The sequence below is a fragment of the Callospermophilus lateralis genome, unplaced genomic scaffold (assembly GCF_048772815.1).
Source record: "Callospermophilus lateralis isolate mCalLat2 unplaced genomic scaffold, mCalLat2.hap1 Scaffold_867, whole genome shotgun sequence".
Lineage (NCBI taxonomy): Eukaryota > Metazoa > Chordata > Mammalia > Rodentia > Sciuridae > Callospermophilus > Callospermophilus lateralis.
This window is the reverse complement of record NW_027516769.1, coordinates 58,146-202,324: the sequence shown is the minus strand read 5'-3', so window position 1 is coordinate 202,324 and position 144,179 is coordinate 58,146. Positions and strand designations below refer to the sequence as shown.

The 144,179-nt window shown below is 39.5% G+C and overlaps 1 pseudogene; it reads right to left on the bottom strand.

Annotated features, from left to right (window-relative positions):
- Positions 1-33,117: 33,117 nt before the first annotated feature.
- On the bottom strand, positions 33,118-35,339 carry LOC143641157 (elongin-A pseudogene; annotated as a pseudogene).
- Positions 35,340-144,179: the final 108,840 nt, after the last annotated feature.

The window sequence follows — 144,179 nt, the reverse complement described above, 5'->3', positions numbered from 1 at the left end:
ACCCACTGGCAGAACAGAACCAGCGCCCGCAGAGGGGTAGAGCCGCTGCCCGCTCTTGCAAGGTAGGCGGACCTAAGCCAAAGTTAATCAAAAGGGATAAAGAGGGACACCACATACTGCTCAAGGGAACCATACACCAACAAGACATAAAAATCATAAATATATATGCCCCAAACAATGGTGCAGCTATGTTCATCAAAGAAACTCTTCTCAAGTTCAAGAGTCTAATAGACCACCACACAATAATCATGGGAGACTACAAAACACCTCTCTCACTACTGGACAAATCTTCCAAACAAAAGTTGAATAAGGAAACTATAGAACTCATTAACACAATTAATAACCTAGAGTTAATTGACATATATAGAATATACCACCCAACATCAAGCAGTTACACTTTTTTTTCTCAGCAGCACATGGATATCTCTCAAAAATAGATCATATAGTATGTCACAGGGAAACTCTTAGACAATTTTAAGGTGTACAGATAATACCAGGCATCTTATCTGATCATCCTGGAATGAAACTGAAAATCAATGATAAAAGTACGAAGGAAAAATCATGCATCACTTGGAGAATGAACAATAGGTTACTGAATGATCAATGGGTTACAGAAGACAACAAGGAGGAAAATAAAAAATTCTTAGAGATAAATGAAAAGACAGACACAACATATTGGAATCTATGGGACACATTGAAAGCAATTCTAAGAGGAAAATTCATTGCTTGGAGTTCTTTCCTTAAAAGAAGAAAAAAAAAAAACAACAAATAAATGATCTCATAGTTCATCACAAAATCCTAGAAAAACATGAGCAAAACAACAGCAAAAGAAGTAGAAGGCAACAAATAATTAAAATCAGAGCTGAAATTAATAAAATCAAAACAAAAGAAACAATTGAAAAATTGACAAAACTAAAAGTTGGTTCTTTGAAAAAATTAATAAAATCGACAGACACTTAGCCATGTTAACGAAGAGAAGAAGAGAGAGCACTCAAATTACTATCATACGGGATGAAAATGGCAATATCACAACAGACATATCAGAAATACAGAAGATAATCAGAAATTATTTTGAATCCATATATTTGAATAAATTAGAAGATAGTGAAGGCATCGATAAATTTCTTAAGTCATATGATCTGCCCATATTGAGTCAGGAGGATATAGACAACCAAAACAGACCAATATCAATTGAGGAAGTAGAAGAAACCATCCAAAGACTACCAACTAAGAAAAGCCCAGGACCGGATGGGTATACAGCAGAGTTTTACAAAATCTTTAAAGAAGAACTAATACCAATACTTTTCAAAATATTTCAGGAAATAGAAAAAGAGGAAGAACTTCCAAATTCATTTTATGAGGCCAATATCACTGTGATTCCTAAACCAGACAAAGACACTTCAAAGAAACAAAACTACAGACCAATATCTCTAATAAACCTAGATGCAAAAATCCTCAATAAAATTCTGGCGAATCAGATACAAAAACATATGAAAAAAATTGTGCAACATGATAAAGTACGATTCATCCCTGGGATACAAGGCTGTTTCAATAGACGGAAATCAATAAATGTTATTCACCACATAAATAGACTTAAAAATAAGAGCTATATGATCATCCTGATAGATGCAGAAAAAGCATTCGACAAAGTACAGCATCACTTTATGCTCAAAACTCTAGAAAAACTAGGGATAACAGGAACATACCTCAATATTGTAAAAGCAATCTATGCTAAGCCTCAGGCTAGCATCATTCTGAATTGAGAAAAACTGAAGGCATTCCCTCTAAAATCTGGAACAAGATAGGGATGCCCTCTCTCAACATTTCTGTTCAACATAGTTCTTAAAACACTGGCCAGAGCAATTAGACAAATAAAAGAAATTAAAGGCATAAAAATAGGGAAAAAAAGAACTTAAATTATCACTATTTGCAGGTGACATGATTCTATACCTAGCAGACCCAAAAGGGTCTACAAAGAAATTAATAGAGTTAATAAATGAATTCAGCAAAGGCAGGATATAAAATCAACACGCATAAATCAAAGGCATTACTGTATACCAGCGACAAATCCTTTGAAATAGAAATGAGGACAACCACTCTATTCAGAATATCCTGAAAAAAAAAATACTTGGGAATTAACCTAAAAAAAGAGGTGAAAGACTTATACAATGAAAACTACAGAACCCTAAAGAGAGAAATAGAAGAAGATCTCAGAAGATGGAATAATATACCCTGTTCATGGATAGGCAGAACTAACATTATCAAAATGGCGATATTACCAAAAGTTCTCTAAAGGTTTAATGCAATGCCAATCAAAATCCCAAAGGCATTTCTTGCAGAAATAGATAAAACAATTATGAAATTCATATGGAAAAATAAAAGACCCAGAATAGCAAAAACAACTCTAAGCAGGAAGTGTGAATCAGGCGGTATAGCGATACCAGACCTCACACTATACTACAGAGCAATAGTAAACAAAAGAGCATACTACTGGTACCAAAACAGGCGGGTGGACCAATGGTACAGAATAGAGGACACAGAAACCAATCCACAAATCTACAACTTTCTTATATTTGATAAAAGGGCTAAAAGCATGAAATGGAGGAATGATAGCATTTTCAACAAATGGTGCAGGGAAAACTTGAATTCCATATGTAATAAAATGAAACTGAATCCCTTTCTCTCTCCATGCACAAAAGTAAACTCAAAATGGATCAAGGAGTTTGATATCATATCAGAGACATGGCATCTGATAGAAGAAAACTTTGGCTACGATCTACATACTGTGGGGTCGGAATCCAAATTCCTCAATAGGACACCCATAGCACAAGAGTTAATAACTAGAATCAAAAAATAGGACTCACTCAAACTAAATAACTTTTTCTCAGCAAAAGAAACAATAAGAGAGGTAAATAGGGAGCCTACATTCTGGGAACAAATCTTTACTCCTCACACTTTAGATAGAGCCCTAATATTCAGAGTATCAAAGAACTCAAAAAATTAAACAATAAGAAAACGAATAACCCAAACAACAAATGGGCCAACGACCTGAACAGACACTTCTTAAAGGAGGACAAACAATCAATCAATAATACATGAAAAAATGCTCACCATCTCTAGCAGTCAGAGAAATGCAAAACAAACCCACCCTAAGATACCATCTCACTACAGTAAGATTGGGAGCCATTATGAAGTCAAAAGACAACAAGTGCTGGCGAGGATGTGGGGAAAAGGGTACACCTGTACATTGCTGGTGGGACTGCAAATTGGTGCAGCCAATTTGGAAAGCAGTATGGAGATTTCTAGGAAAGCTGGGAATGGAACAACCATTTGACCCAGCTATTACTCTTCTTTGTCTATTTCCTAAAAACATAAAAAGAGCATGCTACAGGGACACTGATAAATGGATGATCATAGCAACACAATTCACAATAGCAAGACTGTGGAACCAACCTAGATGCCCTTCAATAGATGAATGAATAAAAAAATGTGGCATTTATACACAATGGAGTATTACTCTGAATTAAAAAATGACAAAATCATACAATTTGCAGAGAAATGGGTGGCATTACAACAGATTATGCTAAGTGAAGATAGCCAATCCCTAAAAAACAAATGCCAAATGTTTTCTTTGATATAAGGAGAGTAACTAAGAACAGAGTTTGGAGAAAGAGGATGAGAAGAATTTTAACATTAAACAGGGGTGAGAGGTGGGAGGAAAAAGGAAAGAGAAGGGATATTGCATGGAAATGGAAAGAGACCCTCATGGTTATACAAAATTAAATACAAGAGGAAGTAAGGGGAAAGGGGGAAAAAGAAGGGGAAGAAATGAATTACAGTAGATGGGGTAGATAGGGAAGATTGAAGGGGAAGGAATGGGAGATAGTAGAGGATAAGAAAGGCAGCAGAATACAACAGACACTAGTATAGCAATATGTAAAACAGTAGATGTGTAACCGATGGGATGCTGCAATCTGTATACGGAGAAAAATGGAAGTTCACAACAGACTTGATTCAAAGTGTGAAATATGATATGCCAAGAACTATGTAATGTTTTGAAGAACCAACAATAAAATTTAAAGAAAAAAAAAACGCATGGAGAAATATTTCAATTAAAAATTGACTAGATTTATAACACCTACACTTTATCATGCAAAAGGCAAGTCCAACTAAACATCATGCCTCCTCAGAACTGCTTGTATTTCTATTCTGTTTGGGTTATTTTCCTCCATCATATTAGAATTAGTAGTCAGAGACTAGTAGGGTATGCATTAGTGTCAGGGATTCAGCATTTTGAATGGAAATAGGGAAAAAATTCCAATGTGTATGCAAATATGTGCTACACAAATATATTCCCACTCTCTTCCAGAACAATGCATTGACGTTACCTTCACCCCAAATAAGAAACAATTAGAGGAGAAGAGTTAGAAAATCTGTGAATAAATATCTGGAATGGAAAATGCTCAGGAGTTCACAAACTTGGAGGTTGTAAAGGAGTCTCCCAATGTAAGGGACAGGGTAAACACACCACAAACATGGAGGTCTGCTGGCCTAAAGACTTCTTGAGAAACTGCCTCTGAGGATGGGCACTTGAAATATATGTTGTTGTCAGGAGCTTTAGCTTCCTTTGTAGTGAGACCATCAAAGCTGGGTTTGCATCTATGTGACCTGGAGGACATTCTTTCTTATTTTCCAATGCACATGAGGCAGCAGTGTTGAATTCTCTCTTTTTAGGTAAACTGTGGCCACTGGGGGCTAAGTGTCTCCCCGTGTGGACTGTGAAGCCTTTTGGTCATCCTCCACGTTTCATGGTGTTTCCTGCTGCTGCACTGGAAGTTTGGTATTTGCTTCATGAAATACAAGGAGTTCCACTGGGACAAAGTGCTGGAGGGAGTTCTGTCACATGTGGTTTGTCAGGGTCTACAAGAGAATGCAACAACCAGGATTCTTTCTCACATAGCTTGCCTCCATGTTCATAGAAACCTGATTCTGAACATTGCCCTGAAAACTGGTTTGGTCCATCTTCTCTACAATAAGAAGAGAGAGGCTGATTCAGACACATCCCTTCATCCTGACCAGGTTGTTTGCCATAGAAGATGACTTTTGCTCTCTCAGGTCCTTCATACCTGCCTACATATTCTCCAGGTATCATTTCTGAATGGACCTCTGAGGTTCTCAGCAGGTGGAATGTCCCCTACTTTCCTGTATTGTAAGAAAGACTCTGTCCCTGCTCTTCTGTAAAATGAGATTGAGGGAACAGTGTATGTTTAGGGTTAATAACAGGTTCGATTTGGGTTAGGAATAATTCCGTGCGACAAATAATGGTATTGGGAACCTGCGATATTTACAAGAATATCGAGGTGAAATATAAGTATGAAAACAGAAATCTAGTTATAATTTGAAGCCCAGAAGGGCATTGGGCCCTTGATTGGGATACTTAGTTTTGAATTATGTTCTGCAAAGATGTCTCAGATAATTCAATATACAATGGCATAGGACCTTGTAATTTGGATGATTGAATGTAGAAGAGAACATTCAGTCAAAAGGGATAGTCGGTAGGATTAGGAAGATAGTCGGTAGGTTCAGGAAGAAGAGTGAGTGTAGGATTTGGACAAAAAAATTCTTTAGCAATAGGGTTTCAGTTAGAGAGTGAATGTAAATGTCAGCACATATGAAGAGTCAGTCACTATGATGAAATTGGGAAAATATGTAGAAAAGCAGATATCAATAGAGACATTACGAAACCAGGCAAAGTATTAAGTGAGTGATAGGATTAGACATTTTCACCAGGATTGAGTTTGAATATATAATCTTAGGAAGAAACAAATATGTAGTCACCAATAGGATTGGAATTTGAGAGCTTTAGGCAACCTGGACATGGATGTTTTTAGTAATCCATGTTCTCTTTCCATTTAGGCTTTGGTAAAATCATAAGTGTGACCTTTACATTTTTTGTCCAGAATATTACTGTGATAAAATGTATATGTAGATCAGTTGACATGAGTATTTCTACCACCATTTCTGGGAGCAATATATTGAAGACATAAAAATAGTATTGTGGGTACAATGAGGTGTACCCTGTTTCTATGAATATAGAGATAAAGCATGAATAGACCATACTGTGAATAAATAATGTAACTGGTTCCAACTTTAAATAATGGATTGAATTGATATCTGAAAATATACAATAAATCTTATATTGATATACATTCATTCATTACAACCAGTTATACATCTAATGGTAATATTAGTGTTTTGGTTTATCATGAAGAGTTTGTGAGATTTGCTTCAAAAGTGATTGTGGAAATCGAAAATAATGTGTTTGGAAAGAAGCCTCCTGAAAAGACCAGTCAAGAAACCCTGACAATACATGTGTTCTGAAGCAGGAAATCATTAATGTTGAAACAAATTCCTATTAATTTGAGAACTTGTGGATGAAATGTATATCCTACGATGTGAAAAAACTGAAGAAATAATAATGTACCAGTGTTGAATACAAATGAATGTAAAATTACATATCATGTCCCATAGGAATCTATTTGTATTGATGTTAGACTGGGTCTTTTACTGTAGAATTATTAAGATTTGTATGCACCATTCCATGAAGTTAGTTTTCATTACTAGGAAACAAATATGTTTCTCAGGTGGATGAATATTTCTGAGAATAATCTTGTGAAAGTTGGTTATAAATCCACATACATGAACATGAATGAATGTAGAGAGTGTATATAAGACACATATATTTCATATTTTGAAAAATCTGGAGAGTGTGTCTATATATATATATATATATATATATATATATATATATATACACACACACAAACACACATACACACAAAAAACACACAGACATAAAGAAGGTGCAATATATATGCCAATCGAATTTCATCATTAAATATATATCATTCACAGATGCAAAAATATTTATTTTACTGAACCTGAATTTATGTATAATGTTGTTCTACTAGGAAGTTCCCCTATAGGTTGAATTTTCAGTTCCAACAGTGTTTAGGAGGAGTGATGTCTTCTCACAATTTGTATCTGCCAAGTCAGCCACCTCACAAAAAAGTATGTGTGATACCTGATAAGATTCTATATGTACATATAAATATACATGTGTGAATAGGCTAGAGAGAAACTGAAAAAAAGAATTCACATATTTGTTAACTTTAAAAACACATAGAGAATATTTCAATTAAAATTTGACTAGATTTATAACTCCTACCTTATATAATGCAGAAGGCAAGTCCAACAATACAACATGCCTCCTCTGAACTGCTTGTATTTCTATTCGGTTTGGGTTATTTTTCTCCATTATATTAGGATGAGTAGTCTGAGTCTAGTAGGTATGGCTTAGAGTCAGGGATTCAGTATTTCAACAGGAAATTTGGAAAATGAATCCAGTGTGTATGCAAATATGTGCTGCAAAAATATCCTCCCACTCTCATCCAGAACAATGCCTTGACATTACCTTCGCCCCAAGTAAGACACAATTAGATGAGAAGAGTTAGAAAATCAGTGAATATATATCTGAAATGGAACATGCTCAGGAGTTCACAAGGTTAGAGGTGGTAGAGGAGTATCCAAAAGTAAGGTACAGGGTAAACACTCCACAAACATAGAGCTCTGCTGGCCTAAAAACTTTGTGAGAAACTGCCTCTGAGGTTGGGCACATGAAGTATATGTTGTTTTCAGGAGATTTGGCTTTCTTTGTAGTGAGACCATCAAAGCTGCATCTGCATCTATGTGACCTGGAAGACATAGTTTCTTATTTTCCAATGAACATGAGACAGCAGTTGTGAATCCTCTATTTGTAGGTAAAGTGTGGCCACTGGGGACTAAGTGTCTCCCCGTGTGGAGGAAGACATTTGGTCATCCTCCAATTTTGTGGTGTTTTTGCTGCTGCACTGGGAGTTTGGTAGTTGCTTCACAAAATACAAGGAGGTCAACTGGGACACAGTGCTGGGGGGACTTCTGTCACGTGCGGTGCATCAGTGTCTACAGGATAATGCACCAACCAGTCTTCTATCCCTCATAGCTTGCCCCATTGCTCCCTTGTCAATATTAACCTGATTCTGAACATTACCGTGAAAACTCTCCATATAACAAGATGACTTTACATATAAGGGTCTGCCAGCTACAACATGTCAGTCAGAAGGCATTTGGAATCCAATCGTAGATCGTCATGGCCCTACCACTGATGTTTTATCACACACGTGTCCACCACTGCTCTAGACCCACTACTCAGCAGGCTCCAACTTACTGGCATTTCTGTTCTACACCATTTTCATGAAACCCAGTCAATCAAGGCACTGTCTGATAAATTCATGATCAGCAACAAGACATCCAAAGGTTCTCCCATGCCACCTGGTCATGGGAATTTCAAAAATTTCATGGTATTTATCTAGCTATTTTTCACGGAGGAAGTCGGAGGCACTGTGGGTTTCAATTCTTTCAGGAACCATTAAATGTTGAGGTAGCTCATTTCAATGAGAGCTCTGGAAAACTCTCACAGGCAAGGCTTCCCAATGAGTGGCCAAAAGGTCACATGAAGCCAGGCCCATTGAAGTCTACAATATGAGGTTCATGTGTGTTTTGACTCTCAACTATTGCTGCCAAGTTTTAAGAATAAAATCCTGTGATATCCTGGCAGAGATTCTCAGTGATCTGTGGAAAGCAACCCTGGGCCTAGATCTCAGTTCCAAGGGTGAGTCTCATGCGTGGCCTCCTAAATTCTCAACAAAATTCATGGCAATACTTCTCTGAGGTCAGTTCCTCAATTCAGTCTCTAAGGGGAATCACATCAGAGTTCAAGCCCAGGTGGACCCAGTCATTTCTTCCAACCGCCACACAAATGACCAAAATTAAAAAGAAAACACTCCCACATGGCCCTCATCTTCTTACATATTGTCATTCATCGTAATGTCTGGCTGAAGATTTCCATGAGGGGCGAAGCCCAAGACAGTGTCCGAAATAAGCTCCCTTGCCCCTCATTTGCCTAAAGTCAGGGTGGCCTGGACACCCTTCCTGTGAACCAGGAGTGATCAAATAAACCTGCCATTAATAATGCTCTGTTTCTCCAATTTGAGGCCTACTGAATTTCAGGTATAGATTCTATATGTGATTTGGAGTCATGCGTAACCCCAAGCACCTCTGCAGGGCTTTGAAGAACTCATTTGACCCAAGGAATGCATTTTCTCACTTGACAGAGGTCAGAAACCTAACAGAGGAAGGCAAGAGACTTCATCCACAATGACCGATCTTTTTGCCATTATGGTTTTGGATGCACACATGGGATCGTTCTTTAGATCCATCAGGTGCTGAGGATGTTATTCACAGCCACACACAAGGCCAAGAGGCTAATTCAGCCACATCCCTTTTCAAAGCAATTAAGCAAAGAGCCACATGTGATGCCCATTCATTTCCATTTGAAAACTCTTTTCTTCAGGCTTCACAAAGGGGTGGCCTGAGGCAAAGACTTTCCTGACATTCAGTGCAAGAGAACAATAGGTAAGCAATAGGTAAGCAATAGGTAAGGCCCAAAGCAGGGTTTCTCCACTGAGACGTTCCTGTTCACACTGATATCTGAGTTTTCTGAAATAGTGGCCATTCTCTTCAGCTATCCAGTACATGGTCATGTCTCAGAGCTTGGAGTGGTACAAATCTTGGCCACAAAACCATGAGCCTATTCTGGAGAGTGGCGAGAATTCAGGAAGAAAAGAGGAACTTAGGAAGATCAAAGGTGTTGCCTCTCGATAAGACAAGCTGCAGTCCATTCATAAATTTCACAGGATGAATTATGGGAAGATTTATACTAGACTGGACACATCCATTAATGCATTCTCTTTTCTAATGTCTACAACAACGGACACAGTGGGATACACAGACATAGAAACACTCGTCTGGTCAAACGACTTACTAGAAACAATCCACTCCAAACCAAACAAACCAACTTTCCTACCTATTCTCAGAACATGGCCTGTCCTCTCTCACATCTGGTTTCCTTGGCCAACTCTGTGAAGTTGTCAGGAAAAAGGGGTGAGCCACTACCTGCTTTTTCTGGAAAGGTCCCTCTTCAGAGCTCTCCTGACTTTTGGCCATCCTCACATCAGTATGTCCCAAGAAAGACTGACTCTGTCTTTGGTAAATTCAAACAAGTGAGCCCACTGGTACTGGGACTGGGACTGGGACTGGCTCTGGGTGCCTGGATACCTGGATCACAAAATACACAGAGTTCCATCACCAACGAAATGAGGTGAGGTCACTTCCTTCAGAAAATTAATGAGGTCACCACCTAGGGTCTCATGAAAAGGAAGCTGCCCCTATTTCCTGTGAAACTTTCACAATTTAGAATCGTATAGAAACCAAAGGCACCTGGGAACAGCTCTCCACACAGTCCTGGTTTGATACATCTTCCCTACATTAAGAAGAGATAGGCTGATTCAGACACATCCTTTCATCCTGATCGAGTTGTTTGCAAATGAAGATGACTTTTGCTGTCTCAGGTCCTTCATCGCAGTCTACGTCTTCTCCAGAGATAATTTCTGTATGGATTTTGAGGTACTTAGCAGGTGGAAGATCTCCTAATTTCCTGTATTGTAAAACTAACTTTGTCCCTTCTATTCTGTAAAGTGAGATTGAGTGAACAGTGTATGGTTAGGGTTAATAGAATGTTCGATTTGGGTTATCAATCACACACCAGAGTTCAAGCCCATTTGGACTTAGTCATCTCTTCCAACTGCCACACAAATGACCACAATTAAAATCAAAACACTCCCAAATGCCCCTCAACTTCTTTCATATAGACACTCCTCATAACCTCTGGCTGCAGTTTTCCATGAGGGGCACAGCCCTAGACAGTGCCCAAAATAAGCTCCCTTGCCAATCATTTGCCTGAAGTCAGGGTGGCATGGGCACCCTTCCTGTGAACCAGGAGTGATCAAATAGTCCTGCTGTTAATACTGCTCCACTTCTCCACTTTGAGGCCTTCTTACTGTGGGGTTTAGATTCTTCTTTTTTAAAATTTTTTTGGAATTTTAATTAGAAAGTAAAAAAAAAAATTGTGATAGAGAATATTAAATTACTTATGGAAAAGTCTTCATCTTGTTTGTGAAGGAAACCTTGATGCCTTGATAATCTGGTTATATGGAGACACTCAAAATTTTCTGTTACATACTACATGGATGAATGGCTACAGCACGTAGTTTTTTAAAACTGAAAGGCAGATAACAGCAAGTAAGATAACAAATAAAAGACAATTTTATTAAAAAATAAAGTTGTAAAATGACTCAATTTTTGAAAATTCAATTCCTTTTTTTTTTCTTTTTTTTGGTTGTTCAAAACATTATAAAGCTCATGATATATCATCTTTCGTACATTTGACTCAATTGGATTATGAACTCCCATTTTTGCCCCAAATACAAATCGCAGAATCTCATCAGTTACACACGCATGTTTTTACATAATAGCATATTAGTGATTGTTATATTCTGCTACCTTTCCTATCCCTATTATCCACCCTCCCCTCCCCTCCCATTTTCCCTCTCTACCTCATCTGCTGTTGTTCAATTCTCTCCCTTGTTTACCCCCTTTCCCCTCACAAGCTCTTATATGTAATTTTGTGTAACATTGAGTGTCTCCTACCATTTCCATAGGATTTCCCTTCTCTCTCCCTTTCTCTCCCCAACTCACCTCTGTTTAGTGTTAATATTTTCCTCATGCTCTTCCTCCCTTTTCTGTTCTTATTTGCTCTCTTTATATCAAAGAAAACATATGGCATTTGTTTTATAAGGATTGGCTGGCTTTGCTTTGCACAATCTGTTCTAATGCCATCCATTACCCTCCAAATTCTATGATTTTTCATTTTTCAGTGCTGTGTAATACTCCATTGTGTATAGATGCCACATTTTTTTTTATCCATTCGTCTATTGAAGGGCATTTTGGTTGGTTCCACAGTCTAGCTATTGTGAATTGTGCCGCTATGATAATTGATGTGGCAGTATCCGTATAGTGCGCTCTTTTAAGATCCTCAGGGAATAGTCCGAGAAGTGCGATAGCTGGGTCAAATGGTGGATCCATTCCCAGCTTTTTCAGGAATCTCTATACTGCTTGACAAATTGGCCTCACCAATTTGCATTCCCACCAGAAGTGTACAAGTGTACCCTTTTCCCCACATCCTCGCCAACACTTATTGTTGTTTGACTTCATAATGGCTGCCAATCTTACCGAAGTGAGATGGTATCTTAGGGTGGTTTTGACTTGCATTTCTCTGACTGCTAGAGATGGTGAGCATTTATTCATGTACTTGTTGATTGATTGTATGTCCTCCTCTGTGAAATGTCTCTTCAGGTCCTTGGCCAATTGGTTGATTCGGTTATTTGATATCATATTGTTTGATTTTTTGAGTCCTTTATATATTCTGGATATTAGGGCTCTATCTGAAGTGTGAGGGGTAAAAATTTGCTCCCAGGATGTAGGCTCTCTATTTAACTCTCTTATTGTTTCTCTTGCTGAGAAAAAACTTTTTAGTTTAAGTAAGTCCCATTTGTTTATTCTTGTTAATAACTCTTGGGCTATGGGTGTCCTATTAAGGAATTTGAAGCCCGACCCCACAGTATGTACATCGTAGCCAACTTTTTCTTCTATCAGACGCAGTGTCTCTGATTTTATACCTACTTCCTTGATCCATTTTGAGTTAACTTTTGTGCATGGTGAGAGAAAGGATTTCAGTTTCATTTTGTTGCATAATGATTTCCAATTTTCCCTGCACCATTTGTTGAAGATGCTATCCTTCCTCCATTACATGCTTTTAGACCCTTTTTCAAATATAAGAAAGTTGTACTTTTGTTGATTCGTTTCTGTGTCCTCTATTCTGTACCATTGGTCCACCTGCCTGTTTTGATACCAGTACCTCGCTGTTTTTGTTACTATTGCTTTGTAGTACAGTTTGAACTCTGGTGTCGCTATACCTCCAGATTCACACTTTCTGCTTAGAATTGCTTTTGCTATTCTGGGTCTTTTGTTTTTCCATATGAAATTCATGATTGCTTTATCTATTTCTACAAGAAATGCCATTGGGATTTTGATTGGCATCGCATTAAACATGTAGAGAACTTTTGGTAATATCGCCATTTTGATGATGTTAGTTCTGCCTATCCATGAACAGGGTACATTTTTCCATCCTCTAACATCTTCTTCTATCTCTCTCCTTAGGGTTCTGTAGTTTTCATTGTATGAATCTTTCACCACTTTGTTAGGTTGATTCCCAAGTATCTTATTTTCTTAGAGGATATTGTGAATGGGGTGGTTTCCCTTATTTCCATTTCAGAAGATTTGTTGCTGATATACAGGAATGCCTTTGATTTATGTGTGTTGATTTTATATCCTGCCACTTTGCTGAATTCATTTTATCAACTCTAGCAGTTTCTTTGTAGACCCCTTTGGGTCTTTGAAATATATTATCATGTCATCCACAAATAGCGATAATTTAAGTTTTTCTTTTCCTATTTTTGTGCCTTTAATTTCTTTTGTCTGTCTAATTGCTCTGGCTAGTATTTCAAGAACTAAATTGAATAGAAGTGGTGATAGAGGGCATCCCTGTCCTTTTCCAGATTTTAGAGGGAATGCCTTTAGTTTTTCTCCATTTAGGGTGATGCTAGCCTGAGGTTTAGCATATATAGCTTTTACCATGTTGAGGTAAGTTCCTGTTATCACTAGTTTTTATAGTGTTTTGAACATAAAGGGATGCTGTACTTTGTTGAATGCTTTTTCTGCATCTATAAAGATGATCATATGGTTCTTGTTTTTAAGTCTATTGATGTGGTGGATTACATTTATTGATTTCCGTATATTGAACCAGCCTTGCATCCCAGTGATGAATCCTACTTGGTCATGAAGCACAATTTTTTGATATGCTTTTGTATTTGATTCGCCAAGATTTTATTGAGAATTTTTGCATACAAGTTCCTTAGAGTTATTGGTCTGTAGTTTTCTTTCTTTGAAGTGTCTTTGTCTGGTTTTGGCATAAGGGTGATGTTGGCCTCATTGAATGAATTTGGAAAAACTCCTTCTTTTTGTATTTCTTGAAATAGCTTGAAAAATATTGGTATTAATTCTTCTTTGAAGGTTTTGTAGAACTCCGCTGTATACCCATCAGGTCCAGGGCTTTTTTTGGTTGGTGGTCTTTTGACGGTTTCTTCTATTTCTTTCTTTGTTATTGGTCTATTTAAATTGTGTGTGTCTTCCTCACTCAATCTGGGCTGATCATATGACTTAAGAAATTTATCAATATCTTCATTATCTTCTATTTTATTGGAATATAGGGTTACAAAATACTTTCAAATTATCTTCTGTATTTCTGTAGTGTGTGTTGTGATATTGCCTTTTTTATCCCATATGTTAGTCATTTGAGTTCAATCTCTTCTTCTCTTCTTTTGCATGGCTAAGGGCCTGTTGATCTTATTTATTTATTCAAAGAACCAACTTTTATTTTTTTTCAATTTTTTCAATGTTTTTTTTTTGGTTTCAATTTTGTTGAATTCTCCTCTAATGTTAATTATTTCTTGTCTTCTACTACATTTGCTGTTGTTTTGCTCTTCCTTTTCTAGGTTTTTGAGGTGTTGTGTGAGTTCATTTATTTGTTGTTTTTTTTTTTTTTATTTTTGAGGATAGAATTCCAAGAAATGAATTTCCCTCTTAGAACTCCTTTCATTGTGTCCCATAGAATCCAGTATGTTATTTCTTTATTGTCATTTGTCTCTAAAAATTTTTTGTCTCCTCCTTTATGTCTTCTGTAACCCATTGATTATTCAGTAACATACTGTTCATTTTCTATGTTATGTAGAATTTTTCCTTCCTTCTTTGATCATGGATTTCCAGTTTCATTTCCTTATGATCAGATATGGTACATGGTATTATCTCCATACCTTTATATTTATTAAGAGTTTCCCTATGGCATAACATATGCTCTATATTTGAGTAGGATCAATGTGCTGTGGGAAGAACTTGTATCCACTTGATGATGGTTGATATATTCTATATATGTTCGTTAAGTCTAGGTTATTGATTGTGCTATTGAGTAATATAGTTTCTATATTCAGATTTTGTCAAGAGCATCTGTCTAATGACGAGAGCTGTTTGTTGAAGCCACCCAAAATTATTGTGTTATAGTCTATTTGACTCTTGAACTTGAGGAGAGTTTGTTTTATGAACTTTGCAGCACCATTGTTTGGTGCATACAAATTGGTAATTGTTATGTCATATTGGTGAATGGTACATTTTAACAGCATATAGTGTCTTCTTTATCACTTTTGATTAACTTAGGTTTGAAGTTGATTTTATTTGATATGAGTATGGCAACTCCTGCTTGCTTCCAAGGGCCAACGATGGCTGCCAAGTCTTTCAGAATAAAATCATGTGATATCCGGGATGAGATTCCCATTGCTCTGTGGAAAGGCACCTTGGGCCTACATCTCAGTTTCAAAGGGCGACTCTCATGCATAGCCTCCTAAAAACCATCACAATTCACGGCAATACTTCTATGAGGTCAGTTCCAGAACTCAGGCTCTAAGGGGGATTACACCAGGGTTCAAGCCCAGGTGGACCCTGTCATCTTTTCCAACCCCCACACAAATGACCACAATTAAAAAGCAAAACACTCCCACATGGCCCTCATCTTCTTCCATAAAGACACTCATCACAACTTCTGGATGGAGGTTTCCAAAAGGGTCGCAACCAATGACAGTGTCCAAAATAAGCTCCCTTGCTTCTCATTTGCCTAAAGTCAGGGTAGCCTGGACACCCTTCCTGTGAACAAGGAGTGATAAAATAGGCCTGCCTTTAATACTCTTCTGCTCCTGTAATTGAGGCCTACTGAAATTTAGGTACAGATATTTTATGCGATTTGGAGTCATGAGAAAACCCAAGCACATCTGCAGAGCATTGAAGAACTCATTTGACCCAAAGGATCCATATTCTCACTTGATGGAGGTCAGGAACCTAACAGAGGAAAGCAAAAGTCTTCATCCACAATGACTGCTCTTTTTGCCATTTTGGTTTTGGATTCACACATGGGATCTTTCTTTAGATCCATCAGTTGCTGAGAATGTAAGCCACAGCATCACACAGGGCCAAGAGGCAGATTCAGACACATCCCTTTCCAAAGCAATTAAGCAAAGAGCCTCAGGTTATGCCCATTTATTTCTATTTGAAAACTGTTTACTTCAGGCTTCACAAAGGGGTGGCCTCAGGCAAAGGCCTTCCTGACATTCAGGGCAACAGAAGAATAGGTAAGCAAAAGGCCCAAAGTAGGGTTTCTCCACTGAGACTTTCTTGGTCACATTGATATCAGAGTTTTCTGAGATACTCGCCATTCCCATCAGCTAACCAGTACATGGCCATATCACAGAGCTTCGAGGTGGTACTTATCTTGGACACAAAACCATGGGCGTATTCTGGAGAGTGGCCAGAATTCAGGAAGAAAACAGGAACTTAGGAAGATGGCAGGTGTTGCCCATCCATAAGGAAAGATGCAGTCCATTCATAAGTTGCACAGAATGAATACTGGGAAGCTATGTAGTAGACATAACACATCCATTGATGCATTCTCTTTTCTAATGTCTACAACCACGGTTACAGTGGGATATAAAGATACAGAAACACTCGCCTTGTCAAATGACTTACTAGAAACAGTCCACTCCAAAACAAACAAACCACTTTTCCTACCTATTCTCAGAACTTGAGACAAAACCACAAACTCACACTCACACCCACAAAGGCACCGCCTTCCCCCAAGTATGTCTGTGACTATCCGGAGTGTCCTCTGACTGGTGGGCCATACTATGTTACTCAGAAATGGCGTGTCCTATCTCAGATCTGGTCTCTTTGGCCAAATCTGTGAAGTTGTCAGGAACCCGTGGTAAGCAACTACCTGCTATCTCTGAAAAGAACAGTCTTCAGAGTTTCCAGGCATTTGGCCCTCCTCACATCAGTAGGTACCAAGAAAGACTGACTCTGTCTTGTTAAATCCAAACAAGTGAGCCCTGGGACTTGGACTGGGACTAACTCTGGGTGCCTTGCTTCCTGGATCCCAAGATCACAGAGTTCCATCACCAAAAATGTAAGGTGAGGTCACTTCCTTCAAGAACTGAATGAAGTCACTGCCTTAGAAACAACTTTGTTTTAACAGTTGCTTCCAAGGGTCCCATGAAATGGAGGCTGCCCCTACTTGCTGTGACTCATTCATAAGTTAGAATGGTGTATCAACCATTGGCACCCAGGAACAGCTCTCCACACAGGCCTGATTTGGTCCATCTTCTTTAGATTAAGAAGAGAGAGGTTGATTCAGACCCAACCCTTCATCCTCAGTAGGATGTTTCCCATGGAAGACGACTTTTGCTCTCTCAGGCCATTCATAGCTGCCTACATCTTCTCCAGGGATCATTTCTGCATGGTCCATTTAGGTTCTCAACAGGTGGAAGATCCCCTATATTCCTGCATTGTAAGACCAACTCTGTCCCTGCTCTTCTGTAAAATTAGATGGAAGGAAAATTTTATTATTAGGGTTAATAACATGTTCGATTTGGGTTAGGAATCATTCTGTGGAATAAATAATGGTATAGGGAACCTGTGAAATTTATAAGAATATATAGGTGAAATACAAGTATGAAAAGAGAAATCTATGTAAGTTTTGAAGCCCAGAAGGGCATTGGGCCCTTGATTGTATACTTGGCTTTGAATTATGTCCTGCACAGTTGTCTCAGAAAAATCGATAGACAATGGCATAGGACCTTGTACCTTGGATGATTGAATGTGGAAGAGAACAACCAGTCAAAAAGGGATAGTTGGTAAAATTAGGAAAATAGTGGGTAGGTTTAGAAAAAAAGGGTGAATACAGGATTTGGACCAAAAGTTCTTTAGCAATAGGGTTTTGGGTAGAGAGTGAATGTAAATGTCAGCACATGTGAATAGTCAGTCACAGTGATGAACTGGGGAAAATATGTAGGAAAGCAATATTTGAAGATGTATAAATTAATTGGAGGTAAAAATAGGTGTACCCTGTGTCTTTGAATATAGAGATAATGTATTAATAGACCATACTGTGAATAAATAATATAACTGGTTCCAAATTTAAATAATGGATTGAATTGATTTCTGAAAATATACAGGAAACCTCATATTGATATACAATCATTCATTCCAATCAGTTATACATCTAATGGTGATATAAGGTTTATGGTTAATTATGAATAGTCTGTGAGTTTTGCTTCAAAAATGATTATGGATATCGAAAATAATGTATTTGGAGAGAAGTCTCATTAAAAGACCAGTCAAGAAACCTGGAGGAATACATGTGTTCTGAAGAAGGATGTGATTGAAAGTGAAACAAATGCCCATAAATTTGTGAACTGGTGGATGAAATATATATCCCATGATGTGCAAAAACTGAAGAAATAATAATATACCAGGGTTGAATATAAAAGAACGTCAAAATACACATCATGTCCCATAGGAATCTATTTGCATTGATTTTAACCTGGGTCAGTTACTGCAGAATTATTAGGCTTTGTATGCACCATTCACTGAAGTTAGTTGTCAGTACAAAGAAACAAATATGTATTTCAGGTGGATGAATATTTTCGAGAATAATCTTGTGAAAAGTTGATTATTTTTTCTCATACATGAACATTAATGAATGTAGACACATATATTTCATATTTTGAAAAATCTGGAGAATGTATTTGTGTGTGCGCGTGTGTGTGTGTGTGTGTATATATATATATATATATATATATATATATATATATATATATATATATATCTCAAACTCACACGGACATTAAAAAGCAGCAATATATATGCCAATTGAAATTCATAATGAGATATATAACATCTACTGATGCAAAAATATATACTTTACTGAACATGGATTTATGTATAATGTTTTACAAGGAAGCTCACCCATAGGTTGAATTTTTAGTTCCAACAGCATTTACGAGGGGTGATTTCTTCTCATAATTTATATCTGCCGAGTCAGCCACCTCACAAAAATATACGTGTGACACCAGGCAGGATTCTATATGTGCATATAAAAATACATGTGCTGAATAGGCTACAGAGAAAGGGAGACAGGAATTCACATATTTGTTAACTTTAAAAACACATGCAGAACCATTTCAATTAACAATTGACTAGATTTATAACACCTACCTTTATTATGCAAAAGGCAAGTGCAAAAATACACCATGCCTCCTCTGACCTGCTTGTATTTCTAATCTGTTCGGGTTATTTTTCTCCATCATATTAGGATTAGTAGTCAGAGTGTAGTAGGTTATGCGTTAGTGTCAGGGATTCAGTATTTCGAATGGAAAAAAGGAAAAAGAATCCCATGTCTATCATATATGTGCTACCCAAAAAATTATCCCACTTTCATTCAGAACAATGCCTTGAAATTACCTTCACCCCAAGTAAGACATAATTAGAGGAGAAGAGTTAGAAACTGTGAATATATATCTGGAAAGGAAAATTCTCAGGAGTTCACAGACTTGGAGGTGATAGAGTTGTTTCCAAAAGTAAGGGATGTGGCTTCTATCCCACATAGCTTGCCCCCTTGTCCATAGCAACCTGATTCTTAACATTGCCCTGAAACCTCTCCATATAACAAGATGCCTTTACAAATAAGGGTATGCTGGCCTAATCATGTCAGTCACAAGCCATTTGGAAGCCAATGGCAAATCCAAATGGCTACATCAGAGATGTGTTATCACAAACCTACACACCACTGCTCTAGGCACACTTCTCTGCAGGGTCCAACTTACTGGCATCTCTGTTTTACATCATTTTCATGAAACCCAGTCAATCAAGGCACTGTCTGGTATAGTCATGATCAACAACAGGACATCTAAAGATTCTCCAGTTCTACCTGGTAATGGGAATTTCAAAAATTTTTTGGTGTTTATGTAGCCATTTTAGAAGGATTAAATTGGAGGCACTGTGGGTTTCAATTAATTCAGGATCTATTAAATGATGAGGAGGGATATTTCAATGAAAGCTGTGATGAACTCACAGAGGCAAGTCTTTTCAAAGAGGGGCCAAAAGTCACAGGAAGCCATGCCGATTGAGGTCTACAATGTAAGGTCCATCTATGTTTTGACTCTCAACTATGACTGCCAAGTCTTTCAGAATAAAAACATGTGATACCCTGGCTGAGATTCCCAGGGCTCTGTGGAAAGCCACCCTCGGCCTTGATATCCATTTCCAAGTGTGACTCTCATGCATGGCCTCTAAAAATCCCAACACAATTTATGGCAATACTTCTCTGAGGTCTGTTCCAGAAATCAATCTCTAAGGGAAATCACACCAGAGTTCAAGCCCAGGTGGACACAGACATCTTTTCCAACCCCCACAGAAATGACCACAATTAAATTCAAAACAGTCCAACATGGCCCTCATCTTCTTCGATATAGACAGTCATCATATCCTTGGCTGAGGTTTCCATGAGGGTGAAGTCCAAGACCGTGTACAAAATAAGAAACTTTGCTACTCATTTGCCTAAAATCAGGGTGGGCTGGACATCCTTCCAGTGAACCGGTAGTGATAAAATAGGCCTTCCATTAATACTGCTCTGCTTCTCCAGTATCAGGCCTACTGACTGTCAGGTATAGATTCTTTATTTGATTTGGAGTAATGAGAAAACCCCAGCACATCTGCAGGGTTTTGAAGAACTCATTTGACCCAAAGGATCCCTATTCTCACTTGATGGAGGTCAGCAACCTAAGAGATAAAGGCAAAAGACTTCATTCACAATGACTGATCTTTTTGATATTTGGTTTTGGATGCACACATGGAATCTTTCTTTAGATCTATCAGGTGCTGAGAATCTAAGCCACAGCCTCACACAGGGCCAAAATGCTGATTCAGACACATCCCTTTCCAAAGCAATTAAGCAAAGAGCCACAGGTGATGCCCATTCATTTTCATTTTAAAACTGTTTTCTTCAGGCTTCAAAAAAGAGTGGCCTAAGGCAAAGACCTTCCTTACATTCAGGGTAACAGAACCATAGGTAAGCAAATCGCCCAATGCAGTGTTTCTCCAATGAGACTTTACTGTTCACACTGATATCTGAGTTTTCTGAGATGCTCGCCATTCCCTTCAGCTATCAAGGATATGGCCATGTCAGGGAGCTTGGAGGTGGTACATATCTTGGACACATAATGAAGAGCGTATTCGGGAGAATGGCCAGAATTCAGGAAGAAAACTGGAACTTAGGAAGGTAGTAGGTGTTGCCCATCAATAATTCAAGCCGCAGTCCTTTCATAAATTAGGCAGGATAAATGCTGGGAAGCTTTCTACTAGACAGGACACATCCATTGATGCATTCTCTTTTCTAATGTCTACAATCATGGACACAGTGGGATACACAGACACAGAAACACTCGCTTTGTGAAACGACTTACTAGAAACAGTCAAATCCAAACCAAACCAACCGCCTTTCCTACCTATTCTCAGAACATGAGACCAAACAACAAAATCACAACCCCATCCACAAAGGCACCTCCTTCCTCCAAGTAGGTCTGTGACTATCTGGAGTGTCCTCTGACTGGTGGGCCATACTATGTTCCCCCAAAATGGCCTGTCCTGTCTCAGATCTGGTCACCTTGTCCAACTCTGTGAAGTTGTCACGATCCAGGGGTGAACCACTACGTGTGTTCTCAGGAAAGGACACTCTACAGAGCTCTTCTGGCATTTGTCCATCATCCCTTCAGTAAGTACCAAGAAATACTGACTCTGTCCTTGGAAATCCAAAGAAGTGTGAAAACTGGGACTGAAAGTTTGACGGGCTCTGGGTGCCTGGCTTCCTGGACCCCAAGTTCAGAGAGTTCCATCACCAAGGAAGTAAGGAGAGGTCACTTCCTTCAGGAACTGAATGAGATCACTGCCTTGGCAACAACTTTGTCTTAACAGTGTCTTCCAAGGGTCCTATGAGATGGAGGCTGACGCTACTTCTTCTGACACTTTCACAAGTTAGAATGGTATATCAACCATAGATACCTGGTAACAGCTCTCAACACAGGTCTGGTTTGGTCCACCTTCTCTGCATTAGAAGAGGGAGGCTGATTCAGACACAAACCTTCATGCGGACCAGGGTGTTGGCCATGATAGTCAACTTTTGCTCTCTCAGGTCCTTCATAGTTGCCTACATTCATCTCCAGGGATCATTTCTGCATGGACAATTGAGGTCTCAACAGGTGGAAGATCCCCTACATTCCTGCATTATAAGACCAACTCTGTCCCTGCTCTTCTGTATAGTTAGATTGAGGGAACAATGTATGGTTACACTTAATAACATGTTCGATTTGGGTTAGGAATCATTCTGCTGCATGAATAATGGTATTGGGAACATGCGATATTTATAAGAATATAGAGGAGAAATATATGTATGAAAACAGAAATCTAGGTAAGATTTGAAGCCCAGAAGGGCATTGGACCCTTGATTGGAATACTTAGCATTAAATTACATTCTGCACAGATGTCTCAGATAAATCAATATACAATGGCTTATGACCTTGTACCTTGGATGATTGAATGTGGAAGAGAACATCCAGTCAAATGTGATAATCGATAGGATTAGGAAGATAGACGTTAGGGTTAGGGAGAAGAGTAAGTATAGGATTTGGACAAAAAGTTCTTTAGCAATAGGGTTTCGGGTAGAGAGTGAATGTAAATGTCAGCACATGTGAAGAGTCATTCACGATGATGAACTGGGGAAAATATGTAGGAATACAGATATCAGTAGAGACATTAGGAAATCAGGTAAAGTATAAAGTGAGTGATAGGATTAGAGATTTTCAACAGGGTTGAGTTTGAATGTATAATCTTAGGAAGAACCAAATATGTATTCCTTAATAGGATTGATATTTGAAAGCATTAGGCAACCTGGACATGGATGTTTTTTGTAACCAATGTTCACTTTCCATTTAGTCTTTGGTACAATCATAAGTGTGATCTTTGCATTTTGTGTTCAGAAAATTACTGTGATAAAATGTATATGTAGATCAGGTGACATAAGTATTTCTTCCACCATTTCTGGGAGCAATATTTTGTAGACGTATAAATTAGTATTGGGCGTACAAATAGGTGTATGCTATGTCTATGAATATTGAGAAAATGCATGAATAGACCATACAGTGAATAAATAATATAACTGGTTCCAACTTTAAATAGTGGATTGAATTGATAGCTGAAAATTACAGGATATCTTATATTGTTATACATACATTCATTCCAACCATTTATACATCTAATGCTAATATTAAGATAATGGCTTATCATGAAGAGTGTGTGAGTTTTGCTTCCAAAGTGATTATGGAAATCGAAAATAATATGTTTGGAAAGAAGTCTCATGAAAAGTCCAGTCAAGAAACCTGGAGTAATACATGTGTTCTCAAGAAGGAAGTGATTAAAAGTGAAACAAATGCGTAAAAATTTGTGAACTTGTGGATGAAATATATATCCTATGATGTGCAACAATGAAGAAATAGTATTGTACCAGTGTTGAATGAATATGCACGTCAAAATACACATCATATCTCATAGGAATCTACGTGCATTGATGTTAAGCTGGGTCAGTTACTGTAGAACTATTAGGATTCATATGCACCATTCACTGAAGTTAGTTTTTAGTACTAGGAAACAAATATGTATTTCAGGTGGATGAATATTTCTGCGAATATTCTTTTGAAAAGTTGTTTATAAATTCACATACATGAACATGAATGAATTTTGGAAGTGTATATAAGACACATATATTTCATATTTTAAAAAAGTTGGAGATTGTATATATATATATATATGCAACAAAACACACACACGAAAATTAAAAGGTAGCATTATATATGCAAATCGAAATTCATCTTGAAATATATATCATCCACTGATGCAAAAATATTCATTTTACTGAACATGGATTTATGTATAGTATTGTTCTACTAGGAAGCTCACGCATAGGTTGTATTTTCAGTTCCAACAGCGTTTAGGAGGAGTGATCTCTTCTCATAATTTGTATCTTCACTCAGCCACTTCACAAAATGTAGATGTGATACCAGATAGGATTCTATATGTGCATATAAAAATGCATGTGCTGAATAGGCTACAGAGAAAGGGAGACAGGAATTCACATATTTGTTTACTTTAAAAACACATGGAGAACTATTTCAATTAAAATTTGACTACATTTATAACACCACCCGTTTATCATGCAAAAGGCAAGTCCAACTATAGAGCATGCCTCCTCTGACCTGCTTGTATTTCTATTCTGTTTGGGTTATTTTTCTCCATCATATTAAGATAGGTGGTCAGAGGCTGGAAGGTTTTGTGTTCGTGTCAGGGATTCAGTATTTCAAATGGAAAATAGGAAAATGAATCCAATGTGTATGCAAATATGTGCTACACAAAAATCTTCTCATTTGCGTCCAGAACAATGCCTTAACATTACCTACACCCTAAGTAACACACAATTAGAGAAGAAGAGTTAGAAATCTGTGAATACATATCTGGAATGGAAAATGTTGGGGAATTCACATGCTTGGAGGTAGTAAATGAGTTTCTAAATGTAAGGGACAGGGTAAACACTCCACAAACATGGAGCTCTTCTGGCCTAAAGACTTCTTGAGAAACTGCCTCTGTGGTTGGGCACTTGAAATATATGTTGTTGTCAGGAGCTTTAGCTTCCTTTGTAATGAGACCATCAAAGATCGGTCTTCATCTATGTGACCTGGACGACATGGTTTCTTCTTTTCCAATGAACATGACACAGTAGTGCTGAATTCTCTCTTTGTAGGTAAACTATGGCCACTGGGGCCTAAGTGTCTCCCCGTGTGGACTGTGAAGCCATTTGGTCATCCTCCACTTTACAGGGTGTTTCTTGCTGCTACACTGAGAGTTTGGTATTTGCTTCACAAAATCAAGGAGTTCAAATGGGTCACAGTGCTGGAGGAAATTCTGTCACGTGTGGTCTGTCAGGGTCTGCAGGAGAATGCATCAACCAGGTTTCTATCCCACATAGCTTTCCCACTTGTCTATAGCAACCTGACTCTTAACATTGCTCAGAAACCTCACCGTATGACAAGATGCCTTTTCATGTAAGGGTCTGCTGGCTGCACCATGTCAGTCACAATCCATTTGGAAACCAATGGCAGATCCACAAGGCCACACCACAGATGTATTATCACACACCTACACACCACTGTTCTAGGCCCACTTCTCAGAAAGCAGCAACATACTTGCATCTCTGTTCTCAACCATTTTCATGACACCCAGTCAATCAAGGCACTGTCTAGTACACTCATGATCAGCAATAGGACATCCAATGTTTCTCCAGTGCCAACAATTCATGGGAATGTCCAAAATTTCATGGATTTTATCTCGCTATTTTTCAAAAGTGAAGTTGGAGGCACTGTGGGTTTCCCATTCATTCAGGAACCATAAAATTTGAGGAAGATCATTTCAATGAAACCTCTGGAGAACTCTCACAGACAAGTCTTCCCAAAAGGGGCCAAAAGGTCACATGAAGCCAGGCCCTTTAAGGTCTACAATGTGAGATCAATGTGTGTTTTGTCTCTTAAGAATGGCTGCCAAGTCATTCAGAATAAAATCCTGTGATATCCTGGCTGAGATTCCCAGTGCTCTGTGGAAAGCCACCCTTGACCTAGAACTCAGTTTCCAAAGGTGAATCTCATGCATGGCCTCCTAAAATCCCAACACAATTCATGCCAATACTCCTCTGAGGTCAGATCTAGAACTCAGTCTCTAAGGGGAATCCCAACAAAGTACAAGCCCTGGTGGACCCAGTCATCTCTACACAAATGACCACAAGTAAATCCAAAATATTCCCACATAGCTCTCTTCTTCTTCCATCTAGACACTCATCATAACCTCTGGCTGGAGGCTTCCATGAGGGGTGCAACTAAAGACAGTGTCCAAATTAAGCTCTCTTGCCCCTCATTTGCCTAAATTCAGGGTGGCCTGGACACCCTTCCTGTGATCCAGGAGTGATCAAATAGGCCTGCCCTTAATTCTGCTCCACTTCTCCAATTTGAGGCCTAATGACTGTCGGGTACAGATTCTTTATGTTAATTGGAGTCATGAGAAAACCCAAGCACCTATGGCCTAGCCTCTGCAGGATTTGAAGATATCATTTGACCCAAATAATCCCTTTTCTCACTTGATAGAGATCAGAAATCTAACAGAGGAAGGCAAGAAAATTAATCCTCAATGACTGCTCTTATTGCCCTTTTGGTTTTGAATGCACACATGGGATCTTTTTCTGATCCATCACGTGCTGAGAATCTAAGCCACAGCCTCATACAGGGCCAAAAGGCTGATTCAGACACATACCACCGTGTCCAAAAAAAGCTCCCTTGCCCTTCATTTGCCTAAAGTCAGGGTAGCCTGGACATTTTTCCTGTGAACTAGGAGGTGATCAAATAGGTCTGTCGTTAATACTGGTTGGATTCTCCAATTTCATGACAACTGAATGTGGGGTTTAGATTCTTTTAGTGAATTGGAGTCATGAGAAAACATAAGCACCTATTGGCTAGCCTCTGCAGGGCTTTGAAGAACTCATTTGACCCAAGGATTCCTATTCTCACTTGATGGAGGTCAGAAGCCTTACAGAGGAAGGCAAGAGTTTCTCCAGAATGACTGATCTTTTTGCCATTTTGGTTTTGGATGCACACATTGGATCTTTCTTTAGGTCCATCTGGTTTTGAGAATCTAAGCCACAGCCTCACAGAGGGCCAAGTGTCTGATTCAGACACATCAGTTTCCAAAGCAGTTAAGCAAAGAGCCACAGGTGATGCCCATTCATTTCCATTTGACAACTGTTTTCTTCAGTCTTCACAAAGGGGTGGCCTGAGGCAAAGACCTTCCTGACATTCAGGGCAACAGAACAACAGATAGGCAAAAGGCCCAAAGCAGGGTTTCTCCACTGAGACTTTCCTGGTCACACTGATATCTGACTTTTCTGAGATGCTTGCCATTCCTTTCAGCTATCCTGTATATGGCCATATCAAAGAGCTTGGAGGTGATACATATCTTGGACACATTACCATGAACCTATTCTGGAGAGTGGCCAGAATTCAGGAAGAAAACAGGAACTTCAGAAGATTGTAGGTTTTGCCCATTGATAAGGCAAGCCACAGTGCATTCCTAAATTGGGCAGGTTGAATGATGGGAAGCTTTCTACTAGACAGGACACATCCATTGATGCATTCTCTTTTTTAATGTCTACAACCACAGATACAGTGGGATACACAGACTTAGAAACCCTCGCCTTGTCAAATGACTTACTAGAAACATTCCCCTCCAAAACAAACAAACCTCCTTTTCTCCCTTTTCTCAGAAAATGAGACAAAATCACAAACTCATACCCACACCCACAAAAGCACCCCCTTCCCCCAGTAGGTCTGTGACTATTTGGAGTGTCCTCTGACTGGTGGTCCATACTATATTCCCAAGAAATGGCCTGTCCTGTCTCAGATCTGGTCTCCTTGGCCAACTCTGTGAAGTTGTCAGGAGCCAGTGGTGGAGCAGTACCTTCTTTCTCAGGTAAGGCCGCTCTTCAGAGCTCTCCTGGCATTTGGCCATCCTCACATCAGTAGGTACCAAGAAAGACTGACTCTCTCCTTTGTAAATCCAAAAAAGTGAGCCCACTGGGACTGGGACTTGGACTGGATCTTGGTGCCTGGCTTCCTGGATCCCAACTTCAGAGAGATCCATCAGCAAGTAAGTGAGGTAGGTCAGTTCTTTCATGAACTGAATGAGGTCACTGCCTTGCTAATCACTTTGTCCTAACATTTGCTTCCAAGTGAACCATGAGTTGGAGGCTGCCACTACTTCCTGTGGCAAATTAACAAGTTACAATGGTGTATCAAACATAGGCACCCGATAACAGCTCTCCACACAGGTGCTTTGGTCCATTTTCTCTACATTAAGAATAGAGAGGCTGATTCAGACTCATCCCTTCATCCTGACCAGGTTGTTTGTGAAGGAAGAAGACTTTTGCTCCCTCAGATCCTCCACAGCTGCCTACATCTTCTAAAGGGATTATTTCTGCATAGTCCTTTGAGGTTCTCAGCACGTGGAAAATCCCCTACATTCCTGTATTGTAAGACCAAATCTGTCCCTGCTCTTCTGTAAAGTTAGATTGAGGGAACAGTGTATGGTTATGGTTAATAACATGTGCGATTTAGTTTAGGAATCATTCTGATATATGAATAATGGTATTGGGAACCCGCAATATTTACAAGAGTATATAGGTGAAATATAATTATGAGCACAGAAACCTAGGTAAGTTCTGAAGCCCAGAAAAACATTGGACCCTTGAATGGGATACTTAGGTATGAATTATATTCTGCAGTGTTGTCTCCGATAAATCGATATACAGTGGCATAGGACCTTGTACCTTGGATGATTGATTGTCGAAGAGAACATCCAGTCAAAAAGCGATAGTTGGTAGGATTAAGAAAATAGTCGGTAGGTTAAAAAGAAGGGGGAGTATAGGATTTGGACCAAAAGTTCTTTAGCAATTGCTTTCGGTTAGAGAGTGAATGTCAATGTCATCACATGTGAAGGGTCATCCTCAATGATTAACTGGGGAAAATATGTAGGAAACCAGATATCAATAGAGACATTAGGAAATCAGGCAATATATAAAGTTTGTGATAGAATTAGACAATTTCAACAGGGTTGAATATATAATATTAGGAAGAATGAAATATGTAGTCACCAATAGGATTGACAAATGAGAACATTAGGCAAACTGGACATGGATGTTTTAGTAATCCATGTTCACTTTCCATTTAGGCTTTGGTACAATCAGAAGTGTGACCTTTGCATTTTGTGTCCAGAATACTACTGTGATAAAATGTATATGTAGATTAGGTGACATGAGTATTTCTTCCAGCATTTCTGGGAGCAATATTTTGAAGACGTATAAATTAGTATTGGGGGTACAAAAATGTGTACCCTGTGTCTATTTATTTACAGATATTGCATGAATAGAACATCTTCTGAATAAATAATATATCAGGCTCCACTTTAAATAATACATTGAAATGATATCTGAAAATATAGAAGAAATCTTATATTGATGTACAATCATTCATCCCAACGAGTTATACATCTAATGATAATATTATAGTTATGGTTTATCATGACGAGTATGTGAGTTTTGCCTCAAAAGTGATTATTGAAATCGAAAATAATGTGTTTAGAAGAAGTCTCACAAAAAAAAAATAGGAAAGGAACATGGAGGAATACATGAGTTCTTAAGCAGGAAGTGACTGAAAATGAAAAAAATGTCTATAAATTTGTGAACTTGTGTATGAAATATATATCCTATGATGTGCAATACCTGAAGATATAGTAATGTACCAGTGTTGAATGAAAATGAACGTCAAAATACACATCATGTCCCATAGGAATCTGCTTGCATTGATGTTAAACTGGTCAGTTACTGCAGAATTATTAGGATTTCTAAGCACCTAGTCCTGAAGTTAGTTTCAAGTACTAGAAAACAATTATGTGTTTCAGGTGGATGAATGTTTCTGAGAATAATGTTGTGAAATGTTGATTATAAATCCACATACATGAACATAAATGAAATTATGGAGTGCATATAAGACATATATATTTCATATTTTGAAAAATCTGCAGAGTGTGTGTGTGTGTGTGTATATATATATATATATATATATATATATATATATATATATATATATATATTCCCACACATACACAGAGAGAGATACATTAAAAATAGCAATATATGCCAATCGAAATTCACCGTGAAGTATATATCATCCACAGATCCAAAAATATTAATTTTACTGAACATGGATTTATGTATAATGTTGTTCAAGTAGGAAGCTCACCCATAGGTTGAATTTTTAGTTCCAACAGCATTTAGGAGAAGTGAACTCTTCTCACAATTTGTACCTGCCAAGTCAGCCATCTCACATGAATGTACGTGTAGTACCAGATAGGATTCTCTATGTGCATATAAATATATATGTGCTGAGTGGGCTACAGAGAAAGGGAGACAGGAATTCACATATTTGTTATCTTTACAATCACATGGAGAACTATTTCAACAAAAAATTGTCTAGATTTATAACTCCTATCCTATATAATGCAAAAGGCAAGTCCAACTATGCACCTTGCCTCCTCTGAACTGCTTGTATTTCTATTCTGTTTGGGTTATTTTTCTGCATCATATTAGAATTAGTAGTCAGAGTCTAGTAGGGTATGGTTTAGTGTCAGGGATTCAGTATTTTGAATGGAAAATTGGAAAATGAATCCAATGTGTATGCAAATATGTCCTACACAAAAGTATTCCCACTCTCATCCAGAACAATTATTTGACTTTACCTTCGCCCCATGTAGGACACAATCAGAAGAGAAGAGTTAGAAAATCTGTGAATACATATCTGGAATGAAAAATGCTCAGGAGTTCACAACCTTGGAGGTGGTAGAGGAGTTTCCTAAAGTAAGTGACTGGGAAAACACTCCACAAACATGGAACTCTGTTGGCCTAAAGACTTCTTGAGAAACTTCCTCTGAGTTTGGACACTTAAAATATATGTTGTTGTCCGGAGATTTAGCTTCATTTCTAGTGAGACCATCAAAGCTGGGTCTGCATCTATGTGACCTGGAGGACATCGTTTCTTATTTTCCATTGAACATGAGGCAGCAGTGGTGATTTCCCTCTTTGTAGGTAAACTGTTGCCACTGGGGGATAAGTGTTTCCCCGAGTGGACTGTGAAGCCATTTAGTCATCCTCCACTTTTCACGGAGTTTCTTGCTGCTGCACTGGAAGTTTCGTATTTGCTTCATGAAATCCAAGGAGTTCAACTGGGATATAGTGCTCGAGGGAGTTCTGTCACGTGTGTTGGTCAGGGACTGCAGAAGAATGTTCCAACCAGGGTTCTATCCCACATAGCTTGCCCCCTTGACCATAGCAACCTGATTCTTAAAATTGCCCTGAAATCTCTCCATATAACAAGATGCCTTTACATATAAGGGTCTGCTGGCTGCACAATGTCAGCCAGAAGGCATTTGGAAGTCAATGGCAGATCCACATGGCCCCACCAAAGATGTTTTATCACACACCTGCACACCACAGCTCTAGGCCCACTACTCAGCGGGCTCCAACTTACTGGCATCTCGTTATACACCATTTTCATGAAATCCAGTCAATTATGGCACTGTCTGGTACATTCCTGATCAGAAAAAGGACATCCAAAAGTTCTCCAGTGCCACCTGGTCATGAGAATTTCAAAAATTTAATGGTGTTTATATAGCCATTTTTGAAGAATAAAGTTGGAGTCCCTGTGTGTTTCAATTCATTCAGGAACCATTTAATGGTGAGGAAGCTTATTTCAATGAAAGCTCTGGAGAACTCTCACAGGCAAGGCTTCCCAAAGAGTGGCCAAAAGGTCACATGAAGTAAGGCACATTGAGATCTACAATGTGAGGTCCATGTGTGTTTTGACTCTCAACTATGGCTGCCAAGTCTTTCAGAAAAAAATCATGTGATATCCTGGCTGAGATTCCTAGTGCTCCGTGAAATATCACCCTGGGCCTAGATCTCAGTTTCCAAGGGCGATTCTCATGCGTGGCCTCCTAAAATCCCAACACAATTCATGGCAATATTTCTCTGAGGTCAGTTCCAGAACTCAGTCTCTAAGGGGAATCACACCTGAGTTCCATCCCAGGTGGACCCAGTCATCTCTTTCAAAAGCCACACAAATTACCGCAATTAAAACCAAAACACTCCCACATGGCCCTCATCTTCTTCCATATAGACACACATCATAACCCCTGGCTGGTTGTTTCCCTGATGAGAGCAGCCCAAGCAAGGGCCCAAAATAAGCTCCCTTGCCCCTCATTAGCCTAAAGTTGGGGTGGCCTTGACACCCTTCCTGTGAATCAGGAGTGATAAAATAGGCCTGCCATTAATACTGCTCTGCTTCTCCAATTTGAGGCATACTGACTCTCAGGTATAGATTATTTATGTGATTTGGAGTCAGGACAAAACCCAAGCTCCTCTGCAGTGGTTTCAAGAACTCATTTGACCCAAAGAATCCCTATTCTCACTTGATGGAGTTCAGGAACCTTACAAAGGAAGGCGAGATTTCATCCACAATGACTGATCTTTTTGCCATTTATGTTTTAGATGCACACATGGCATCTTTTTTAGATCCATCAGGTACTGAGAATGTAAGCCACAGCCTCACACAGGGCCAATAGTCTGATGCAGACACACACCTTTCCAAAGCAATTTAGCAAAGAGCCACAGGTGATGCCCATTCATTTTCCATTTGAAAACTGATTTCTTCAGGCTTCACACAGTGGTGGCCTGAGGCAAGACCGTACTGACATTCAGGGCAACAGAACAATAAGTAAGCAAAAGGTCCAAAGTAGGGTTTCTCCAGTGAGACTTTCCTGGTGACACTGATATCTGAGTTTTCTGAAATGCTCGTCATTCCTTTCAGCTATCCAGTACATGGCCATATCACAGAGCTTGGAGGTGGTTCATATCTTGGACACATAAACATGCACCTATTTAGAGATTGACAAGAATTCAGGAAGAAAACAGGAACTTCAGAAGATCGTAGGTGTTGCCCATCCTTAAGGCAACCCGCAGTCCATTCATAAATTGCGCCGGTTGAATGCTGGGAAGCTTTTTACTAGACAGGACACATCTATTGATTCATTCTCTTTTCTTTCTTTTTTTTTTTTTTGCAATCTGGGGGCAATTTTTATTAATTAAAACTATGTCTATTAGTTTACAAAGATGCTAATTAACAACAACAGTATAATTGACCTTAAAATCCTCAGTGAGAATGAGGCTTCACATCGTCTTCAGAATTATGAAGTGTGCTCCAGGCAGGGCACAGGTAGGAGTGCAGGGATGCACCTGCGACCATGCAGGATTCCAAGGCCAAGAGGCTCCACAAAGTAAGCTTCTGGGCTCCCCTGGAAGTCCCACTCTCTATCCCCCATTGTCCCTGTATTCTTGCCCCCCAAATTCCATCTCCAAAGTAAGTGCTTGGTTTATTGTCGAGAGAATCTGTTCTTGAAAGCTTTAATAGTCTTGGCCATCATTGGTGCGATTTTCTTCAAAGCTGGTTTCCTAGGATCATAGGAGATGGTACTACTGACCACTGGCACCAAGTGGGCACTGCTGGTGCTGGGGCCATCATAGGCTGGCTGCTCAGAGCTGGGGTTCAAGCTGTTGCTGCTGGCAGGAATGTGGCTGCTTCCTGTGCTATATGGGGCTGGCTTAATCTTGACTTTCTCAGGGACAGCTGCTCCTCCTGTTCCAAACTTCTCTTGCCTCCAGAGGACATCTCTAGGTGGCTTGGCCACAGAGTTGACAAAGGTCATCTTTGCTCGCCCGCCTTTGGGCTTATTGGCATTTGCACATTGGATGTTCTTTGTTAGCACCCGTAGCTGCTGCTTTCGGGCATTCTGAAGCCGCAGGTACATCTCCCGCCAGGACTCATACTCTTCTGGTCTTTCTTCTTTAAAGTCTCAGTGACAATGAACTTTCCATAATTGATCTGTGTCTTCAATTAATACGTGATTGTATTCCTCTATGTGATATAGCTGATCATGTGTACACCTCTCAAAAACAGGTTCAAGAATAGAAAACAGTACTCTTCCCACTTCAAAGATGGAATCGATGTTGTTTTTAAGTACAGGATGCAATGCTAGTACAAGGTCATCAATGTGGGGAGATAGGCACACTTGGAACCAGAATACACTTACGTCTTGGAATTCATTCTGTGTCCAGTGAATCCAGCTTCTTCTTCTTCCTGGGGTGAATAGAATGCTTTTATCTTTACCTGGAAGGGGAGCATCACTTCAAGGGAAGAAAGTGGACGGTAATTGCTCTGGATGGTGGGTAAGGGGAGGTCTGGCAATACTGGCAGTGCATCAGTAGGGACCTTTCTCATCCTGGTTGAGTCGGCTCCAGCCAGCTGCAGCTTCTCTGACCTGCTCGCATTCCCTTTGGGTGATTTCGGAACTGAGTTTAAGTTTTTACTAGTGCTTTTGGAATCACTTTTTTAATGTCCTTTGTCTCCAAGTGCCGTGGCTGGAGTTTTCAAAATCTTCTTCTTTTTCTTCTGGGGCTGGTCATAGCTGAGATATGATTCAAATGACATGGTGGGCTGCTCGAATTCATCCTCCACGTCTGCCTCCTCTGCCTTAGCGGGTGAGCCCAGTGACTTTCTATCCAAATTAGAAGTCTTTACTTTCCCTTCTTCAGCCTTCATATTGTTAGAAACCTTCTCTTTTGTTCTAAGCAACAGGTCTCCAGCCCCTCTTCCTATGTCTGCACTGTCCACGCGTTGCTTGCTTATGTCTGATTTGGTTTTTGCAGCATCCTTGTGCTTTGTCTTTTTAAGGTGCTTGTCTGAAGCAACCTCTGAGGGTAAAAACTTTCTTTTGAGGCTGCTTCCTTCTCTTTCTTTCTCTGTCTTGGCAGCACTAGAAGGTGGTCTATCCTTGGCACTATCCCCTTGGAGTGGCCTTCAGGTCTCCTCTTTTGAGAGGGACTTGTGTGGCTTCTCTCTGCCCAAAGCAGAGGCCTTATCATCACCATTTGTATCAATAGGGCATTTTTTTTCTTGTGGCAAGATCTGTGTTCCTTGTTTTGGTTCAAGATCCCCTTTCCCTGGGGTTCTCCCAGGTGATGTTCTTGACTAACTTCCAGTCTGACCTGAAAGGCATTACTGAGGCCTTTTCCAGGTTTCTGGTGTGAAACAATGGACTCATGGTCCTTCTCTGGTGACCTGTAATGGTCTGTGTACATCTGATGAGGACTCACACAGAATGGAGGGGACTGGACATGCTCATAGTCAGAAGATTCGGGGTCTCATGAGTATGTAGGTGACACCCTATGACACCTCTTCCTCTCATCTCTCCTCTCATGACTGTGAGACACTTTGTGAGGTTGTTCACATTCTGAGAGTTTTCTGTGTTTCTTCTGTCTGTGCTCGGGACTATAGGATCGGCTGCCTGACGCCTTGCTGTTTTCTTGGTAGTACCCTTCCATCACCTCCTCCCTCTGAACCGCATCCAGAGGGTGCTTTTGGGAATTGCTTTTCTCAAAGTCCTGTTCATCAGCCTCATTGTTTCACAAGGATATCTACTGTAATAGGCAAGGTGGAGAGTTTCTTCAAATATTTCAATAGCATCTTGGGGTCCGGGTTCGTAGCCAGGGGTGCCTGCAGCTTCTCCACAACTTGGAGCGCCAACTCCACCACCATCACTGTCACTGGCGTGGCCTCCTCATTATCTTTTCTAATGTCAAAAACCACGGACACAGTGGGATACACAGACATGGAAACACTCTCCTTTTCAAACGACTTACTAGAAACAATTCACTCCAAAACAAAAAAACTGCCTTTCCTACCTATTCTCAGAACATGGGACAAAACCACAAACTCTCACCCACACCAACAAAGGCACCTCATTCACCCAATTAGGTCTGTGACTATCCGGAGTGTCCTCTGACTAGTGGGCCATACTATTTTACCCCAAAATGGACTGTCTCCTTGGCCAACTCTTTGAAGTTGTCAGAAGCCAGCAGTGAGTCACTCACTGCTATTTCAGGAAAGGCCCCTCTTCAGAGCTATCCTGGCATTTGGCCATCCTCACATCAGTAGGTACCAAGAAAGACTGACTCTGTCCTTGGTAAATACAAACAAGTGAGCCCACTGGGACTGGGACTGGGACTGGCTCTTGGTGCCTGGCTTCTTGGATCCCAAGTTCAGAGAGTTCCATCACCAATGAAGTTAGGTAGGTCACTTTCTTCAGGAATTGAATGAAGTCACTGCCTTGGCAACCACTTTGTCCTAACAGTTACTTCCAAGGGTGCCATGAGATGGAGGCTGCCCCTACTTCCTGTGACACTTTCACAAGTTCGAATGGTATATCAACCATTAGCACCAGGGAACAGCTCTCCACACAAGCCTGGTTTGGTCCATCTTCTCTACAATAAGACGAGAGAGGCTGAATCAGACACATCCCTTCATCCTGACCAGGTTGTTTGCCATGGAAGATGACTTTTGCTCTCTCAGGTCCTTCATAGCTGCCTACATCATCTCCAGGGATCATTTCTCCATGGACCTTTGATGTTCTCAGCAGGTGGAAGATCCCCTACTATCCTGTATTGTAAGACCAAATCTGTCCCTGCTATTCTGTAAAGTTAGATTGAGAAAACAGTGTATGTTTAGGTTTAATAGCACATTCGATTTGGGTTAGGAATGATTCTGCTGGATGAATAATTATAATGGGAACCTGTGATATTTTAAGAATATAGACATGAAATATAAGTATGAAAACAGAAATCTAGGAAAGATTTGAATCCCAGAACGGCATTGGGCCCTTGTTTGGGATACTTAGCTTGAATTATGTTCTGAACCAAGGTCTCAGATAAATCGATATACAATGGCATAGGACCCTGTAACTAGGATGATTGAATGTAGAAGAGAACATCCAGTCAAAAAGGGTTAGTCCGTAGGATTAGAAGATAGGCAGTATGTTTATGAAGAATAGTGAGTCTATGAGTTGGAGAAAAAAAGTTCTTCAGCAATAGGGTTTCGGTTAGAGAGTGAATGTAAATGTCAGCACATGTGAAGTGTCAGTCACAATGATGAACTGGTGAAAATATGTAGGAAAGCAGACATCAATAGAGACATTAGGAAATCAAGCAAAGTATTAAGTGAGTGATATGATTAGACATTTTCAACAGGGTTGATGTTGAATATATAATACTAGAAAGAAACAAGTATGTAGTCACCAATAGGATTTACATGGAGAGCATTAAGCAACCTGAACATGGATGTTTTAGTAATCCATGCTCACTTTCCATAAAGGCTTTGGTGCAATCATAAGTGTGAACTTTGCATTTTGTGTCCAGAATGTTACTGTGATAAAATGCATATGTAGATCAGGTGACATGAGTATTTCTTCCATCATTACTGGGAGCAATATTTTGAAAACTTATAAATTAGTATTGGGCATACAAATCGTTGTACACTCTGTTGATGAATATAGAGATGATGCATGAATAGACCATATTGTGAATAAATTATATAACTATTTCCAACTTTAAATAATGAATTGAATTGATATCTGAAAATATATAGGAAATCTTCTATTGATATACATACATTCATTCCAACCAGTTATATATCTAATGGTAATATTAGTATTAGGGTTTATCATGAATAGTGTGTGAGTTTTGCTTAAAAAATGATTATGGAATCGAAAATAATGTGTTCAGAAAGAAGTCTAGTGAAAAGACCATAAAGAAACATGGAGGAATGCATGTGTTCTTAAGGAGGAAGTGATTGAAAGTGATCCAAATGCCTATAAATTTGTGTACTTCTGGATGAAAAGATATATCCTATGATGTCCATCAACTGAAGAAATAGTAATGTACCAATGTTGAATAAAAATGATCTTCAAAATACACATCATGTCTCATAGGAATCTACTTGCATTGATGTTAAACTGGGGCAGTTACTGTAGAAATAGTAGGATTTGTAAGCACCATTCACTGAAGTTAGTTTTCAGTACTAGGAAAGAAATAGGTATTTCAGGTGGTTGAATGTTTCTGAGAATAATCTTGTGAAAAGTTGATTATAAATCCACATACCATGAACATGAATGATTTTAGGGAGTGTTTAATAAGATACATATATGTCATATATTGAAAAATCTTGAGAATATATATATATATATATATATATATATATATATATATATATATATATATATATATGTATGTATCTCATGGAGAAATATTACAATGAAAATTTGACAAGATTTATAACACATACCCTTGATAAAGCAGAAGGCAAATCCAAGTATACACCATGCCTCCTATGAAAGGCCTGTATTTCTATTCTGTTAGGTGTCTTTTTATCCATCATACTAGGATTAGTAGTCAGAGTTTAGTAGGGTATGAGTTAGTGTCAGGGATCAGTATTTTAATTGGAAAATAGGAAAATGAATCTAATGTGTATGCAAATATGTGCTACACTAAAATCTTGCCACTCTCATCCAGAACAATTCCTTACAATTAACTTCGCTCCAAGTAAGAGACAATTAGTGGAGAGAAGTTTGAAAACCTGTGATTACATATGTGGAACTGAAAATGCTCAGGATTTCACAACATTGGATAAAGTAGAACAGTTTCCCAAAGTAAGGGAGAGGTTAAACACTCCAAAAACATGGAGCTCTGCTGGCCTAAAGACTTCTTGAGAAACTGCCTCTGAAGTTGGGCACATGAAATATATATATTGTTGTCAGGAGATTTTGCTTCATTTGTAGTGACACCATCAAGTCTGCGTCTGCATCTATGTGACCTGGATGAAATGGTTCTTTGTTTTCTAATGAACATGAGTAAGCAGTTCTGAATTCTCTCTTTGTAGGTAAACTGTGGCCACTGGGAGTTAAGTGTCTCCCCGTGTGGTCTGTGAAGCTATTTGGTCATCCTCCATTTTCATGGTGTTTCTTACTGCTGCACTGGGATTTTGGTATTGGCTTAATGAAATACAAGGAGTTCAACTGGGTCACAATGCTAGAGGGAGTTCTGTCACGTGTGGTTGTTCAGGGTCTTCAGGAGAATGTTCAAACACGGGTCTATCCCACATAGTTTTCCCCTTGACTATAGCAACCGTATTCTGAACATTGCCCTGAAACCTCTCAATATAACAAGATGTTTTTACATATAAGGGTCTGATGGCTGTACTATGTCAGTCACAAGATATTTGAAAGCCAATGGCAGATCCACATGGCCCCAACACAGATGTTTATTCACAAACCTATAGTCCACTACTCTATGCCCACTACTCAGCAGGCTCCAACTTACTGCAATCTCTGTTCTACACCATTTTCATAAAACCCAGTAAATCAAGGCACTGTCTGGTACACTCATGATCAGCAACAGGACATCCAAATGTTCTCCAGTGCCACCTGGTCATGGGAATTTCAAAAGTTTCATGGTATTTTTCTAGCCATTTTTCAAGGATGAAGTTGGAGGCACTGTGGGTTTCAATTCATTCAGGAACCATTAAATGGTGAGTAAGCTCATTTCAATGAAAGCTCTGGAGAACTCTCACAGGCAAGTCTTCCAAATGATTGGCAAAAATGTCACATGAAGCCAGGCCCATTGAGGTCTACAATGTGAGGTCCATGTGTGTTTTGAGTCTCAACTATGGCTGCCAAGTCTTTCAGAAAAAAAAAAATCATGTGATATCCTGGCTGAGATTCTCAGTGCTCTGTGGAAAGCTACCCTGGTCCTAGATCTCAGTTTCCAAGGGCGAATCTCATTCGTGGCCTCCTATAATCCCAACACAATTCATGGCAATATTTCTCTGAGGTCAGTTCCAGAACTCAGTCTCTAAGGGGAATCACGCAGAGTTCAAGCCCTGGTGGACCCAATCATCTCTTCCAACCGCCACACAAATGACCACAATTAAAACCAAAACACTCCTACATGGCCCTCACCTTTTTCCATAAAGACACTCATCATAACATCTGGATGGAGGTATCCATGAGGGCACAGCCCAAGACAGTGTCCAAAATAAACTCCCTTGCCCCTCATTTGCCTAAAGTCAGTTTGGCTTGGACACCCTTCTTGTGAACCAGGAGTGATGTGTAATGGTAAATGAAATTGAAATTAAAGTGTAAAAATTAGAGTGTAAAAGACCGGGTGTTGTAAAGTTTCTAAGCTGCAAGGCCTGAGTTAAAATATAAATGTCCAGGTATTGTTAAGTTCCGATGCTACATGCAAAACCTGAAATTCCTGTAGCTTTTAGGACACTTCCCGGACTGCCCAGTAAATATTCCCCCTGACCGCCTGGTTGTTTAATAATCTAGCACCCTGTGTGGCCTGGCACATAGGCATCGCAGGGCCTAAACCAATCAGTTTGAATGTTTACCCCGCTTTAGAACTGACGTATCACTCCCGCCTGACCTGTTCCCGCCAATGTATGAACTAATCATGTTTAGAAATTGTTGTTTGATTTTCCCATGGTATATGATGATTTGTTAAAGGAGACTGTGGTATATGTAAAATCCAGCCCTTCCCAAAAAGTGTACTTAAGCACTCCTCAACCCCTGCTTGGGGCTCTGGGCTGCTCTCCCTTCTTGAGTGAGCATGGAGCCCCAGCATGCTTGATTGGATCCTCAATAAACGCCTTTTGCAGTTGCATGAACAGCGGTCTCTTGGTGGTCTCTTCCTCCGACGTTCGCTAGACCCTTTCCTTTGGTGCATTGGCTGGGAATCGTGCAGTGCCGAACAAGGAGACCCCCACGGACCCCTCTGGGGGTAAGTAAGGCGCCTCTTTCCATTTTTCCTTGTGATCGCTCAGAGCTTTTTGTTCAGGTTTGGTTTTTCGGTTTTCGATTTAGGTTGGCAGAGTGGCTGGCAACGGAGAGTGTAAGTTCCCCCTGGCGGTGGTGGACAAACGTGTTCTAAAGCCACAGGCCACGTCCTTGCAAGGGACGCCTTAGAGGATTCGGGGATGGATGGATGTGCCCTCATTAGGTGAGGAGGAACGGAAGTGCCCTCATTAGGTGAGGAGGGACGGATGAGCCCTCATTAGGTGACTCTTCTGCCTACCCATCAGGTATTGCCGGCTACTTTTTTCTCTGAGGTTGAATTCAATGTCTGCCTTTGTGGTCTAACCCATCAGGTTTTTTCCAGTTTCTAGGTTCTAATCTTTACTTCTGAACTCGTGTTAAATGTTAACTGTGTGTCCGTGTTTGTGTCACGTTTGTATTGACCTTGTCTCTGTTTGAGTAACTCTCACAATGGGACAAAGCCATTCCATGCCTCTGTCCTTGAAATCTTTCCTGGTCCCTGCCTCCAATCCGACCCCTTTGCCCACGATCCTATTACTCAAACCTTCTGCTCCTCCCCCTCTTCCCTCCATTCTCCCTGACTCACAGGATTGTAGATCTTGGGGTTGTGAACAAACGGGAGCTGCATGATGATCTTTGTCTTTTTTTCTGTGTTTTTGTTAAATGTGATGGCATTGTTTGGACCGATGCAGAGTCCCGAGTTCCAAACTGCCTTACATGTGTGGAAGTAACTTTAGCTACATTTTAACCTAATACTTCTCTTGTGAGGGACCAAAAGTCAAGAGAAACGCCAGCTTTACTGTTCTCACCATTTACACCTCTCTTAGCTGTGTTTTAAAGAACTTTGATAATCTTTACTCCCCTTTGTTAAGGGAGATTAGGGAAGCAGTGTTTTATATTCTTCCCGGAGTTGGCTTGATCACACCCACTGCTGAGGGAAATGCCTGGGGTCTAAGAACATTGATATCTCGATTAAACTTTACTCAAAACCGTGTCCTCATTATTAAATTTGCATTAATTGGCTTTGGGGATGGGATCCAAAACTTCAGACATAAATTTTGACACCCCAGTGGGGACTTTAAATCAACCCCACTCTGCCCTCTTGGGGAAGCCTAGCACTCAATACAACTGCAAGCAGAGGATGGACTTTTTGGGAGCTGACTACTGAAAAGTTGGGAGATATAGAATATGCCTGGTGCCTGGGGTCAAACCAAAACAGAGAAACTAATCCTGTAAGTAAATGGTGAGGCTAAGGGACTCCGAGCAGCTGCCCGAGCCATTTTGCTGTGGGGAACTCCCTTACTCCTTACCTGCACTTTAAGGATTACTCCACCTCTGTTAACATAACAAAAGGGACAATGAATGCAGTAATATGTTGATATTATAGATTGTTTCTAGGGATGATCTTGACTGAATGTGTATCTAAAAATGTTTTTTTTAATTGTAACAATTTGGTATCTAAATTGGTTTCTAAAGCTTTGCCCTATCTTACAGTTAAAAGTTGGGTTTAAACAATTGTTTAGTTTGATTTCAGGTAGTTCCTGCTAGGAAACTTAAATACTTAAGATAAAAAAAAATTAAGGAGTTTTAATTTTGAACTAAGTAGCCTGAGAAAATTTCACTAGATATACCAGTGCATTAACTAGGGCAAAGATAATAAATTATGATATGGTATCTGTTCCCGTCAGTGTGTCAGATTTTTTTAAAAAGGTGCTAAATTAAAACGTTGGTCTGGCTTATTGAAATGACATTAATTAGCAAGAGTCTTGGAAATTTTTAAAGCTTAATTTCGGATACACATGGTAGTGTGTGGTTCTTTTTAAATAAATTTCAGCCAATTTAATGTAACTTAATACTACTATAGAAACTTCAGAACAAAGACAGTTGCTTAATGATTCTATAGAAACTTCTTCTGATGGTGGCTTCTATATTATCAAAAAATGATCCTATTTTCAGTTTTGGGTGAGCAAGTTTTTCTAGTGTAAAATAATCTAAAGATATAAAATTTTGAGAAATGCATCTTAAACTTGCATCAATATTTTCAACATCCAAACCTGGAAATTATGACTTATAGCTAAAATGCCTTAGGCATGAGGTTTCTGCTCAGAATTCGAGCCTTTCCAGTTTTCCAGACCTCAGGCAGGACTTAAGTTGATATGCAAATAAACGGAGACTGAAGCTCTCAGCAGGAGACAGATAAAAAGGAGTAAAAGTGTTTTTTTTACATGAACTCAAACTAGACCCAACCAAAAAGTACATTATATGGTATTTACTAATTACTGGCCAGTCATCGTTTTTAGGACTCTTGCTTTTTCTTAGATTCTGTATTTTTTTTCAACTGATGATCTTGATCCTGCAGACGCGTTAATGTTTTCTGATCAGTTCTATTTTTGATCAACTGTGGAGTTTTTAAACATTGCAATGGAGATTCACCTGAAAAAGCTACAAGGCCTTTACTATTGTGTTATGTGTTACATTTGTGTTATGTGTTGTATGTCGGTATGTCTGTATGTGTGTATGTCAATATATAATGCAGTGATAAGACAATTGACAGATGAGGAGCACTCATGAAAAATTTAAAAATGGATCCAAATATCTTTGATTCACGTGATTCAAATGGTTCAATTCAAATTGGGTAAACAGATAAAAATAAAGATGTCTTTAAAATTAGGCCTATAAGTTTTCTAGGTGTTCAAAAAGGCCCTAATAAAATGTTGATGTCTATAAAATAATCTGCTTAAATTCAAAAATTTACATGTATTGTTTCAAAATGTGAACAGAAAGAGGTTAACAGAGGGAAAAGGGAAACTAAAAGATCCTAGATACAGATTTAATAGAGGGAAAATGTGTTTCTTGATAAGAGAGTCTATATGATTAAGTAATTAAAAGGGTTTCCGTAAATTATAAAAAAGGTTGTGTAAGTTAGTTATATGTGTAAGTTTTGAGCAAGTAATCATAAAAAATTACACAGCTGGTTAAACAAGTACTGTTTTAGAAAATTGTGCCATGTTATTTCTTTAAAAAGCTAAACTTGGTTAATACAAAAATACCAATGTAATTGTGGTGTTAATGTGTTCATATTTTCCAGGTATACAAGGCTGTAAGGTAGAAGTTTCAAAAGAGCATTGTATCAAGCTGGTGTTCTAAGGTTGTATGGTAATTCTAGGCTTAAAAGGAAAACATGTTGGAGATTTATGTATATCATTTGTGTTCTATAATTGGACTTGTTATCAATAATATATGTAAAGTTCCATGTTACTTTTTACACTAAGATACAATCTAAATGTATTTTTATGTTAATGAGAGCAAAATCAGTGAAGGTTTTATTGTAAAACACAATGGTAATGCCCATTCATTTCCATTTGAAACTGTTTTCTTCAGGCTTCACAAAGGGGTGGCCTGAGGCAAAGAATTTCCTGATATTCAGGGCAACATAACAATAGGTAATCAAAAGGCCCAAAGCAGGGTTTCTCCATTGAGACTTTACTGGTCACACTGATATCTGAATTTTCTGAGATCCTTGCCATTCCCTTCAGCTATCCAGTACATGGCCATGTCACAGAGCTTGGAAGGGGTACATATCTTGGACACAAAACCATGAGCCTATTCTGGAGAGTGGCCAGAATTCAGGAAGAATACAGGAACGTAGGAAGATAGTAGGTGTTGCCCATTGATAAGGCCAGCCACAGTCCATTCATAAATTGGGCAGGATGAATGATGGGATGTTTTCTCCGTGACGGGACACACCCATTGAGGCATTCTCTTTTCTAATGTCTACAACCATGGACACAGTGGCATACACAGACACAGAAACACTCAGCTTGTCAAAGGACTAACTAGAAACAGTCCACTCCAAACCAAACAAACCTTTTTTCCTAACTATTCTCAGAACATGAGAAAAAACCACAAACCCACAACCACACCCACAAAGGAACCTCCTTTCCCCAAATAGATCTGGAACTATCCAGAGTGTCCTCTGACTGGTGGGCCATACTATGTTCCCCAGAAATAGCCTGTCCTGTCTCAGATCTGATTTCCTTGGTCAACTCTGTGAAGTTGTCAGGAGGCAGCAGTGAGCCTCTACCTGCTTTCTCCAGAAGGGACCCTCTTCAGAACTTTCCTGGCATTTGGCCATCCTCACATAAGTAGGTACCACGAAAGACTTACTCTGTCCTTGGTAAATCCAAACAAGTGAGACCACTGGGACTGGGGCTGGGACTGGGGCTGGTTGCCTGGCTTCCTCAAACACAAATATGGAGAGTTCCATCAACAAGGAGGTGAGGTGAGGTCACTTCCTTCAGGAACTGAATGAGGTCACTGCCTTGGCAACCACTTTGTCCTAACATTTGCTTCCTAGGTTCTCATAATATGGAGGATGCCCCTACTTCCTGTGACACTTTCATAAAGTTAGAATGGTATAGAAATCATTGGCACCTGGGAACAGCTCTACACAGGCCTAGTTTGGTCAATCTACCCTACATTAAGAAGGGAGAGGCTGATTCAGACGCATGCTTTTATCCTTACCAGGTTGTTTGCATGGAAGATGACTTTTGCTCTCTGAGGTCTTTCATAGCTGCCTACACCTTCTCGAGGGATCATTTCTACATGAAACTTTGAGGTTCTCAGCAGGTGGAAAATCCCCTACATTCCTGTATTGTAAGACTAACTCTGTCCTTGCTCTTCTGTAAAGTTAGATTGACGGAAGAGTGTATAGTTAGGATTAATAACATGTTCGATTTGTGTTAGGATTCATTCTGCTGGATGAATAATGGTATTGGGAACCTGCAAAATTTATAAGAATATATAGGTAAAATATAAGTTTGAAAACAGAAATATAGGTAAGATTTGAAGCCCAGAAAGGAATTGTGACCTTGATTGGGATAGTTAGCTTTGAATTACATTCTGCATTGAGGTCTGAGATAAATTGATATACAATGGAATAAAACACTGTACCTCAGATGATTGAATGTAGAAGAGAACATCCAGTCAAAAAGTTGTAGTCAGTAGGATTACGAAGATAGTAAGATTAGGAAGAAGAGTGAGTCTAGGAGTTGGACAAAGAGTTCTTTACTAATTGGGTTTTGGTTAGAAAGTGAATGTAAATGTCAGCAAATGTGAAGAATCAGTCACTATGTTGAACTAGGAAAATATGTAGGAAACGAGATATCTATAGAGACATTAGGAAATCAGTCAAAATATAAAGTGAGTGATAGGATTAGCATTTTCAACAGGGTTGAGGTTGAATATATAATCTTAGGAAGAAACATGTTTGTACTAACCAATAGGATTGACATTTGAGAGCATTAGGCATCCTGGATATGGATGTTTTAGTAATCAATACTCACATTCAATTTAGGCTTTGGTACAAACATAATGAGATCATTGCATTTTTTATCCATATAATTACTGTGATAAAATGTATATTTAGTTCTGGTAACATGAGTAATTCTTCCACCATTATGGGGAGCAATATTTTGAAAACTTATAAATTAGTACTGGGGATACAAATAGGTCTACCCTGTGTCTATGAATATAGAGATAATGCATGAAGAGTCTATATTGTGAGTAAATAATATAACTGGTTACAACTTTAGAAATTGGTATAAATTGATATCTGAAAATATACAGAAAATCTTATATTGATATACAATCATCCATTCCAACCAGTTATACATCTAATGGTAATATTAGTGATATGGTTTATCATAAAGAGTGTGTGAGTTTTGCTTCAAAATGATTATGTAAATCAAAAATAATGTTTTTGGAAAAAAATCTCTTGAAAAGACGAGTCAAAAAAAAGTAGGAATACATGTGATCTGAAGCAGGAAGTGATTGAAAGTGTACCAAATGCCATTAAATTTGTGAACTGTGGATAAAATGTATTTTCTAAGATGTCCATAAACTGAAGATATAGTAATGTACCAGTGTTGAATAAAAATGAACATAAAAATACACATCATGTCCCATAGAAATCTACTTGCATTGATGTTAAACTGGGTCAGTTACTGTAGAAATGTAAGGATTTGTATGCATCATTCACTGAAGTGAGTTTTCAGTACTAGAAAACAAATATGTATTTGAGGTGGATGAATATTTCTGAAAATAATCTTGAGAAAATTTGATTATAAAACTTCATAAATGAACATGAATGAATTTAAGGAGTGTATAATAAGACACATATATTTCATATTTTGAAAAAACTAGAGAGTGTAGATTTTTCACAAAACACATACAGATATATTAAACAGTAGCAATATATGCCAATCGAAATTCATCATGAAATACATATCATACACAGATCCAAAAATATTTATTTTACTGAACATGGATTTATGTATAATGTTGTTCAACTAGGAAGCTCACACATAGTTCTTATTTTCATTTCCAACAGCGTATAGGAGGAGTGATCTCTTCTCACAATTTGTATCTGCCAAGTCAGCCTCCTCACAGGAATGTAGTGTGGTACCAGGTAGGATTCTATATGTGCATATAAAAATACATGTGCTGAATAGGCAACAGAGAAAGGGAGACAGGAATTCACATATTTGATACCTTTCAAAACACATGGAGAACTATTTCAATTAAAAATTAACCAAATTTTGAAAACCTACCCTTTATCATGCAAAAGACAAGTCCAACTGTACACTATGCCTTCTCTGAACTCCTTGTATTTCTATTCTGTTTGGGTTATTTTTCTCCATAATATTAGGATCAGTAGTCCGAGTCTAGTAGGGTATGGGTTAGTTTCAGGGATTCAGTAATTCGAATGGAAAATAGGAAAATGTATCCAATGTATTTGAAAATATGTGCAACAAAAAATCTTTCCACTCTCTTTCAGAACAATGCCTTGACATTACAGTCACCCCAAGTAAGACACAATTAGAGGAGAAGAGTTAGAAAATCTGTGAATACATATCTGGAATGGAAAATATTCAGGAGTTCACAATCTTGGGGGTTGAAGAGGAGATATCCAAAGTAATGGAAATGATAAACTCCACAATCATGGAACTCTGCTTGCCTGAAGACTTCTTGAGAAATTTCCTCTGAGGTTGTGCACTTGAAATATATGTTGTTGTCAGGAGCTTTAGCTTACTTTAGTAGTGATATCATTAAAGATGGGTCTGCATTTATCTTACCTGGAGGACATGATTTCTTATTTTCCAAAAAACATGAGGCAGCAGTGCTGAATCCTCTCTTTGTAGGTAAACTGTTGCCACTGGGGGCAAAGTTTCTCCCCGTATTGACTGTAAAGCCAATTGATCATCCTACAATTTTCGTTGTGTTTCTTGCTGCTGCACTGGGATTTTGGTATTTGCTTCATGAAATACAAGGAGTTCAACTGGAACACTGTGCTGGAGCGAGTTCTGTCACGTGTGGAGCATCAAGGTCTGCAGGAGAATTCACCAACCAGGCTTCTATCCCACATAGCTTGCAACCTTATCCATAGCAAACTGATTCTGAACGTTGCCCTGAAACCTCTCCGTATAACAAGATGCCTTTACATATAAGGGTCGGCTGGTTGCACCATGTCAGTCACAAGCAATTTGGAAACCAATGGCAGATCCACATGAAAACAAAACAGATGTTTTATCACACACCTGCACACCACTGCTCTAGGCCCACTACTCAGCAGGCTCCAACTTACTGGCATCTCTTTTCTACACCATTGTCATGAAACCCAGTCAATCAAGGCACTGTCTGGTACACTCATGATCAGCAACAGGACATCCAAAAGTTCTTCAGTGCAACCTGGTCATGGAAATTTCAAAAATTTCATGATATTTATCTAGCCATTTTCCAAGGATGAAGTTTGAGGCACTGTGGGTTTCAATTCAGTCAGGAACCATTAAATGTTGAGGAACCTCTTTTCAATGAAAGCTCTAGAGAACTCTCAAAGGTAAGGCTTCCCAAAGAGTGGCCAAAAGACACATATATTTCATATTTTGAAAAATCTGGACAGTGTATGTATATATATATATATATATATATATATATATATATATATATATATATACACACACACACACACAACCAAACACACAGACACACACACACAGACATTAAATACCAGCAATATATATGCCAATCAAAATTCATCATGAAATATATATCATCCACGTATCCAAAAATATTTATTTTACTCAACATGGATTTATGTATAAAGTTGTTCAACTAGAAAACTCACCCATAGGTTGAATTTGCAGTTCCAACAGCGTTTAGGAGGAGTGATCTCTTCTCACAATTTGTATCTGCCAAGTTAGCCACCTCACAAGAATGTAAGTGTGATACAAGGTATGATTCTATATGTGCATATAAAAATACATGTGCTGAGTAGGATACAGAGAAATGGGGGAGACAGGAATTCACATATTTCATAAGTTTAAAAACACATGGAGAATGCTTTCAACAAAAAATTGACTAGATTTATAACTCCTAACCTATATAATAAAAAAAGAAGTCCAACCATGCCTCCTCTGATTTGCGTGTATTTCTATTCTGTTTTGGTGATTTCTCCATCATGTTAGGATTAGTAGTCAGAGTCTAGTAGGGCATGGGTTAGTGTCAGGGATTCAGTATTTCAAATGGAAAATTGGAAAATAAATCCAATGTGTATGCAAATATGTGCTAAACAAAAATCTGCCCAATCTCATCCAAAAGAATGCCTTGACATTACCTTCGCCCCAAGTAACACATGTAGAGGAGATGAGGTAGAAAATCTGTGAATACATATCTGGAATTGAATATGCTCAGGAGTTCACAACCTTGGAAGTGGAAGAGGAGTTTCCAACAGTAAGGTACAGGGTATACACTCGAGAAACATGGAGCTATGCTGGCCTAGAAACTTCTGGAAATACTGCCTCTGAGGTTGGACACTTGAAACATATGTTGTTGTCAGAAGATTTAGCTTCCTTTGTAGTGAGACCATCAAAGCTGGGTCTGCATCTATGTGACCTGAAGGACATGGTTTCTTATATACCAATGAACATGAAGCAGCAGTGCTGAATTCTCTCTTTGTGGGTCAACTGTGGCCACTGGGGGCTAAGTGTCTCCCCGTGTGGACTGCGAAGCCATTTAGTCATCCTCCACTTTTCGTGGTGTTTCTTGCTGCTGCACTGGGAGTTTGGTATTTCCTTCATGAAATACAAGGAGTTCAACTGGGAAAGAGTGCTGGAGGGAGTTCTCTAACGTGTGGTGGTTCAGGGTCTGCAGGAGAATTCAACAACCAGGCTTCTATCCCACATTGCTTGCTCCGATGACCATAGAAACCTGATGCTGAACATTGCTCTGGAATCTCTCCATATAACAAGATGCCTTTACATACAAGGATTGGCTACCTGCACCATGTCAGTCACAAGCCATTTGGAAGCCAATTGCAGATCCACATGAAAACAAAACAGTTGTTTTATCACACACCTGTACACCACTTCTCTCGGCCCACTACTCAGCAGGCTCCAACTTACTGGCATCTCTGTTCTACACCATTTTCATGAGACCCAGTCAATCAAGGCACTCTCTGGTACACTCATGATCAGCAACAGGACATCCAAAGGTGCCACCTGGTCATGGGAATTTCAAAAATTTTCATGGTATTTATCTAGTCATTTTTCAAGGTTAAAGTTGGAGGCACTGTGGTTTTCAATTCATTCAGGAACCATTAAATGTTGAGGAAGCTCATTTCAATGAAAGCTCTGGAGAACTCTCGCAGGTAAGGTTTTCCAAAGAGTGGCCAAAATGTCACATGAAGCCAGGCCCATTGAGGTCTACAATGTGACGTCCATGTATCTTTTGACTCTCAACCATGGCTGCCAAGTCTTTCAGAATAAAATAATGTGATACCCAGGCTGAGATTCCCAGTGCTCTGTGGAAAGTCACCTGGGATTAGATCACCATTTCCATGGGCGACTCTCATGCATGGCCTCCTAATATCCCAACACAATTCATGGCAATACTTCTCTGAGGTTAGTTCCAGAACTCAGTCTCCAAGGAGAATCACACCAGAGTTCAAGCCAAGGTGGACCCATTCATCTCTTCCTACCACCACACAAATGACAACAATTAAAACCAAAACACTCCCACATGGCCCTCATCTTCTTATATATATACACACTCATCATAACCTCTGGCTGGAGGTTTCCATGAGGGTTCAGCCCAAGACAGTGTCCAATATAAGCTCCCTTGCACCTCATTTGCCATAATCATGGTGGCCTGGACACCCTTCTTGTGAATCAGGAGTGATAAAATAGGCCTGCCGTTAATACTGCTCTGCTTCTCAAATTTGAGGCATACTGACTGTCAGGTATAGATTCTTTATGTAATTTGGAATCATGAGAAAACCCAAGCTCCTCTGCAGTGGTTTTAAGAACTCATTTGACACAAAGGTTCCCTATTCTCACTTGATGGATGTCCGGAACCTAAAAGAGGAAAGCAAGAGGCTTCATTCACAATGACTGATCTTTTTTCACATTTTGGTTGTGGATGCATACATGGGATCTTTCTTTAGATCTATCTGGCGCTGAGAATGTAAGCCACAACCTCACACATGGCTAAGAGGCTGATTCAGACACATCCCATTCCAAAAAAAATTAGCAATGATCCACAGGTAATGTCCATTCATTTCCCTTTGAAAACTGTTTTCTTCAAGCTTCAAAAAGTTCAGCCTGAGGAAAAGACCTTCCTGAAATTCAGGGAAACAGAACCATAGGTAAGCAAATGGCCCAAAGCAGGGTTTCTCCAAAGAGACTTTCCAGGTCACACTGATATCTAAGTTTTCTGAGATTCTCTTATTCCCTTCAGCTATCCAGTACATGGTCATGTCACAGAGGTTGGGGGTGGTACATACCTTGGACACAAAACCATGAGCGTATTCTGGAGAGTGGCCAGAATTCAGGAAGAAAACAGGAACTTAGGAAGATAGTAGGTGTTGCCCATATAAAAGGCAAGCAGCAGTTCATTCCTAAAATGGGTAGGATGAATGCTGGGAAGCTTTCTACTAAACAGGACAATCCACTGATGCATTCTCTTTTCTAATGTCTACAACAAAGGACAGATTGTGATACACACACATAGAATCACTCGCCTTGTCAAAAGACTTATGAGAAACAGTATACACCAAACCAAACAAACTGACTATCCTACCTATTCTCAGAACATGAGACAAAACCACAAACTCATTCCCAAACCCACAAAGGCACCTCCTTCCCTCAAGTAGGTCTGTGACTATCCAGAGAGTCCTCTGACTGGTGGGCCATATTATGTCCCCCCAAAATGGCCTGTCTTGTCTCAGATCTGGTCTCTTTGGCCAACCCTGTGAAGTTGTCAGTAGCCAGCTTTGAGCCACTACCTGCTTTCTCTGTAAAGGCCCCTCTTCAGAGCTCTCCTGGCCTTTGGCCATCCTCATATCAGTAGGTACCAAGAAAGACTGACACTGTCCTATGTAAATCCAAAAAAGTGAGCCCACTGGGACTGGGACTGGGACTAGCTCTGTGTGCCTGACTTCCTGGATCCCAAGTTAAGAGAGAGTTTTATCACCAAGGAAGTGAAGTGAGTTCACAAAATTCAGGAACTGAATGAGGTCACTGCCTTGGCAACCACTTTGTCCTAACAGTTGCTTCCAAGGGTACATGAGATGGAAGCTGCCCCTAATTCCTGTGACAAGTTCACAAGTTAGAATGATATATCAAAAATAGGCAACCAGGAAAATCTCTCCAGACAGGCCAGGTTTGGTCCACCTTCTCTACATTAAGAAGATAGAGGCTCATTCAGACACATCCCTTCATCATGACCAAGTTGTATGCCATAGAAGATGACTATTGCTCTCTCATATCCTTCATAGCTGCCTACATGTTTTCCAGGGATCATTTCTGCATGGAACTTTGAGGTTCTCAGCAGGTGGAAGATCCCCTACATTCCTGTATTGTAAGAACAACTCTGTGCCTGCTCTTCATTAAAGTTAGATTGAGGGAACAGTGTATGATTAGGGTTAATAACAGGTTCTATTTGGGTCAGGAATCATTCTGAGGGGTGAATAATGGTGTTGGGAACCTGCAATATTTATAAGAATATATATGTGAAATATAAGTATGTAAACATAAATCCAGGTAAGATTTGAAGCCCAGAATGGCATTGGGCCCTTGATTTGGATACTTAGCTTTGAATTATGCTCTGTACAGATTTCTCAGATAAATCGATATACAATGGCATAGGGTTTCATACCTTGGATGATTGAATGTCGAAGAGAACATCCAGTCAAAAAGGGATAGTCGGTAGGATTCGCAAGATAGTCGGTAGGTTTAGGAAGAAGAGTGAGTATAGGATTTGGACCAAAGTTCTTTACCAATACTATTCCAGGTAGAGAATAAATGTAAATGTTCGAACATGTGAAGGGTCAGTCAAAATACTGAACTGGGGAAAATATTTTGGAAAGCAGATATCAATAGAAACATTAGAAACTCAGGCAAAGTATTAAGTGAGTGATAGGATTAGACATTTTCAACAGGCTTGAGGTTGAATATATATCTCAGGAAGAAACAAATATGTAGTCACCAATAGGATTTACATATGAGAGCATTAGTCATCATGTACATGGATGTTTTTAGTAATCAATGCTCACTTTCCATTTAGGCTTTGGTACAATCATAAGTGTGAACATTGCTTTTTGATTCCACAAAATTACTGTGATAAAATATATATGTAGATCAGTTGACATGAGTATTTCTTCCACCATTTCTGGGAGCAATATATTGAAGACATATAAATTACTATTGGGGGTACAAAAAGGTGTACCGTCGGTCTATGTGTATAGAGATAATGCATGAATACACCATATCGTGAATAAATTATATAACTAATTTCACATATATAATGGATTGAATTGATATCTGAAAATATATAAAAAATCTTATATTGATATACAATCATTCATTACAACCAGATATACAACTAATGTTAATGTTAGAGTTATAGTTTATCATGAAGGGTGTGTGAGTTTTGCTTCAAAAGTGATTATGGAAATTGAAAATAATGTGTTTGGAAAGAAGTCTCATGAAAAGTCCAGTCAAGTAATATGGAGGAATACATGTGTTCTGAAGCAGGAAGTGATTGAACGTGAAACAAATGCCTATAAATTTGTGAACTTGTGGATGAAATATATATCCTATGATGAGCATAAACTGATAAAATAGTAATGTACCAGTTTTGAATAAAAATGATCGTCAAAATACATATCATGTCCCATGGGAATCTACTTGTATTGATGTTAAACTGGGTAAGTTACTGTAGAAATATTAGGATTTGTATGCACCCTTCACTGAACTTGGTTTTCAGTACTGTAAACAAATTTGTATTTCAGGTATTTGAATAATTTTGAGAATAATCTTTTGAAAATTTGATTATAAATTAACATACATGAACATGAATGAATATAGGGAGTGTATTCAGACACATGTATTTCATTTTTAGAAAAATCTGGAGAATATATATATATATATATATATATATATATATATATATATATATATATCACACAACAGACAATAAAAAGTAGCAATATATATGCTAATCGAAATTTATCATGGAATATACATCATCCTCAGATGAAAAATATTTATTTTACTGAACATAGATTTATGTATAATATTGTTTAACTAGAAAGCTCACCCATAGTTTTAATTTTCAGTTCCAAAAGTGTTTAGGAGGAGTGTTCTCTTCTCACAATTTGTATCTGCCAAATCAGCCACCACACAAAAATATATATCTGATACCATGTAGGATTCTATATGTGCATATAAAAATACATGTGCTTACTAGGCTACAGAGAAAAAAAGACTGGAATTCCCATATTTGTTAACTTTAAAATCACATGGAGAACTATTTCATTTAAAAATTGACTAGATTTAAAACACCTACACTTTATCATGCATAAGGAAAGTCCAACTATACCATGCCTCCTCTGAACTACTTTTATTTCATTTCTGCTTGGTTGATTTTTTTCCATGATATTAGAATTAGTATAAAGAGCCTTGTAGGGTATGGGTTAGTGTCAAGCATTCAGTATTATGAATCGAAAATTGGAAAATGAATCCAATGTGTATGCAAATATGTGCTATACAAAAATCTTCCCACTCTCATTCAGAACAATGTCTTGACATTACCTTTTCCCCAAGTCAGACACAATGAGAGTAGAAGAGTTAAAAAATCTATAAATACATATCTGGAATGGAAAATGCTCAGGGGTTCACAACTTTGGAGGTGGTAGAGGAGTTTACAAAAGTAAGGGAAAGAGTAAACACTCCACAAACATGGAGCTCTGCTGGCCTAAAGACTTCTGGAGAAACTGCCTCTGAGGTTGGGCACTAGAAGTATCTGTCGTTGTCAGGAGCTTTAGCTTCCTTTCTAGTCATAAAATAAAAGCTTGGTCTGCATCTATGTGACCTGGTGGACATGGTTTCTTATTTTCCAATGAACATGAGGCAGCAGTTCTGAATTCTCTCTTTGTAGGTAAACTGTTTCCACTGAGGGTAATTGTCTCCCCGTATGGACAGTGAAACCATCCTCCACTTTTCATGGTGTTTCTTGCTGCTGCACTGGGAGTTTGCTATTTGCTACAAGAAATACAAGGAGTTCAATTGGGACATACGGCTGGAGGGAGTTCTGTCACGTGTGGTGGGTCAGGGTCTGCAGGAGAATTCACCAACCAAGCTTCTATCCCACATGGCTTGCCCCCTTGACCATAGCAACCTGATTCTGAACATTGCCCTGAAATCTATCCATATAACAAGATGCTTTTACATACAAGGGTCTGCTGGCTGCACCATGTAAGACTCAAGCCACTTGGAAGCCATTGGCAGAGAGTTCCAACACCAAGGAAGTGAGGTGAAGTCACTTCCTTCAAAAACTGAATGAGGTCACTGCCTTGGCAACCTCTTTGTCTAACACTTGCTTCCAAGGGTCTCATGAGATGGAGGCTGCCTCTACTTCTTGTGACATTTTCACAAGTTAGAATGGAATATCAACCATAGGCACCCGGGAACACCTCTCCACACAGGCCTGGTTTGGTCCGTCTTCTCTACATTAGGAAGAGGGAGGCTGATTCAGACACAAGCCTTTATCCTGACTAGATTGTTTGCCATAGAAGATGACTTTTGCTCTCTCAGGTCCTTTTTAGATGCCTACATCTTCTCCATGGATCATTTCTGCATAGAACTTTGAGGATCTCCGCAGGTGGAAGATCCCCTACCTTCCTGTATTGTAAGAACAACTCTGTCGCTGCTCTTCTGTAAAGTTAGATCTAGGGAACAGTGTATGGTTAGGGTTAATAACATGTTCGATTTGGGTTAGGAATCTTTCTGTTGGATGAAAATGTTATTGGAAACCTGCGATATTTATAAGAATATGTAAGTGAAATATATTTATGAAAAAAGAAATCCAAGTAAGATTTGAAACACAGAAAAGCATTGGACCCTTGATTGGGATACTTAACATTGAATTACAATCTGCACAGATGTCTCAGATAAATCAATATACAATGGCATATGACCTTATATCTTGGATGATTGAATGTAGAAGAGAACATCCAGTCAAAAAGGGGTAGTGGGTAGGTTCAGGAAGATAGTCGGTAGGTTTAGGAAGGAGAGTGTGTATAGGTTTTGGAACAAAAGTTCTTTAGCAATAGGGTTTTGGGTAGACATTGAATGTAAATGTGAGCACATGTGAAGAGTCATTCACAATGATGAACTGGGGAAAATATGTAGGAAAGCAGATATCAAAAGAGACATTATGAAATCAGGCAAAGTATAAAGTGAGTGATAGGATTAGACATTTTCAACAGGGTTGAGGTTGAACATATATTCTTAGGAAGAAACAAATATGTAGTCACCAATAGGATTGACATTTGAGAGCTTTAGGCAACCTGGACATGGATGTTTTAGTAATCCATGCTCACTTTCCATTTAGACTTTGCTACAATCATCAGTGTGATCTTCACCTTTTGTGTCCAGAATATTACTGTGATAAAATGTATATGTAGATCAGGTGACGTGAGTATTTCTTTCATCATTTTGGGAGCAATATTTTGAAGATGTATAAATTAGAATTAAGTGTACAAGACGTGTACACTGTGTCTATGAATATAGAGATAATGCATGAATAGACCATACTATGAATAAATAACATAACTGGTGCCACTAGAAATAAGGATGGAATTGAATCTGAAAATATATAAGAAATCTTATATTGATATAAAATCATTCATTCAATCCAGTTATATATGTAATATTAATATTAGTATTATGGTTTCTCATGAAGATTTTGTGAGTTTTCAAACAAAAGTGATTATGAAAATCGAAAATAATGTGTTTGGAAAGAAGTCTCATGAAAAGACCAGTCAAGAAACATGGAGGAATTCATGTGTTCTGAAGTGAAACAAATGCCTATTAATTTGTGAACTTGTGGATGAAATATATATCCAGTGATGTGCAAATCTTTAGAAATATTAATGTACCAATGTTGAATGAAAATGAACATCAAAATACACATCATGTCTCATACAAATCTACTTGCATTGATGTTTCACTGGATCAGTTATTGTAGAAATATTAGGATCTGTAAGCATCATTCACTGAAGTTAGGTTTCAGTACTAGGAAACAGTTATGTATTTCAGGTGGATGAATATTTCTGAGAATAATCTTGTGAAATGTTAATTATAAATCCACTTACATGAATATGATTGAATTTAGGGAGTGTATAGAAGACACATATATTTCATATTTTGAAAAATCTGTAGAGTATATATATATATATATATATATATATATATATATATACACACACACACACACACACACACACACACACACAAACCACACACACAGACATTAAAATGTAGCAATATATTTGTCAATCGATATTAATCATGAAATATATATCATCCACAGATGCAAAAAAATTTATTTTACTAAACATGGTTTTACGTATAATGTTGTTCTTTTAGGAAGCTCACCCATAGGTTGAATTTTCAGTTCCAACAGCATTTAGGAGGAGTGATCTCTTCTCACAATTTATATCTGCCAAGTCAGCCACCTCACAAAAATATATGTGTGATTAATGTAGTATTCTATATGTGCATATAAAAATACATGTGCTGAAAAGGATACAGAGAAAAGGAGACAGGAATTCACATATTTGTTAACTTTAAAAACACATGGAGGACTATTTCAATTAAAAATTGACTAGATTTATAACACCTACCCTTTAACATGCAAAAGGCAAGTCCAAATATATACCATGCCTCCTCTGAACGGTTTCTATTTCTATTCTGTTTGGGTTGTTTTTCTCCATCATATTAGAATTACTAGTCAGAGTCTAGTAGCGTATGCTTCAGTGTCAGGGATTCGGTATTTCGAATGCAAAATAGGAAAATGAATCCAATGTGTATGCAAACATATGCTACAAAAAAAATCTTCCCACTCTCATCCAGAACAATGCCTTGACATTTCCTTCGGCCCAAGTAAGACACAATTAGAGGAGTAGAATTAGAAAATCTGTGAATACATATCTGGAATGGAAAATGCTCAGGAGTTCACAACCTTGAAGGTGGTAGAGGAGTTTCCAAAAGTAAGGGACAGGGTAAACACTCCACAAACATGGAGCTTTCCTGGACTAAAGACTTCTTGAGAAACTGCCTCTGAGGTTGGGCACTTCAAATGTATGTTGTTGTCAGGAGCTTTAGGTTAATTTCTAGTGAGACCAAAAAGTTGGATCTGCATCTATGTGACCTGGAAGAGGTTGTTTCTTATTTTCCAATGAACATGAGGCAGCATTGCTGATTTCTCTCTTTGTAGGTAAACTGTGGCCATTGGGGGCTAAGTGTCTCCCAGTTTGGTCTGTGAAGCCAGTTGGTCATCCTCCAGTTTTCGTGGTGGTTCTTGCTGCTGCACTGGGAGTTTGGTATTTGCTTCATGAAATACAAGGGTTTCAACTGGGACACAGTGCTGGAGGGAGTTCTTTCAAATGTGGTGGTTCAGGGAGTGCAGGAGAATGCACCAACCAGGCTTCAATCCCACATGCTTGCCCCCTTGACCATAGCAACCTGATTCTGAACATTGCCCTGAAAAAACTCCATATAACAAGATGCCTTTACATATAAGGGTCTGCAGGCTGCACAATGTCAGTCAATAGCCATTTGGAAGCCAATGGCAGATCCACATGGCCCCAACACAGATGTTTTATCACACACCTGCACACCACTGCTCTTGGCCCACTAATCAGGAGGGTCCAACTTACTGGCATCTCTGTTCTACACCATTCTCATAAAACCAAGTCAATCAAGGAACTGTCTGGTACACTCATGATCAACAACAGGAGATCCAAAGTTACTCCAGTGCCATCTGGTCATTGGAATTTTAAAAATGTCATAATATTTATCTAGTCATTTTTCAAGGATGAGGTTGGAAGCACTGTGGGTTTCAAATTATTCAGTAACCATTAAATGTTGAGAAAGCTCATTTCAATGAAAGTTCTGGAGAACTCTCAGAGGAAAGTCTTCCCAAAGAGTGGCCAAAAGGTCATATAAAGCTAGGCCCATTGAGGTCTACAATGTGAGGTCCATGTGTGTTTTGACTCTCAACTATGGCTGCCAAGTCTTTCAGAATGAAATCTTGTGATATCCTTGCTGAGATTTCCAGTGCTCTGTGGAAAGCCACCCTGGTCCAAGATCTCAGTTTCCATGGGCGACTCTCATGCATGGCCTCCTAAAATCCCAACACAATTCATGGCAATACTTCTCTGAGGTCAGTTGCAGACCTCAGTCTCTAAGGGGAATCACACCAGAGTTCAAGCCCAGGTTGACCCAGTCATCTCTTCCAACCACCACACAAATGACCACAATTAAAACCAAAACACTCTCACAGGCCCTCATTCTCTTCCAAATAGACACTCATCATCACCTCTTGCTGGAAGTTTCCATGAGGGGCGCAGCCCAAGACAGTGTCCAAAATATGCTCCCTTGCCACTCATTTGCCTAAAGTCCGGGTGGCCTGGAAACCCTTCCTGTGAACAAGGAGTGATCAAATAGGCCTGCTGTTAATACTGCTCTGATTCTAAATTTTGAGGCCTACTGACTTTCATGTATAGATTCTTTATGTGATTTCGAGTAATGAGAAATTGCAAGCACCTTTGGGCTAGCCTCTGCAGGGCTTTGAAGAATTCATTTGACCCAAAGGATCACTATTCTCACTTGATGGAGGTCAGGAACCTGACAGAGGTAAGCAAGAGACTTCATCCACAATGACTGATTTTTTACCATTTTTGTTTTGGATACACACATGGGATCTTTCTTTAGATCCTTGAGTTGCTGAGAATCTAAGCCACAGCCTCACACAAGGCCTAGAGGCAGATTCAGACACATCCCTATCCTAAGCAATTAAACAAAGAGCCACAGGTGATGCCCATGCATTTTCATTTCAAAACAGTTTTTTTCAGGCTTCCCAAATGGGTGGTCTGAGGCAAAGACCTTACTGACATTCAGGGCAACAGAACAATAGGTAAGCAAAAGGCCAAAAGCAGGGTTTCTCCACTGAGACATTACTGGTCACACTTATATCTGAGTTTTCTGATGCTCCCATTCCCTTCAGCTATCCAGTACATGGCCATGTCACAGAGCTTGGAGGTGGTACATATATTTGACACAAATCCATGAGCCTATTTTGGAGGGTGGCCAGAATTCAGGAAGAAAACAGTGACTTAGGAAGATAGTAGGTGTTCCCATCCATAAGACAAGTCACAGTCCATTCACAAATCGGGCATTATGAATGTTGGGAAGCTTTCTACTAGACAGGACACATCCTTGATGCATTCTCTTTTCTAATGTCTTCAACCATGGACATAGTGGGATATATAGACAAAGAAACACTCGCCTTGTAAAACGACCAACTGTAAAGAGTCCACTCCAAACCAAACAAACCGCCTTTCCTATCTATTCTCAGAAAATGAGACAGAACCACAAACTCACACCAACACAAAAAGGCACCTCCTTCCCCTAAGTAGGTCTGTGACTATACAGAGTGTCCTCTGACTTGTGGGCCATACTATGTTATGCCAAAGTGGCCTGTCCTGTCAGAGATCTGTTCTCCTTGGCCAACTCAGTGAAGTTGTGAAAAGACAGCGGTGAGCCACTACCTGCTTTCTCAGGAAGGGCCCTTCTTCAGAGCTTTTCTTGCATTTGGCCATCCTCACATCAGCAGGTACCAAGAAAGACTGACTATCTCCTTGGTAAATCCAAATAAGTGAGACCACTGGGAGTGGGACTGGGACTGGCTCTGGGTGCCTGGCTTTCTGGATCCCAAGTTTAGAAAGTTCCATCACCAAGGAAGTGAGGTAGGTCACTTCCTTCAGGAACTGAATGAGGTCACTGCCTTGGCAACCATTTTGTCCTAAAAGATGCTTCCAAGGGTCCCATGAGATGGAAGCTGCCCCTACTTCCTGTGACATTTTCATAAGTTAGAATGGTATATCAATCATAGGTACTGGGGAACAGCTCTCCACACAGTCCTCGTTTGGTCCATCTTCTCTACATTAAGAAGAGAGAGGCTGATTCTGACACATTCCTTTATCCTGACCATGTTGATTGCCATGGAAGATGACTTTTGCTCTCTCAGGTCCTTCATAGCATCCTACATCTTCTCCAGGGATTATTTCTGCATGGACCTTTGAGGTTCACTGCAGGTGGAAGATCCCTACATTCCTTTATTGTAAGACCAACTCTGTCTCTGCTCTTGTGTAAAGTTCGATTGAGGAACAGTGCATGGTTAGGGTTAATAACATAATCAATATGGGTTAGCAATCATTCTGCAGGATGAATAATGTAATTGGGTACCTGTGATATTTACAAGAATATATAGGTGAAATAAAAGGATGGAAACAGAAATCTAGGGAAGATTTGAATCCCAGAAGGGCATTGGGCCCTTGAGTGGGATTCTTAGCTTTGAATTATGTTGTGCACATATGTTTCAGATAAATTGATATAAAATGGCATAGGACCTTGTACCTTGGATGATTGAATAAAGAAAGAACATCCAGTCGAAAAGGGATTGTTGCTAGGATTAGGAAGATAGTCGTTAGGTTTAGGAAGAAAATTGAGTATAGGATTTGGACAAAAAGTTCTTTAGCAATAGGGTTTCGGGTAGAGATTGAATATAAATGTCAGCACATGTGAAGAGTCAGTCACAATGATGAACTGGGGAAAAAAGTAGGAAAGCAGAAATCAATGGAGATTAGGAAATCAGGAAAATTATGAAATAAGTGATAGGTTTAGACATTTACCACAGGGTTGAGATTGAAAATGTAATCTTAGAAAGAAACACATATGTAGTCACCAATATGATTGACATTTGAGAGCATTAGACAACCTGGACATGGATGTTTTTAGTAATCCATGTTCACTTTCCATTTAGGCTTTGGGACAATCATAAGTGTGACCTTTTCTATTTTTTGTCCAGAATATTACTGTGATAAAATGTATATGTAGATCAGTTGACATGAGTATTTCTTCCACCATTTCTAGGAACAATATTTTGTAGATATACAAATTATTATTGGGGGTACACAGAGGTGTACCCTGTGTCTATCAATATAGAGGTAATGCATAAATAGACCATACGGTGAATAAATAATATAACTTATTCCACTTTTAATATTGGATTGTATTGATATCTGAATGTATACAAGAAATCTTATATTGATATACAATCATTCATTCCAACCAGTTTTACATCTAATGGTAATATTAGGATTATGGTTTATCATGACGGGTGTGTAAGTTTTGCTTCAAAATTGATAATGGAAATCGAAAATAATGTGTTTGGAATGAAGTCTCATGAAAAGAGTAGTCAAGAAACATGGAGGAATACATGTGTTCTGAAGCAGGAAGTGATTGAAAGTAAAACAAATGCGTATAAATTTGCTAAATTGTGGATAAAATATACATCCTATGATGTGCATAAACTGGAGAAATAGTAATGTACCAGTGTTGAATAAAAATCAATGTCAAAATACACATTATGTCCCATAGGAATCTTCTTACTTTGATGTTAAACTGGGTCAGTTACTGTAGAAATATTAGAATTTTTTTGGTGTTATAATACAATTTATTTTAGCACTAGCATGCCACAGAATGTAGAGGAAAGAGCAATGAATTTTTAGTTATAGCACTAATAATCTAACATTTAATGACTATTTTGCGGAGTCTAGAAATTAAATAAGGCTATGCAACATAATTTTTTTTATTTAACATTCATAAAAACTTGGAATTATGGTAATATTTCTCCTTTTTTATTTTTTATTTTTTCAATTGTTGATAGACCTTCATTTTATTTATTTGTTTGTGGTGCTGAGAATATAACCCAGTGCCTCACACATGCTAGACAAGCATGTTAACACTGAGCCACAAACCCAGCCCCTCCACTTTTATCTTATCATCAAACACTCCTCTCCATCTTCTTTACTCACTGTCTTCCTCATTTCCCCCCTTCTCTCTTTTCCTTTTTTATTTTCAATGCATATGTATTTTTCTCTCATGTCATTACAAATAGTAGTATGCTATGAAATTTACATTTAAGACTGTTTTTTATTGTCATTGTTTTTTCTTGAGAAAATTTAAAAATTATAATTACCTGACAGATAAATTACAATACATTTATTATACATATGTATCTATATGCATGCATATGTATTATATACATATATATTTAAAAGCACTTTGATTAGCCTGTTAGAAATAATATAGACCAAGTCTTTCTTAATTCTCAAGTCTTGAGAATTAAAATCTTACAGTGAAAATCAAATAAACATATTTAAGTAAACAGGTATCATTCTTATATATCAATACTGATAATTTAAGGTTTTATATCACATTAAGCTGTAATATGGCATATTAACTCTAATGAATTAGAGAAATTTTTTTTTGAACAACAAATTATTTAAGGACCATATGCACTGACATTTTAAATGGCTTTCTTGTGATTTCAGTTTCTATGAATTGCGTATTTATTGCCAAATACTCATTTTAGTAATTTTCATATTAATAATTGATATAAAGTCAATTGTTTAATTCTTCTTGTAAGTAGTTACTTATACAGTAGGGACAGTATTAATAATTCTAAATCTTTATAAGAAAAATGGTACAAAGATATTTTCATGCAAAATTAAGAATAATTGCATGCTCTAAATTTTTGATTGTTGATACATATAATAAAGAGCTTTTGATGAGTCTCTTTCCCAGTAAAACATAAAATGCAAAGATATAGTTGGATATGTATGTCCAAATAAAGATAGGGAAAAATACACATTATCAGCTAAAAACTGGTACAATCCAACACATTGCACCAACTTATCAGATGATGTAGTATTCTGGAAGAATAGCCTAAGACTAGACCTGGTACATGACAAAATATTCACGAAAAAAATGAAATATGAAAAATATAGGAAATGCTATGAATTTTTCAAGAAGGTAGGTGGATTATGTTTTAATCTCAATTATGTGCATTTTCAAAAGCCAGTTTTCTGGTAAAATAAATTTGTGATAGTTACAACTACACAAAACAAAGTTTCTGCTTAGCAAAAGGAATGCATCTCAACCCTTTTTTAGTTGATTTCTTCCCACTCAATTTTAAATCTTTATTTATTTATTTTTTGGTTGTTCAAAACATTACGAAGCTCATGATATATCATCTTTCATACATTTGACTCAATTCGGTTATGAACTCTCAATTTTCCTCAAATATGAGTTGCAGAATCACATCGGTTACACATTCACATTTTTACATAATGTCATATTAGTGACTGTTGTTTTCTGCTACATTTCCTATCCCCTACTATCCTCCCTCCCCTTCCCTCCCATCTTCTCTCTCCACCTCATCTTCCGTTGTTCAATTCTCTCCCTTGTCCCCCCCCCCCTTTCCCTTCACAACCTCTTATATGTAATTTTGTTTAACATTGAGGGTCTCCTACTATTTCCGTATGCTTTCCCTTCTCTTTCCCTTTCTCTTCCCCCACTCGTCTTTGTTTTATGTTAATCTTTTCCTGATGCTCTTCCTACCTGTTCTATTCTTAGTTGCTCTCTTTATATCAAAGAAGACATTTGATATTGGTTTTTTAAAGATTGGCTAGCTTCTCTTAGCATAATCTGCTCTAATGACATCCATTTCCCTGAAAATTCTATGATTTTGTCATTTTTTAGTGCTGCGTAATACTCCATTGTGTATGGATGCCACATTTTTTTTTATCCATTCATCTATTGAAGGACATCTATGTTGGTTCCACAGTCTACCTATTGTGAATTTTGCCAGTATGATCATTGATGTGCCAGTATCCCTATAGTACGCTCTTTTAATGTCCTCAGGAAATAGTACAAGAAGGGCGATAGCTGGTTCAAATAGTGGATCCATTCCCAGCTTTTCCAGGAATCTCCATACTGCTTTCCAAGTTGGCCTCACCAATTTACAGTCCCACCAGCAGTGTACAAGTGTACGCTTTTTCCCACATCCTCGTCAAGACTTGTTGTTGTTTGACTTCATAATAGCTGCCAATCATACTGGAGTGAGATGGTATCTCTGGGTGGTTTTGATTTGCATTTCTCTGACTGCTAGAGATTGTGAGCATTCTTTCATGTACTTGTTGATTGATTGTATGTCCTCCTCTGTGAAGTGTCTGTTCAGGTCCTTGGCCCATTTGTTGATTACTTTATTTGTTATCTTATTGTTTAATTTTTTTGAATTCTTTGTATATTCTGTATATTAGGGCTCTATCTGAAGTGTGTGGGGAAAAATTTGTTTCCAGAATGTAAACTCTCGAATTATCTATCTTATTGTTTCTCCTACTGAGAAAAAATTTTTTAGTTTAAGTAAGTCCTATTTTTTTATTCTTGGTATTAACTCTTGGGCTATGGGTGTCCTATTAAGGAATAGTATACCCCACAGTATGTAGATCATAAAAAACTTTTTCTTCTATCAGATGCAGTGTCTCTGATTTTATATCTAGCTCCTTGATCCATTTTGAGTTAACATTTGTGCAAGGTGAGAGAAAGGCATTCAATTTCATTTTGTTGCATATGGATTTCCAATTTTCCCAGCACCATTTGTTGTAGATGCTATCCTTCCTCCATTGCATGCATTTAGCCACTTTATAAAATATAAGAAAGTTGTAATTTGTGGACTGGTTTCTGTGTCCTCTATTCTGTACCATTGGTCCACCAGCCTGTTTTGGTACCAGTACCATGCTATTTTTGTTACTATTGCTTTGTAGTACAGATTGAACTCTGGTATCGCTATACCTCCAGATTCACACTTCCTGCTTAGAGTTGATTTTGCTATTCTGGGTCTTTTGTTTTTCCATATGAATTTCATGATTGCTTTATCTTTTTACAAGAAATGCTGTTGGGATTTTGATTGGCATCACATTAAACTTGTAGAGAACTTTGGGTAATATCACCATTTGGATGATGTTAGTTCTGCCTATCCATGAACAGGGTTCATTTTTCCATCTTCTAAGATCTTCTATTTCTCTCTTTAGGGTTCTATAGTTTTCATTATATAAATCTTTCACCTCTTTTGTTAGGTTCATTCCCAAGTATCTTATTTTATTTGAGGATATTGTGAATGGAGTGATTTTCCTCATTTCCATTTCAGAAGTTTTGTTGCTGATATACAGGAATGTCTTTGATGTATGCGTGTTGATTTTATATCCTGCCACTTTGCTGAATTCATTCATTAACTCTAGCCATTTCTTTGTAGACCCTTTTGGGTGTGTTGAATATATTATCATGTCATCTGCAAATAGCGATAATTTAAATCTTTCATTTCCTATTTTTATGCCTTTAATTTTTTTGTCTGTCTAAATGCTCTAGCTAGTATTTCAAGAACTAAATTGAATAGAAGTGATGATAGAGGACATCCCTGTCTCGTTCCAGATTTTAGAGGGAATTCCTTCAGTTTTTCTCCATTTAGGATGATGCTAGCCTGAGGTTTAGCATATATAGCTTTTACAATGTTTAGGTAAGTTCCTGTTACCCCTAGTTTTTCTAGTGTTTTGAACATAGAGGGATGCTGTACTTTCTCAAATGCTTTTTCTGCATCTATCGAGATAATCATATGGTTCTTGTCTTTCATTCTATTGATGTGGTGAATGGCATTTATTGATTTCCGTATATTGAACTAGCCTTGCTTCCCAGGGATGAATCCTACTTGATCATGGTGCACAATTTTTTTGATAGGCTTTTGTATTTGATTCACCAGGATTTTATTGAGAATTTTTGCATCCAAGTTCATTAGAGATATTGGTCTATAGTTTTCTTTCTTTGAAGTGTCTTTGTCTGGTTTCGGGATCAGGGTGATGTTGGCCTCATAGAATGAATTTGGAAGAGCTCCTTCTTTTTCTGTTTCTTGAAAAAGCTTGAAAAATATTGGTATTAATTCTTCTTTGAAGGTTTTGAAGAACTCCCCTGTATACCCATCCAGTCCAGGGCTTTTTTTGCTTGGTAGTCTTTTGATGGCTTCTTCTATTTCTTCCTTTGTTATTGGTCTGTTTAAATTGTGTGTGTCTTCCTGACTCAATCTGTGCAGATCGTATTACTTAAGAAATTTATCGATATCTTCATTATCTTCTATTTTATTGGAATATAGTGTTTCAAAATACTTTCTAATTATATTCTATATTTCTGTAATGTCTGTTGTGATATTGCCTTTTTCATCCCGTATGTTAGTAATTTGAGTTCTCTCTCTTCTTCTGTTCATTAGCATGGCTAAGGGCCTGTCAATCTTATTTATTTTTTCAAAGAACAAACTTTTAGTTTTTTCAATTTTTTCAATGTTTTTTTTTTGTTTTAATTTTGTTGATTTCTGCTCTAAATTTAATTATTTCTTGTCTTCTACTACATTTGCTGTTGTTTTGCTCTTCCTTTTCTAGGTTTTTGAGGTGTAGTGTGAGTTCATTTATTTGTTTTTTTTTTCTTTTTTTGAGGAAAGAACTCCAAGAAATGAATTTTCCTCTTCAAACTGCTTTCATTGTGTCCCATAGATTACAGTATGTTGTGTCTGTATGGTCATTTGTCTCTAAGAATTTTTTTATCTCCTCCTTTATGTCTTCTGTAACCCATTGATCATTCAGTAGCATGTTGTTCATTTTTCATGTGATGTAGGATTTTTCTTTCCTTCTTTCATCATTGATTTCCAGTTTCATTCCATTATGATCAGATATGGTGCATGGTATTATCTCCATGCCTTTATATTTACTAAGAATTGCCCTATCACATAATATATGGTCTATCTTTGAGTGGGAACCATGTGCTGCTGAGAAGAACGTGTATTCACTTGTTGATGGTTGATATATTCTATATATGTCGGGTACGTCTAGGTTATTGATTGTGCTGTTGAGTTCTATATTTTCTTTATTCAGTTTTTGTATAGAGGATCTGTCTAATGCCAAGAGTGCTGTGTTGAAGTCACCCATAATAATTGTGTTGTAGTCTATTTGACTCTTGAACTTGAGAAGAGTTTGTTTTATGAACATTGCAGCTCCATTGCTAGGTGCAAACAAATTGATAATTGTTATGTCTTGTTGGTGGATGGTTCCTTTTAAAAGAATATAGTGTCCTTCTTTATCCCTTTTGATTAACTTAGGTTTGAAGTTGACTTAATTCCATATGAGTATTGCCACTCCTTCTTGCTTCCGAGGGCCATGTGAGTGGTATGATTTTTTCCCAACCTTTTACCTTCAGCCTGTGTATGTCTTTTCCTATCATATGAGTCTCCTGAAGGCAGCATATTGTTGGATTTGTTTTTTTGATCCAGGTTACTATCCCATGTTTCTTGATTGGTGAGTTTATGCCATTAACATCTAAGTTTACAGTTGAAAAATGATTTGTACTTCTAGTCATGTTTATTTATTTATAATATTTTTGTTTGGCTAGTTTTTACTTTTTTGGTTATTTCCCTCCCCCTTTACTGAGATACCTCCTGCTGTTAGTTTTGGGCACTATTTATTAATTCCTCTTCTTGTAGTATTTTGCTCAAAATGCTTTGCAGTGCTGGGTTTCTGGCTGAGAATTCTTTTAGCTTTTGTTTATTGTGAAAGACTTTAATTTCATTTTCAAATCTGAAGCTTAATTTTGCTGGATACAGTATTCTTGGTTGGAATCCATTATTTTTCAGCATTTGAAATACATTGTTCTAGGATCTTCTCGCTTTCAAAGTCTTTGATGAAAAATCAGTCGTTAACCTAATTGGTTTACCCTGAATGTAAATTGCCTCCTTTTTCTTACAGCATTTACTATTTTCTCCTTGATCTCTATGTTGGCTATCTTCATAATTATATGTTTTAGAGTTGGTCTATTTTGGTTTTGAATGTTTGGGATACTGTAGGCTTCAAGGATTTGGCAATCCAATCCATCTTTCATCTCGGGGAAGTCTTCTAGAATTATTTCATTTAATATGTTCTCCATTCCTTTGATTTGAATCTCTATGCCTTCTTCTATCCCGATGACTCTCAAATTTTTTTTTTATGAAATCCCATATCTTTTGAATAAATTGCTCGTGGGATTTAAGCATCTTTTCTGTGTTGACTATATTCTTTTCAAGTTGATAAACTTTGTCTTCATTATCTGATGTTCTTACTCTACTTGATCTAGTCTATTTGTAATATTCCATTTGAGTTTTTAATTTGGTTTATACTTTCCTGCATTTCTAGGATTACTGTTTGATTTTTTTTGAAGATCTCTATCTCCTGGTAAAGCTCGTTGTTTGCCATTTGAATTTGTTTGTTTAATTCATTTTCAAAATGTATTTTTATTGCTTGGATTTGTTGCCTCATGTCTTCTCTAATATTCCTTTCCATCTGAGTTAGGTATGCCTTGAGTTCTTTCCCTATCCCTGTTTCTGATGCTTCTACAGGTCCTCCTGTAGAATTAAGTTGTCCTCCATTGTTTGTACTCCTATTTTTCCCTTGTTTTTTCATGATGTTCACGTTACTTTCCAGCTCTATTTGATTGCTGTATTTCTGCCTCATTCTATAGATTTGTTTTGCTGTTGTATATCTCTGGTGTCTCTCCTTTGAGTTGGTAGACTATGCCTGCTAATGTGGATTCCACTTGGAAGGAATTCCGAAGGCCGAGCTCCAGTGATGTCACCTCTCTGCATTGGCAGGCCCAAGGCTCCTTGCCGAGGTGTCCAAATAGGGGGGTGGAACTGGACTGTCTCTGGTTGGTTTCAGCTCTGGGTCATTGGCAGGCGGGGGGTCTCCAAACGCCCAGTCCTGTGGTTGGTCGCCGGCTGGCAGGTGGTCTCCAGCCGCCCAGTCACACGGGCAGCAGGTGGGCAGTCGCTGGCGGGTGGGTGATCTCTAGCCACCTAGTGGCGTGGTTGGTCGCCAGTAGGCGGGCGTTCTCCAGCCATCCAGTCACGCGGGCAGCGGGTGGACTGTCACCTGCGGGCCTGCAGTCTCCAGCCGCCCAGTCACAAAAGCCTTGAATCTTGTCCCCTGGTTTCCCCTGCTAGTCCTGGTTTCTCCTGCTAGACCAGATTTCCCCTGAGTGATGCCTCTCGAGCAGTTCAAACTGTACTCTGGGCCTGCCGTTTGTTGGGTGTGGAGGGTGTCTATTGGGAACCCAGACAATCTATTGTTTTGATTTTTTCTGCTTGCCCCTCACCCAGTGCTGGCTAGACACGTTTCGTTTTCACCACTGATGGGAGGGGGAGTTGAAAGTAAGGTGTCTCTAGTTTTACCCGCGAATTTATGCAGGCTCGCTCTGATAATCCCTCCCCCAGGAAGCCTAGGAGAGATTTTATGCGAATTCCCCACTGTACTGGAGATGAGCTGACTAACACACACCTGTTTTATTGTTGCAATCTGTTGGAGAGTGACGGTGGTTACTTCAGCTCTTCAAGATGGTGGCCGCTGGTTTCCTTGGTGGAGTTTCCTTTGGGGGGAATAGAACATTACCGCTTCCTTCCCCGTCTGAAATCCCGAACTCAGCCGGGGGCTAAATGCGGGCTCAGCCGGCAGGATTCCACAGAATCCACAGCAACATTTCTCCCTGCTTGAAGGTCGCTTCTCGGTGGTGCCCAGCCATCTGTAACAGCGGGCCTGGCCGCACAATTCAATCATCCCAGATCTCGGGTGGCACAGTTGGCTTTTGGGAACCCCGGCTCTCTATTGATTTGATTTTTTTCAGCTTGCCCCTCCCCCAGCACTGGCTAGACAGGTTTCATTTTCGCCGCTGATGGGAGGGGGAGTTGAAGGTCAGGTGCCTCTAGTTTTCCCCCATCTCTATGCAGGCTCGCTATGATAATCTCTACCCCGGAAAGCCTAGGAGAGATTTTATGCGAATTCCCCAAAGTATCAGAGATGAGCTGAGTAACACACACCTGTTTTATTGTTGCAATATGTAGGAGAGTGGCTGTGGTTACTTCAGCTCTCCAAGATGGTGGCCATTGGTTTCCATGGAGGAGTTTCCCTTGTGGGGGATAGAACTGTAGCGCATCCTTCCCCATCTGAAATCCTGAACTCAGCAAAGGGCTCAGTGGGGGCTCTACTGGCAGGATTCTACAGAATGTGCATCAACGTTTCTCCCTGCTTATTGGTCGCATCTCGGTGGTGCCCTGCCGTCTGTAGCCACTGGGCGGGACACAAGGATCAGTCAGACCAGATCTCTGGTCGCACATTTGGCTCGTGTTTGAGACTCAATTACCGGTCCTCGGTTCTAGAAATACTTCTTCTAGTTTTCGGTGCACCCCCATTTTGCTGTAAGTTCCTAAGAGATAGTTTTTTGTCGTTCTAACTCGTTATTACCTGTGCAGTGGCACAGTACACTGGGTGTGATGAACTCTATTCACAGCCATCTTGCAATGACGAAATATTATGATTTGTATGCACCATTTACTGAAGTTAGTTTTCAGTATTAGGAAACAAATATGTATTTCAGGTGGATGAATATTTCTGAGAATAATCTTGTGAAAAGTTGATTATAAATCCACATGCATAAATAAGAATGATTTTAGGAAGTATATAATAGGACACATATATTTCATATTTTGAAAAATCTGGAGAGTGTATATATATATATATATATATATATATATATATACACACACACACACACAAACACACACACACAGAGAGACATTAAAAAGTAGAAATATATATGCCAATCGAAATTCAAAATGAAATATATATCATCCACATATCCAAAAAAATATATTTAATTGAAAATGGATTTATGTATAATGTTGTTCAACTAGGAAGCTCACGCATAGGTTGATTTTTCAGTTCCAACAGCATTTAGGAGGAGTGACCTCTTCTCACAATTTGTATCTGCCAAGTCAGCCACCTCAGAAGAATGTACGTGTAATGTCAGGTAGGATTCTATATGTGCACATAAAAATACTTGTGCTGAATAGGCTATAGAGAAAGGGAGATAGGAATTCACATATTTGTTGACTTTAAAAACACATGGAAACTATTTCAAAAATCATTGACTATATTTATAACTCATACCCTATATAATGCGAAAGGGAAGTCCAACTATACACCACGCCTTCTCTGAACTGATTGTATTTCTATTCTGTTAGGGTTACTATTCTCCATCATATTAGGATTAGTAGTCAGAGTCTAATAGGGTATGGGTTAGTGTCAGAGATTCAGTATTTTGAATGGAAAATAGGAAAATAAACCCAATGTGTTTGCAAATATGTGTTACACAAAAATCTCCCCACTCTCATCCAGAACAATGCCTTGATATTACCCTCGCCCAAAGTATTGCACAATTAGAGGAGAAGAGTTAGAAAATCTGTGAATACATATCTGGAATGGAAGATGCTCAGGAATTTACAACCTTGTAGGTGGTAGAGGAGTTTCCAAATGAAAGCGACAGGGCAAACACTCCACAAACATGGAGCTCTGCAGACCTAAAGACTTCTTGAGAAACTGCCTCTGAGTTTGGGCACTGGAAATATGTGTTGTTGTCAGGAGCTTTAGCTTCCTTTGTAGTGAGAGCATCAAAACTGGGTCTGCATCTATGTGACCTGGAGGACATGGTATCTTATTTTCCAATGAACATGAGGCAGCAGTGCTGAATTCTCTCTTTGTAGGTAAACTGTGGCAACCTGGGGCAAATTTTCTCTCCTTGTGGACTGTGAATCCATTTGGTCGTCCTCTACTTTTTCTGGTGTTTCTTGCTGATGCAATGGGAGTTCTGTATTTCCTTCACGAAATACAAGAATTTCAACTGGGACACAGTGCTGGAGCGAGTACAATCACATGTGGTGGGTCAGTGTCTGCAGGGGAATGCACCAATCAGGCTTCTATTTCACATAGGTTGCCCCCTTGACCATAGCAACCTGATTCTGAACATTGCCCTGCAACCTCTCCATATAACAAGAAGCCATTACATATAAGGGTCTGCTGGCTACACCATGTCAGTCACAAGCCATTTGGAAGCAAATGGCAGATCCACATTGCCCCAACACAGATGTTTTATCACACAACTGCCCACCACTGCTCTAGGCCTGCTAGTCAGCAGGCTCCAACTTACTGGCATCTCTGTTTTACACCATTTTCATGAAACCCAGTCAATCAACGCACTGTCTGGTATACTCATGATAAGAAACTGGACATCAAAGATTCTCCAGTGCCACCTGTTCATGAAAATTTCAAAAATTCCATGATATTTATCTAGCCAATTTTCAAGGACGAAGTTGGAGGCACTATGATTTTCAATTCATTCAGGAACCATTAAATGTTGAGGAAGTTCATTTCAATGAAAGCTCTGGAGAACACTCACAGGCAAGTCTTCCCAAAGAGTGGCCAAAAGGACACCTGAAGCCAGGCCCATTGAGGTCTACAATGTGAGATCCATGTGTGTTTTGACTCTCAACTATGGCTGCCAAGTGTTTCAGAATAAAATCATGTGATATCCTGGCTGAGATTCCCCGTGCCTTGTGGAAAGCTTTCCTGGGCACAGATCTCAGATTCTAAGGGCGACTTTCATGCATGGCCTCCTAAAATCCCAACACAACTCATGGCAATACTTCTCTGAGATCAGTTCCAGAACTCAGTCTCTAAGGGGAATCACACCAGAGTTCAAGCCCAGGTGGAGCCAGTCATCTTTTCCAACTGCCAAACTAATTACCACAATTAAAACCAAAACACTTTCACATGGCCCTCATCTTCTTCCATATATACACTCATTATAACCTCTGGATGGAGGTTTCCATGAGGGGCACAGCCCAAGACTGTGTCCAAAATAAGCTCCCTTGCCCCTCATTTGCCTAAAGTCAGGTGGCCTGAAACCTTCTTGTGAACCAGGAATGATCAATTAGGCCTGCCGTTAATACTGCTCTGCTTCTCCAATTTGAGGACTACTGACTGTGAGGTTTAGATTCTTCATGTGAATTGGAATCATGAGAAAACCCCAGCACCTATGGACTTGCCTCTGCAGGTTTTGAAGAACTCATTTGACCCAAAGAATCCCTATTTTCACTTGATGGAGGTCATGAACCTTACAGAGGAATGTGAGAAACTTCAGCCACAATGACTGCTCTTTTGGCCATTTTGGTTTTGGATGAACACATGGGATCCATCAGGTGCTGAGAATCTAACAACAGCCTCACACAGGGCCAAGAGGCTGATTCAGACACATCCATTTCTAACGCAAATAAGCAAAGAGCCACAGGTGATGCCCATTCATTTCCATGTGAAAACAGTTTTCTTCAGGCTTCACAAAGGAGTGGCCTGAGGTAAAGACCTTCCTGAAATTCAGGGCAACAGAACAATAGGTAAGCAAGGGCCCAAAGCAGGGTTTCTCCACTGAGACTTTCCTGGTCATACTGATATCTAAATTTTCTGAGATGCTCGACATTCCCTTTAGCTATCCAGTACATGGCCATATCACAGAGCTTTTAGGAGGTACATATCTTGGACACAAACCATGAGCCTATTCTGGAAAGTGTCGTGAATTCAGGAAGAAAACAGAAACTTAGGAAGATAGCATGTGTTGCTCTTTGATAAGGCAAGTAGTAGTCCATTCATAAATTGGGCAGGATGAATGATTGGAAGCATTCTACTAGACAGGACACATCCAGTGATGCATTCTCTTTTCTAATGTCTACAATGACAGACAGAGTTGGATACACAGACATAGAAGCACTCGCCTTGTCAAACGACTTACTAGAAACCGTCCATGCCAATCCAAACAAACAGCCTTTCCTACCTATTCTCAGAAAATGAGACAAAACCACGAACACACACCCACACCCACACCCATAAGGCACCTCCTTTACCCAAGTAGGTCAGTGAGGTCCGCAGTGTCCTCTGAATGGTGGGACATACTATATTCCCCCAACATGGCCTGTCCTGTCTCACATCTGGTCTCCTTGGCCAACTCTTTGAAGTCATCAGGAGCCATGGGTGAGCCACTACCTGATTTCTCAGGAAAGGCCCCTCTTCAGAGCTTTCCTGGCATTTGGCCATCCTCACATCAGTAGGTACTAACAAATAGTGACTCTGTCCTTGGTAAATTGAAACAAGTGTGCCCTCTGTTACTGGGACTGTGACTGGCTCAGGGTGCCTGTCTTCCTGGATCCAAAGTCCAGAGAGTTTCATCACCAACGAAGTGAGGTGAGGTCACTTCCTTCAGGAACTGAATTACATAAATGCCTTGGCAACCACTTTATCATAATAGTTACTTCTAAGGTTCCCATGAGATGGAGGCTGTCCCTACATCCTGTGACACTTTCACAAGTTACAATGGTATAAAAACCATAGGCACCTGTGAACAGCTCTCCACACAGGCCTGGTTTGGTCCATCTTCTCTACGTTAAGAAGATAGAGGCTGATTCAGACACATCCCTTCACGCTAACCAGGTTGTTTGCCATGGAAGATGACTCTTGCTCTCTCAGGTCCTTCAAAGCTGCCTACATCTTCTCCAGGGATCATTTCTGCGTGTACCTTTGATATTCTCAGCAGGTGGAATATCTTCTACATTCCCGTATTGTAAGACCAACTCTGTCCCTCCTCTTCTCTAAAGTTAGATTGAGAGAACAGTGTATGTTAAAGGTTAATAACATGTTCGATTTGAGATAGGAATCTCTCTGCCAGAAGAATAATGGTATTGGGAACCTGTGATATTTACAAGAATATATAGGTGAAATATAAGTATGAAAACAGAAATCTAGATAAGATTTGAATCCAAGAAGGGCATTGGGCCCTTGAGTGGGATTCTTAGGTTTTAATTATGTTCTGCACATGTGTCTCAGATAATTGATATACCACGGCAGAGGACCATATACCTTGGATGATTGATTGTTGAAGAGAACATCGAGTCAAAAAGGGATAGTCAGTAGGATTAGGAAGATAGTAGGTTTAGAAAGAAGAGTTAGTATAGGATTTGGACCAAAAGTTCTTTAGCAATAGGGTTTTGGGTAGAGAGTGAAGGTAAATGTCAGGATATGTGAAGTGTAAGTCACAATGATGAATTGGGGAAAATATGTAGGAAAGCAGATATCAATAGCGATATTAGGAAATCAGCCACTGTCTGGTACACTCATGATCAGCAACAGGACATCCAAAGGTTCTTCAGTACCACCTGGTCATTGGAATTTCAAAAATTTCATGGTATTTATCTAGCCAATTTTCAAAGATGATGTTGGAGGCATTGTGGGCTTCAATTCATTTAGGAAGCTTATATCAATGAAAGCTCTGGAGAACTCTCACAGGCATGTCTTCCCAAAGAGTGGCCAAAATGTCACATGAAGCCAGCCCCATTGAAGTCTACAATGTTAGGTTAATGTATATTTTGACTCTCAACAATGGCTGCCAAGTCATTCAGAATAAAATCATGTGATACCATGCCTGAGATTTCCAGTGCTCCGTGGAAAGCCACCTGGGACTAGATAACCAATACCATCTTTCTCAGGAAAGGCCCCTCTTCAGATCTTTTCTGGCATTTCACAATCCTCATATCAGTAGGTACCAAGGAAAACTGACTCTGTCCTTGGCAAATCCAAACAAGTGAGCCCACTGGACTGGGACTGGGATTGGCTCTGGGTGCCTGGCTTCCTGGATCCCAAGTTCAGACATTTCCATCACCAAGGAAGTGAGGTGAGGTCACTTCCTTCAGGAACTGAAGGAGGTCACTGCCTGGGCAACCATTTTGTCCTTACAGTTGCTTCCAAGCGTCCCATGAGATAGAGGCTGCCCCTACTTCCTGTGACACTTTCACAAGATAGAATGGTTTATCAACCATAGGCACCTGAAAACAGCTCTCCACACAGGCATGGCTTGATCAATCTTCTCTACATTAAGAAAGGAGAGGCTGATTCAGACACATCCCTTCATACTGATCAGGTTGTTTGCCATGGAAGATGACTTTTGCTCTTTTAGGTCTTTCATAGCTGCCTGCAACTTCTCCAGTGTATCATTTCTGCATGGATCTTTGATGTTCTCAGCAGGTGGAAGATAACCTACATTACTGTATTGTAAGACAAACTCTGACCCGGCTCTTCTGTAAAGTTAGTTTGAGGGAACAGTGTATAGTTAGGGTAATAACAGGTTCGATTTGGGTTAGGAATAATACTGAGGAATAAACAATGGTATTGGGAACTTGCGATATTTACAAGAATATATAGGTGAAATATAAGTATGAAAACAGAAATCTAGATAAGATTTGAATCTAAGAAGGGCATTGGACTGTTGATTGGGATACTTAGCTTTTAATTATGTTGTGCACAGATGTCTCGGATAAATCGATATACAATGGCATAGGACCTTGTACCTTGGATGATTGATTGTCGAAGAGATCATCCAGTCAAAAAGGGATAGTCAGTAGCATTAGGAAGATAGTCGGTAGGTTTAGAAAAGGGAGTGAGTATAGGATATGGACCAAAAGTTCTTTAGCAATAGGCATTCGGATGGAGAGTGAATGTAAATGTCAGCAAATGTGAAGAGTCAGTCACAATGATTAACTGGGTAAAATATGTAGGAAAGCAAATATCAATAGAGACATTAGGAAATCAGGCAAAGAATAAAGTGAGTGATAGGATTAGTCATTTTCAACAGGGTTGAGGTTGAATATATAATTTTAGGAAGAAACAAATATGTAGTCACCAATAGGATTGATTTTAGAGCATTACGCAACCTGGACATGTATGTTTTAGTAATCCATGCTCACTTTCCATTTAGGTTTTGGTGAAAGTTTAAGAAAATATGTAATTGTCACTTCCTGTTTTTCTGTATGCTTAACAAAACCCTGTTGAAATCTTTCGGACTGTTTGCTAAACTTGTTCCCAGAATGTGCCGTCCCCAACTGCCAAACTGCAGAATGTACTCCCTCAACCTTTTGCACGCAAACTGCACACTTGCTCTGACCCATCAAGAAACTTCCCTCCCTGCCCTCTCCAAGGAAAGCATATAAGCTCTGCTTAAGCTTTTCTCATTACTCTCTGCTCTATTCAGGTGAGCTCTGAGTCCCAGAATGCTGGACTCCCAATAAACCCTTTACTGTTGCATGAGACATTCTCATGGTGGTCTCTTCCTCTGACGCTCGCCCGACCTTTACATCTGGAGGCCCCAGCAATATCCGGCAGTGGCGGATGAAACACAACCAACGGGCTCCTCTCAGGGTATGTAAGGCGCCTCTTTCTGGTTTCAGGTTTCAGGTTAGGGCTTGGCAAAATGGCTATTGGTGATGATCGTGAGCTCTCTCCGACGGTGGCTGACAGACGTGTCACAGAGCCACAGGCCACGTCCCTGGGGGACGCCCCAGAGGACTCAGGAAATCAAAGAACAAAAGTCTCCTTGACTCAGTGACATTTTATTTCGGATTCGGTATTGCCAGCCTATCAGGTTTTGCCAGCTATTCAGTCCTGGTCTCAGTATTGGACGTCCATTGCCTGTCTTTATTGTCTTTTTATGGTCTAGATATTGTGTCGTTGCTTTCACTGTTTGTGTATCTCTCATTATGGGACAGAGCACTTCAATGCCTTGTCCCTGACCCTTGATTACTGGACCAAAGTGCGCTTAAGGACCCAGAATCTTTCGTTTTCTGTAAAACGAGGACACGGCAGACTCTCTGTGCCTCAGAATGACACACCTTTGGAGTCTAATGGCCCCCAGAAGGATGTTTCTACTTCTCACTAATTCGAAAAGTCAGAGATATTGTCTTTCAGCCGGGGCCACATAGCCATCCAGATCAACCGCCATATATCTTAATTTGGCAGGACCTCTGCAAATCTCCTCCTCCATGGATGAAGCCTTTCCTTGTCCCTGCCCCTGCTCCTACTCCTTCCCCCACGATTTTATCTCTCAAACCCTCTGCTCCTCCTCCTCCACCCTCTGTTCTCCCTGAGTCTCAAGACTCTACTGGACTCTCCTCCCCCTTCTTATAACCAGCCCTCATCCCCCAACGCCCAACAACCTCTAAGTGAGTCCCCTGCTGCTGACTCAGCCTCTTTGCAATTGGAGAAAGCTAGGCCAGCCCAGGGCCCTCCAGATGACTCCCCTGCGGCACACACAGCCCCTCATTCCCTGGAGGAAGTTGGCCTGGCTAAAAGAACTCAAAGAACTCCCTGGCATTTTCACACCTGCCTACTTGGGTTGACTGCCAACAAATCCTAGGGACTCTCTACATGACAGAGGAACGAGAGAGAAACCTCCTGGAAGCTAGAAAAAAAAATATCCTCGGACCAGATGGGCGACCAACAAAACTTCCCAACATTATCAAAGCTGGCTTTCCCTTGAACTGACCCAACTGGGACCCCAACACCTTTGAAGGTAGGGAGCATCTGTCCACTTATTGCCGGGCCCTAATAGTGGGTTTCCACGCAGCCACTAGACGACCAACATATTTGGCCAAGGTAAGAGAGATTATTCAAGGGCCTGATAAATATCCCTCTATGTTTCTAGAGAGAATTATGGAGGCATATAGGAGATATAGTCCTTTCGATCCTCAGGCAGAGGATCAAAAGGCATCTGTCATGATGTCCTTCATTGGGCAATCTGCCCTGGATATTAAAAGAAATTTACAATGCTTAGAGGGATTGCAAGATATGACTTTGAGAGATTTAGTCAGAAAGCCAAGAAAGTATACTATAAGAGAGAAACAGAGCAAAAGAGAGGGAGCAAAGGGAGGATGAGAGACGCAAAAGACAGACTAAGGCATTCACTAAGGTCCTGGTCACAGCAAAAAATAGGCCAGAAATTAAGAAACAGGGAGACAGGAAGGGATACCTTGGCCCATGCCAGAGGCCACCCGGGACTCAGATCAATGTGAATACTGTAAAGAAAAAGGACACTGTGCCAAAGAGTGCCCTAGAAAGAGACAGCCACACCAGCCAGCCATTCTGACTCTTGAGGATGACTAAAAAAGTCGGGGCTCAGATCCCTTCCCTGAGCTCAGGGTAACATTTGAAGTGGAGGGGAGCCCAGTAAACTTTGAAGTGGATACAGGGGCAGTATACTCAGTCCTTAAGGCTCCACTGGGCCCTCTATCAAATAAAAGGTCTCTAGTTCAAAGGGATAACAGCAGTAAATATCGGACATAGACAAATAAGAGGACCATGGACATGGGGAGAGGAAAAATCCATCACTCCTTCCTAGTAATCCCAAAATGCTTGGCCCAATAGATGGACAGAGATCTGCTCACCAAGCTCCATGCCAAAACAAGTTTTATCCCCGAAGGCCCCAAAATGAAATTTCTAAATCCTTCAGTAAAAACTCCTATAGTCACAGCTTTAAATATGTCAGTAGAAGATGAACCGCAAATCTTCACACCCCACAAGACTGATCAAACAGGAAAGCTACCCCAGAAATGGATAATAGATTACACAGATGCCTGGGCAAAAACAGCTGGGTTAGGCCTAGCCATGAAATAACCTCCAATAACAGTGGAGTTAAAAGCCACAGCCTCCCCTATCAATGTCAAAAATATCATCTGAACAAAAAAGCTAAAGATGCGATAAGGCCCCATAAATGTCTGGCCTTAGATTACTAAGGCCCTGTCAATCAGCCTGGAACACTCCCCTGCTACTAGTAAAAAAAGCCAGAAACTGGGGACTATCCCCCGTTCAAGACCTAAGAAAGATCTACAACAGAGTGCAGGACATTCACCCCACAGTACCTAGTCCGAAAAGTCTACTTATCACTCTGAGCCCTGAGCGGAAATGGTCTACTGTTCTGGACTTAAAAGATGCTTTCTTTTGCTTGCCTCTGCATAAAGATAGTCAGTTGCAGTTTGCTTGCGTGTGGGTAGACCCAGAAACCGGAATGTCTGGTCAACTAACTTGGACTAGACTCCCACAGGGGTACAAAAACTCCCCCACTCTCTTTGATGAAGCCCTCCACAGAGATCTCAACAACTTCAGAACTACGCACCCCGAAGATACCCAGCTTCAATATGTGGGTGACCTGCTACTGGCAGCCAACACCAAGGAAAACTGAGAGTCTGGGACCCAAGCACTATTATATAGGTTTGCTGAACTCACGTATAGAGCTTCTGCCAAAAAGGCCCAAATTTGCTAGCATGAAGTAATCTTCCTGGGCTATTCCCTTAGAGGCGGTAAACGATGGCTCACTGAGTCCAGAAAAAAAAAACAAAAAACGGTTGTGCAGATACCACCCCCATCTAATAGCAGGCAACACAGAGTGTTTCTTGGGACTGCTGCGTTTTGCAGGTTATGGATTCCTGTGTTTGCATCCTTAACTTCTCCTTTATACCCGCTGTTAAAGAGAGATGCCCAATTCCAATGGACCCCTAAGCACCAGCAAGTTTTAGATAACATCTAAGGACACTGACACTGAACTCCTCAACTTCACTGAGCCAAGCCTGCAATTTCAGAAAGCCCTACACTAGGTTAAAAATGTACATCAATTCACTCACCTTGGTTCAAAGAAACTGCAGGCATTCCTGAAAGATCAAGAACAGAGTTTTCCACTAACCGACTCACAGCGAAAGGAAATAACTGAATGGATAACAAAAGCCTGTCGGGTCTGTCAATAGGTTAATGTTTACCCTTCCAAGCTTCCTGAAGGAAACCACCTACGAGGAACAAGACCAGGACAATTCTGGGAAGTGGACTTTACTGAATTTAAGCCAGCAAGGTGTGGATTAAAAATCTCCTAGTCTTTGTAGATAGATTTTCAGAATGGATTGAAGCCTTCCCCACAAAAAAAAAAAAAAAAAAAAAAAAAAAAAAAAAAAAAAAAGCACAAATGGTGGTCAAGAAGATCCTAAAATTTATTTTTCCAAGATACGGCCTGCTTAAGGTGATACGGTCTGATAATGGACCGGCGTTCATGGCCCAGGTAAGTCAGGGTTAGCCAGGACCCTGGGGATTAATTGGAAGTTACATTGTGCTTATAGACGCCAGAGCTCAGGACAGGTAAAAAAATAAATAGAACCATTAAAGAGACCTTAACGAAATAAAGCTTAGAGACCAGCATAAAAGATTGGACTATGCTCCTGCCTTATGCAAGGTTTCATGCAAGAAAACTCCCTCTGTTTTTTTGTGTAACCTCACCCCCTATTAAATTCTCTATGGGGCCCCTCCTCCAGTAAGGGACCTAACCCCAACTGTAAGACCTAAGATCCCTTCCACACCCCCTTGCTTGACAGATTTAAAGCTCTTGAAAGAACTCAGTGATGCCTGTGAAAACAGCTGGCCACTGCCTACCAACCTGGGGATGAGGGGACTCCACACTGAAATCAAGTAAGATACTTCATCTACGTAAGACGACATCAGGTATCATCCCTGGAACCCCACTGGACAGGTCAATTCCAGGTGCTACTTATAACACCTACAGTGGTAAAGGTAGATGGAATCACTTCCTGGATCCTAATTCTCATCTCAAGCCTGCGCCCTGTCCAGACTCTGCCTGGAAACTTGAAAAGACTGGTATCCCTTTCAAATTGCGTATTAGCCATGTGGATAAGGCTATAGACTCTCCCCTTGGCCACCAGTAGTCTTAACCCTCATCAGCCCGTTCAGCAGTGATGGCTGATCACAAATCCTACTAGACAAGAAGTATGGTCTATCTCGCATACAGCCACTTAAGGAAGTGGTGGCCATCTCTCCACCCAGAAATTTGTCAGCTGGCTATACGTCTTTCCTATTAGGATATCCCTGATAAAGAGGATCCCAATAAAATTCCATTAAATGCCTTCTGTACCATAGATAATGGAAACAAACATAATGGATGTTTGCGAACCAGATGCAGGTCGGCTAGCCTTGATTACTAGGTTTGACTGGCGGGATATCAAAGCCACAAAATCCACGACTGTGTGGGAGAAAAGCCGACTTCTTCTGTGAATAATGGGGATGTGAGCATACAGAGGATGCCTGGTGGAACCCAAATGCCTCATCAAATTCAGTACACAGCATTGGCCATATTACCAACTAGACAACCAAACCGATGGCCCCCAGAGGGGTCTCTAGATTCTCAAATTCTGCATGACCTTTTCAACTTCGGCAAGTGCACAAAAGGGTAGGAGGAAATTCCCCTATGTGGAGGCCTTTTCCCTCTTTTGCTCACATCCTGAACTATGCTTCTCCAGTAGATCCTCACCCTCAGCCTTCTGCTCCAGACTCAATGCTGTCACTCCCATATCAGCAAACTGATTTCTCCCCTCCAATTACTAGATCAAAAACCCAAACCTCCACCGGTTCTCAGACCATTGTCACTTTGCTGAGGTAGTAGGTACTGAGGTACCTTTCCAGCCACTCACAAATCTCTTCTCCTGTCAGTGCCCACACTGGGACCCACCAGGTCCTCTTACCAAAGCAAACCCAAAGCTCAAACCAGCTGAGGTGTGCCCTCAGACGCCTATCCAAGATGTAATTAAAATGGCCTTTAAAGTTGCTTTGTCATCACTGAAAACAGGTTACTAAGAATTTAAAGTCCCTCACAAGAGTTTGGGATTCTCACTCCCGTCCTCCACTCTGCTCTACCTGTACAACTGCTCAAGTTTTTGTTGCCAGGAAAATCCCAAACCCCTTTCCCATTATTCTTTTATATCTCTTTTTCCTCATTCTCAGATCCACGGAGTTGATCTCACCCCCCTCCTTCCCCGTTTTCCCCTCAGTACCAGGCACATAGAAAAGACTTAAATGACCTTCTCCAGAAGTCTTCATCATGGCGGACTTTAGAACTTTCAGCAACAGAGTCCCTATAAAAGAGTTCATTGTAGATAAACTTATTCTTTTTGAGTTGCTCTATTCTACTTGGCCACTGGCTGGAAAAATAAGCACTCCTAAGCTAGACACCCCCTTACTAGTTTTTCACAAAATATATGAACAAGGCTTCTGGCCTTGAGCTGGGGCTTCACAGAGATGGCTACATTTCTAAGATAAAGAAGTTACCAACTGGGCTCCATGGTAACAGCTGGCAGAGAGAGAAAAGAGAAGAAAAAGCTCTCCCCCTTCCAGGTGTCCTGAAAAAGTTAACTTGCCGAGAGTAGAGGAAAAAAAAAAAAACAGAAACAAAAACTGCTTTTTGTGAACTTCTGCAAACTGTGAATTTCTGAGTCCCTTCCCTTACATGTTGGGTACAAAATTCTGAAACTACCTAAACTTGGGGTTCAGGGGATTAATTGATTACAACAGAAGCAATGCCCTCTAAATCCGGTTGCAACCAAATAGGACTGTGTTCCTAGCTTCGGTGCTCTTGTAGTTGCCTTTTCTTGTCCGTCCCTACAACAGAAAGATTCTATATACTTAAACATTGTTTATATTTTCATTTAATGGTCAACAGATGTGATTAATTATGTAATGGTGCAGATGTTACCCAGAGTGCTCTATCATGATGCAGTTTTATTTAAAGATCAAATGGGGGGGGGCATACAACCCGGTTCTGCCAGGAACTTGTATCCCTCATATTAGCCATCCTATTAGGAATAATAGTACCTGCAGGGGTGGGCACAGGAACCACTGCCCTAGTCAATGGGACATAAAAATGAACCAATTAGAAGCAGCAATAGACCAAAACTTAAGATATTAAAATCCTCCATCACGGCTTTACAGGAGTCTTTAACATCTCTATCTGAAGTTGTTTTACAGAACAGACCAGGGTTGGACCTCCTCTTCATGAGAGAAGAGGGCCTTTGTGCTGCATTGAGGAAAGAATGTTGTTTTTATGCCGACCGTAATGGAGTTGTAAAAGAATCTACGATTAAATTAAGAAGACGTCTTGAAGAGCATCAACAAAAGAGACAGGCCCAAAAAGGGTGGTTTGAGTCTTGGTTCACACAGTCCCCCTGGTTAACTACGCTTTTATCAGCCCTGGCTGGTCCATTAATAATCCTCATATTATTGTGAACTGTAGGACCATATTTGCTCAGCCGTGTAGTTTTCTTTCTCCAAGATCAAATTAGACAAGTTAAACTTATGGTAATCAGACAACAATATACCCCACTAGCAGACATAAAATGTGACACCCACAATGATCACTTTTATGATTAAAAGTAACCAAAAGAAGAAGAGGGGAATGAAAGGTTAATATAATAGGTACTTGTCACTTCAAGTATTTCAGTATGCTTAACAAAACACTGTTGATATCTTGAGAACTGTTTGCTCATCTTGTTCCCTGAATGTGCTGTACCCAACTGCAAAACTGCAGAATGTACTCCCTCACCTGTTTGCATGCAAACCTCCCACTTGCCCTGACCCATCAATAATCTTCCCTCCCTGCCCTCTCCAAAGAAAGTATATAAGCTCTGCTTACGCTGTTCTCAGGGCTCTCTGCTCTATTCAAGGGAGCTCTGAGCCCCAGCATGCTGGACCCCTATAAACCCTTGGCTGTTGCATGAGACAGTCTCTGGTGGTCTCTTCCTCTGACGCTCGCATGACCTTTACATTGGTAAAATAATAAGTGTGATCTTTGCTTTTTGTGTCCAGAATATTACTGTGATAAAATGTACATGTAGATAAGACTTGAGTATTTCTTCCACCATTTCTAGGAGCAATATTTTGAAGATGTATAAATTAGTATTGGGGGTACAAATAGGTGTAACCTGTGACTATGAATATAAAGAAAATGCATAAATAGACCATACTGTGAATAAATAATATAAGGGGTTTCAAATTTAAATAATGGATTCAATTGATATCTGAAAATATACAGGAAATCTTATATTCCAGCCAGTTTTACATTGATTCAAACCTGTTATATATCTACTGGTAATATTTGGACTATGGTTTATCATGAAGAGTGTGTGAGTTTTGCTTCAAAAATGATTTTAGAAATTGAAAATAATGTGTTTGGAAAGAAGTCTTATAAAAAGACGAGTCAAGAAAACTGGAGGAATCCATGTGTTCTGAAGCAGGAAGTGATTGAAAGTGAAACAAATGCCTATAAGTTTGCTAACTTGTGGATGAAATATATATCCTATGATGTGAATAAATTGAAGAAATAGTAATGTACCAGTGTTGAATAAAAACAAACTTCAAAATACACATCATGTCCCATAGGAATCTACTTGCATTGATGTTAAACTGGGTCAGTTACTCTAGAAAGATTAGGATTTGTTTGCAACATTAACTGAAGTTAGTTTTCAGTACTGGAAACAAATATGTATTTCAGGTGGATGAATATTTCTGAGAATACTCTTGTGAAAAGTTGATTATAAATCTACATACATGAATATGAATGTATTTAGGGAGTGTATAATAAGACACATATTTTTCATATTTTGAAAAATCTGGAGAGTATATATATACAAAACACACACAGACATTAAAAAGTAGCAATATATATGCCAATTGAAATTCACGGTAAAATATATATCGTCCACAGATCCAAAAATATTAATTATACTGAACACGGATTTATGAATAATGTTGTTCAAGTAGGAAGGTCACCCATAGGTTGAATTTTAAGATCCAACAGCGTTTAGGAGGAGTGATCTCTTCTCATAATTTGTATCTGCCAAGTCAGCTCCCTCACAAGTATGTACATGTGATACCAGGTAGGATTCTATATGTGCATATAAAAATACATGTGCTGAATAGACTTCAGAGAAAGGGAGACAGGAATTCACATATTTGTTAACTTTAAAAACACATGCAGAACTATTTCAACAAAAAATTGACTGGATTTATATCACCTACCCTACATAATGCATAAGGCAAGTCCAACTAAAAATCATGCATCCTCTGAACCGCATGGATTTATATTCTGTTTGGGTTATTTTTCTCCATCATATTAGCATTAGTAGTCAGAGTCTAGTAGGGTATGGGTTCGAGTCAGGGATTCAGTATTTTCAATGAAAAATTGGAAAATGAATCCAATGTGTATGCAAATATGTGCTAAAAAAATCATCCCACTCTCATCCACAACAATGCCTTGACATTACCTTCGCCCCAAGTAAGACACAAATAGAGAAGAAGAGATAAAAAATCTGTGAATACATATCTGGAATGGAATACACTCAGGAGTTCACAACCTTGGAGGTGGTAGAGCACTTTCCAAAGGTAAGAGGCATGGTAAACACTCCACAAACATGGAGCTCTGCTGGTCTAAACACTTCTTGAGAAACTGCCTCTGAGGTGGGGCACTTGAAATATATGTTGTTGTCAGGAGCTTTAGCTTCTTTTGTAGTGAGACCATCAAAGCTGTGTCTGCATCTATGTGACCTGGAGAACATGGTTTCTTATTTTCCAATGAACCTGAGGCAGCAGTGCTGAATTCTCTCTTTGTAGACAAACTGTGGCCACTGGAGGCTAAGTGTCACCCCATGTGGACTGTGAAGCCATTTGGTCCTCCTCCACTTTTCGTGGTGCTTCTTGCTGCTGCACTGGGACTTTGGTATTTGCTTCACAAAATACAACAATTTCAACTGAGACACAGTGCTGGAGAAAGTTCTGTCACGTGTGGTGGGTCAGTGTCTGCAGGAGAATGTACCAACCAGGCTTCTTTCCCACATAGCTTGCACCCTTGACCAATCAACCTGATTCTTAACATTGCCCTGAACCTCTCCATTTAACAAGATGCCTTTACAAATAACTGTCTGCTGGCTGCACCATGTCAGTCACAAGCCAGCTGAAAGCCAAACCACATGGAAACACCACAGATGTTTTAACACACACCTTCCCACCACTGCTCTAGGCCCACTACTCACCAGGCTCCAACTTACTGGCATCTTTGTTCTACATTATTTTAGAGAAACACAGTCAATCAAGGCACTCTCTGGATGATCAGCAACAGGACAGCCAAAGTTTCTCCAGTGCCACCTGCTCATGGGAATTTCAAAAATTTCATGGTATTTATCGAGCCATTTTTCACAAATGAAGTTGGAGGCAGTGTGGATTTCAAAAACCATTAAATAATGAGTAAGCTCATTTCAATGAAACTCTGGAGAACTCTCATAGGCAAGGCTTCCCAAAGATTGGCCAAAATGTCACATGAAGCCAGGCCCATTGAGGTCTACAATGTGAGGTCCATGTGTGTTTTGACTCTCAACAATGGCTGCCAAGTCTTAAAGAATAAAATCATGTATATTTTGGCTGAGATTACCAGTGCTCTGTGGAAAGCCACCCTGGGCCTTGATCTCAGTTTATAAGGGCGACCCTCATGCGTGGCCTCCAAAAATTCCAACACAATTCATGGCGATACTTCTCTGAGGTCAGTTCCAGAACTCAGTCTCTAAGGGGATTCACACCAGAGTTCAAGCCCAGGATGACCCAGTCATTTCTTCCAACCGCCGCACAAATAACCACAATTAAAACCAAAACAATCCCACATGGCCCTCATCTTCTTCCATATAGATAATCATCATTACCTCTATCTGGAGGTTTCTATGAGGGTCCCAGGACACGATAGTGTCCAAAATAAGCTCCCTTGCCCGTCATTTGCCTAAAGTTAGGGTGGTCTGAACACCCTTCCTGTGAACCAGGAGTCATCAAATAGGCCTACCCTTCATACTGCTCCACTTCTCCAATTTGAGGACTACTGACCGTGGGGTTTAGATTCTTTATGTGAATTGGGGTCATGAGAAAACCCAACCACCCATGGGCTAGCCTCTGCAGGGCTTTGAGAAACTCATTTGATCCAAAGGATTCCTATTGTCACTTGATGGAGGTGAGGAACCTTACAGAGAAAGGCGAAAGACTTCATCCACAATGACTGCTCTTTAGCCATTTTGGTTTTGGATGCACACATGGCATCTTTCTTTAGATGCATCAGGTGCTGAGAATCTAAGCCACAGCCTCACACAATGCCAACAGGCTGATTCAGACACATCTCTTTAGAAATCAATTACTCAAAGAGTGACAGGTGATGTCCATTCATTTCAATTAGAAAACTGTTTTTTTTCAGGTTTCACAAAGGCGTGGCCTTTGGCAAAGAACTTCCTGACATTCAGTGCTACAGAACAATAGGGAAGCAAAAGGCCCAAAGCAGGGTTTCTCCACTGAGACTTTCCTGGTCACACTGATATCTGAGTTTTCTGAGATTCCTGCCATTCCCTTCAGCTATCCAGTACATGGCCATGTCACAGAGTTTTGAGGTGGTACATATCTTGGTCACAAAACCATGAGCCTATTCTGAAGAGTTTCCAGAATTCATGAAGAAAACAGGAACTTAGGAAGATAGCAGGTCTTCCCATCAATAAGGCAAGCCTCCTTCCTTTCATCAATTGGGCAGGATGAATGTTGGGAAGCTTTCTCCTAGACAGGACACATCCATTGATGCATTTACTTTGGTAATATCTACAACCACGGACACAGTGGGATACACAGACATAGAATCACTTGCCTTTTCAAATGACTTACTAGAACCAGTCCACTCCAACCCAAAAAAACCCGTCTTTTCTACCTATTCTCTGAACATGAGACAAACCACAAACCCACACTTATTCTCACAAACACCACCTTCCCCCATGTAGGTCTGTGACAATCCAGAGTACCCTCTGCCTGGTGGGCCACACTATGTTCCCCCGAAATGGCCTGTCTGTTTTCAAATCTGGACTCCTTGGCCCACTTTGTGAAGTTGTCAGGAGCCAGCGGTGAGCCACTACCTGCTTTCTCAGGAAAGACCCCTCTTCAGATCTTAATGTCATTTGGCCATCCTCACATCTGTAGGTACAAAGAAAAACTGACTCTCTCCTTGATAAATCCAAACAAGTGAGACCTCTGTGACTGTTTCTGAGCCTTGCTCAGGGTGCCTGGTTTCTGGGATCCCAAGTTCAGAGAATTACATCACCATGGAAGTGAGGTAGCTCATTTCCTTCATGAACTGAATGAGCTCACAGCCTTGGAAACCACTTTGTCCTAACAGATTCTTCCTAGGGTCTCATGAGATGGAGGCTGCACCGACTTCCTGTGACACTTTCACAAGTTAGAAAGGTATATCAACCATAGGTACCGAGGGAAAGATCTTCACACAGGCCTGGTTTGGTCTATTTTCTCTACATTAAAAATAGAGAGGATGATTCAGATACATCCCTTCATCCTGACCAGGTTGTTTGCCATGGAAGATGACTTTTGCTCTCTCAGGTCTTTCATAGCAGTCTACATATTCTTCAGGGATCATTTCTGCATGGATCTTTGAGATTCTCAGCAGGTGGAAGATTCCCTATATTCCTGTATTATAGAACCAACTCTGTCCCTGCACTGCTGTAAAGTTAGATAGAGGAAATAGTGTATGGTTAGGGTTAATAACATGTTCGATTTGGGATAGAATCATTCTCCTGGATGAATAATGGTATTGGGAACCTGCAAAATTTACAAGAATATATAGGTGAAATATAAGAATGGAAACAGAAATCTATGAAAGATTTGAAGCCTAGTAGGGGATTGGGCCCTTGATTGGGATACTTAGCTTTGAATTATATTCTGCACAGATGTCTCAGATAAATCGATATACAATGAAATAGGATGTTGTACCTTGGATGATTGAATAACAAAAAGAACATCCAGTCAAAAAGGGATAGTTCGTATTATTAGCAAGATAGTCAGTAGGTTTAGAAAGAAGAGTGAGTATAGGATTTGGACCAAAAGTTCTTTACAATTAGGGTTTCGGTTAGAGAGTGAATGTAAATGTCAGCACATGTGAAGAGTCAGTCACAATGATGAACTGGGGAAAATATGTAGGAAAGCAGATATAAATAGAGACATTAGGAAATTAGCAAAAGTATAAAGTGTTTAATTGGTTTAGACATTTTCAACAGGGTTGAGTTTGAATACATAATCTTAGAAAGAAACAAATATGTAGTCACCAAGATTATTGACATTTGGGAGCATTAGGTAACCAGGACATGGATGTTTTTAGTAATCGATGCTCACTTTCCATTTAGGCTTTGGTAAGATCATAAGTGTGAACTTTGCATTTTGTGTCCAGAATACTATTGTGATAAAATGAGTATGTAGATTAGGTGACATGAGTATTTCTTCCACCATTTGTGGAGCAATATTTTGTAGATATATAAATTAGTATTTGGGGTACAATTAGGCGTATCCTGTGTCTATGAATATGCAGATAATGCATGAATAGACCATAGTGTGTGTAAATAATATAACTGGTTCCACTTTAAATAATGGATTGAACTGATATCTGAAAATATAAAAGAAATCTTATATTGATATACAATAATTCATTCCAATCAGTTATACATCTCTTTGTAATATTATGGTTATGGGTTATCCTGAAAGGTGTGTGAGTTTTGCTTCAAAAGTGATTATGGAAACCAAAAATAATGTGTTTGGAAAGAAGTCTCATGAAAAGAATAGTCAAGAAACCTGGAGGAATACATGCGTTTTGAAAAAGGAAGTGATTGAACGTGAAACACATGCCTATAAATTTGCTAACTTTTCGATGAAATATATATATATATATATAGTATGATGTGCATTAACTGCAGAAATAGTAATGTACCAGTGTTGAATAAAAATGAACATCAAAATACACATCAAGTCCCATAGGAATCTACTTGCATTGATGTTAATCGGGGTCAGTTACTGTAGAAATATTAGGATTTTTAGGAACAATTCACTGAAGTTAGTTTTCAGTACTAGGAAACAAACATGTATTTCAGATGGATGAATATTTCTGATAATAATCTTGTGAAAAGATGATTATTAATCCCCATAAGTCACAAAACATTATAAACACAAAACACACATGGATATTAAAATGTAGCAATATATATGTCAATTGAAATTCATATTGAAACATATATCATCCACTGATGCAAAACTATTTATTTAATGAACTTGGATTCATGTATAATGTTGTTCAACTTGGAAGCTCCCCAAATAGATTGAATTTTCTGTTCCAATGGTGTTTAGGAGGAGTGATCTCCGAAATGTGTATGCAAATATGTGCTACACAAAAATCTTCCCACTCTCATCCAGAACAATGCCTTGATATTACCTTCACCCCAAGTAAGACACAATTGGAGGAGAAGAGTTAGAAAATCTGTGAATACATATCTGGAATGTAAAATGCTCAGGAATTCACAACCTTGGAGGTTGTAGAGGAGTTTTCAAAAGTAAGGGACTGGCTTGATAGACCCAACATGATCTTTTATTAAAATTGGGAGCCATATTGCCACAAAGCCGTGAAAAGATAATTTTGGCTTTACTATAAATTACTGCAAATTCTGAACCTGCTTGGAATGCCTGCACGTGCCTTGAAGTCATCCATGCCTGGCTGTCTGACCACATAACAGCGCTCTCTAAAATTTTAGTGACACCTCATAAATATTGGTCTTCCCTTGCCAGACAACGAGCCTCTCTGAGGCTCTAATGGTTCTCATAATTTCTGATGTTGGGGCCAGAAAAAAAATGTAAACTACCATGAGTGTGATGCTTTCAAAGTTCTGTAATCTGTATCCCACCTTTTGTGTAACTTTCTGGGCTATATAGCTGGGCTGTAGGAAAGGTTTGGTTGCTGTCTTGTTCCCGCCATTTTGACAGGGAGAGGCAGCCCGGCCGGTGGAAATAATAAGTTTGCCTTAATTTGATTTTAATTGGAGTCAGTGGTCTTTTCTTGCATCGTAGTCCAACATTTTGGGGTTCCCCAGCAAGATGACCCTGCCCGACCAGATCGTAAGACCAGACGGCTGAAAATTCTGAAGCTGGCCTTCCCTCCATGGCACAGGGCTGGAGATCCACTTTAGGGGGTGCGCAACTTGAGATGTTCCAAGGCCTTGGAGTGAGCCTTTGATCTGGGGAGCATTGCAGTGAACCACCTCACTAAAACTATTAGCAAGCACCTGGTGGAGGAGGCCTCCATAGGTAAGTGGCGCCTTTATAACATCTGATATCTAGTTAAGGCAGATCCCTTCTGACGAAAGAGATGTGGCCTTGGGAGGCTCACATACACTCCTGTACCGGAAAGTAATGAGAATCGTCCTGTCCTCTGTTGTGTTCTGTAGGGAATTCCTCTGGAAGGGTAGAGAGGTGCCGACGGGCACGCACGCGCTCCTACCCCGGAGCTTTAGCAAAACGTTGCATTGCTCCTCTGTTTTTCTGTTTTGGCACCGGGATTCTGTTTTTTTGTGTTTTATTCTGTGTTCTATATGTTTTTTGTTTGTTTATTTTTGTGCGTTTTGTTGTGTGATTTCTGTGGTAAAATCTTAAGGATATTGGACGTTAAAATGGGTAACAAAGCAAGTAAGCCTGACACCCCTTTGGACTGTGTTTTAAGGAACTGCGATGAACTATACCCCCCTTTGTTATGCAGGGTGAGAGAAGCCCCTAGCTGGTTGCCTCGCGCACACCCACTGCAGATGGCAATGCCTGCTGGGGAACGAATAACTGAGTATCTCCCAGGTTAACAAGTGAAACTTCTTTAAAACCCCTTGTCCCTCCAGAAAAAGAGAGTCACAACTGTTGTTTTTCCTTTGTTACAAAAGCAATAAACCTCCCATTTTCTTTTTCTCAAAACCCTGTCCTCATTTTTAAATTGGCTTTAATAAGCTTCAAGGTCGGGAACCGAACTTTAAGTTACAAATTTTGATACCCCGCCCCCCTGTCCCAGAACTTTTTGAGAGCTGAGTACTGAAATGTTAGGAGATGGAGCATGCTTGGGGTGGAACCGAAACAGAAGAGCTAATTCTGTAAGTAAAATGAGGGACTGAGGGACTCCCAGGAGCTTCCAAAGCCCTGTTGCTTCAGAAAATTTCCTCCTTCCTTCCCTGCACTGTAAGGATTACGCAACCTCTGTCTTCTTTAAAAAGAGAAAAATAAAAAGGGGATACTAAATGCAGTAAAGTCACCATGGAGATCCTTGATTTTACATTTCAGGTTGCTCCTCTGTGAAAACATCTGGTCCCCTTGTGGGGACATCTGTGGTGCCACTGGTTTAGGAGATTTTTCTCTTATCTGCTCTGTTTTAAAGGCTTCTGTCTGTCAGCCATAGTCTGGAGTTCCTGTCTGTCTGCCTTGTGCCTTTGTTTCTGGCCCTTTAAGACATGTGCAATAATGTGCTGATATTATATATTGTTTCTTGGAAATGATCTTAGCTGAACGTGTGTCTAAATGATGATGTTTTATTGTAACAATCTGGTATCTGAAGTTGTTTTTGAAGCATTGCACAATCTTCCAGTTAAAAGTCGGGTTTAGGTAATTGTTTAGTTTATGATTTCAGATAACTCATGTCAGAGAACTTAAATACGTAGGATGGAAAACTAAAGAACGCTACTTCCAAGTTGGCAAGTAACTTCCCAAGCATTCACTCTTTTTTCACCAATTTTGAATTGGGTAGCCTGCGAAAATGTCACTGTGTGTACCAGTGCATTAATTTGGACAAGGATAGTAAATCATAGTATGATATCTGTTGACAACACAAGATGAAAATATATAAAATTTTGTCAATTGTATCTTAAAATTGTATCGTAATTTTCAACATCCTAACCTGAAAATTATTGTTAAAATGATTTAGGCCTGAGGTGTCTGCTCAGAATAGCAGTTTTTTCCTGCTCCTTCCAGACCTCATCCAGGACTTATGTTGAAATGCAAATGAAAGAAGCCTGTAAACTCAGTATAAGACTGATCTGAGGCCTTAGGGGGAAAAAAAGGTAAATTGAATGGTATTTACTAATTACTGGACAGTCATTTTTTCCTAGGAATCATAATTTTTTCCTTAGATTATTTTTTTGAGCTCTTGATTATGATCATACAGACCAACTGTGAAAACTGTGAAATTTTTGAAATATTGCAATGGAGATTTTACCTGCCAAAAGGTACAAGGCCTTTACTATTATTATGTGTGCACAATTTTGTTATGTGTTGTATGTCTACATATACGTATGTCCGTATATCATATATATGATACACAAATTAACATATATAAGGAGCGCTCATTAAAAAAAAGCACTCATAAAAACAAATTTTAAAAAGTGAATCCAAAGATCTTTAATTAACGTGATTTAAATGGTTCAATTAAATTGAATTAACAGATAAAAAAGTCTTTAAATTTAAGCTTACAAGTTTTTCTAGGTGTTTAAAAATCTAATAAAATATTAATATCTTCAAAATGTCTAATATGACTTGGTTCTAGGACTTTTCCTTCAACATAAAAATGGTTTACACTGTTCAATACATTTGTCTAAAATTTTGATAAATAAGTAAAGTAAATTTGATATGGGATTACTCATTCATGAGTACTTTTGTTCTATATCAGATTGATTTACTAAGGTCTGTATAAGTTTGTACTAAAGACTGAATAAGATTGTAAAAATCAATCATGTGATAAAGAGACAAAAATTTCTTAAGATATAAGTTTACCCATGATATTGTGTTTATTAAGTTTTATTTTTTCTAGAGCTAGCAACCATAAAAATTAAACAACTGATTAAATAAGAAATGTTATTTTAGAGAACTGTACTGTCATTTATTTAAAAGCTAAACTTGGTTAATATAGAAACATCAATGAAATTGTGATGCTATTAATGTGCTTATATCTTACAGGTATGCAAGTCTGTAAGGTAGAAATTTTAAAAGAGCATTATATTAAGCTGGTGTTCTGAAGTTATATGATAAAAAATATATATTGGGCATTTATTCACCTGTTATCAATAAGATATGTAAAGGTTTACGTTACTTTTTACATTGGGGAAAAATTTAAATGCATTTTATGTTAATGAGGGCCTAATCTATGTAAAGGTTAAAAACTTTCAGCCTTTCTTTAATTCATGATTTAAATGGGATATTATATGGTGTTAACTAATGTTCATGTGACCTCAAACAATTTATGTCAACTTTGTAAAATAATATTTAAAAAATGAAGATCAGCTTTAGAACTAAAATACTTAAGATTAATAAAGAGCCCTGCCTTACCTGAGATAAGACTCTGTGTCCCATCTTACTACATGTGAGAATGACTATGAAAGCAGTAGGTCAGTTTTTATTACTTTAAAGTTATGTTAAAAAGTTGTTTTTTTTTTTTTTATGTCAAGATTCCTAGGATCTCAAACAGGGGATATAATGTATAACTCAGCCAAAAAATTCAGAGTAGCTATTACACGAACTAAGTATTTTTACTCTTGTTAAAAAGTTTTATTTTATAATTTCCTAATATGTGATCTAAAGATTCTCTGTTAGTGTTTTACAGAAGTGTTTCTTTAAGAACACTACATGGGTTAATTTAAGATAGTAAGTCATCACCTATAAGACAGACAGAATAATTCATATCCCAATTAATAAAAAGATAAATTATTATAAAGTTATAGACATTAAGACCCAGTGCTCTTAATATAAGGCTGTTAAAATTTATTTGACGGATATTTAAGATTAGGATTTAAAATTTAAATTAAATGAAAAGGTCTAAGAAAACCAAATTTGGCTCTTGCCCTCTGAGTCATTCTGGATCCAGGGAACAGGGGACTTCTCTAAAGAATTTTGCAACTCTGGTCCACATAAACTCCCCATCAGGGAGATTAATGAGACCACTGGAGAACATAAAGCCAATCAGTGCATTTGCAATGAAGAGGAGAGTCATCAGAGAAGGGAGATATCCTTGATGCTTCTGAGGGAAGCCACATGGTCAAGCAAGACCTGGACCCACCTAGCGCAAATGGCAATAGCAGAACTGAGAAGCTGCTCTCAAGTTTCCCCAGGAGTGACTCCCATAAAAGCTCAGCTGACTGTTAACAATAGATAGAAACAAAAGTTAGTCTGACTGCTTCATCGTAAACACTTAGCAAAGACACTTAAAACCGAAATACAGCCATTCCTGGGCATTTTAAATAATAATAATAATAATAATAATAATAATAATAATAATAATAATTTTTTAAGTTATACACTTTATGTTAGCCTCCCGAAATAAGTAAGACTGGAGACTACAAAGATGGATTCTCAGACAGGAATGCCTGATACTTATAAAAAGAGACTATCAAGAAGAGCTGCCACAGCAGAAATTTTAAGTTAATTCCTACAGATAGTCTTAATCTACATAGGTAGGCTTGGTGTTTGCTAGTACGATTATCCAGCGTGAGTATCAGAATTAAAGGTTTCTCTATTAGACACAGAGGTCATACTAGTAAAATATTTTGCAAGATCAGATGACATTAAATTATTAAACTGTATCTTATGGGGAGGGACAACTGTAACACTAAATGTTAAATATTAAGTTGACAGTCTTGATAACTGGGGATATTAAAGACTGGTCAGAGAACTTCTATACAGTGACATGTTCCAGATGCTGCAACATTTATTCAGTACTCATGGTTTTTGTTTCTCTCATAGAATAACCCATCCCCAGATGACTATACAACCTGTTCTTCCCCAATCAGACTTAAAATTGAACTGACTTCTAACAGGCAACTCATGTGCCTCAACTGACTTCTAAAAGGCAACTCATGGTCCCTCACACCGTGCCCACTCATATCACCCTCTCCTAGCTCAGAAGAAGGCAAAATTGGTGACGCCTCTCTTCTTACATCAATGGAGCCAAATATAAATAGACTATCAATATAAGTAATTAATTCAGTCAGGTAAAATCAGGGAGACCGGTTTTGTGTGAGTTCTAAAAATTTGGAGACTGTTACTTGAGGGATTAAAATTTCCTCAGTGCTCTTCCCCTAATCTATCAAAGATTTGAGAGGGACACAGAGAAAAGGGGAGAATGATAGACCCAACCTGATCTTTCATTAAAATTGGGAGCCATCTTGCCACAAAGATAATTTGTGATAATTTTGGCTTTACCATAAATTACTGAAAATTCTGAACCTGCTTGGAATGCCTGCCAGTGCCTTGAACTCACCCATGCCTGGTTCTAAGTCCTCTCTGAAACTTTACTGACACATCATAAATATTTGCCATCCCTGGACACACAAAAACCCTCTCTGAGGGACTAATGGTCCTCATAAATTCCTCATAAATTCTGATGTAGGGACAGCAAAAAAATGTAAGCTACCATTAGTGTGATGCTTATCAGAGTTCTGTTATCTGTAACCCCCATTTTATGTAACTTTCTGGGCTATAAAGCTGGGCTTTAGGAAAGCTGGGGATGCTGTCTTGTTCCCGCCGTTTTGGGAGCGAGAGGCAGCATGGCCGGTGGAAATAATCAGCTTAATTTAATTTGATTTTAATAAGAGTCAGTGGTCTTTTTTGTGTCCTGATCTAACAGGTAAACTCTCCAAAATCATGGAGCTCTGCTGGCCTAAAGACTTCTTGAGACACTTCCTCTGAGGTTGGGCACTTTAAATATATGTTGTTGTGAGGAGCTTTAGCTTCCATTCTAGTGAGGCCATCAAAGCTGTGTCTGCATCTATGTGACCTGGAGAATATGGTTTCTTATATTCTAATGAACATGAGGCAGCAGTGCTGAATTCTCTCTTTGTAGTTAAACTGTGACCACTGGGTGCTAAGTGTCTCCCCGTGTGGACTGTGAAGTCATTTGGTCATCCTCCACTTTTCGTGGTGTTTCTTGCTGCTGGACTGTGAGTTTGGTATTTGCTTCACGAAATACAATGAGTTCAACTGGGACCCAGTGCTGGCGGGTGTTCTGTCACATGTGGTGTGTCAGGGTCTGCAGGAGAATGCACCAACTAGGCTTCTATTCCACAGAGCTTGCCCCCTTGTCCATAGCAATCTGACTCTGAACTTTGCCCTGAAACCTCTCCATATAACAAGATGCCTTTACATAGAAGGGTCTGCTGTCTGCACCATGTCAGTCACAAGCCATTTGGAAGGCAATAGGAAATCTTCAGGGCCACACCACAGATGTATTATCACACACCTGCCCACCACTGCAATATGCCCACAACTCAGCAGGCTCCAACTTTCTGGCATCTTTGTTGTACACCATTTTCATGAAACCCAGTCAAATAAGGCATTCTCTTGTACACTCATGATGAGCAATAAGACATCCAAAGGTTCTTCAGTGCCACCTGGTGATGGGAATTTCAAAATTTTCATGGTATTTTTCTAGATATTTTTCATGGAGGAAGATGGAGGCACTGTGGGTTTCAGTTTATTCAGGAACCATTAAATGGTGAGGAAGCTCATTTCAATGCAAGCTCTTGAGAACTCTCACAGGCAATTCTTCCCATAGAGTGGCCAAAAGGTCACATGCATCCAGGCCCATTGAGGTCTACAATGTGACGTCCATTGGTGTTTTGACTCTCAACTATGGATCCCAAATCTTCCAAAATAAAATTATGTGATATCCTGGCTGAGATTCCCAGGCTCTGTGGAAAGCCACCCTGGTCCTTGATCTCAGTTTCCAAAGGCGAATCCCATGAGTGGCCTCGTAAAATCCGAACACAATTCATGGCAATATTTCTCTGAGATCAGTTCCAGAACTCAGACTCTAAGGGGAATCACACCAGAGTTCAAGCCCAGGTAGACCCAGTCATCGCTTCCAACCGCCACACAAATGACCACAATTAAAACCAAAACACTCCCACAAGGCCCTCATCTTTTTCTATATAGACACTCAACATAACCTGTGGCTGGAGGTTTCCATGAGGGCCTCAGCCCAAGATAGTGTACAAAATAACCTCCCTTGCCCCTCATTTGCCTAAAGTCAGGGTTGCATGGACACCCTTCCTGAGAACCAGGAGTGATCATAGGCCTCACGTAAATACTGCTCTGCTTCTCCAATTTGAGGGCTACTGACTGTCGGGTATAGATTCTTTATGTGAATTGGAGTCATGAAAAAAACCAACACCTATGTGCTAGCCACTGCAGGGTTTTGAATAACTCATTTGACACAAAGGATCCCTATTCTCACTTGGTGGATGTCTGGGAACTTACAGAGAAAGGCGAGAGACTTCATCCATAATGACTGCTTTTTTGGCGATTTTGGTTTTGGAATCTTTCTTTAGATCTATCAGGTGCTAAGAATCTAAGCCACAGCCCCATACATGGCCAAGAAGCTGATTCAGATACATCCCTTTCCAAAGAAATTAAGCAAAGAGCTAAAGGTGATGCCCATTAATTTCCATTTGAAAACTGTTTTCTTCAGGCGTCACAAAAGGGTGACCTGAGCCAAAAACCTTTCTGACATTCAGGGCAACAGAACAATAGGTAAGCAAATGGCCCAAAGCAGGGTTTCTCCACTTGGACTTTCCTGGTCACACTGATACCTGAGTTTTCTGAGATGCTCCCAATTCCTTAAGCTATCCAGTACATGGCCATGTCATTGAACTTGGACGTGGTACATATATTGGACACAAAACCATAAGCCTATTCTGGAGAGTGGGCAGAATTCAGGAAGAAAACAGGAACTTAGGAAGATAGTAGGTGTTGCCCATCCATAAGGCAAGCCACAGTCCATTCGTTAATATGGCAAGATGAATGCTGTGAAACTTTCTACTAGACAGAGCACATCAACTGATGCATTCTCTTTTCTAATGTCTACAACCACGGACAGAGTGGGAAACACAGACATAGAAACACTCACCTTGTCAAACTTCACTTTACTAGAAACAGTCCACTCCAAACCAAACAAACCACCTTTCCTCCCTATTCTCGGAACATGAGACAAAACCAGAAACTCACACCAACACCAACAAAGTCATGTCTTTCCCCAAAAAAGGTCTGTGACTATCTGGAGTTTTCTCTGACTGATGGGCCTTCCAATGTTTGTCAGAAATTGCCTGTCCTGTCTCAGATCTGGTCTCCTTGGCAAACTCTGTGAAGTTGTCAGGTGCCAGTGATGAGCCACTACCTGCTTTCACAGGAAAGGGCCCTCTTCAGAGCTCTTCTTGCATTTGGCCATCCTCACATCAGTAGGTACCAAGAAAGACTGACTCTGTCCTTGGTAAATCCAAACAAGTGTGCCCACTGGGACTGGGACTTGGAGTGGCTCTGAGTACTTGGCATCCTGGATCCCAAGTTCAGAGAGTTCTCTCCCCAAGAAAGTGAGGTAAGTCACTTCCTTCAGGAACTGAATGAGGTCACTTCCTTGGCAACCACTTTGTCCTAACAGTTTCTTATATAGGTCCCATGAGATGGAGGCTGCCCCTACTTCCTGTGACACTTTAACAAGTTCAAATGGTATATCCACCCTACTCACCTGTGAACAGCTCTCCACACTGGCCTGGTTTGTTCAATCTTCTCTACATTAAGAACAGAGAGGCTGATTCAGACACAACCACAACCCTTCATCCTGACCAGGTTGTTTGCCATGGAAGATGACTTTTGCTCTCTCAGGTCCTTCATAGCTGCCTACATCTTCTCCAGGGATCATTTCTGCATGGACTTTTCAGGTTCTTAGCAGGTGGAAGATCCTCTACATTTCTGTATTGTAAGACCAACTCTGTCACTGCTCTTCTGTAAAGTTATATTTAATGAAAAGTGTATGGTTAGGGTTAATAACATGTTCGATTTGGGTTAGTAATCATTCTGTGGGTTGAATAATGGTATTGGGAACCTGCCATATTTGTATGAATATAGAGATGAAATATAAGTAAGAAAACAGAAATCTAGGTAAAATTTGGAGTACAGAAGGGTATTGGGCCATTGATTGGGATACTTAGCTTTGAATTATGTTCTGCACAGGTGTCTCAGATAATTCAATATACAATGTCATAGGACCTTCTATCTTGGATGATTGATTTTGGAAGAGAACATCCAGTCAAAAAGGGATAGTCAGTAGGATTAGGAAGATAATTGGTAGGTTTAGAAGGAAGAGTTAGTATAGAATTGGTACCAAAAGTTTTTTAGCAATAGTGTTTCACGTAGAGAGTGAATGTAAATGTCAGCCCATGTGAAGAGTCAATCACAATGATGAACTTGGATAAATATGTAGGAAAGCAGATATCAATAGAGACATTAGGAAATCAGCCAAAGTATAAAGTGAGGAATAGGATTAGACATTTTCAACAGAGTTAAGGTTGAATATATAATTTTAAGAAGAAACAAATATGTAGTCACCAATATGATTGATATTTGAGAGCATTAGGCAACCTGGACATGGATGTTTTTAGTAATCCATGCTCACTTTCCTTTTAGGCTTTGGAGAAAGGTTCATAAAATAGGTACTTGTCACTTCCTGTTTTTCTGTATGCTTAACAAAACACTTTTGAAATCTTGAGAACTGTTTGCTAATCCTGTTTCCAGAATGTGTTGTCCCCAACTGCCAAACTGCAAAATGTACTCTCTCACTCATTTGCACGCAAACCGCCCACTCGCCCTGACCCACCAAAAAACTTCCCTCCCTGTCCTCTCCACGGAAAGAATATAAGTTCTGCTTAAGCTGTTCTCAGGGCTCTCTGCTCTGTTCAAGTGAGGTCTGAACCCCAGCCTGCTGGACTCCCAATAAACCCTTTACTGTTGCATGAGACAGTCTCTTGGTGGTCTCTTCCTCCGATGCTCGCCCAACTTTACATTCTGAACCACCAGCGAGATCCAGCAGTGGCGGATGAAAGACCCCCAACGAGCTCCTCACAGGATATGTATGTTACCTCTTTCATGTTTCAGGTTTCAGCTTAGGGTTTTGCAAAATGGCTATCAGTGATGAGCGTGAGCTCTCTCTGATAGAGGCTGGCAGATGTGTCACAGAGCCACAGGCCACGTTCCTGGGGGATGCCCCAGAGGACTCAGCAAATCGAGGAACAATAGTCTTCTCTACTCAGTGATATTTTGTTTCGGATTCGGTATTGCCAGCCCATCAGGTTTTGCCAGCTACTCAGTCCTGGTCTCAGTATTTCACATCCATTGCCTGTCTTTATTATTGACTTGTCTTGTCTGTGTCGTGTGTCGTTGCTTTCACTGTATGTATATCTTTCATTATGGGAAGGAGCATTTCAATGCCTCTGTCCCTGACTCTTATTAAGTGGACCAAAGTCCCCTTAAGGGCTCAGAATCTTTCTTTTTCAGTAAAACGCCAGACCTGGCAGACTCTCTGTGCCTCAGAATGACCCACCTTTGGAGTCGGATGGCCCCCAGAAGGATCTTTCTACTCCCCAATAATTCGAAACCTCAGAGATATTGTCTTTCAGCCAGGGCCACATAGCCATCCAGATCAACAGCCATATATCTTAACTTGGCAGGACCTCTGCAAATCTCCTCCTCCATTTGTGAAGCCTTTCCTTGTCCCTTCCCCCACTCCTACTCCTTCCCCCATGATTCTATCTCTCAAACCCTCTGCTCCTCCTCCTCCACCCTCTGTTTTACCCTGAGTCTCAAGACTCAACTAGACTCTCCTCCCACTCCTTATCCCCTGCCCTCGTCCCCCAACCCCCAACACACTCTAAATGATTCCCCTGTGGCTGAATCAGCCTCTCCACCATTGGAGGAATCCTGGCCAGCCCAGCGCCATATAGATGACACCCCTGCAACACACAAAGCCCCTCCTTCCCTGGAGGAAGCTGCCCGACTAAAATAACTCAAAGAACTCGCCAGCTTATTCACACCTGCCTACTTGGGATGACTGCCAACAACTCCTAGGGACTCTTTTCATGACAGAGGAAGGAGAGAAAAACCTCCTGGAAGCTAAAAAAAAAAAAATCCTCGGACCACATGGGCGACCGACACAACTTCCCAACATAATCAAAGCCGGCTTCTCATTGAGTCAACCCAACTGGGACACCAATACATTTGAAGGTAGGGAGCATCTGTCCACTTATTGCTGGGCTCTAATAGCGGTTCTCCAAGCAGAAGCTCAGGTGACCAACTAATTTGGCCAAGGTTAGAGAGATTATTCAAGGGCCTGATGAATCTCCCTCTTTGTTTCAAGAGAGAATTATGGAGGCATATAGGAGATGTACTAATTTTGATCCTCAGGCAGAGGATCAAAAGGCATCTGTCATGACGGCTTTCATTGGGCAAGCTGCCTTGGATATTAAAAGAAAGTTGCAATGCATAGATGTATTACAAGATATGACTTCGAGAGATTTAGTCATAGAAGCCTAAAAAGTATACTATAAGAGATAAACTGAGGAAGAGAAGGAACAAAGGAGGAAGAAAGAAAGGGAGCAAAGAGAGGATGCGAGAATCAAAAATAGACTAAGGCATTGACTAAGGTCCTGGTCACAACAAAAAATAGGACAGAAATTAAGAAACAGGGAGACAGGAAGCGATACCTGGGCCCAAGCCAAAAGCCACCCCTGGCCTCAGATCAATGTGCCTATTCTAAAGAAAAAGGACATTGGGCCAAAGAGTGCCCTAGAAAGAGACAGCCACACCAGTCAGACATTATGACTCTGGAGGATGACTAAGAATATCGGGGCTCAGAGCCCTTCCCGGAGCTCAGGGTAACTTTTGAAGTGGAAGGGACCCCAGTAAACTTTGAAGTGGATACAGGGGCAGTATACTCAGCCCTTAAAGTCCCTTTGGGCCCTCCATCAAATAAAAGGTCTCTAGTTCAAGGGGCTAACGGCAGTGAATATCGGGCATAGAAAACTAAGAGGACCATGGACCTGGTAAAAGGAAAAAATCTATCACTCCTTCCTAGTAATCCCAGGACGCCCGGCCACATTGATGGGCTGAGATCTGCTCTCCAAGCTCCAGGCCAGAATAACTTTTAACCCTGAAGGCCCCCAAGTGAAATATATAAATCCTTCAGTAAAAACTTCTGGTACTTAACTTGGACTAGACTCCCACAGGGGTTCAAAAACTCCCCCACTCTCTTTGATGAAGCCCCCAAACAGAGATCTCAACAACTTCAGGACTACGCACCATGAAGTCAACCTGATTCAATATGTGGATGACCTGCTACTGGCAGCCAACACTAAGGAAAACTGTGAGTCTGGGACCCAAGCACTATTATCCAAGCTTACTCAACTCAGGTATAGAGCTTCTGCCCAAAAGGCCCAAATTTGGCATCATGAAGTAATCTTCCTGGGCTATTCTCTTAGGGGTGATAGAGGATGGCTCACTGAGCCCAGAAAACAAACCGTTGTGCAGATACCACCCGCATCTAACAGCAGACAACTCAGAGAGTTTCTTGGGACTGCTGTCTTTTGCAAGTTATGGATACCTGGGTTTGTGTCACTAGCTGCTCCTTTATACCCTGTGCTAAAGAGTGATGCCCATTTCCAATGGACCTCTGAGCACCTGGAAGCTTTTGATAAGATCTAATGACACTGACACTGAATGCCTCAACTTCACTGAGCCCAGCCTGCAATTTCAGAAAGAACTACACTACGTTAAAAATGTATATCAACTCACTCACCTTGGTTCAAATAAATTGCAGGCATTTCTGAATAATCAAGAACAGAGTTTTCCACTAACCGACTCACAGAGAAAGGAAATAACTGAACGGGTAACAAAAGCCGGTCGGGTCTCTCAACTGTTTAATGCTTACCCTTTCAAGCTTCTTGCAGGAAAGCACCTACGAGGAACCAGACCAGGACAATTCTGGGAATTGGGAACTGGACTTTACTGAAATAAACCCAGCAAGGTATGGACTTAAATATCTCCTAGTCTTTGTAGGTACATTTTCAGGATGGATTGAAGCCTTCCCCACAAAAAGAAAAAAAAAGAAAAAAGAAAAAAGAAAAAAGGAAAAAAAAGGCTCAAATGGTGGTCAAGATGATCCTGAAAGATATTTTTCGAAGGTAATAGGGTCTGAAAGTGGACCGGGGTTCATGGCCCAGGTAAGTCAGGGGTTTGCCAGGACCCTGGGGATTTTATGGAAGTTACATTGTGCTTATGGACCACAGAGCTCAGGCCAGGTAAAAAAATAAATAGAACCATTAAAGAGACCTTAAAAAAATTAAGCTTAGAGACCAGCATAAAAGATTGGACTATGCTCCTGCCTTATGCACTGTTTCATGCAAGAAATACTCCCTCTGTTTCTATGTCTAACCTCACCCCCTATGAAATTCTCTATGGTGCCCCTCCTCCAGTAAGGGACCTAACCCCAACTCTAAGACCTAACGATCCCTTCCACACCCCCTTGCTTGACAGATTTAAGGCTCTTGAAAGAACTCAGTGATACTTGTTGAAACAGCTGGCCACTGCCTACCAACTTTGGGACGATAAGACTCCACATCAATATCAAGTAAGACACTTCATCTACTAAAGACGACATCAGGTGTCATCCCTGGAACCCCGCTGGAAAGGATCATTCCAGGTGCTACTTATAACACCTACAGTGGTAAAGGTAGATGGAGTCACTTCTGCATCCATGCCTCTCATCTCAAGCCTGCGCCCTGTCCAGACTGTGGCTGGAAACTGGAAAAGACTGGTAACCTTTTTAAATTGTGTGTTTGCCATGTGGATAAGGCTATAGACTCTCCCCTTGACCACCAGTAGTCCTAACCATCATCAGCCCATTCAGCAGTGATGGCTGATCACAAATCCTCCTAGAGAAGAAGTATGGTCTATCTCGCATACAGCCCCCTTAGGGACCTTGTGGCCATCCCTCCACCCAGACATTTGTCAGCTGGGTATTGGTCTTTCATATTTGGATAGCTCTGATGAAGAGGATCCCACTAAAATTCCATTAAATCTCTTCCATACCATAAATAATGGAAACAAACATTATAAATGCAGGGACACGCGAGTCAGATGCAGGTGGGCTAGCCTAGATTAGTATGTTTGCCTGGCTGACTACCAAAGCCACAAACAGCCACGGCCGTGTGGGGGAAAAGCCAACTTCTTCTGTAAGTCATGGGGATGTGAACATACAGGGGCTGCCTGCTGGAACCCAAACTCCTCAACAAATTCAGTACACAGCATTGGACATATTACCAATTAGACAACCAAAACCCATGGCCCCCAGAGGGGTCTCTAGATCCTCAAATTCTGCATGACTTTTTCAACTTCAGCAAGTGCTCAAAAGGGTTGAAGGAAATTCCCCTATGTGGAGGCCTTTTCCCTCCTTCGCTCACATCCTGTACTATGCTTCTCTAACAGATCCTCTCCCTCAGTCTTCTGCTCCAGACTCTCTGCTGTCACTCCAACCTCAGCAACCTGATTTCTCCCCTGCAATTACAAGATCAAAAACCCAAACCTCCACTGGTTCTCAGACCATTGCCCCCTTGCTGAGGTATCAGGTACTGAGGTACCCCTCCACCCAGACACTCCTCTCTTCTCCTGTCAGTGCCCACAACGGGTCGCACCAGGTCCTCTTACCAGCTAACCCAAAACTCAAACCAGCTGAGGAGAGCCCTCAGACCCCTATCCAAGATGTAATAAAAATGGCCTTTAAAGTTGCTTTGTCAACACTGAAAACAGGTTACTAAAAATTTAAAGTCCCTCACAGCCTTTTTGGGATTCTCACTCCCATATTCCCCTCTGCACTACCTGTTCTACTGCTCACGTTTTTGTAGCTCAGAAAATCCCAAACCCCTTTCCCATTACTCTTTTACATCTCTCCTTCCTCATTCGCAGAAACAAGGAGCTGCTCTCAGCCACGCCTTCTCCGTCTACTCCATCTGTATCAGGTCCACAGAAAAGTCTTAACTGACCTTCTCCAGAAGTCTTCACCATGGCGGACTTTAGGACTTTCAGCAAAAGAGTCCCTATAATAGAGTTCATTGTAGATAAACTTATTCTTTTTGTGTTGCTCTGTTCTACTTGGCCACTGGCTGGAAAAATCAGTACTCCTAAGCTAGACACCCCCTTACTAGTTTCTCACAAAATATGTGAACAAGGCCTCTGGCCTTGAGCTGGGGCTTCACAGAGATGGCTACATTTCTTAGATAAAGAATTTACCAACTGGGTTCCATGTTAAGAGCTGGCATGGAAAAAAAAGAGAAGAAAAAAGCTCTCCCCCTCCCAGGTGTCCTTAAAAATTTAACTTGCCCAGAACGGAGGAAAAATAACAGAAACAAAACCTGCTTTTTGTGAACATCTGCAGACTATGAACTTCTGAGCCTCTTCCCTTACATATTGAGTACAAAATTCTGAAACTACATAAACTTGGGGTTCAGGGGATTAATTGATTACAACAAAGCAATGCCCTCTAAATCCGGTTGCAACCAAATAGGACTGTTTTCCTAGCTTCGGTGCTCTTGTAGGTGCCTTTACTTTTCCGTCCCTAGAACAGAAAGATTCTATATACTTAAACATTGTTTATGTTTTCATTAAATGGTCAACAGATGTGATTAATTATGTAATGGTGCAGATGTTTCCCAGAGTGCTCTATCATGACGCAGTTTCATTTAAAGATCAAATAGAGGAGCACACAACCCGGTTCTGCCAGGAACCTGTATCCCTCATTTTAGCCATCATATTAGGAATAATAGTACCTCCAGGGGTGGGCACAGGAACCACTGCCCTAGTCGATGGGACATACAAATGACCCAATTAGAAGCAGCAATAGACCAAAACTTAAGATATTAAAAACTCAATCATGGCTTTACAGGAGTCTTTAACATCTCTCTCTGAAGTTGTTTTAAAAAAAAACAGACGAGGGTTGGACCTCCTCTTCATGAGAGAAGTGGGCCTTTGTGCTGCATTGAGGGAAGAATGTTGTTTTTATGACAACAATACTGGAGTTGTAAAAGAATATATGAGTAAATTAAGAAAACGCCTTGAAGAGCATCAATGAGAGACAAGAATTTAAAGTCCCTCACAGCCTTTTTGGGATTCTCACTCCCATATTCTCCTCTGCACTACCTGTTCCCAAAAAGGGGGGTTTGAGTCTTGGTTCACACAGTCCACCTGGTTAACTATGCTTTTTATCAGCAATGGCTGGTCCATTAATAATCCTCCTATTATGGCTAACTGTAGGACCCTGTTTGCTCAACCGTGTACTTTCCTTTCTTTAAGCACAAATTTGACATGTTAAACTTATGGTAATCAGATAACAATATACACCACTAGCAGACATATAATGTGACATCCCCAATTATCAATTTTATGATTAAACATAACCAGACAAAGAAGTGGGGAATGAAAGGTTAATAAAATATGTACTTGTCACTTCCTGTTTTTCTGTATGCTTAACAAAACACTGTTGAATTCTTGAGAACTGTTTGGTAGTCTTGTTCCCACAATGTGCTGTCCCCAACTGCCAAACTGCAGAATGTACTCCTACACCCATTTGCACGCAAACCACCCACTCACCCTGACCCATCAAATAACTTCCTTCCCTGCCCTCTCCAAGGAAAGTATATAAGCTCTGTTTAAGCTATTCTCAGGACTCTCTGCTATATTCAAGTGAGCTCTGAGCCCCAGCCTGCTGGACGCCCCATAAACTCTTTGTTGTTGCATGAGACCGTCTCTTGGTTGTCTCTTCCTCTGACGCTCGCCCGACATTTACATTGGTACAATCATAAGTGTGACCTTTGCTTTTTGTGTCCAGAATATTACTGGCCTTCAATCTCTAGGGTAAGAAAATTAAGGGCAAATAATTCAAGGTTAAGGAGATCCCTGGGAGTGGTAAAAACAAGGGCATAAACCTTAAGGCAGATTAGCCTAGTCTTTAAGGTATGGTGGGCACGTTCCACAATGCCTTGGCCCTGACGGTTGTATGGAATTGCAGTAGTATGACATATTTGCAAGGTAGCACAGAACTGTTTAAACTTGGCACTGGTATGTGCAGGACCGTTTTCCGTTTTAATATGTTTTGGTTTAGTCATTACAGAAAAGGGTGAAACAAGATGAGAAAGGACATCTTTGGTAGCCTCTCTGGAATGTGGAAATGCGAAAATAAAGCCGCTGAAGGTATGTATAGAAACGTGTATATATATATATATATATTTTTTTCAAATTCAGGAAAATGAGTAACATCCATTTGCCAAACCTGATTGGGCAGTAATCCTCGGGGATTAACTCCCAATTGTTGAATGGGGAGGGAGACAGCACAACCAAGGCATGCTTTTACTATTTCTCATGTCTGTTGCCTGGTAATTTTACAAAGTAATCAAAGGCTCTGGGAATTTAGATGGTGAAGATTGTGTAACTCCGTGGCCTTTTGAATGGAGCCAACAAAAATTGAAAAGATGGAACGAGTGGATGCATCAGCTTGGGCATAACTTTTGTTAGAGGGCTGGGAAGATCAAAGTGTGCCCTCATGTGTCCTAAGAAAATGGGTATGTTCTGGCCTGAATTAGCTGCTGAAGTTGGTGAAACAGAAAGGCTGCATTGGAAGAATCCTTAATGGCGGGTGAAATCTCCAGCAGGGGCACAGAATGAGCAATGTAGGCACTGTCTGTATAAATATTAACAGGCTCATCAAAAAATGTTATAAAAACTTGTGTTATGGCAAACAATTTCACAAGCTGTGCTGACCTATAGACAGTATCAAAGTTGGTAGGTTGGTTATTGACAACAAAGACCACACGGCTATTACTGGAACCATCTGTAAAGACAGTAAGGGCTTGAGGAATGGGAGCCTTTTGAGTAATTTTGGGAAAAATAAATGGATGTAATTGGGAAAAATGTAAAAGGGGCCACTGGGGAGGTGGTTATCAATTGTGCCCACAAAGCCTGATAGGGAAATACACCATTCATCCCCTGTGTGTAGTAAAAAATTGGTTTGTTCCTTAGTATGTGGAATTAAAATATTATCAGGGTCTCTGCCAAAATGTTGTCGAGAAAGCAAGCGACTTTTTATAATAATAGAAGCTACCTGAGCAGGATAAACCATAATAACCTTGGAGGATGTGGTGGGTAAATGGACCAAAAGCAAGGGGCAGCATTTATTTTTAAAATGTGGATCTCACTGCCAAAATATTCCTGTGGGTGTATGAGGAGTGTGTAAAATAACCAGAACCAGAGGAAGGTTATAAGAAATTTGTGTAACAAACTGTTGGACAATGGCTTCTATGACTTGGTTTAATGCCTGTCATGCCTTGGGAGTAAGCTTTCGAGGGGAGGATGAGTGGGAATCACCACTCAAAATATCATTAAGAGGCAAAAGTACTCAAGTGGATAATTTTAAATATGTTCTTAGCCATTGAGTATCCCCCAGTAATTTTTGAAAATCATTAAGGGTGTGAAGATGGTCCACATGTAGTTGTATTTTAAGAATCTGGATCTGATTATCTTGAAGTTTACGGCGCAAATAGGTATAAGGGTCCTGTGTTTGAACCTTATCATTAGCTATCTGTAGTACCAAGGTAGTGAGGGTTTTGCAAAGGTCCAAGTAACAACTATTAAGGTCATGGGTATTATGTCCAGCAATTAACAAATCATCCATATAATGTAAAATATAAATTTGTGGCCATTGCTCTCTCACAGAATCTACTGCTTGAGCAACGTATTTTCGGCAAAGACTGGGGCTGTTGGCTATACCTTGTGGAAGAACCTTCCATTGAAATCTCTGCATAGGGCCCTGGAAATTAATGTGAGGGAGACTAAAGGCAAAACAGGGTCTACCCTTATGATGTAAAGAAATGGTAAAAAAGCAATCTTTTAAGTCAATAACCATTTTATAATAGTTTTTGGGAATAGCCACTGGTGTGGGAATGCATGACTGTAGTGCTCCCATCGGGCGCATAACTTTATTAATGGCACGCAAATCCTGTAAAAGGCAACACTTGACTGATTTTTTCTTGCTAACAAAATAAGAGTATTCCATGGTGAGGTTGAGAGCTCTACATGGCCGGCTGCCAGCTATTCCTGCACTAACATGGAGGGAGCCTACAATTTTTCTTGGGTAAGGGGCCACTGATCCACCCACATAGGAGTCTGAGTCTCCCAAATAATTTTATCTGCATGGGGTACAGGAGGATCAGGGACCGACACTAAAAATCCAAATACCCAAATCCACATGTATTTGTTTTTGTATGGGTTGTATAGGCTCAACCAGTCCTTGTCACAGTCTCCCTAGGCCTGTACCAGGGACAAAATTCATACGAAGTATTTGATGAGTCACCATGAAATTTGGACTGGCAAGAATAACTTCCATTTGACTCATAATATCTCGGCCCCATAGGTTAACAGGGAGGTCAGGAACAATGAAAGCAGTGACAGTTCCCTTATTACCCTCTTTATCAGTCCAGCTAAGTGCCCTAAAGGTGACCAGAGGATTTTTTGACTGTCCAATCCCTTTAAGGCCAGTCAAGAATGGGGTGAGGGGCCAACCTGATGGCCAGTATTTTTGAGAAATAATTGTGGCATCAGCTACAGTATCAAGAATTACTTGGAATTCCTTTTCTTCAATAAGTAAGGTAAGGGTTGGTCTATTATGAGAAATTGGCTGAACCCAATACGCATGAGAGGAGCCTAAGGAGTCAGTCCCCCAGGGTAGGGTTTCGGTGGTGGAAGTGCCTCCTTAATCTAAGGGAAGGAGTATTAATTGTGTAAGTCTTGTTCCTGCTGGGATGGCCGCAACTCCATTAATAGCTGTGGCCAGTATTTTTATTTCTCCAGTAAAATCATTATCAATAATGTCAGGGAAGACATGAACTCCTTGTAAGTTAGGAGAGGCTCTTCCAAGAATAAAGGAACACGTATGAGATGGAGGGGGACCCATAATTCCAGTAGGTAGTATCTGGCGCCCTTGCATTGAGTCTAATATTGTATCAGTGGTGGCACAGAGGTACAATCCTGTGCTGCCTGGGGTGGCTCCTTGGAGGGAGGCAATTGTGGAGAAGGATTTTGAGGTAGGTTTGAAGTTTGGGAGGGAACAAACCTTATTGCTTCTGGGTTTGTCCTGGGGGAGGTCGGGGCTAGGGCCTGGCCCCGCAGGGAGTTTCCTGAGAAGCGGCGAGAAATAGGCTGTCTGAGGGCATTTGTCTTAGATCTACACTCACTGGCACAGTGACGACCTTTACCACATCTAGGGCAAAGGGTAGCTGGGGGCGGTTTAGCCCGGGTTTGCTGAGATGCTATTTCTAGACATTGTTTGCCTGTCATACACTCACGTGCAAAATGGCCAGGTTGTTTACAAGTAAAGCAATTACGTGAGCCAGAATTGTTAAAGGCCTTGGTAAAGGCGGCACTTAGGGCGAGACCAATGGCATGGGCTGCACCCACCACTGCACAGGGTGTAATAAAATCAGAAAGTTCCCCTTTATCCTTATGTGATCAAAAAACATCCTGACATGCCGGGTTGGCGTTTTCAAAGGCAAGATGTTTTACAAAGGTGCTTTTGCTTTTGCTTGGTCCAAGCAAGCATTCTGCGGCTAGGTTAAGCCATGCAAAAAAAGTGGCTATAAGGCTCAGGTCCTTGTCGAATTTTTGCCAGGGAAGTGGTAGCTTTTTTGAGGGAGGCGTCTCCAAGCATGTAAGCCAGCCGTCCGAATTTGCGCCAAAATTCCAGCAGGGAAACGCGCCTGTTTAGTGTTAGTGTCAAAAGGCGCATTGATCATTAGCTTAACATAAGTCCAGGATTTAGAGAAGGCCTTAGTAAAAATGTTTTTGAGCAGTTTCCCGACAGTGCTCTTTGAAATCTGCATTCCATAATAGGAAGTCTCAGGCACTGAGAATAGCTCGGGCTAAAATTTTCCCATCATTGGGAGTAAGCCATTGTGCGCTGTGGCTTTCTAATAAAGCCAACGTGTTGGGCCCAGTGGGGCCATAGTGAGCACAAGCATTTTTAAGTTTTTCAAGAAAACACAGGCTTAATATTTTGTAGACACTCTGGGTTCCTTCCTGCCTAGCAGTGAACTCCTCATCTTCTGAGTCCTGATCTTCCTCTTGCCCTTCCCCCACTTTGTCCCCCTTGATCAATTTTACCCCGCGTCCTCCTCTTGATCCTCGTCTAAGTCTTTGTCCTCAGCTTGGGCAGGCTTATCGATCTGACTGGTGGTGACTGGGAAGGTGAGAACATGCCGATGGAGTGGCTTAGCCTTTGTATTAGACCACCTTAGGCCAGCTTGCATTGACTCCTTGCCTAAGACTAATGAGCAGAGCTCACAGGCAAGGGATCTTAATTCTTTTAGAAGTTGGATCTGTTCCCATGAATGTTGGAAGGATGCTCGCAAGGGAGCCAGGTTAGGCAAGGGAAGTGGGGAAAAATATCTGGGGGGGCAGTTGGCCCCTGAAGGGCCAGACCACAAAAGGCAGGAGGGATATAGGAGGGAGGTGGATGTGTAAGTCCTATAGGCTGTGGCAGGGTCCTGAGAGGTTGCGGGTCTTCTGAATGGTAGCAAGCTGCTTCCTTCTCCAGGGTAGCCTCCTCCCCAGGGGTCAATGTGTCTCAGGGATTTCAAACTGGATAAAGGCAGTTGGTAACAATTGGAGCCTTATTTATTGGGGTGGGATTTTGAGGGTGACCAGAAAAATTCCCAGGGTCCTGGGGAGACTGAGATGGGCCTATATCTATACTAACTGATGGGCATGTGGTGGGGGGACGAGAGGTCTTTGCATAGCATCTTCCCCAATCCTGACAAATTTTAAGGTACCATTGTAAAAGGGTGAACTTTTAAGAATTTCATTAATTAAGTTCCAGTAAGAAAAGGTGGAAACAGGCACTTTTTCTGGGCCAAAGGATTCATAATAATCTTTTTAAACAGTCTTCTAGTCTAAGCCATTTTTTATCATCAATGGTCCCTTCAAGGGGAAACCATGGACACAATTCTCCTATGTATGAAAAGAATAATTTTAAGTCTTTTTCTTGACACGTGCCCCCCATGTCTTGAAGGACTCCTTGAGGGCTGACAAAAACAAACCATGTGATATCCTGGCTGAGATTCCCAGGGCTCTGTGGAAAGGCACGCTGGGCCTAGTTCTCAGTTTCCAAGGGCGACTCTCATGCGTGGCCTCCTCAAATCCCAACACAATTAATGCCAAAACTTTTGTGAGATCAGTTCCAGAACTCAATCTCTAAGGGAAATCACACCAAAGTTTGAGTCCAGGTGGACCCAGTCATCTCTTCCAACCACCACACAAATGACCACAAGAGAAACTAAAACATTCCCACATGACCATCATCTGCTGCCATATAGACACTCATAATAACCTCTGGCTGGAGGTTTCCATGAGGGGCGAAGCACAAGACAGTGTCCAAAATAAGCTCCCTTATGCCTCATTTGCCTAAAGTCAGGGTGGCCTGGAAACCCTCCCTGAGAACCAAGAGTGATCAAATAGGCCTGCCTTTAAAACTGCTCTGCTTCTCCATTTTGAGGCTTACTGACTGTTGGGAATAGATTCTATGTGTGAATTGGAGTCATGAGAAAATCCAAGCACTTATGCCCTAGCATCTGCAGGGCTTTGAAGAACTCATTTGACCCAAAGAATATCTATTGTCACTTGGTAGAGTTCAGGACCTTACAGAGGAAGTCAAGAGACTTCATCCACATTGACTCTTCTTTTGGCAACTTTGATTTTGGATTCACACATGGAATCTTTCTGTAGATCCATCAGTTGCTGAGCATCTAAGCCACAGACTCACACAGGGCCAAGGGTCTGATTTAGATACATCCCTTTCCAAAAAATTAAGCAAAGAGCCACAGGTGATGCCCATTAATTTCCATTTGAAAACTGTTTTCTTCAGGCTTCACGAAGGGGTGGCCTGAGTCTGCAGTCCATTCTTCAATTGAGCAGGATGAATGTTGGGAAGCTTTCTTCTAGACAGGATACATCCATTGATGCATTCTATTTTTTAATATCTACTTCCATGAACAAAGTAGCATACTAGACATAGAAACACTCGCCTTGTCAAACGAATTACAAGAAACAGTCCACTTTAAACCAAAAAAAAGCCTTTTCTACCTATTCTCAGAACATGAGACAAAACCACAAACACACCCACACACACAAAGGCACCTCTTTCCCTAAAGCAGGTCTGTGAGTATCCGGAGTGTCCTCTGACTGGTGAGTAATATTATGTTCCCCCGAAATGGCTTGTCATGTTTCAGATCTGGTCTTCTTGGCCACCCTGTGAAGTTATCAGGAGCCAGCTTTCCTGTTTTCTCAGGAAAAGCCCCTCTTAAGAGCTCTCCTGGCATTTTGCAATACTCACAGCAGTAGGTACCAAGAAGGACTGACTCTGTCTTTGGTAGAACCAAACAAGTGAGCCCATTGGAACTGGGGCTGGGACTGGCTCTGGGTGCCTGGCTTCCTGGATCCCAAGTTTAGAGAGTTTCATCAAGAAAGAAGTGAGGTAGGTCACGTCCTTCAGGAACTGAATGAGGTCACTGCCTTGGCAACCACTTTGTCCTAACAGTTGCTTCCAAGGGTCCCATGAGATGGAGGCTGCCCCTAATTTCTGTGACATTTTCACAAGTTAGAATGGTATATCAACCATAGGAACCCGAACAGAGCTCTCCAAACTGACGTAGTTTGGTCCATCTTCTCTTCATTAAGAAGACAGAGGCTGGTTCAGACACATCCCTTCATCCTCTATAAGATGTTTGTCATGAAAGATGACTTTTGCTCTCTCAGGTCCTTCATAACTGCCTACATCTTCTCAAGGGATCATTCTGCATGGACCATTGAGGTTCTCAGCAGGTGGAAGATTCCCTACATTCCTGTATTGTAAGACCAACTCTGTCCCTGCTGTTCTGTAAAGTTAGATTGAGGGAAAGTGTATGGTTAGGGTTAATAACATGTTAATTTTGGGGTAGGAAACATTTTGCGGAATGAATAATGGTATTGGGAACCTGCGATATTTACAAGAATATACAGTTGAAATATAAGTATGAAAACAAAAATCTAGGTAAGATTTGAAGTCCAGAAGAGCATTGGGCCCTTGATTGGGATACTTAGCTTTGAAATATATTCTGCACAGATGTCTCAGATAAATCTATATAGAATGGCATAGGACCTTGTAACTTGGATGAATGAATGTCGAAGAGAACATCCAGTCAAAAAGGGATAGTCGTTTGGATTAAGAACACAGTCTGTAGGTTACAGAAGAAGAATGAGTACAGGATTTGGACCAAAAGCTCTTTAGCAATAGGGTCTCAATTAGAGAGTGAATGTCAATGTCAGAACATGTGAAGGGGCAGTCACAAAAATGAACTGGGGTATATATGTAGAAAAGCAGATATCAATAGAGACATTAGGAAATGACACAAAGTATAAAGTGAGTGATAGGATTAGACATTTTCAAGACAGTTGAGGTTGAATATATGATCTTAGGAAGAAATAAATATGTAATCACATACAGGATTGACATTTGAGAGCATTAGGCAACCTGGACATGGATATTTTTAGTAATCCATGTTTACGTTCCATTTAGGCTTCGGTACAATAATAACTTTGCATTTTGTGTTCAGAATATTACTGTGATAAAATATATATGTAGATCAGGTGACATGAGTATTTCTTCGAACGTTTTTGGGAGCAATATTTTGAAGACTTATTAATTATTATTGGGTGTACAAAGGGGTGTACCCTGTGTCTATGAATATACGGACAATACATTAAGAGACCATACTTGTAATAAATTATATAAATGGTTCCACTTAAAATAATGGATTGAATTGATATCTGAAAATATATAAGAAATCATATTTTGATATACTGTCATTCATTTCAACCAGTTATACATCTAATGGTATTATTATGGTTATCGTTTATCATGAAGGGTGCGTGAGTTTTGCTTCAAAAGTGATTATGAAAATCGAAAATAATGTGTTTGGAAAGAAGTCTCATGAAAAGACCTGTCAAGAAACCTCGAGGAATACATGTGTTCTGAAGCAGGATTGGATTGAAAGTTAAACAAATGCCTATAAATTTGTGAACTTGTGGATAAAATATATATCCTATGATGTGGATAAACTGAAGAAATAGTAATGTACCAATGTTGAATACAAATGAACGTCAAAATACACATCATGTCCCATAGGAATCTAATTGCATTGATATTAAACTGGGTGAGTTACTGTAGAAATATTAGGATTTGAATTCACCATTCACTGAAGTTAGTTTTCAGTATTAGGAAACAAATATGTATTTCAGGTGGATGAATATTTCTGAGAATAATCTTGTGAAAAGTTGATTAGAAATCCACATAAATGAACATGAATGAATTTAGGGAGTGTATAATAAGACTCATATATTTCATATTTTGAAAAATCTGGAGAATATATATATATATATATATATATATATATATATATATATATATATATATATAACACACAAACAGACATTAAAATTAGCAATATATATACCAATCAAAATTCATCAAAAAATATATATAATCCACAGATCCAAAAATATTCATTTTACTGTACATGGATTTATGTATAACGTTGTTCTACTAGGAAGCTCACTCATAGTTTGAATTTTCAGTTCCAACAGTGTTTAAGAGGAGTGATCTCTTCTTACAATTTGTATCTGCCAAGTCAGCCACCTCACAAGAATGTACGTGTGATACAAGTTAGGATTCTATATGTGCATATAAAAACACATGTGCTGAATAGGCTTCAGAGAAAGGGAGACAGAAATTCACATATTTGTTAACTTTAAAACACATGGAGAGAGATCCAAAATGGCCACGGGTGTGGAGAAATCAAGTCTCTGACCTCTTCAGCTGCGCGGGAATAGGGAGTCATAAACTGTCTAAATGCTGTTTGCTCAAGATCACTAGATAATGCTGAGGTGACGTGAATCTGGGGCGAATAGTCTGGGCCCCTCAGAACATACACAGAGCCTGGATCGGCTACATTCAACCTCTGGTTTGCCTGGTTCTCGTGACTCAGCACTAAGATCCCGCTGAAATAACTGGTCGGCCCTTCTGAGCTTACAGATGTAAATGCCAACCAAGCCTTCAAAGGCAGTGGCCACAAGATTGAAACGGGGCTTGGGAGAGACAGTAAGGACCCACCCGTTGCATTGGTCACCTGGCAAAGGGAAAGAATGGTCACCATTTGCATGGGATACCACCATAGCATAGAACTGACGTCACGGGCGCAGGAGATAACTTCATTGAAACGAGCGCGACAGTTGAATAATCCCCTAGCCATCTCTATCCACACAGCAGGAAAACCTTAAGGGCAGCTCTCAACTCTCCGGTTAGGGCCCCCTCTCAGCTCCCCCATGAGCGCGATAGCCAGACCGAGGGAATCAGAAGTGGCACAGGACTCACGGCGCAGAAATCCAGGCTACGGCTCCCTCCAGTGCTGACAACTGAGGTCTCTTGCTCCAGCTACTGGGGGCGTGACTCCCAGAGTGCAAGAAAATTTGCTGGGGGTTCTCAGCCCCAAGCTCTACAAACTTAGGGTCTGAGGGAGGCAAACAGGGAGAGTATGCCCAGGCGTTCATGGAAACAGGGCTCCCAGGAGCAGCAGATCTGGCGTGTAGCCAGTATTGTGGTGAGCGTCACATTCTCTTTAGTGACTTCCTCCTTTTTTTTCTTATATCTTTCCTCCCAAGCATCAAATTAATTTATAAGAGTAAACAGTAACTCGGCAGTCAAACAGAACAAGAAGTAAAGTGAGCAGCATAAAAAAGCAAGGCAGAAAAGCAGTACAATCAAAGAAGGACAGCCTAAATATTCAGGAAGACCGAGAGTCATCAGAAAAATGGTCATATAAAGAACTCAAGGAATACCTTAGACAGATGGAATGGAACTTTAAAGAGGATACGAGACAGCAAATCCAAACAGTGAAAGAACACATTGAATATGAATTTCATAAACAGATAAAATAAGAAGTTAAGCATCTTTATCCAGAGATAAAGATTATAAAAAAATCAAACAATAATTCTAGAAATGAAGGAAACGATAAACCAAATTAAGAAGTCAATTGAGAGTATCACTAACAGAGTGGAGCAAGTAGAAGCCAGAATGTCAGATAATGAAGACAAAATATATCATCTTGAAAAGAGTCTAGCCAACAGAGAAAGGCTGGTAAAAAATCACGAGAAAAACATCCAAGAGATATGCAATAACATAAAAAAAAACAAAAAACTTACAAGTCATAGGGATAGAGGAGTGTACAGAGATTTAAACCAAGGGAATGAGTAACCTGCTGAATGAAATAATTACAGAAAACTTTCCAGAAATAAAAAAGGAAACGGATATAAAAATTGTAGATGCATAGAGGACACTGAGCAAACAAAATCACAGTAGACCAACGCCAAGACACATTGTTATGAAGATATCTAATATACAGAACAAAGAGAAAATATTAAAAGCTACAATAGAAAGGAGGGAGATTACATTCAGGGGTGAGCCAATAAGGTTAACAACAGATATTTTATCACAGATGATGAAAGCGAGAAGATCCTGGAACAATGTATTTCAAACACTGAAAGACAATGGAGGCCAACTAAGAATTCTGTATCCAGAAAAATTAAGCTTCAGGTATGACAATGAAATAAAAATCTTTCATGATAAACAAAAGCAAAAAGAATTTGCAGCCTGAAACTAGCATTGCAAACCGTCTTGAGCAAATCACTACATGAAGAAGAAATGAAAGACAACCACCAAAACCATCAGTGGGAAGTACCTCGGTAATGACAGTGGGCGGGGGGAAAGTTAATCATGGAGAAACAAACTAAATTAAAAAAAAAATAATCAAACATGGCTGGCAGTACAAACCATACATCAATGGAAACTCTAAACATTAATGGCTTAAACTCTCCAATAAAGCGACATAGGCTGGTAACTTGGATTAATAAAACAAATCCAACAATATGTTGTCTCCAGGAGACACATCTGAATGGAAAAGACATACACAGGCTGAAGGTGAAAGGTTGGGAAAAAATATACCATGCACACGTTCCTTTTAAGCAAGCAGGGGTGGCCATCCTAATATCGAATAAAATTGACTTCAAGACTAAGTTAATCAAAAGGGATAAGGAAGGACATTATATACCTTTGAAAGGAACCATTCACTAACAACACATAACAATTATCAATATTTATGCACCAAATAATGGTGCTGCGATGTTCATAAAACAAATTCTCCTCAAGTTCAAGAATCAAATAGACCACAACATAATAATTATGGGTGATTTCAACACACCTCTCTCACCATTGGAAAGATCCTCCAAACAAAAGTTGAATAAAGAAACTATAGAACTCAATATCACAATCAACAACTTAGACTTAACTGACATATATAGAATATATCAACCTTCATCAAGTGGATATACTTTTTTCTCAGCAGCACATGGATCCTTCTAAAAAATAGAACATATATTATGCCATAGGGCAACCCTCAGTAAATATACATGGGTAGAGATAATATCATGCATTTTATCTGACCATAATGGAGTGAAACTGGAAACCAATGATAAAAGAAGGAAGAAAAAATCCTACATCACATGGAAAATGAACAATATGTTACTGAATGATCAATGGGTTACAGAAGACATAAAGGAGGAAATAAAAAATACTTAGAGATAAAGGAAATACAGACACAACATATGGGAATCTATGGGACACAATGAAAGCAGTTTTAAGAGAGAAATTCATTGCCTGGAGGTCATTCCTCAAAAAAAGGAAAACCCAACAAATAAATGAGCTCACATTTCATCTCAAAGCCCTAGAAAAGGAAGAGCAAAACAACAGAAAATGTAGTAGAAGGCAAGAAATAATTAAAATCAGAGCAGAAATCAATGAAAGTGAAACAAAAGAGACTATTGAAAAAATTAACAAAACTAAAAGTTGGTTCTTCGAAAAAGTAAATAAGATCGACAGATCCTTAGCCTAGGTAACGAATAAAAGAAGAGACAGAACTCAAATTACTAACATACGGATGAAAAAGGCAATATCACAACAGATGCTACAGAAATACAGAGGACAATTAGAAATTATTTGGAAAACCTATATTCAAATAAAATAGAAAATAGTGAAGACATCGATAAATTTCTTAAGTCATATGATTTGCCCAAACTGAGTCAGGAGGATACACACAATTTAAACATATCAATATCAATGGATGAAATAGAAGAAGCAATCAAAAGACTACCAACCAAGAAAAGCCCAGGACCGGATGGGTATACAGCGGAGTTTTACAATGCCTTTAAAGAAGTATTAATACCAATACTTTTCAACTTATTTCAGGAAATTGAAAAACAGGGAGCACTGCCAAATTCATTCTATGAGGCCAACATCACCCTGATTCTGAAACCAGACAAAGACACCTCAAAGAAAGAAAACTACAGACCAATATCTCTGATGAACACAGATGCAAAAATCCTCAATAAAATTCTGCCAAATCAAATACAAAGGCACATCAAAACAATTGTGCACTATAATCAGGTAGGATTCATCCCTTGGACTATTCCCTGAAGACCTTAAAAGAGCGTATTTCAGGGAAACTGCCACATCGATGTTCATAGCAGTAGAATTCACAATTGCTAGACTGAGGAACCAACCCAGATGCCCTACAATAGATGAATGGATAAAAAAAAATGTGGCATTTATACACCATTGAGTATTACGCAGAACTGAAAAATGAGAAAGTCATGGAATTTGCAGGGAAATGGATGGCACTAGTGCAGATTATGCTTACTGAAGCTAGCCAATCCCGAAAAAAAATAAATACCAATTGCCTTATTTGATATAATGAGAGTAAGTAAGAACAGAGCAGGGAGGAAGAGCAGGAAAAAAAGATTAACATTAAACAGAGACATGAGTTGGGGGGGAAAGGAGAGAAAAGGGAAATTGCATCGTAATGGAGGGAGACCCTCATTGTTACACAAAATTACATATAAGAGGTTGTGAGGGGAATGAGAAAATAAACAAGGAGAGAAATGAATTACAGTAGATGGGGTAGAGAGAAAAGATGGGAGAGGAGGGGAGGGGGGATAGTAGAGAATAAGAAAGGTAGCAGAATACAAAAGTTACTAATAGGGCATTATGTGAAATGTGGATGTGTAACCGATGTGATTCTGCAATCCGTATTTGGGGTAAATATGGGAGTTCATAACCCACTTGAATCTAATGTATGAAATATGATATGTCAAGAGCTTTGTAATGTTTTGAACAACCAACTAAAAAATAAAATAAAATAAAATGAAATAAAATAATTGAAAAAAAAAACACATGGAGAACTATTTCAACACAAATTGACTAGATTTATAACTCCTGCCTTATATAATGCAAAATGCAAGTCCAACTATATACCATACCTCCTCTGAAATGCTTGTAATTCTATTCTGTTTGGGTTATTTTTCTTGATCATATGAGGATTAGTAGTCAGAGTCTAGTAGGGTATTGGTTAGTGTCAGGGATTCAGTATTTCAAATGAAAAATTGGAAAATAAACCCAATATGTATGCAAATATGTGCTACACTAAAATTTTCCCACTCTCATCCATAACAATGCCTTGACATTACCCTCGCCCCAAGTAATACATCATTAGAGGAGAAGAGTTAGAAAATATGGGAATAAATATCTGGAATGGAATATGCTCAAAAATTCACAACCTTGGAGGTGGTAGTGTAGTTTCCAAAAGTAAGTGACATGGTAAACACTCCACAAACATGGAGCTTTGCTGGCCTGAAGACTTCTTGAGAAACTGCCTCTGAGTTTGGGCACTTGAAATATATGTATTTGCCTGGAGCTTTAGCTTCCTTTGTAATGAGACCATCAAAGCTGGGTCTGCATCTATGTGACCTGGAGGACATGGTTTAATATTTTCCAATGAACATGAGGCAGCAGTTCTGAATTCAATCTTTTTAGGTAAACTGTGGCCACTAGGGGCTAAGTCTCTCCCCGTGTGGACTGTGAAGCCATTTGGTCATCCTCCACATTTTATGGTGTTTCTTGCTGGTGCACTGGTAGTTTGGTATTTGCTTCACAAAATAGAAGGAGTTCAACTGAAACACAGTGCTGGAGGGAGTTCTGTCACGTGTAATGTGTCAGGGTCTGCAGGAGAATGCACCAACCAAGGTTCTATCCCTCATAGCTTGCCCCTTGACCATAGCAACCTAATTCTGAACATTGCCCTGAAACCTCTGTATATAACAAGATGCCATTACATATAAGGGCCTGCTGGCTGCACCATGTCAGCCACAAGATATTTGAAAGCCAATGGCAGATCCACATGGCCCCACCACAGATGCTCCATCACACACCTGCCCACCACGGCTATAGGCCCACTATTCAGCTGGCTCCAAGTTACTGGCATCTCTGTTCTACACCATTTTCTTTAAACCCAGTCAATCAAGGCACTGTCTGGTATACTCGTAATCAGCAACAGGATATTCAAAGGTTCTCCAGTGCCACCTGTTCATGAAAATTTTAAAAAATGTCATGGTATTTAATGAGCCATTTTTCATGGATGATGTTGGAGGCAATGTGAGTTTCAATGCATTCAAGAAAACTTAAATGGCGAGGATGCTCATTTCAATAAAAGCTCTGGAGAACTCTCAGAAGCAAGTCTTCCCAAAGCGTAGCCAAAAGGTCACATGAAGCAAGGCACAATGAGGTTTACAATGTGAGGACCATGTGTGTTTTGACTCTCAACTATGGTTGCCAAGTCGTTCAGAATAAAATCATGTGATATCCTGGCTGAGATTCCCAGTGCTGTGTGGAAAGCAAACCTAGTCGTAGATCTCAGTTTCCAAGGGCCAATCTCATGCGTGGCCTCCTAAAATCCCAAAACAATTCATGGCAATACTTCGCTGAGGTAAGGTCCAGAACTCAGTCTCTAAGGGGAATCACACCTGAGTTCAAGCCAAGCTGGACATAGTCATCTCTTTCAATTGCCACACAAATGACCACAATTATAACCAAAACACTCCCACGTGACCCTCATCTTTTTCCATTTAAACACTCATCATAACTTCTGACTGGAGGTTTCCATGAGGGGCTCAGCAGAAGACAGTGTTCAAAATAATCTCCCTTGTCCCTCATTTGCCTAAATTCAGGGTGGCAGGGACACCCTTCCGGTTAACCAGGAGTGATCAAATAGGCCTGCCATTAATACTGCTCCGCTTCTCCAATTTGAGTCCTACTGACTGTGGGTTTTTGATTCTTTATGTTAATTGAGTCATGAGAAAACACAAGCACCTATGGGCTACCCTCTGCAGGACTTTGAGGAACTCATTTGACCCAAAGGATCCCTATTCTCACTTGATGGAGGTCAGGAAACTTACAGAGGAAGGTGAGAGATTTCATTCACAAGGACTGCTCTTCTGGCCATTTTTGTTTTGGATGTACTCATGGAATCTTTCTTTAGGTACATCAGGTGCTGAGACTCTAAGCCTCAGCCTCACACAGGGCCAAGAGTATGAATAAGACACATCATTTTCAAAGCAATTAAACAAAGAGCCACAGAGGATGCCCATTCATTTCCATTTGAAAACTGTTTTTTTCAGGCTTCACAAAGGGGTGGCCTGAGGCAAAGACCTTCCTGACATTCAGGGCAACAGAACAATAGGTAATCAGAAGGCCCAAAGTAGAGTTTCTCCACTGAGACTTTCCTGGTCCCAGTGATTTCTGAGTTTTCTGAGATGCTCGCCATTCCCTTCAGCTATGCAGTACATGGCTATGTCACAGAGTTTGGAGGTGGTACATTACTTGGAGACAAAACCATGAGCCTATTCTGGAGAGTAGCCAGAATTCAGGAAGAAAACAGGAACTTAGGAAGATAGCAGGTGTAGCCCATCGATAAGGCAAGCAGAGGTCCACTCATGAATTGGGCAGGATGAATGCTGGGAAGATTTCTACTAGACAAGACACATCCATTGATGCATTCTCTTTTCTAATGTCTACAACCCCGGGCACAGTGGGATTCACAGATATAGAAACACTTGCCTTGTCAAAGGACTTACTAAAAAAGGTTCACTAAAAAAAAACCAAACAAACAAACAAACAAACAAAAAAAAAAAACGGCTTTCCTACCTATTCTCAGAACAAGGGAAAACCACAAACCTACACCCACACCCACAAAAGCACGTTCTTACCCCAAGTAATTCTGAGACTATCTGGAGTGTCCTCTGACAGGTGGGCCATAGTATGTTTCCTCAAAATTACATGTCCTCTCTCAGATCTGTTCTCCTTAGCCAACTCTGTGAAGTTGTCAGGAGCCAGCAGTGAGCAACTACCTTTTTTTCCAGGAAAGGCCCCTCTTCAGAACTTTCTTGGCATTTTGCCATCCTCACATCAGTAGGTACCAAGAAAGACTGATTATGTCCTTGGTAAATCCAAATAAGTGAGAACACTGGGACTGGGACTGGGACTGGCTCTGGGTGCCTGCCTTTCTTGATCCAAAGTTCAGAGAGTTCCATCAACAAGGAAGTGAGGTGAGGTCACTTCCTTCAGGAACTGAATGAGGTCACTACCTTGGCAACCTCTTTGTCCTAACAGTTGTTTCCAAGGGTCCCATGATATGCATGCTGCACCTACTACCTGTGACAGTTTCACAAGTTAGAATGGTATATCAACCATAGGCACCAGGGAACAACTCTTCACACAGGCCTCATTTGGTCCATCTTCTCTACATTAAGAGGAGAGAGGCTGATTCAGACTCAACCCTTCATCCTGTCCAGGTTTTTTGCCATAGAAGATAAATTTTGCTCTTTCAGGTTCTTCATAGATGCTTGCATCATCTCCAGGTTCATTTCTGCATGGAACTTTGAGGTTCTCAGCAGGTGAAAGATCCTCTACATTCCTGTATTGTAAAACCAACTCTGTGCCTGCTCTTCTGTAAAGTTAGATTGAGGGAAGAGGGTATGGTTCGGATTAATAACATGTTTGATTTGTGTTAGGAATTACTCTGCTGGATGAATATTGGGAACCTGCGATATTTATAAGAATATAGAGGTTAAATATTGTAAGGGTCGGGTGCGCATAGGACAAAGAGACCACCAAGAGACTGTCTCATGCAACAACAAAGGGTTTATTGTAGGCCCAGCATGTTGGGGCTCAGAGCTCACTTGAATAGAGCAGAGAGCTCCAAGAACAGCTTAAGCAGAGCTTATATACTTTCCTTGGAGAAGGCAGGGTTTAGAAGTTTATTGATGGGTCAGGGCGTGTGGGTGGTTTGCTTTCAACTGGGTGACTGAGTACATTCTGCAGTTTGACAGTTGGAGACAGCACATTCTGGGAACAAGTTTAGCAAACCGTTCTCATGATTTCAACAGTGTTATGTTAAGCATACAGAAAAACAGAAAGTGACAAGTACCTATTTTATCAACCTTACATTCCCCACTTCTTCTTCTGGTTACTTTTAATCATAAAAGTGATCATTGAGGGGTCTCACATTTTATGTCTGCTAGTGGGGTATATTGTTGTCTGATTACCATAAGTTTAACTTGTCCAATTTGAGCTTGGAGAAAGGAAACTACATAGTTGAGCCAACAGGGTCCTACAGTTCGCAATAATATGAAGATTATTAATGGACCGGCCAGGGCTGATGAAAGCATAGTTAACCAGAGGGACTGTGTGAAACAAGACTTAAACCACCCTTTTGGGGCCTCTCTCTCTCGTTGACGCTCTTCAAGGCGTTTTCTTAATTTCCTCATAGATTCTTTTACCACTCCAGTATGGTCGCCATAAAAACAACATTCTTCCCTCAAGGCAGCACAAAGTCCCCCTTCTCTCATGAAGAGGAGGTTTTAACCCTCTCCTGTTCTGTAAAACAACTTCAGAGAGAGAGGTTAAAGATTCCTGTAAAGCTGTGGTGGAGGTTTCATTATCTTTAAGTTTTGGTCTATTACTGCTTCTAATTGGGTCATTTGTTGTTTCCCATGGACTAGGGCAGTGGTTCCTGTGCCCACTCCTGCAGCAACTCCTATTCCTAATAGGATGGCTAAAGTGAGAGATACATGTTCCCAGTGGAACTGGTTTGTATGCCCTCCTATTTGATCTTTAAATGAAACTGCGTCTTCATAGAGCACTCTGGGAAACATCTGTACCATTACATAATTAATCACATCTATTGACCATTTCATGAAAACATAAACAATGTTTAAGTATATAGAATCTTTCTGTTGTAGGGATGGACAAGGCAAGGCACCTAAGATAGCACCAAAGACAGGGAAAAGTCTTATTTGGTTGCAAACGGATGTAGAGGGCATTGCTTCTGTTGTAATCAATTAATCCAATGAACCCCAAGTTTAGGTAGTTTCAGAATTTGTACCCAACATGTAAGGGAAGGGGCTCAGAAGTTCACAGTCTGCAGAAGTTCACAAAAAGCAGTTTTTGTTTCTGTTATTTTTTCCTCGGTTCTGGGCAAGTTAACTTTTCAAGGACACCTGAAAGGGGGAGAGCTTTTTTTCTCTTTTTTTTTTTCTCCCTGCCAGTTGTTACCATGGAGCCTAGTTGGCAACTTCTTTATCTTAAAATTGTAGCCATCTCTGTGAAGCCCCTACTCAAGGCCAGAGGCCTTGTTCACATATTTTGTGAAAAACTAGTAAGGGTGTGACTAGCTCAGGAGTGCTGACTTTTTTAGCCAGTTGCCAAGTAGACAAGGGCAACACGAAAAGAGGAATTTTATCTACAATGAACTCTTTTATAGGTACTCTTGGTGAAAATCCTAAAGTCAGCCATGGTGAAGACTTCTGGAGAAGGTCATTTAAGACTTTTCTGTGGGCATGGTACAGAGGGAGAAGACGTGGAAGGCAAGGCTGAGAGCAGCTCTGTGGGTCTGAGAATGAGGAAGGAGAGATGTAAAAGAATATTGGGATAGGGGTTTGGGATTTTCCTAGCAACAAAAACGTGAGCAGTAGAACAGGTAGAGCAGAGGGGATGGCGGGAGTCAGTGTCCCAAAAAGCCTGTGAGGGACTTTGAATTCTTAGTCACCTGTTTTAAGTGATGACAAAGCAACTTTAAAGGCCATTTTAATTACATCTTGGATAGGGGTCTGAGGGCTCTTCTCAGCTGGTTTGAGCTTTGGGTTAGCTGGTAAGAGGACCTGGTGGGACCCATTGTGGGCACTGACAGGAGAAGAGAGGAGTGTGTGGGTGGAGGGGTACCTCAGTACCTGCTACCTCAGCAAGGGGGTCCTTCGGTTTTGGGTGTCTAATTGGTAATATGGCCAATGCTCTGTATTGAATTTGATGAGGAGTTTGGGTTCTACCAGGCACTCCCTGTATGCTAACATCCCCATGACTAACAGAAGAAGTCAGCTTTTCCCCCACACAGTCGTGACTGTTTGTGGCTTTGATAGTCTGCTGGGAAAACATGGTTATCTAGGCTAGCCAACCTGCATCTGTCTCGCCTGTCTCTACATCCATAAAGTTTGTTTCCATTATCTATGATACAGAAGGGATTTAATGGAATTTTAGTGGGATCCGCTTTATCAGGGATATTCCAATAGGAAAAACCTATAGCCAGCTGACAAATGTCTGGTTGTTGAGATTGCCAACAGGTCCCTAAGGGGGATGTATGCGAGATAGATTATTCAATGAGGATTTGTGATCAGCCATCGCTGCTGAATGGGCTGATGAGGGTTAGGACTACTGGCGGCCAAGAGGAGAGTCTATAGCCTTATCCACATGTCGAATACGCAAGTTGAAAGGGTTACCAGTCATTTCCAGTTTCCAGCAAGAGTCTGGACAGGGCGCAGGCTTGAGACTTGAGGCATGGATCCAGGAAGTGATTCGGTCTACTTTTACTGCTGTAGGTGTTATAAGTAGCACCTCGTATGTTCCTTTCCAGGAGAGTTCCAGGGATGACACCTGACTTTGTCTTTTGTAGATGAAGTCTCTTACTCGATATTGATATGGAGTCCCCTCGTCCCCAGGTTGGTAGGCCATGGCCAGCTGTTTTAACAGGTATTGCTGAGTTCTTTCAAGAGCTTTAAGTCTGTAAAGCAAGAGGGTGTGGAAGGGATCATTAGGTCTTAGAGTTGGGGTTAGGTCCCTTACTGGAGGAGGGACACCATAGAGAATTTCACAGGTGGAGAGGTTACACAAAGAAACAGAGGGTGTATTTCTTGCATGAAACTGTGCATAAGGCAGGAGCATAGTCCAATCTTTTATGCCGGTCTCTAAGCTTAATTTTGTTAAGGTCTCTTTAATGGTTCTATTGATTTTTTCTACCTGTCCTGAGCTCTGGGGTCTATAAGCATAATGTAACTACCAAATAATCACCAGGGTACTGGTTAACCCATGACTTACCTGTGCCATGAACGCTGGTCCATTATCAGACCCTATTACCTTAGGCAGGCCATATCTTGGAAAAATATCTTTCAGGATAATCTTGACCACAATTTGCGCCATAATTTTTTGTTGTTGTTGTTGGGAAGGCTTCAATCCATCCTGAAAATGTATCTACAAAGACTAGGAGATATTTAAGACCATACCTTGTTAGCTTAACTTCAGTAAAGTCCACTTCTGAGAATTGTCTTGGTCTGGTTCCTTGAAGGTGCTTTCCTATAGGAAGCTTGGAAGGGTAAGCATTAACCAATTGATGGTCCCGACAGGCTATTGATACCCATTCAGTTATTTCGTTTCGCTGTGAGTTGGTTAGTGGAAAACTCTGTTCTTGATCCTTCAGGAATGCCTGAAGTTTCTTTGAACCAAGTTGAGTGAGTTGATGTACATTTTATACTGACATTGTTAGAGCGGTGACTATAGAAGTTTTTACTGAAGGATTCAGAAATTCCACTTGGGGGCCTTCAGGGTTAAAAGTTATTTAGACCCAGAGCTTGGTGAGCACATCTCTACCCATCAATGGAGCCAGGCCTTCTGGGATTACTAGGAAGGATTGATGGATTTTTCCTTTCCTCAGGTGCATGGTCCACTTAGTTGTCCAAGTCCAATATTTACTGCCATTATCCCCTTGAACTAGGGACCTTTGATTTGTTAGAGAACCCAATGAGGCCTGAAGGGCTGAGTATATTGCCCGTGTATCTAATTCAAAGTTTACTGGGGTCCCCTCAACTTCAAAAGATATTTATTTTCACTGTGAGTTGGTTAGTGGAGTTGGTTAGACTTCATCCACAATGAGTGCTCTTTTTGCCATTTTGGTTTTGGATGCACACAAGGGATCTTTCTCTAGATCCATCAGGTGCTGAGAATCTAAGCCACTGCCTCACACAGCACCAAAATGCTGATTCAGACACATCCCTTTCCAAAGCAATTAATATAAGAGCCACAGGTGATGTCCACTCATTTTCATTTGAAAACTGTTTTCTTCAGGCTTCACAAAGGGATGGCCTCAAAGGCCTTCCTGACATTCAGAGCAATGGAACAATAGGAAAGCAAATGGCACAAAGCAAAGTTTCTCCACTGAGACTTTCCTGGTCACACTGATATCTGAGTTTACTGAGATGCTCCCATTCCCTTCTGCTGTCCAGTACATGGCCATTTCACAGAGCTTGGAGGTGGTATATATCTTGGACACAAAACCATGAGCCTATTCTGGAGAGTGACCAGAATTAAGGAAGAAAACAGGAACTTAGGAAGATAGTAGGTGTTGCCCATCCATTAGTCAAGATACAGTCCATTCATCAATTGGGCAAAATGAATCCTGGGAAGCTTTCTCCTAGACAGGAAACATTCATTGATGCACTCTCTTTTATAATGTCTAAAACCACAAACACAGTGGGATACACAGACATGAAAACACTGGCCTTGTCAAACGACTAACCAAAAACAGTTCACACCAAACCAAATAAATCGCGTTTCCTACCTATTCTCAGAACATGAGACAAAACCACAAACCCACACCCACACCCACAAAGGCACCTTCTTCCCCCAAGTAGGTCTGTGACTCTCCGGAGTGTCCTCTGACTGGTGGGCCATACTATGTTCACTGGAAATAGCCTGTCCTATCTCACATGTAGTCTCCTTGGGCAATGTTGTGAAGTTGTCAGAAGCGAGCGGTGAGCCACTAATTGCTTCTTCAGGAAAGTCCCCTCTTCAGAGCTTTCCTGGCATTTGGCCATTCTCACATCAGTAGGTACCAAGAAATACTGACTCTGTCCTTGAAAAATCCAAACAAGTGAGAACACTGGGACTGGGACTGGGACTGGGACTGGCTCTGGGTGCCTGCCTTGCTGGATCCCAAGTTCAGAGAGTTCCAAAACCAAGGATGTGAGGTGAGGTCACTTCTTTCAGGAACTGAATGAAGTCACTGCCTTGGCAACCACTTTGTCCTAACAGTTGCTTTCTATGGTCCCTTGAGATGGAGGCTGCCCCTACTTCCTGTGACACTTTCACAAGTTAGAATGGTATATAAATCATAGGCACCTGAAAAAAGCTCTCCACACAGGCCTGGTTTGGTCCATCTTCTCTACATTAAGAAGAGAGAGGCTGATTCAGACACAAACATTTATTTCTACCAGGTTGTTTGCCATGGAAACAGAATTTTGCTCTCTCAAGTCCTTCATAGCTGGATACATCTTCTCCATTGATTATTTCTGCATGAACCGTTGAGGTTCTCAGCAGGTGGAAGATCCCCTACATTCCCGGATTGTAAGACCAACAATGTCCCTGCTCTTCTGCAAAGCTACATTGAGGAAACAGTGTATGGTTAGTGTTAATAACAGGTTCGATTTGGGTTAGGAATCATTCTGCTGAATGAATTATGGTATTGGGAACCTGTGATATTTACAAGAATATATAGGTGAAATATAAGTATGAAAACAGAAATCTAGGTAAGATTTGAAGCCCAGAAGGGAATTGGGCCCTTGATTGGGATAGTTAGTTTTGAATTATGATCTGCACACATACCTCAGATAAATCGATATAAAATGTCATAGGACCTTGTACCTTGGATGATTGAATGCTGAAGAGAACATCCAGTGAAAAAGGGACAGTAGTTAAGATTAGGAAGATAGTCGGTAGGTATGAAAAAAAGAGTGAGTATAGGATTTGGACCAAATTTTTATAGCAATAGGGTTTCGGTTAGAGAGTGAATGTCAATGTCAGCACATGTGAATAATGAGTCACAATGATGAACTGGGGAAAATATGTAGGAAAGCAGATATCAATAGAGACATTACAAAATGATACAAAGAATAAAGTGAGTTATAGGATTAGACATTTTCAACAGGGTTGAATTTGAATATATAATCTTAGGAAGAATTAAATATGAATTCACCAATAAGATTGACATTTGAGATCATTAGGCAAATTGGACATGGATATTTTTTGTAACCCATGCTCACATTCCATTTTGGCTTTGGTACAACCATAAGTGCGAACTTTGCATTTTGTTTCCAGAATATTACTGTGATAAAATGTATATGTAGATCAGGTGACATGAGTATTTCTTCCACCATTTCTGGGAGCAATATTTTGAAGACGTATATAATAGTATTGGGGGTACAAATAGGTGTACCCTGTGTCTATGAATATAGAGATATTGCATGAATAGACTATACTTTGAATAAATAATATAACTGGTTCCATTTTAAATGATAGATTGAATTGATATCTGAAAATATATAAGAAATCTTATATTGATATACAATCATTCATTCCAACCAGTTATACATCTAATTGTAACAATGAGGTGATGGTTTACCATGAAGGGTGTGTAAGTTTTGCTTCAAAAGTGATTATGAAAAACGAAAATAATGCGTTTGGAAACAAGTCTCATGAAAAGACCAGTCAAGAAACATGGAGGAATACATGTGTTCTGAATCAGGAAGTGATTGAACGTGAAACAAATGCCTATCAATTTGATAATTTGTGCATGAAATATATATCCTATGATGTGCATTAACTGAAGAAATAATAATGTACCAGTGTGGAATAAAAATGAATGTCAAAATACACATCATGTCCCAGAGGAACCTACTTGCATTGATGTGAAACTGGGTCAGTTACTGTAGAAATATTTGGATTTGTATGCACCATTTACTGAAGATAATTTTCAGTACTAGGAAACAAATATGTATTTCAGGTGGATGAGTATTTCTGAGAGTAATCCTGTGAAAACTTGATTATAAATCCACATCTATGAATATGAATGCATTTAGGGAGTGTATAATAAGACACATATATTTCATATTTTGAAAAATCTGGAGAGTGTATATACATACACACATCCACACACACACACACACACACACAGACACATAGACATTTAAAAGTAGCAATAAATATGCAAATCGAAATTCATCATGAAATATATATTATCCACAGATCAAAAAATATTCATTTTACTGAATATGGATTAATGTATAATGTTGTTTAACTAGGAAGTGGACAGTGTATGGTTAGGGTTAATAAAAGGTTCGATTTGGGTTAGGAATCATTCTGAGGGATGAATAATGATATTGGGAACCTGGGATATTTACAAGAATGTATAAGTGAAATATAAGAATGAAAACAGAAATCTAGGTAAGATTTGAAGCCCAGAAGAGCATTGGGTCCTTGATTGGGATACTTAGCTTTGAATTATGTTCTTCAGAGATGTCTCAGATAAATTGATGTACAATGGCAAGGGCCTTGTACCTGGATGATGGAATGTCGATGAGAACTTCTAGTAAAAAAACGATAGTCGGTATTATTAGAAAATATTCCGTAGGTTTTGAAAGAAGAGTGAGTATAGGATTCGGACCAAAAGTTCTTTAGCAATGGGGTTTCAGGTATAGAGTTAATGTAAATGTGAGCACATATGAAGAGTCAGTCACAATAATGAACTGGGGAAAATATGTAGGAAACAGATATCAATAGAGACATTAGGAAATCAGGCAAATGATAAAGCGATTGATAGGATTAGACATTTTCAGCAGGCTTGAGGTTGAATATACAATCTTAGGAAGAAACAAATATGTAGTCACCAATAGGATTGACATTTGAGATCATTAGGCATCCTAGACATGGATGTTTTTAGTAATGCATGCTCACTTTCCATTAAGGCTTTGGTAAAATCATAAGTGTGACCTTGCTTTTTGTGACCAGAATATTACTGTGATAAAATGTATATGTAGATCAGATGACATGAGTATTTATTCCACCATTTCTGGGAGCAATATTGTGAAGACGAATAAATTAGTATTGGGGTTACAAATAGGTGTCCCCTGTGTCTAGGAATATAGAGATAATGCATGAATTGACCATACTATGATTGAAGAATATAACTTTTTCCAAATTTAAATAATGGATTGAATTGATATATGAAAATATACAGGAAATCTTATACTGATAAACAATCATTCATTCAAACCAGTTATACATCTAATTTTAATATTAGGTTTATGGTTTATCATGAAGAGTGTGTGAGTTTTGTTTCAATATTGATTTTGGAAATAGAAAATAATGTGTTTGGAAAGAAGTCTCTTTAAAATACCAGTCAAGAAAACTGGAGGAATACATACGTTTTGAAGCAGGAAGCTTTTGAATGTGAAACAAATGCCTATAAATTTGTGAACTTGTGGATGAAATATATATTGTATGATGTGCATAAACAGAAAAAATTATAATGTACCAGTGTTGTAAAAAATTAAAGTCAAAATACACATCATGTCCCATAGGAATTCACATGCATTGATGTTAAACTAGGTCAGTTACTTTAGAAATATTAGGATTTGTATGCAACATTAACTGAAGTTAGTTTTCAGTACTAGGAAAAGAATATGGATTTCAGGTGGATGAACATTTCTGAAAATAATCTTGTGAAATGTTGATTATAAATCCACATACATGAACATGAATGAATTCAGGGAGTGAATATAAGACATATATATTTTATATTTTGAAAAATCTGGAGAGTATATATATATATATACTCTGTTTATATGAATATATATATATATATATTCATATAAACACAAAAAACACACACAGACATTAAAAAGTAGCAATATATATGCCAATCGAAATTCATCATTAAATATATATCATCAACAGTTGCAAAAATATTTATTTTAGTAAACAAGATTTATGTATAATGATTTTCAACTGGGAAGCTCACCCATAGTTTGAATTTCCAGTTCCAACAGCGTTTTGGAGGAGTGATCTCTTTTCACAATTTGTATCTTACAAGTCAGCCATCTCAAAAGTATGTATGTGTGATACCAGGTAGTATTCTATATATGCATATAAAATTACATGTGCTGAATTGGCTACAGAGAAAGGGAGATAGGAATTCACACATTTGTTAACATTAAAAACACATGGAGAACAATTTCAACAGAAAATTTACTAGATTTATAACTCCAACCCTTTATCTTGCAAAAGACAAGTCCAGCTATATACCATGCCTCCTCCGAACTGTTTGTATTTCTATTCTGTTTGGGTTATTTTTCTTCTTCATAATGGTTTAGTAGTCATAGTCTAGTCGGCTTATGGTTAGTGTCAGGGAATCAGTTTTTCTAATGGAAAATTAGATAATGAATCCAATGTGTATGCAAATATGTGCTACAAAAAATTCTTCCCACTCTCATCCAGAACAATGCCTTCACATTACTTTGACCCCAAGTAAGACACAATTAGAGGAGAAGAGTTAGAAAATCTGTGAATGCATATCAGGAATGCAAAATCCTCAGGAGTTCACAACCTTGGAGTTGGTAGGTTAGTTTCCGAAAGTAAGGGACAGTGTTGATAGATCCAACCTGATCTTTTATTAAAATTGGGAGCCATCTTGCCACAAAGCCATGAAACGGTAATTTTGGCTTTACTATAAATTACTGCAAATTCTGAACCTGCTTGGAATGCCTACCAGTGCCTTGAATTCACCCATGCCTGGCTCTCTTACCAGATAGCAGCACTATCTGAAACTTCAGTGACACCTCATTAACATTTTCTTTCCCTGGCCAGACAACGAGTCTCTGAGGCTCTAATTGTCCTCATAATTTCTGATGTTGGGGCCAGCAAAAAAAAAAAAAAAATGTAAACTACCATTAGTGTGATGCTTGTCAAAGTTCTGTTATCTCTAACCCCCCTTATGTGTATCTTTCTGGGCTATATTGCTGGGCTGTAGGAAAGATGAGATTTCTGTCTTGTTCCCGCTGTTTAGGGAGGGAGAGGCAGCCTGGCCGGTTGAAATAATAAGCTTCCCTTAATTTGATTTTAATTGGAGTCAGTGGTCTTTTCTTGCATCCTGGTCTAACATTTTGGAGTTCCCCAGCGAGATGACCCTGCCCTACCAGATCACAAGACCAGACTGCTGGAAATTCTGAAGCTGGCCTTCCCTCCAAGGCTCTAGGCTGGAGAGATACTCTAGGGGGTGCACAACTTGAGACATTCCAAGGACTTCGATTGAGCCTTCAGTCCTGGGAGCACTGCATTGAACCACTCACTAAAAATATTAGCAATCGCCTAGTGAAGGAGGCCTCCATAGGTAAGTGGCGCCTATATAACATCTGATATCCCGTTAAGGGAGATCTCTTCTAATGACAGAGAGGTTGCCTGGGAAGGCTCACTTATACTCCTCTCCGGGACAGTAAAAAGAATCGTTCTGTCCTCTGTTCTGTTTTGTAGGGAATTGCTCTGGAAGAGTAGAGATGTGCCGACGGGCATGCACTCGCTCCTACCCTAGACCTTTAGCAAGATGTTGCATTGTTCCTCTGTTTTTCTGTTTCAACACTGGGTTTCTTTTTTTATGTGTGTTTTGTTCTGTGTTCTATATGTTTTTTGCTTGTTTGTTATTGTGCGTTTTGTTGTGTGATTTCTGTGGTAAAAACTAAAGGATATTGAATGTAAAAATGGGTAATAAAGCAAGTAAGCCTGACACCCCTTTGGACTCTGTTTTAAGAAAGTGCGATGAACTTTACCCCCCTTTGTTAAGCAGAATGAGAGAAGCCCCTAGCTGGCTGCCTGGAGCACACACACTGCCGAGGGCAATGCCTGCTGGGGACCTAAGAACTGAGTATCTTCCAGGGTAACAGTGAAACTACTTTAAAACCCCTTGTCCCTCAATATCAAGAGAGTCACAACCTTTGGGCAAAGTCCCCTGTGTTTCTCCTTTGTTAGCAGAGAAATAAACCTCCCTTTTTCTTTTTCTCAAAACCCTGTCCTCATTATTATATTGGAATTAATTGGCTTCAAGGTCAGTAACTGATATTTAAGTTACAAATTTTGATAACACCCCCGCCCCAGAACTTTTTTAGAGCTGACTACTGAAATGTTAGAGATGGAGTTTGCATGGGGTGGTACCGAACCAGAGGAGTTAATTCTGTAAGTAAAAGGAGGGACTGAGGGACTCCCAGCAGCTGCCAAAGTCCTATTGCTTCAGGGAATTCCCTCCTTCTTTCCCTGCACTGTAAGGATTATGCAACCTCTTTCTTCTTTAAAAAGAGAAAAATAAAAAGGGGACACTAAATGCAGTAAAGTCACCATGGAGATCCTTGATTTTACATTTCAGGTTGCCCCTCTGTGAAAACATCTGTTTCCCTTGTGAGAACATCTATGGTGCCACTGGTGTAGGAGATTGTTCTCTTATCTGCTCTGTTTTAAAGGTTTCTGTCTGTCAAACATAGTCTGGATCTTCTTTCTGTCTGTCTTGTGTCTTGGTTTCTGGCCCTTTAAGACATATGCAATAATGTTTTGATATTATAAATTCTTTCTTGAGAATGATCTTAGTTGAATGTGTATCTAAAGGATGATGTTTTATTCTAACAATCTGGTATCTGAATGGTTTTTGAATCATTGAACAATCTTGCAGTTAAAAGTCGGGTTTAGGTAATTGTTTAGTTTATGATTTCAGATAATTCATGCCAGAGAACTTAAATACTTAGGATGGAAAACTAAAGAACTCTACTTCCAAGATGGCAAGTGACTTCCCAATCATTCAGTCTTTTTTTCACCAATTTTGAATTGGGTAGCCTGGGAAAATGTCACTGTGTGTACCAGTGCATTAATTTGGACAAGGATAGTAAATCATAGAATGATATCTGTTGAAAAAAACAAGATGTAAAGATATAACTTTTTGTGAATTGTATCTTAAACTTGTATCATAATTTTCAACATCTTAAATGGAAAGTTATGGATAAAATGCCTAAGCCTGAGGTGTCTGCTCAGAATAACAGTTTTTTCCAGCTCTTTCCAGACCTCAGCCAGGACTTTTGTTGAAATGCAAATGAAAGAAGCCTGCAAGCTCAGTAGGAGACTGATCTGAAGCCTAAGGAGGAAAAAAATGTAAATTGTATGGTATCAACTAATTACTGGCCAGTCATTTTTTCTAGGACTCATATTTTTTTCTTAGATTCTATATATTTTTTGAGCTCATGATTTTAATCCTACAGACCTAGGTTAATGTTTTTCTGAGCAGTTCTCTCTTTGACCAACTGTGGAGTTTTTGAAACATTGCAATTTAGATTTCACCTGTGAAAAGCTACAATGCCTTTACTATTATTATGTGTGCACACTTTTTTATGTTTTGTATGTGTATATATATATATATATATATATATATATATATATATATATATATACATGTGTACCTATATCATATATATGATACACAAATTAACATATATGAAAAGCGTTCATAAAAATGCGCTCATAAAAACAAATTTTAAGAAGTGTATCCAAAGTTCTTTAATTCATGTGATTTAAATATTTCAATTTAAATTGGATTAACAGATAAATATAAATGTCTTTAAATTTAAGCTTACAAGTTTTTCTAGGTGTTCAAAAATCTAATAAAATATTAATGTCTACAAAAGTTCTAATATGTTTTTGTTCTAGGACTTTTCCTTCAACAACCAAAAATGGTTTACAGTGTTCAATACATTTGTCTAATATTTTGATAAATAAGTAAAGTAAATTTCATATGGGATTACTCATTCATGAGTACTTTTGTTTGATATCTGATTGATTTACTAAGGTCTGTATAAGTTTGTACTAAAGTGTGTATAAGATTGTAAAAATCAGTCATGTGTTAAAGAGACAACAATTTCTGAAAACATAAGTTTACCCGTAACATTGTGTTTATTAAGTTTTATTTTTTCTAGAGCTAGCAACCATAAAAATTAAACAAATGATTAAATAAGAACTGTTATTTTAGAGCACTGTACTGCCAATTCTTTAAAAGCTAAACTTGGTTAATGTAGAAACATCACTGTAATTGTGATGCTATCAATGTGCTCATATCTTCCAGGTATACAAGTTTGTAAGGTAGAAACTTGAAGAGAACATTATATCAAGCTGGTGTTCTGAAGTTATATGATAAAAAAAAAATATATCGGGGATTTATTTACTGTTATCAATAAGATATGTAAAGTTTCATGTTACTTTTTACACTGGGGAACAATTTAAATGTATTTTTAAGTTATTGATAGCATAATCTATGTAAAGGTTAAAAACTTTCAGCCTTTCTTTAATTCTTGTTTTAAATGTGATATCATATGATGTTACCTAATGTTCATGTGACCTCAAACAATTTATGTAAACTTTGTAAAATAATATTTAGAAAAATAAAGATCAGCTTTAGAACTAAAACACTTAAGATTCATAAAGAGCCCTGCCTTTCCTGAGATTAGGCTCTGTCTCCCATCTTTCTACATGTGACAATGACTACGAAAGCAGTAGGTCAGATTTTATTTCATTTAAAGTTATGTTCAAAAGTTTCTTTTTTTTTTCTGCCAAAATTACTAGGATCTCAAAAAGGGGATAAAATGTATAACTCAGCTAAAAAATTAAGGGTAGCTATTACACGAACTAAGTATTTTTACTCTTGTGAAAAATTTTTATTTTGTAATTTCCTTATAAGTGATCTAAAGATTCCCTGTTAGTGTTTTACAGAAGTGTGGCTTTAAAACATAACATGGGTTCATTTAAGATAATAAGTCATCACCTACAAGACAGACAGAATAATACAGATCCCAATTCATAAAAAGATAAATAATTATAAAGTTATAGACACTAAAGCCCAGTACTTGTAATATAATGTTGTTAAAATTTATTTGCTGGATGTTTAACATTAGGATTTAAAGTTAAAGTTAAATGAAAAGGGCTAAAAAACCCAATATTTGGCTCTTGCCCTCTGAGTCAGTCTGAATTCAGGGAACAGGGGACTTCTCTAAAGAGCTTAGCAACTCTGGGCCACATAACCTCCCTATCAGGGAGATTAATGAGACCACTGGAGAACAGAAAGACAATCAGTGCATTTGTTATGAAGATGAAAGTCATCAGAGAAGGGAGACATCACTGATGCTTACGAGGGAAGCCACATTGTCAAGCAAGACCTGGACCCACCTAGCGAAAATGGCACTATCAGAACTGAGAAGCTACTCTCAAGTTTCCCAAGGAATGACTCCCATAAAAGCTCAGCTGACTGTTAACAATAGATAGAAACAAAAGTTAGTTTGACTGCTTCATCGTAAACACTTAGCAAAGAGAGTTAAAACCAAAATACATGCATTCCTGGGCATTTAAATTATTAATAATAATTATAATAATAATAATAATATTTTAAGGTATACACTTCAGTTAGCCTCCCAAAATAAGTAAGAATGGAGGCTACAAAGAAAGATTCTCAGACAGGATTTCCTGATAAATATATAAAGAGACTATAAAGAGGAGGTGCCAGAGGCAGAAGTTTTTAGTATAAGACTTACCGATATTCGTAACCTACACAGGTAGTCTTGGTATTTGCTAGTACGATTATCCAGCCCTGAGTAACAAAAATAAAGGTTTCTCTATTAGACACAGAGGTCATACTAGTAAAAGGATTTTGCAAGATCAGATGACATTAAATTATTACACTGTATCTTATGGGGAGGGATAACTGTAACACTAAAATTAAAAGGTTAAGTTGACAGTCCTGATAACTGGGGATACAAAAGCCTGGTGAGGGAACTTCTATACAGCGATATCTTCCAACTGCTGCAACATTTATTCAGTACTCATAGTTTTTTTTCTCTCATAGTGAAACAAAAACTTTCAGGGCAGCAGTAAAATAGGTAATCAAATGGCCCAAAGCAGGGTTTCTCCACTGAGACTTTCATGGTAACACTGATATCTGACTTTTCTGACATGGTCGTCATTCCCTTCAGCTATCCAGTACATGACCATGTCACAGAGATTGGAGGTGGTACATATCTTGGACACAAAAGCTTGAGCCTATTCTGGAGAGTGGCCAGAATTCAGGAAGAAAACAGGAACTTTGGACGATAGCACGTGTTGCCCATCGATAAGGCAAGCAGCAGTCCATTCATAAATTGGGAAGGATGAATGCTGGGAAGCTTTCTACTAGACAGGACACATCCACTGATGCATTCTCTTTTGTAATGTCTACAACCACGGACACAGTGGGATACACAGACATAGAAACACTCGCCTTCCTAAATGACTTACTAAAACAGTTTAATCCAAACCAAATAAACCGCCTTTCCTACCTATTCTCAGAACATGAGACAAAACCACAAAACCACACCCACACCCACAAAAGCACCTCCTTCCCCCAAGTAGGTCTGTGACTCTCTGGAGTGTCCTCTCACTGGTGGTCCATACTATGTTTACCAGAAATAGCCTGTCATATCTCAGATTTGGTCTCTTTGGATAATTCTGTGAAGTTGTCAGAAGTGAGTGTTGAGCCACTACCTGCTTTCTCAGGAAAGGCTCCTCTTCAGAGCTTTCCTGGCATTTGGCCATCCTCAAATCAGTAGGTACCAAGAAAGACTGACTCTGTCCTTGGTAAATCCAAACAAGTCAGACCACTGGGACTGGGACTCGAGCTGTGTCTTGGTGCCTGGCTTCCTGGATGCCTAGTTCAGAGAGTTCCATCAACAAGGAAGTGAGGTGAGGTCATGTCCTTCCTGAACTAAATGAGGTCACTGCCTTGACAACCACTTTGTCATAACAGTTGCTTCCATGGCTTTCATGAGATGGAGGATGCCCCTTCTTCATGTGACATTTTCACAAGTTAGAATGGTATATCAAACATAGGCACCCCGGAACAGCTCTCCACACAGGCCTGGTTTTATCCATCTTCTCAACATTAAGAAGAGACAGACTGATTCAGACTCAACCCTTCATCCTGACCAGGTTGCTTTCCATGGAAGACGACTTTTGCTCTCTCAGGTCCTTCATAGCTGCCTACATCTTCTCCAGGGATCATATCTGCATGGACCTTTGAGCTTCTAGCAGGTGTAAGATCTCCTATATTCCAGTATTTTAAGACCACCTCTGACCCTGCTCTTCTGTAATGTAAGATTGAGGGAACAGTGTATGGTTAGGGTTAACAACAGATTCGATTTCAGTTAGGAATCATTCTGCAGGATGAATAAAGGTATTGGGACCCTGCAATATTTACAACAATATATAGGTGAAATACAATTATGAAAACAGAAATCTAAGTAAGATTTGAAGCCCAGAAGTACATTGGGCTCTTGATTGGGATACTTAGCACTAAATTACGTCCTGCACAGATGTCTCAGATAAATTGATGTACAATGGCATAGGAACTTTTACCTAGGATGATTGAATGTAGAAGAGAAAATCCAGTCAAAAAGTGATAGAAGTTAAGATTAGGAAGATAGTTGGTAGGTTTAGGAAAAAGAGGGAAAATAGGATTTGGAACAAATGTTCTTTAGCAATAGGGTTTCGGTTAGAGAGTGAATGTAAGTGTCACCACATGTGAAGATTTAGTCACAATAATGAACAGGGGAAAATATTTTGTAGGAAAGAAGATATCAATGGAGACTTTACAAAATCAGGTAAAGTATAAAGTGAGTGACAGGATTAGACTTTTTCAACAGGGTTGAGTTTGAATATGTAATCTTTGGAAGAAACAAATATGTACTCACAAATAGGATTTTCATTTGAGAGTATTAGGCAACCTGGACATGGATGTTTTTAGTAATCCATGTTCACATTCCATTTAGGTTTGCTACAATCATAAGAGTGACCTTTGCTTTTTGTGTCCTGAATATTACTGTGATAAAATGTATATGTAGATCAGGTGACATGAGTATTTCTTCCACCATTTCTGGGAGCAATATTTTGAAGACGTATAAATTAGTATTGGGGGTACAATGAGGTGTACCCTGTGTCTATGAATATAGAGATAATGCATGAATAGAAGATACTGTGAATAAATAATATAACTGATTCCACTTTAAATAATGGATTGAATTGATATCTGAAAATATATAAGAAATCATATATTGGTATACAATCATTCATTCCAACCAGTTATACATCTAATGGTAATATTAGGGTTATGGTTTATCATGTAGGGTGTGTGAGATTTTCTTCAAAAATAATTATGGAAATCAAAAAATGTGTTTGGAAAGAAGTCTCATGAAAAGACCAGTCAAGAAACATGGAGGACTATATGTGTTCTGAAGTAGAAATTGATTGAAAGTGAAACAAATGCCTATAAATTTGTGAACTTGTGGATGAAATATATATCCAATGATGTGCATAAACTAAAAAAAATAGTAATGTACCAGTGTTGAAAAAAATTAACTTCAAAATACACATCATGTCTCATGGGAGTCAGCTTGCATTGATGTTAAACTGGGTCAGTTACTGTAGAAATATTAGGATTTTATACACCATTCACTGAAGTTAGTTTTCAGTAGTAGGAAACAAATATGTATTCCAGGTGGATGAATATTTCTGAGAATAATCTTGTGAAAAGAAGATTATAAATCCACATATATGAATATAAATAAATTTAGGAAATGTGTAATAAGACAAATATATTTCATATTTTGAAGAATCTGGAGAGTATATATATACACACACACACACACACACACA